This window comes from Coregonus lavaretus, assembly GCF_964263955.1.
Source record: "Coregonus lavaretus genome assembly, chromosome: 12".
Taxonomy (NCBI): Eukaryota; Metazoa; Chordata; class Actinopteri; order Salmoniformes; family Salmonidae; genus Coregonus; species Coregonus lavaretus.
In genome coordinates, this window is record NC_139999.1 from 32585373 (window position 1) to 32729551 (window position 144179).

Genomic DNA, 144179 nt, shown 5'->3' on the forward strand with positions numbered 1-144179 from the left:
CAATTTAGTCTCATCTGACGAGAGTACCTTCTTCCATATGCTTGGGGAGTCTCCCACATGCGTTTTGGCAAACACCAAACGTGTTTGCTTATTTCTTTCTTTAAGCAATGGCTTTTTTCTGGCCACTCCTCCATAAAGCCCAGCTCTGTGGAGTACACAGCTTAATGTGGTCCTATGGATAGATACTCCAATCTCCACTGTGGAATTTTGCAGCTCCTTCAGGGTTATCTTTGGTCTCTTTGTTGCCTCTCTGATTAATGCCCTCCTTGCCTGGTCTGTGACATTTGGTGGGCGGCCCTCTCTTGGCAGGTTTGTTGTGGTGCCATATTCTTATCATTTTTTAATAATGCATTTAATGGTGCTCCGTGGGATGATCAAAGTTTCTGATATTTTTTTATAACCCAACCCTGATCTGTACTTCTCCACAACTTTGTCCCTGACCTGTTTGGAGAGCTCCTTGGTCTTCATGGTGGCGCTTGCTAAGTGGTGTTGCAGACTCTGGGGCCTTTCAGAACAGGTGTATATATACTGAGATCATGTGACAGATCATGTGACACAGATTGCACACAGGTGGACTTTATTTAACTAATTATGTGACTTCTGAAGGTAATTGGTTGCACCAGATTTTATTTAGGGGCTTCATAGCAAGGGGGGTGAATACATATGCACGCAGCACTTTTCCGCTATTGATTAGTAAAATAAAAATTTAAACAAGTATTTTTTTTCATTTCACTTCACCAATTTGGACTATTTTGTGTATGTCCAATACATGAAATCCAAATAAAAATCAATTTAAATTACAGGTTGTAATGCAACAAAATAGGAAAAATGCCAAGGGGGATGAATACTTTTGCAAGGCACTGTATATATAAATGCCTGGATTTTTTCAATTTCAGTGAGTTTCTTATTCAATTGGTAAAAGTAATGTATAGCAACCCCAGGTGTAAAATAGTAAATAGCAGCTAATTCTCAGAGTTTTCAACTGTCAAGAGGATTTAAATGACGGTGTCCGCTATCACCATATTTATTTGTTATGGCCATCGAAATGCTAGCTATTAACATCAGATCATTAACAACATTAGAGGATTAGAAATCCAAGGCTTAAAATCCAAGATGTCCATGTATGCCAATGACTCAAGTTTTATGTTAAGTCCACAAGCTAGATCCCTGCAATGTCTCATTGAAGATCTATATAACTTTTCTGGCCTCTGGACTAAAACCTAATTATGATAGCTCAACTGGTAGAGCACGGCGCTTGTAACGCCAAGGTAGTGGGTTCGATCCCCGGGACCACCCATACATGAAAAATGTATGCACGCATGATTGTAAGTCGCTTTGGATAAAAGCGTCTGCTAAATGGCATATTATATTATAAATACCTATATTATGGCAGCCATTTTGGATTTTTGCAATAACTCTATTCCTGGTTAAATTAGAACGGGCACCCCTTCTGGGATCTTTTCATGTCACCTGAAGAATGTTTGTACCAAATTTCATGCTTTAATCCACCACGTAATGTTTTTTTCACTAAGGCCCCAGACTATCTCCTCTCGCTCTCTCTCTCCCTGATGAAGTATACTTTTGCTCTTTAATTTAAATGCCAAGTATATGTACCTATGGGTTTATTCGATCCCCGGGACCACCCATACACAAAAATGTATGCACGCATGACTGTAAGTCGCTTTGGATGAAAGCGTCTGCTAAATGGCATATTATTATTATTATTATTATAAGTGTACCATATTATGTATTGGATCTTTAAAATACACAACTTTTACATTACCCTGCAGTTTACCTATAACATGGGCTGACGGTGACGTAGACATACTTGGTATTCATATCACAAAAGATATAAATGAGCTCTCCACAATGAATTTCAATAGAAAACTAGTAAAAATAGACAAGATCCTGCAAACATGGAGAGGTAAATACCTGTCTATTTACAGAAAAAAATTACACTGATTAACTCCTTAGTCATATCTAAGTTTACTCACTTACTTATGGGGTTGCCTAATCCTGATGATTTGTTGAATGTAATGTAAATGTTGAGCGGCTTCACTGCAGGTAGATTGTATGTTTTAAAATTCAATAAAAATGTATAATAAATAAAAGGAGCTAGATGAGTTATCACACAAAGACAATAGAAAATAATTATTGAATTGATACTAATAAAACTATCTACTCAAATAAATTGCATTCAGGAGGAGTGGATGAGTTTTTCTGAAGATGACTGATCTTTCCCCCTGAGGCTTTATTTACTTTTTCACAAACTACTAAAATATTAGTCCCAGGCACCTAGTCAATAAAGCCATTGTGAATTAGATTAGGATGTGCTTAAGCTCTGATTTACCATACATTCAGCCCCAGCTTGCATCGCCCTTGAAGGCTGAAATGCAGCGTGAGGCTGACCTTATTAGTGCCGCAGAGAGATCAGCTGGAGTGGATAACAAAACTGAGACTCTGCCATTTAAAATGCCACAACACTGCTACACGTCACCCAGCGACTCAGACATACATACTCCCTAAATAAAATGCATTGACACGGATGGAGTGGGGAAAAAATTGAAAAATTACAGAGAGGGAGATAGTATGGAGAGTAAGAAGAAACAGAGAAGAAGAGAGGGATATCTGTCAAGGCGTGCTGTAGGTGCAGTGGCGGAATCAAACGCAGGACGCAGACGGATAATCCAACAGACTTGTATTAAGCCGAAACACGGAAAACGGACAACACTTGCCCGAAGGCGAAATACGCACGAAGGCGAAAAAGAAACAAAACAGCGCACAAACAGGTGCGTAAACTCCAGCGCAGTGGAGAGAAGCTCAACCGAGCGGAAACACGTCTGACACAATCAATAATACACAACACCTGACAAACACAACGGGAACTAAATAGGACACTAATGACACTAAATGAAAACAGGTGTGACAACACTCAGACAAAAGCAAACGAACATGAAACATACAACGGTGGCAGCTAGTATTCCGGAGACAACGAACGCCGAAGCCTGCCCGAACAAGGGAGAGAGGCAGCCTCGGCCGAAACCGTGACAGTACCCCCCCCTTGACGCGCGGCTCCAGACGTGCGCTGACTCCGGCCTCGGGGACGACCCGGAGGACGCGGAGCCGGGCGCGTCGGGTGCCCACGATGGAATTCCGTCAGGAGAGACGGGTCCAAAATGTCTCTCCTCGGCACCCAGCACTGCTCCTCCGGACCGTACCCCTCCCACTCCACTAGATACTGGAGACCCCCCATCCGACGTCTCGAATCCAAGATGGACCTCACGGAGTACGCCGGTGCCCCCTCGATGTCCAATGGGGGCGGAGGAGTCTCCCTGATCTCACTGTCTTGGAGTGGGCCAGCTACCACCGGCCTGAGAAGGGACACATGGAACGAGGGGTTAATACTTTTATATTCAACAGGTAGCTGTAATTTATAACACACCTCGTTCAACCTTCCCAGGACTTTAAATGGCCCTACAAACCGCCGACCCAGTTTCCGACAGGGCAGGCGGAGGGGCAGGTTCCTGGTAGAGAGCCAGACTCGTTCACCAGGTGCGTACACCGGTCCCTCACTGCGGTGGAGATCAGCGCTCGCCTTATGACGTCGGAGGGCCCGCTGCAGGTGGACGTGTGCAGCGTTCCATGTCTCCTCCGAGCGCCTCGCCCACTCATCCACCGCAGGAGCCTCGATCTGGCTCTGCTGCCAGGGTGCCAGAACCGGCTGGTAACCTAACACACATTGGAAAGGGGTTAGGTTAGTGGAGGAATGGCGTAGGGAATTCTGGGCCATTTCGGCCCAGGGAACGTACCTTGCCCACTCCTCCGGCCGGTCCTGGCAGTATGTTCTAAGAAACCTGCCCACATCCTGGTTTACACGTTCCACCTGCCCATTACTCTCCGGGTGGTAACCCGAGGTGAGGCTCACCGAGACCCCCAACCGCTCCATAAAGGCCCTCCAGACTCTGGAGGTAAATTGGGGACCCCGATCAGACACAATATCCTCGGGTACCCCGTAGTGCCGGAACACATGGGTGAATAGGGCTTCGGCAGTTTGCAGGGCGGTAGGAAGGCCCGGCATGGGGAGCAAACGACAGGCCTTAGAAAACCGGTCCACAACGACCAGTATAGTGGTATTCCCCTGTGAAGGAGGAAGGTCAGTAAGGAAATCCACCGAGAGGTGGGACCATGGTCGTTGTGGCACGGGCAGGGGTAGTAACTTACCCCTAGGCAGATGTCTAGGCGCCTTACACTGGGCGCACACCGAGCAGGAGGAAACATGAACCCTCACATCCCTTGCCAACGTGGGCCACCAGTACTTGGCACTAAGACAGTGCACTGTCCGGCCGATACCCGGATGTCCAGAGGAGGGTGACGTGTGAGCCCAATAGATCAATCGATCCCGAACCTCGAGCGGAACGTACTTCCGACCCTCCGGGCACTGTGGTGGACTAGGGTCGGTGCGTAACGCCCGCTCGAGTTCAGCATCGACCTCCCACACTACCGGTGCCACCAGACACGACTCCGGCAGTATGGGAGTGGGCTCCACGGACCTCTCCTCCGTGTCATACCGCCGAGACAGCGCATCTGCCTTACCATTCTGTGACCCAGGGATGTACATGATCTTAAAAGTAAACCTGGTCAAGAACATATTCCATCTTGCCTGGCGAGGGTTCAACCTCCTCGCTGCCCGGATGTACTCCAGGTTACGGTGGTCCGTCAAAATGAGGAAAGGGTGTTGAGCCCCCTCAAGCCAGTGCCTCCACACCTTTAGGGCCTGTACCACGGCTAACAGCTCCCTGTCCCCTACGTCATAGTTCCGCTCCGCCGGACTGAGCTTCTTAGAATAAAAGGCACAGGGGCGGAGTTTAGGTGGCGCGCCAGACCGTTGTGAAAGCACGGCTCCTAGACCGGCCTCTGACGCGTCCACCTCTACCTGGAACGGCAAAGAGGGATCCGGATGCGCCAGCACCGGGGCCGAGGTAAACAGGTCCTTCAGCCTCCCAAACGCCCTGTCCGCCTCGGCCGACCACTGCAGACGCACCGGACCCCCCTTCAAAAGAGACGTGATGGGAGCTGCCACCTGTCCAAAACCCCGGATAAACCTCCGGTAGTAATTCGCAAACCCCAAAAACTGCTGCACCTCCTTCACAGTGGTTGGTGTTTGCCAATTACACACGGCCGACACCCGGTCTACCTCCATCTTCACCCCTGACGCAGACAACTGATACCCCAAAAAGGAGACCGACTCCTGGAAAAACAGACACTTCTCTGCCTTCACATACAGGTCGTGCTCCACCAGCCTCCGCAACACTCTACGCACCAGGGCCACATGCTCGACACGGGTAGGCGAGTACACGAGAATGTCATCAATGTACACAACCACGCCCTGCCCCTGCATGTCCCTGAAGATCTCATCCACGAATGATTGGAAAACTGACGGAGCGTTCATCAACCCGTATGGCATGACCAGATACTCGTAATGGCCCGAGGTGGTACTAAAGGCTGTCTTCCATTCATCGCCCCCCCTGATGCGCACCAAGTTGTACGCGCTCCTGAGATCTAATTTAGTGAAGAAACGCGCCCCATGCAACGACTCAGTCATGGTCGCAATCAGCGGGAGTGGATAACTGTACTTCACCGTAATCTGATTGAGACCACGGTAATCGATGCACGGGCGCAAACCACCATCCTTTTTCTTCACAAAAAAGAAACTCGAGGACGCAGGGGAAGTGGAAGGCCGTATGTATCCTTGTCTCAGAGATTCTTCTATGTAAGTCTCCATAGCTTTCTTCTCCTCTTGAGACAGAGGATACACATGGCTCCGTGGGAGCGCAGCTCCTGCCTGGAGGTCTATCGCACAATCTCCCTGCCTATGGGGCGGCAACTGCGTCGCCCTCGCCTTACTAAACGCAATAGCCAAATCCCCATACTCAGGGGGAACGTGCAATGCGGGCACCTGGTTTGGACTCTCCACCGAGGTAGCCCCTACGGAAACGCCCAAACATCTACCCACACACTGAGCAGACCACTCCATCAGAGCCCTCTCCTGCCACGAAATGGATGGGTTATGGGTACTCAACCAGGGCATGCCCAGCACCACCGGATACGCAGGAGAGTCAATCAGAAATAGCTGAATCATCTCCTGATGACCCCCCTGCGCACACATCCTAAGTGGCGCCGTGACCTCCCTGATCAAGCCCGTACCCAACGGACGGCTATCTAGGGCATGAACGGGGAAAGGAACATCAACAGGAAGAAGGGGAATCCCTAACGCTAAACAAAACTTTTTATCAATAAAATTCCCAGCCGCGCCTGAATCTACCAGCGCCTTATGCTGGGAATGAGATGCTACCTGTGGAAAACGCACAGGCATACAAAAATGTGCAACAGAGAGCTCTGGGTGAGTGGGGCGCCTACTCACCTGGAGGGAATCCCCAGTGCGGGACCTGTCGTCCTCTCCCCTAGGAGGCCATCCCCAGCCTCGGATGGTGGTGATCACCTCCTGCAGTGCGGTCCCCATCTGCAGGATCTGGTCCCCTTGCTCCCGGACCCTGTCCTCCAGAGTCGCCTGGGCTGCTGCGGCTCCTGCTGATTCCATTGTGGTGTATTATTCTGTCAAGGCGTGCTGTAGGTGCAGTGGCGGAATCAAACGCAGGACGCAGACGGATAATCCAACAGACTTGTATTAAGCCGAAACACGGCAAACGGACAACACTTGCCCGAAGGCGAAATACGCACGAAGGCGAAAAAGAAACAAAACAGCGCACAAACAGGTGCGTAAACTCCAGCGCAGTGGAGAGAAGCTCAACCGAGCGGAAACACGTCTGACACAATCAATAATACACAACACCTGACAAACACAACGGGAACTAAATAGGACACTAATGACACTAAATGAAAACAGGTGTGACAACACTCAGACAAAAGCAAACGAACATGAAACATACAACGGTGGCAGCTAGTATTCCGGAGACAACGAACGCCGAAGCCTGCCCGAACAAGGGAGAGAGGCAGCCTCGGCCGAAACCGTGACAATATCTTTCCATGGGCCAGTGTCAGAGATCGTAGTGCTGCATGGCATCAGAGATAGGCAGTGACCTCAAACTGTCCTTTTATTCAACAGGGGGTTGAGTGAAAAAGCACATCAATCGCCCCATCAAACGTTGTGACCCTGAAGAGAGATAGAAAGTAAGATAAAAGACAGACATTTGTGTGAAAGGTGAAAAGAGAACAGAAGAGGAGAATGAAACGCATGTCAGTGAGCCTTTTGAGCCATTGTGGGCCTTGAGTTACAGTCTGGGGCTAGTCAAGAGAGGGACACAACAGACGGAGAGGATTATGGGACAAGTGGATTGGTGGAGTGGATAAGACGGACAATAAAAGAGAGAGAGAAAGAGAGAGAAAATAAGTGATGTGAGTGATGGAAGGGAAGGGTTTGATCAGAGCTAGAGCCAATTAGGACATAGAATCATTGATGAGGAGATCTAAATTTACCTTCCGTACATTTAAAGGAGAGAAAATTAGGGATAGAGAGGAAGAGAGGAAGCTCTTTAAATGCCACCCCTGAAGTGTGTTTGTAGAAGCTAATGGGGCCTCTGGCACAGGGGGAAGTGACAGCCTGCTTCATATCATGTCATTACCCCACTGTACATCAGTAATTCATGAAGATTTAGGCTGGAATTTAATCAAACATACCATAGCATGTTTACACAGTGTCTTTGTTTGAGACCTTACTACTGACAATGCACACAAAGTTCTTATTCTGAAAACTGGAAGCATCTACAGGTACCTGTGAGGGGAGTCTATCTGGCTGTAGTAGGTTTTTAGTACACCTAAAAACCATTCTATAATTGTATTTGACGATAAGAAAAAGAGCTACTGTGTAGCAAATACTGCCCAAATCGAGATCTCAACCTATACACTTAAGGAAACAAGGTCCATTTCACAATGTTTGAGCATATGGGTTTATAAATCAGTGTTTGTTGGTTATCGTGCACCAGGCAGCTATTCTGTCTCTCTGTGTGTGTGCACTGTTTGTTTACTTGCCATTGTGGTTTTCACATGTCTAATGGGCTGTGAAATTAGTTTCTTCTGTGAATACAATGATGCTTAGAGACCAACTCTGGCCCTAAGGCAGCCCTCAATATCACATTTTGGAGGGGCATCATGTCAAATGATGGAAGCATCAACTGAAAGATATAACCACTGGCCAAGCCATTTCACAGAGGGCCGATAGTCCATCCTGTAGTGTTGGCCTAACTATGTAATCAGTTCAAATGTGTGTGTGTCAGTGTATATAAGCGTGTGTGTGCATGGTCTATACCAGTGTTTCCCAACTCAAGTCCTCGAGTACTCCCAACGGCATACATTTTTGTTGTGGCCCCGGACAAGCAAACCTGATTCAACTTGTCAACTAATTATCAAGCCCTCAATGAGTTGAATCAGGTGAGGGGCTACAACAAAAATGTGTGCTCTTGGAGGTACTGGAGGATGGGAGTTGGGAAACACTGGTCAATACAATGGTGCCTAAATGTACACTTGGGTACATGTGGCTGTGTGTGTACATGCCTGTGTGAGGGAGGCTATGTGTGAAGTCTAGACAGCTTTCATTCCACAGCACCATAGAGGGCATCCAGTGACAGATAGAGGATGAGAAGCGCATTGACTGTCACTGCAATCCCTACTTTCCCTACTCCACCCTCCCCAGTATGTTCTCCCAGGATGCCAGTGACCCATGTACCTATATCTGTCAGCTCAGATTCTATGGGATGCCACCAAAGGTTTTATAAAAAATAATGCAACTTCATTTGCATCTGGGTTGAATAAATCACAATTAAAGAAGATATCAGAATTGGAAATGTTAACTGCGTTAGAGCCTTCTCAACAAACACTCTTTTCAGACCAGGTAGCTATTACTCTTTCCAAAGTCAAGACTGAACTTAAAGGAAAGTTTCACCCATTTTGAGTGTAATATTGTTTTTGTGCATCTCTGAGTGATGTTCTATCGATTCCCTGGGTCATTTCATGTTTTCATGTGTATCTGAGTTATTGGCGTTCAAGCAGGCAGAAATCTGGCTGGTATGACGTAGCACCGTGATAAAGTCGCTCTCACTACACTGGAAGTCAATAGGAATACGACTTTTAGATCGAGAAAACGTCTATCATACATGTCAGATTTCAATACTGGCCGATGTCATAACTCGGGAGGATGTCTTCTCTCGAATGAGCCATTGATCATAATTTTGCGATGTTCCTACCTCGAGAAATGTGTAATTTAACGGAGGGTCCAGCAACTTTTTTTCCTATTTGTCTGCCTCTTTAGTCCAGGGTGCATTGCAAGGTGTTGTTGCCAGATATATTATAGAAAGGAGATAGGAATCCAATGAATTAAGGAATGTATAACGCCCCACCCAGCAGACTGTCAACCAATCGCGTTCACATTGTCATGCTGCTTCACGCCATTTAACAGAACACTCAAATCAATTAAATCCGACATCAGTAGATGGAATAATATCCCACTCTCCTTCTTGTTAAAATAGCCCTTACACAGCCTGGAGGTGTGTTGGGTCATTGTCCTGTTGAAAAACAAATGATAGTCCCACTAAAACCAAACCAGATGGGATGGCGTATCGCTGCAGAATGCTGTGGTAGCCATGCTGGTTAAGTGTGCCTTGAATTCTAAATAAATCACAGGCAGTGTCACCAGCAAAGCACCCCCACACCATAACACCTCCTCCTCCATGCTTTGTGGTGGGAAATAAACATGCAGAGATAATCTGTTCACCCTCACCTCGTCTCACAAAGACACGCGGTTGGAACCAAAAATCTCCAATTTGGACTCTAGACCAAAGGACAAATTTCCACCAGTCTGTACTGCACTTTTAAATGTTGGTGGGGGCAATTAGCATATTTGGGGGCATGGTCTAAAATATGTTGTATTTGTGCCAACCAATCAGTCTGAATGTTTTACCAGTTTAAGTGGTTTTATTGTTGTTTTGATCAAGTTTGAGCATCTCTTTTGAAGTTGTCAATTCTATAACATTTGTAAGAGCTGTTTCCAAGGAAGTTTGTAACTTACTGTTCACTATAATTTACTGTACTAATCCATCACACTCAGTGACCTGATCATATGGTAGGGAACTGAGTATTACAATAACATTATTTCACTATTTCTGGGTTCATGCACTTACAGCAGTCTTTAACAAGGCTGCAAAACTGAGAACAGAATACCTCAGATCATATTAACTGGGATGACATTCTCTCTCATGGGAGACCAAAAATAGTTAGTATAAAGCCACGCCTCCAACAAGATACACCCGCAATCTTTTCATAGGCTACCACTGCTACATTATGCTGCCAATCAGCAAGTGATGCGCATGTTGTCAACAGAAGAGTCAGCGAAGGCACAGTAGGTTACTGGCAATGATTGCTAGGGGCAGCAAGTGTCCCGTAGGTTACTTGCAATGTTTTACCATTAAATTACTGTGAATTTGATAATAACTTACTAACTAGTAGTTTCCAGGTAAATTGCCAAACACTTACTGGAAAATGCACTATAACCTCAATGGAGGTTGACTAACGTTACTTTACCAGTTGAACAAAAAGTTTTAAATTACAGACAAAACAAAACATGATAACTTCTGTTAACAGGGAGGCCACTGTCCTCCCTCCACTCTTTCATCATTTGTGTTTTAATCCACTCAAACATTTACTGTTTATACTATAACCAATCTCCGTTAGATATTCACTATTTGCTTCACACTCATTTTATTGGTTATTAATCTTGTCCTTTAAAGTCCAAGAATTAACAATCCACGCTCTCCTCATTCACACTTATTCAAATCAAATCAAATCAGATTTTATTTGTCACATACTCGTGTTTAGCAGTTATTGCGGGTGTAGCGAAATGCTTGCGCTTCTAGCTCCGACAGTGCAGTAATATTTAACAAGTAATATCTAACAATTTCACAACATATACCCAATACACACAAATCTAAGTAAGGAATGGAATTAAGAATATATACATATATGGACAAGCAATGACAAAGCGGCATGGACTAAGATACAGTAGAATATTATAGAATACAGTATATACATATGAGATGAGTAATGCAAGATATGTAAACATTATTAAAGTGACTAGTGTTCCATTTCTTAAAGTGGCCAGTGATTTCAATAGGCAGCAGCAGCCTCTAATGTGCTAGTGATGGCTATTTAACAGTCTGATGGCCTTGAGATAGAAGCTGTTTTTCATTCTCTCGGTCCCAGCTTTGATGCACCTGTACTGACCTCGCCTTCTGGATGATAGCGGGGTGAACAGGCAGTGGCTCGGGTGGTTGATGTCCTTGACGATTTTTTGGCCTTCCTGTGACATCGGGTGCTGTAGGTGTCCTGGAGGGTGGGTAGTTTGCCCCCGGTAATGCGTTCGGCAGACCGCACCACCCTCTGGAGAGCCCTGCGGTTGCGGCTGGTGCAGTTGCCGTACCAGGCGGTGATACAGCCCGACAGGATGCTCTTAATTGTGCATCTGTAAAAGTTTGTGAGGGTTTTAGGTGCCAAGCCAGATTTCTTCAGCCTCCTGAGGTTGAAGAGGCTCTGTTGCGCCTTCTTCACCACACTGTCTGCGTGGGTGGACCATTTCAGTTTGTCAATGATGTGTATGCCAAGGAACTTGAAGCTTTCCACCTTCTCCACTGCGGTCCCGTCGATGTGGATAGGGGGGTGCACCCTCTGCTGTTTCCTGAAGTCCACAATCATCTCCTTTGTTTTGTTGACGTTGAGTGAGAGGTTATTTTCCTGGCACCACACTCCCAGAGCCCTCACCTCCTCCCTGTAGGCTGTCTCGTCATTGTTGGTAATCAAGCCTACTACTGTTGTGTCGTCTGCAAACTTGATGATTGAGTTGGTGGCTTGCTTGGCCACGCAGTCATGGGTGAACAGGGAGTACAGGCTCTGCCACGCATCCTTGTGGGGCCCCAGTGTTGAGGATCAGCGAAGTGAATATGTTGTTTCCTACCTTCACCACCTGGGGGCGGCCCGTCAGGAAGTCCAGGACCCAGTTGCATAGGGAGGGGTTCAGACCCAGGACCTCAAGCTTAATGATGAGCTTGGAGGATACTATGGTGTTGAATGCTGAGCTATACTCAATGAACAGCATTCTTACGTAGGTATTCCTCTAGTCCAGATGGGATAGGGCAGTGTGATGGCGATTGCATCGTCTGTGGATCTATTGGGGCGGTAAGCAAATTGAAGTGGGTCTAGGGTGACAGGTAAGGTAGAGGTGATATGATCCTTGACTAGTCTCTCAAAGCACTTCATGATGACAGAGGTGAGTGCTATGGGGCGATAATCATTTAGTTCAGTTACCTTTTGCTTTCTTGGGTACAGGAACAATGGTGGCCATCTTGAAGCATGTGGGGACAGCAGACTGGGATAGGGAGAGATTGAATATCTCCTTAAACACACCAGCCACCTGGTCTGTGCATGCTCTGAGGACGCAGCTAGGGATGCCGTCTGGGCCGGCAGCCTTGCGGGGGTTAACATGCTTAAATGTCTTACTCATGTCGGCCACAGAGAAGGAGAGCCCACAGTCCTTGGTAGTGGGCCGCGTTGTTGGCACTGTGTTATCCTCAAAGCGGGCGAAGAAGGTGTTTAGCTTGTCCGGAAGTGAGACGTCGGTGTTGGCGACGTGGCTGGTTTTCCTTTTGTAGTCCGTGATTGTCTGTAGACCCTGCCACATACGTCTCATGTCTGAGCAGTTGAATTGCGACTCCACTTTGTCTCTATACTGATGTTTTGCCAGTTTAATTGCCTTGCGGAGTGATTAGCTACAATTTTCTATTCTGCCATATTCCCAGTCACCTTGCCATGGTTAAATGCGGTGGTTCGCGCTTTCAGTTTTGCGCAAATGCTGCCATCTATCCACGGTTTCTGGTTAGGGTAGGTTTTAATATTTTAATATTCTCTCATACATGCATGTTCAACACACCACTGTACAGTATTCAACTCTCACTTCTCTATTTTCACTACTCATAGCTCTCAGGCTACATAGACATTTATCCTATGCCTACAAACAGTAGTGCCAACTGGGCTCTCACTAGCCCCACCAAATCCCCTCTCTGGGATTTAGAATCCTTGTCACTACTTTTATTTTCAATACAAATTCATTTAAATTGACTTACTGAAATGCAATGGGTTGTAAATTGACTTACTGAAATTCAGTGGGTTGTCCTGTTCAGATTCGTGAATTTGGTGTGTTCCCCCAGACAGTCATCAGTGGAGGTCAGGGCGGGTCCACTTCGTCTTTAGTTGGACAGGAATTTCCCTCACTCTCCCATGGAGAGTGCCACCGGTGTCTCCTTCGCAGACCTTCACTGATGCTCTCCCCAGACAGAATCACACATCCTTTTTCGTGACGCCATTAAACTCAGTTTGTAGTGGTAGAGCGTCACACTTCTGACACCAATCCCATCTTGAGTTCCTATCTCACTTACACTCACACACACAAAATAGAGGAGTGATCAGTTCCTACAACCTAAACCATGTAATTGCATGGCTGCTAAAATATTGCCTAATTTGTAATAGAACCACTGGAGAACTAATCCAAATTGGTATCTTACCTACATAAAAAGTAAACACAGTTTTGCTATGATACTTAGTTTCAACTGTATGAGAAACAGTTATTCCTGTCCACTGGTTAATAAGTCTATCCCTAACCTGATATTCTAGTCTAACATGACGTCCTAACCAGTCCACCCGCATCGCACTATGCGGTAGAGCATGCTCTCGATCACTTAGCGCAAAGTGATCTATCACTTAGCGCAAAGTGATTTAGGAATGCACAATTCCTCTTAATTCAATTAGCTTTTTCTCTATCACTTAGCGCAAAGTGATTACATTCATAAAGAATCTTCTAATGATGACTCACCAGCTTAGTAAAATATCGACTGAGCGATCGCTGGCCCTCAACTCCCGTGGACATCAGGCAGGTCTCTCTGTTCCCCCGTTTGACGAGGAGGAATTTACCCTAGACTCACAGCGCAGTGAGCCTCTGATGGCAGTTTACCCTCGGCGCCACAGGAGCTGCAGGTCAACGATACATCAGTCCCGTCTGGGGTGCCAAATTGTGGTGGATATTATAAAATAAGGATTTGCTGGAGTCCAAGTCAAACTAAGACTCTTTATTTTTCTGAGCTCAGGAGAATAACAGAGTTACACAGTGCAGTGCTGACACCCAAAGCATTGGGTGTTAAGCACATATCTTTATAGTTTCTGTTCTTGGGCGGAACTATTCCATTTTGATCTATACAAGGACACAGGTGCATCTGGTTTGCAACACAGGATTATACTACCAAGAACAGGAGATGATAATAGGAGACAGTTTCACAAGGTTAGTCACATACTCAATTATGTGCACACATACAATTACAATTTCCCATTACAAGGTGCTTAATTTGCATCGGCATAACCATCAAACACTTAAATTGCTACAACACTTTCACTGACGGTTGGCACAAATGCACATATATTTGACCATGCCAAATATGCTAATGTCCCCATCAGTGATGATCTTACGTTATATTCAAAATATTGGGTAGAAAAATGTCCCATTATACCTACAAGGTACCAAACTGTACCATGTGAATTCATATGTGTCCCTGTGCAGTGTACCTTTGACCTTTTTGTACCCCAGGAAACAACACCGTAGTGTACCATAATTTTTTGAGAGTCAATCGATCAAATGTATTTATAAAGCACTTTACTTTACATCAGCAGATGTCACAAAGTGCTTATACAGAAACCCAGCCTAAAACCCCAAACAGCAAGCGATGCAGATGTAGAAGCACAGGCCATTAAGGCCAGATTGTTCTTCAAGATGTTCAAACGTTCAATAATCACTGTGGTTGTAGAAGGTGCAACAGGTCAGCACGTCAGGAGTAAATGTCAGTTGTCTTTTCATAGCATAGCAGAGCAGAGGCCGAGACAGCAGGTGCGATAGAGAGAAAGTGTGTTAATATATGGAAAGAATTAACAAAAAAACTGCTCAAACTAGAATGCTATTTGGTCCTAAACAGAGAGTACACAGTGGCAGAATACCTGAACACTGGGACTCACCCTAAATTAAGGAAAGCTTTGACTATGTACAGACTCAGTGAGCATAGCCTTGCTATTGAGAAAGGCCGCCGTAGGCAGACCTGGCTCTCAAGAGAAGACAGGCTATGTGCACACTGCCTACAAAATGAGGTGGAAACTCAGCTGCTCTTCCTAACCTCCTGCCAAATGTATGACCATATTAGAGATACATACTTCACTCAGATTACACAGACCCACAAAGAATTTGAAAACAAATCAAATTTTGATAATCTCCCATATCCATTGGGTGCAATCACAGCAGCAAGATTTGTGACCTGTTGCCACAAGAAAAGGGCAGCCAGTGAAGAAAAAACACCATTGTAAATACAACCCATATTTATTTATTTTCCCTTTTGTACTTTAACAATTTGCACACCGTTACAACACTGTATATAGACATAATATGACATTTGAAATGTCTCTATTCCTTTGGAACTTTTGTGAGTGTATTGTTTACTGTTTATTTGTTTCCCATGCCAATAAAGCCCCTTAAATTGAAATTGAAATTGAGAGAGAGAGAGAGAAAGAGAGAGAGAGAGGTTAAAGGGGGAAGGTTATTGCTTGTCATACTGTGACCCTGCACACACTTTGTCTCTCCAGAACTTCTCAACTGTGTCATGAGTATTCCTACCGTGATAATCTCTCAATTTTGCAGTTTTTGCTTCAATTAGTGGTTCTTAATGCTTTCATAAGCATTAAATCACTCCCTGAATAAATATCTGCCATGCATTATAGCTGCTGTTAAGAGTGATAAGGAACAGCCGGTTGCTAATAGTAGCAACAGTCATCAAAATTGTTAAAAGGTTTTAAAACCAATTCTAATACATGCAACAGTTGGACAATAGATGAAGATATTCCATCAAATATTGACTGAATTATAGCACATAAAACATTTTACTCGCACGGACAAACAATGAATTCAGTTCAAAGATTTTGGTGGGAATTCAGGTATTCAATTTATTTTCAAATGTCACTTTGTTTTCCATAGAATGCAGTCATATAAACATTTTGTAATGGTATCAGGTATTTTTTTATATTTTGTGTAAAAATGATAATAAGATCCCTCATTTGCATAAACACACTGGGTGTATTTGCATTTATGAAAACAGTAACATAAATAGTGGGGCAGGGCGCCAACCACCAAAAACCTGCTCTGTCTAGGCCTACCTGCACTCACCTGCACTGTCTAGACTGCCTCATTAAATGTGAACTGCACTCACCGATTCCGCATGTGTTTCTTCCGGTGCTCATTAAGAAATACAGTGGCCATTACTGAAGCCCAAACGAGAGTTGTATTTGGGGTGTGGTTTAATGTGGGTGTTTATTGGGTGTATCTTTGCCATTCAATCACAACAAACAAACAAACAAGGGCAGTAGTGAGTAACTTAGTGACAGCGAGGTAAGATAAGGTAGCTTTGCTATGGAGAGAAGTTTTGAAGTTGAGGACTTCTCCCCTCCTGACTGACTCAGTTCAATATTTAGGCTAAAGCCTGTGCTGACCTTGTGTTTAGCCAACCTGACAACAGCTAGCTAGCATAGCTTGGGGATAGCTACAGCTGGCTAGCCTAACTAGCTAGCTGATACTGTATTTCAAGAAGTACCAGTGTCTGGAATGTGTTTCATGAGACACTTGTTCTACAACACCTTGCTACGAAGGTAGCTTGCAACTTGAAGTTTTATCACGTAATGTAAAGATGTTACCGTGGAAGCGCTATTAACAACTGCGTTTTTCAGTCAGCTCAGCTGTCAACACAATATTCTATAACTGGCTAGTTTTGTCTCGTCTCTCCTTATGTCTGCTGTTAGATCTTTAGATCCCAAATCCCAGAACTAATATCCTTACAGGTGTAGGCTACAGATGGACATTGCACAAACATGGCCAGCTTGAGTGTAGATACATTTATCAACAAAAAATCAATGGGAGTGTTTGTGTTACAAAGACAAACGATTTTCTGCTGTAAATAGGCTATCATATTGATTTGCTTATAAAGACAGTAGCCTACACTTTACCTAGCAAATGAAAATAAGTTGTGTGTAGAGTACAACCACAGAACAAGGAGCATAAAGATCTTTGGTACAACTTCAGCTGTCCCAGAACTAACATGTCATTGTATTCTATTTCTATGGTCTATTCTAAGGATTTGGCTGTCTAACCACACATTAACATGCTAGCTCTCTGGGTGAGGTTCTGTCTTCAAGTCTCCAGTGGGTGGTGAAGTCCCTTCCATTAATGTCATGTATTACAGGTTATGGACAGGTGCAGTCAGGTGACAGGAGGGGTGGAGTGCATGACACTCCATCCTGGATCTGTCTCAAACCATGGGTCCAGCAGGCAGAGTTCAATAAATACAGGCAGTTGTGAGATGCAGGAAGATGGCACTCTTCTCATACCACTCTGTAGCTACTGACCAAGCTTCCTCCAGGAAGAAGCTTTGAAACGGTCGGTAGCCTACAGAGTAATATAAGAAGAGAGCAATTGCTGAACTTATGTAGATATTCTAAACAAAGTGTAACACTTCCATGTACACTGAACAAAAATATAAACGCAACATGTAACAATTTCAAAGATTTTACTGAGTTACAGTTAATTTAAGGAAATCAGTCAATTGAAATAAATAAATTAGGCCCTCGCGTTGATCACAGATACAGTACCTTATAAAAAAAGGTACTGGCGTGGATCAGAAAACCAGTCAGTCAGTATCTGGTGTGACCCCCATTTGCCTCACGCAGCGCGACACATCTCCTTCGCATATAGTTGATCAGGCTGTTGATTGTGGCCTGTGGAATGTTGTCCCACTCTTCTTCAATGGCTGGATTGGCGAAAACTGGAAAACCCTGTTGTACACGTCGATCCAGACCTTTCCAAACATGCTCAATGGGTGACATGTCTGGTGAGTAGGCAGGCCATGGAAGAACTGGGACATTTTCAACTTCCAGGAATTGTGTACAGATCCTTGCGACATGGGGCTGTGCATTATCATGCTGAAACATGAGGTGATGGCGGCGGATGAATGGCATGACAATGGGCCTCAGGATCTCGTCACAGTATCTCTGTGCATTCAAATTGCCATTGATAAAATGTAATTGTGTTCGTTGTCTGTAGCTTATGCCTGCCCATACCATAACCTCACTGCCACCATGGGGCAATCTGTTCACAACGTTGACATCAGCAAACCACTCACCCACACGACGCCATACACGCCGTCTGCCCAGTACAGTTAAAACCGGGATTCATCTGTGATGAGCACACTTCTCCAACATGCCAGTGGCCATCAAAGGTGAGCATTTGCCCACTCAAGTCGGTTACGGCCCCGAACTGCAGTCAGGTCAAGACCCTGGTGAGGACGACGAGCACACAGATGAGCTTCCCTGAGACGGTTTCTGACAGTTTGTGCAGAAATTCTTCGGTTGCGCAAACCCACAGTTTCATCAGCTGTCCGGGTGGCTGGTCTCAGATGATCCCGCAGGTGAAGAAGCCGGATGTGGAGGTCCTGGGCTGGCGTGGTTACATGTGGTCCTCCCGGGGAAGGACTGCCCGTTCCATGATCTCGCCATCACGGTTGACAACTCCGTTGTGTCCTCCTCCCAGAGTGCGAAGAGCCTTGGCGTGACCCTGGACAACACCCTGTCGTTCTCCGCTAACATCAAGGCAGTGACCCGATCCTGTAGGTTCATGCTCTACAACATTCGGAGAGTACGACCCTGCCTTACACAGGAAGCGGCACAGGTCCTAATCTAGGCACTTGTCATCTCCCGTCTGGATTACTGCAACTCGCTGTTGGCTGGGCTCCCTGCCTGTGCCATTAAACCCCTACAACTCATCCAGAATGCCGCAGCCCGTCTGGTGTTCAACCTTCCCAAGTTCTCTCACGTCACCCCGCTCCTCCGCACACTCCACTGGCTTCCAATTGAAGCTCGCATCTGCTACAAGACCATGGTGCTTGCCTACGGAGCTGTGAGGGGAATGGCACCTCTGTACCTTCAGGCTCTGATCAGTCCCTACACCCAAACGAGGGCATTGCGTTCATCCACCTCTGGCCTGCTGGCTCCCCTACCTCTGCGGAAGCACAGTTCCCGTTCAGCCCAGTCAAAACTGTTCGCTGCTCTGGCACCCCAATGGTGGAACAAGCTCCCTCACGACGCCAGCACAGCGGAGTCACTCACCACCTTCCGGAGACATTTGAAACCCCACCTCGATTTTTAAGGAATACCTGGGATAGGATAGGAGGCAGCTTATGGTAGAGAAATGAACATAAAATTATCTGGCAACACCTCTGGTGGACATTCCAGCAGTCAGCATGCCAACCACACGCTCCCTCAAAACTTGAGACATCTGTGGTATTGTGTAGTGTGACAAAACTACTCATTTTAGAGTGTTAGACAGGTCATTACAAACATTTCCACGGTCATAACGTTAACGGGAAAAAACGACAGGCACAAGCAAGAGTATGAAAGAGTGAAATGAGTGAAATGAAAGCAATCAATCCAGCGAGATTTAAGTGACAAGTGAATTTTGCACCCCTTAAACACAGGAAATATAGATGGCTGAAAAATACAGATCCTCAGGTAGGTGGGGCACATGCATTGCTACTAATAGTAATTGAGAAAGGCAGATAGGGTATGTATAAAGAGGCAGAGAGTAAGGTGTGTAATATCCATTTCTAATTCTAATTCGTTTCTAGTGAAACTGCTTACTGGCAGCGGAGAGAGCAGCCAAAGCACTGCAGGGCGCAACCAAGGTTCGGATCAATAGGCCAAATAAATGCTTACAGTGGCACTACTCTGAGTTAAATTCTTAGAGGACAGAGGGAACTTTGAATGCCGCACTCTCTCACCCGCACTCTCTCACACACACACACACACACACACACACACACACACACACACACACACACTCACACAGATGATAGATAAGATATGAGGTCAAAGCCTGAAAGGAGCTGACGGATAAAATAGGACACACGCATGTGCTCTCACACATGGCATGAGCACACTCATTCACGCCAAACACACACACACACACAGAGCATTATTGGACATCACCACACAGATGTATGGTGCTTAACATAAGAGATACTACGGTTATCTGAGGATTGAACAAAAGTATTAAAGTTACTGACTGTGGAGGGTAAAGAGCAATGGAAGCAAAAAATACATGCCAGTAAATTTTCGTTGCCATGGCAACAGCCCTTGGGGTACTTGGATAGGGAAGTTGGCAGGAGACAGAGGGATAGGGAGAGAGGGAGTGAGTGAGGGGAGGAGAGAAGGAGGGAGGGAGAAAGAGTGACTTCTTGGCATGCGCCATCCTCCACTTGGCTTGTTCCTACTACTCTAGCGCTCTGCCAACCACAGACCCTGCGGCTTTAAACAGACAAGGTCGCTCAAGAGGGAAAATGAACAACTTCAGAATGTGCATCTGCTTCATGCTGATAGATGTTAGGGTGCAATACTGGCACATGGCGACAGGGGGAGCCACCTCTGCACTGATACATAGGACTGTGTCTAATACTGTGTAAATTTTGGCAGCTATTTTAGATGTAGTCTTTATGAATAAAATACCTTTTAGTTTTAGTCTCATTTTGGTCATTTCATCCTTCTTAGTTTTAGTTACCATCAGTAGACTAAAGCTCTGGACAATTTTAGTCTAGTTTTAGTCACAGTCATTTAGTCACATGAAGTCAGTGCATTTCTTTCCATTAAATAGTTAATAATTACCTTTAACTTTGATCATGTGCACATTAAGATAGCCTTGTCCAATTAGGCCTACTATCCCCTCATATACAGGTAACTAACAGAATAAAGGAAACCTTTGTGTAAATGAGAGATACAAAAGATATTGAAAGTAGGTGCTTCCACACAGATATGGTTCCTGAGTTAATTAAACAATTAAAACATCCCATCATGCTTATGGTCATGTATACAAATGCCCAGTTGCCCATTATTTTGGCTACCATGGCTAGAAGAAGGGATCATATCCTGGTTGCACAGTTGGACTAACAGCAGACATATCCATGTACATGTCCTGTCTTGTTCCCTGAAGGTATGAAGAAGAGATCTCAGTGACTTTGAAAGAGGATCACAAAGGAGCATAGGGGGTTTAAAGGATGTGTGTGTGTGTGTGTGTGTGTGTGTGTGTGTGTGTCTCATTAGATCTCAACCCAATTGAACACTTATGGGAGATTCTGGAGCAGCACCTGAGACAGAGTTTTCCACCACCATCAACAAAACACCAAATTATGGAATTTCTCATGGAAGGATGATGTCGCATCCCTCCAATAGAGTTCCAGACACTTTTAGAATCTATGCCAAGGTGCATTGGAGCTGTTCTGGTGGCGTGTGTTGGCCCAACGCCCTATTAAGACACTTTATGTTGGTGTTTCCTTTATTTTGGCAGTTACCTGTAGCTGACACATTGCTATTGTGTCAGATTGTATCCAAAAACACCCATAACAAAAAGCAGGGAATATTCCTACAATGCTCTGAAGTTATAGTGTGTCGTTACAGAATGACATGATTGTTCCAATAATGTTCCCTTAACATTCTTCAGCAATCATGTCTGGATTCAATTAAATTGGTTCTGAGAAAGATTACTTCCACTAACTAATTAATGGAGATGTCATCCGAGACACCTACCCAGGTACAGGATCTACATTTGACCAGTTTCTCACGGCAGGAAAATAAATGTGAATTGTTACAGTGGGGAGAACAAGTATTTGATACACTGCCGATTTTGCAGGTTTTCCTACTTACAAATGTAGAGGTCTGTAATTTTTATCATAGGTACACTTCAACTGTGAGAGATGGAATCTAAAACAAAAATCCAGAAAATCACATTGTATGATTTTTAAGCAATTAATTTGCATTTTATTGCATGACATAAGTATTTGATCACCTACCAACCAGTAAGAATTCCGGCTCTCACAGACCTGTTAGTTTTTCTTTAAGAAGCCCTCCTGTTCTCCACTCATTACCTGTATTAACTGCACCTGTTTGAACTCGTTACCTGTATAAAAGACACCTGTCCACACACTCAATCAAACAGACTCCAACCTCTCCACAATGGCCAAGACCAGAGAGCTGTGTAAGGACATCAGGGATAAAATTGTAGACCTGCTGGGATGGGCTACAGGACAATAGGCAAGCAGCTTGGTGAGAAGGCAACAACTGTTGGCGCAATTATTAGAAAATGGAAGAAGTACAAGATGACGGTCAATCACCCTCGGTCTGGGGCTCCATGCAAGATCTCACCTCGTGGGGCATCAATGATCATGAGGAAGGTGAGGGATCAGCCCAGAACTACATGGCAGGACCTGGTCAATGACCTGAAGAGAGCTGGGACCACAGTCTCAAAGAAAACCATTAGTAACACACTACGCCGTCATGGATTAAAATCTTGCAGCGCACGCAAGGTCCCCCTGCTCAAGCCAGCGCATGTCCAGGCCCGTCTGAAGTTTGCCAATGACCATCTGGATGATCCAGAGGAGGAATGGGAGAAGGTCATGTGGTCTGATGAGACAAAAATATAGCTTTTTGGTCTAAACTCCACTCGCTGTGTTTGGAGGAAGAAGAAGGATTAGTACAACCCCAAGAACACCATCCCAACCGTGAAGCATGGAGGTGGAAACATCATTCTTTGGGGATGCTTTTCTGCAAAGGGGACAGGACGACTGCACCGTATTGAGGGGAGGATGGATGGGGCCATGTATCGCGAGATCTTGGCCAACAACCTCCTTCCCTCAGTAAGAGCATTGAAGATGGGTCGTGGCTGGGTCTTCCAGCATGACAATGACCCGAAACACACAGCCAGGGCAACTAAGGAGTGGCTCCGTAAGAAGCATCTCAAGGTCCTGGAGTGGCCTAGCCAGTCTCCAGACCTGAACCCAATAGAAAATCTTTGGAGGGAGCTGAAAGTCCATATTGCCCAGCGACATCCCCGAAACGTGAAGGATCTGGAGAAGGTCTGTATGGTGGAGTGGGCCAAAATCCCTGCTGCAGTGTGTGCAAACCTGGTCAAGACCTACAGGAAACGCATGATCTCTGTAATTGCAAACAAAGGTTTCTGTACCAAATATTAAGTTCTGCTTTTCTGATGTATCAAATATTTATGTCATGCAATAAAATGCAAATTAATTACTTAAAAATCATACAATGTGATTTTCTGGATTTTTGTTTTAGATTCCGTCTCTCACAGTTGAAGTGTACCTATGATAAAAATGACAGACCTTTACATGCTTTGTAAGTAGGAAAACCTGCAAAATCGGCAGTGTATCAAATACTTGTTCTCCCCACTGTATGTGTGAAACCCTACATCCTAACCTGAGCACTCCGTTCTGCCACCTCTGATCTCTTGGTCATCCCAGCCCTACGGGAGGTCACTTCCAGCTCAGCCCAGTCAAAGCTATTCTCTGTCCTAGCACCCCAATGGTGGAACCAGCTTCCCCCTGATGCTAGGACAGCAGAGTCCTTGCCCATCTTCTGAAAACGTCTGAAACCCTACCTCTTCAATTAGTATCTTAAGTAATCTCAGTCTTATCTCCCTAACAACCAATTATGTGTATTGACAACAACAAACAGCCCAGCAAACCGGGAATATTCCCAGAACATTCCCATTAAGTTAGGATTTGAGCTAACATTAGGATGATAACGTCCCACAAACATTCAAAGAATGTTTTTGATCACCAAATATAAGAAAATGTTAGAAATTAAATATCCTTTTAACATTCTCCTAACATTAACTAAAATGTTCACAACATCTGTAAAAACTACCACAGAACATTCCAGGTTATCATTAGGTTGCAAGGGAATGTAATAACAGTGCTCCGATAATGTTCTTAGAACATACTGGCAACAAAATGTGGGAGCAATAGAAGTGGTTCTGAGGAAACATTACAGGAACGTTCTGGATGTGTTATTCAAAACACCCATAACAACAAGCAGGGAATATTCCTACAATGGTCTCATAACGTTATACTGTGACATTATGACGTGATGGTTCTAATAAAGTTCACTGAACACATTTCAGCAATAAAATGTTGGAGTTGTTCTAAAAAAACATTCCTGGAATATTCAGTTAATGTTGATGGAGATATTACTACTAACATCTATAACAACAAACAAGAAACATTCGTGCTAGACTTTTATAAAGTTATTCTATAAGGTTATGACATGATGATCTAGGGGCCTCATTTATCAACTGTGCATACATTTTGTACAAAGTTCTGGCGTACATGGAGATTCTAGGATTTGCGTGCACACAGTATATGCATGTTTTCATTGATAAATCAGAGCCATATTATATTTGTGAACTCGTGAGCGAGCGATACAACCCCGCCTGGAAAACCCCCTCTATTCACCTTTTGGTAACACTTTACTTGACACCCAGCGTGATAACACATTATGACATGGTCATAAACATGTCATAAGATGTCATAACAGCTGACATAACTTGTCATAACCTGTTATAATATGGTCATAACACTGTCATGACACATATATTTAGACCTGTTGTGACATATATTGCGTTATTTTATGGCTGGTTATGACACCTATCTCTTGTCATATCCCCACAATGTTCCCGAAACTTAAATAAATGTTTTAAGAACTTTTAAAGAACATAGAAATGTGTTCCGGGAACGTTCTTGAAACATCAGGCAAATTCTTTTTCAACCTAATAATTAAGTTTGTGATGTCCCCACAATGATCCCACCCGACTGTTCCCACAAACGAATGAAACATTCTAGGAGCCTTTAAAGAACAGACAAAATGTTTTCTGGGAACGTTCTTGAAATGTCAGGCGAATGTTTTATACGAACATTGTATAATCATCATCAACTGGACAGTTTTTGTGTTGTGAGAACATTTGCCGCAACCTAACGAATGTTCTAGGAACGTTCACAGACCAATTGTGGTTTGCTGGGAAGGCGCTCAATTTAAATAATGAAATATTTGGGAATATAAAATACATTTTGATTTGTTTAACACGTTTTTGGTTACTACATGATTCCATATGTGTTATTTCATAATTTTGATGTCTTCACTATTATTCTACAATGTAAAAAATAGTAAAAATTAAGAAAAACCCTTAAATGAGTAGGTGTGTGCAAAATGTTGACTGGTAGTGTACGTGCTCCATTGCACTTTTTAGCCAGTAGTTCTGAAAGTAGTACCCACGAGCCAAAAGTGGTCCCCGAAAATTGCGTACTAGGTCATATGTGTGACTCGTTTCAGGAAACTAGGTGTATGTCGCACGTCACTACTTCACAGGAGAGCTATTTGAAGGTAAACTTCTTATAAAAATCAAAATGCGTTTTCTTGGCAGAAATGCCTTCTAGGACGTGAACTTTCATGTGCCTTAATAACAAACTTGTATGCCATCTGTAAATACGAATACAATTGTTAAATTATGAGCCTAGTTGGTTTAGCCACGGAAAAAGACAGGAACCTTCCCTCTAGCCATGATTGGCTGAGATAATGGGTGGGCTGGACATGCCGAGAGATGAGTTCGTATTGGTCTGCCATGTAGCACGCTTCTGTCTATAACATGAGCCAGTCAGTATGTGTAGGTAATCCTTTCTAACGCAGTTTAAAAATATATATATCACGTAGTAGAACTGCAAAAGTGTTGCTCGCCACTTTCTGGAGGACTGAGTTTTGAAATTAATGGAATGTCCAGTGGAAATAGAGTATGATAGCTAAGGAGATGGAGAAAATTCAGGCGTTTGATTGCAAATATGCAGAGGATGTCAAAAAGAGAACACACAGAAGTCTATTGCATAAAACACCTGTCTCCGGATTACATCTTCAAACTAAGGGCAAGCATGGCATCCGTGACAGAGAAGGAGAAGCGTCCATCCATGTTTACAGATAGTCTAGCTAGCTACATTTTCAGATATTACACGTTTCTAATTTTGTCAGAAAGTCGTTTTTATTTCAAGTTAAAGCGTACTGTTAGCTATCTAGCTAACGTTAGCTGGCTGACTCGCTAGCTAATGTTACGTGTATGATCTTTGTAGTAATATTATTCATATCTCAGAGCCATTTGCATTTCTAGTTATAGCCTAATGCTAGCTAGCTAACATTGAACCTGGTTGGTTAGCTACCTGCAGATTCATGCAGTGTAGTAACGTTATGAGTTGGGATTATGGTTCATTGTTTAGCTAGCTAGTCACTGCGACAATAAACCAGCCTTTAGTTTTGAAATCTTGAAAACCTCACATGTGAATCCTTAAAGAGATTGGTTGGGGCTAAGGCTTAAGAGGGTGTGAACGATGCTGAATGGGTGTAGACAAAGAAGAGTTCTCCAGTAGGTTTACCAAAACATTCAAGGACCATTTCCTCAAAAGTGAGGTTACAAGTTTATCAACTTTCAAAGCAGAATTATTTTCCCATTGTTCCTCAACTTTAGAGTGCATGATATACCATTTTCTAGCTCTGAGTCTCTACTTTTATCCAATGTAAAAAAACACTATTTCAAATGTTGCTACATAAGACCGAATCGAGCAGGTCAGTCACATATGTGCACCACATCATTGCTCTCTCTTTCTCACTCTTCTGCTCTACCTTTCTCAAAGCTACCACAGCCCCCAGCCCCCCTCTCCTCAGAGGTACCACAGAACCCCAGCCCCCCTCTCCTCAGAGGTACCACAGCCTCCCAGCCCGCTTCTCCTCATAGGTACCACAGCCCCCCAGCCCCACTCTCCTCAAAGGTACCACAGCCCCCAGCCACCCTCTCCTCTCTCAGAGATACCACAGCCCCCCTCTCCTCTCTAAGTTGGTACCACAGAGGAATGCAGGAAAGAAGCCTCCCAGGCAGAGGCTCATGGGAAGGGTACCCCCCCCCCCCCCCTCCCTTGATCATGCAGGGTGAGAGCTACACAAAGATAAATAACATACATTTTTCTAAACTAATCCAATCAGTCCTAACTCTGGCTGGATTCCAATAAAAATTACACATCACTTTGCAAGCCAGCATAATGTGACTTGCAGGGCCTGATGTGAGTGACCTGTAAACCAGGAGTTTCTTAACACCACTGTGTTAGGGTAAAACTAGTCCATCAAAGTAAGGCCTTATGATATACAGTATGTAATGTATTGTCAACCAAGGAACTCACTTGGTGAAGGCTACAGGACTTAAAAAGGAACAAATTCAACAACCATGTCACTGTCACTAACAAATAAAGTAATGTGTGGTAACTCTACAATTCACTCGAAAAAGCAAGGCACCCTGGGAAATATGCAAATTAGGCTTTACACCATACAGTGTAAAAACAACACCCAAAAATTAGTTACTGTAACACTACAGGTGTTAATTTCTTACACAGAGAAAGATGAACAGCGTCAGCACTAAGCAAAGCGTTAACTGTACACTGAAGAGTGTGGACCCATACAGACACTGGAATAGTGTTACATTTAACACTCTCAGTGTTGATTCAACACTGGTGAATTTGCTGTGTACCCTTAGACGCGCGCACACACATCCTGACTAACAGTAATAGACAGAGGAACTGAGCAGATTGAGGACCAGGCTGGGTGCAGTGAAGTGTGATGAATGCTAAAACACATCCAGGTCTTAAGCCCCCCCCCATCAATAATTCATCCTTACTCAGGTACAGGAACAGCACATGACATGGCTAAAACTAGGGCCAGGAATCTTTCCTGACCATGTGATATGTCCAGGAAAAACTCTTGGCCCTACTATATGTGCTTCTCAGCTATCCGTACATCATCATATATCCCAGTGTGCTGACCCAAGCCCTATCCAAACTACCACTTCGAAAAGTGTCTTTCTTTCATTAAAAAACCTTGCAGAAATAATCTTGTTCAAATTCTCTGGTTTATTTATATATTTAATAAAACAATGATTAATGTTTTCCAGCCATCATGAGTGTGTTCCTTTGCAATTTGAACATTAAACTTGAAGAAAATACAAACTTTAGTTTTGTCTTTGAAAACAACAAATGAAATGTGCAATACAAAAATACCTTTTAAAATAGCACCTTTTCTCTGTCAGGTAAAAACATGCAGAGTTTAACATGAATCATTTGGACACACAAAACACTTTTTCCCAGGTAATAAAAATATACATTTATATGTACATCACATTGGCAAAATATTATAACATACTGTATAACGTATTGTGCGTGCCTCTTCATACATACAGAACAGCTCTGTACTTTAGTGGACAGATTTGGAACTCATGACCTGTACATCCACCAAAGGCCAATCCTGCTTTCTGTGGTAAGGTTGCGTGAATGTTTGGACAACATTGTCTTCCAGTAATACGGTACTGCTGTAATCGCTAGATGTAATTCTGAGAGGGATTAAAAAGTTCGGCTGCAGAGTTAATGTAATATAAATGTACTTGAAATAAATAAGCAAATCAACAACATGACCTGTGGCCAAGAGACAAAATCCATCAATGCTATATATATATATATATATATATATATATATATATATATATATATATATATATATATATATAAAAGAAGGACATTTCTAAGTGACCCCAAACTTTTGAACGGTAGTGTATATTCAAAACTTTGCCAATGTTTATAGTTTTAAATATTAAACAACCATTTGTTGACATTCTTTAGGGTGGAGAGGTGATCATGACATGCCGTTCATCATCGCCCCTTCTTCAAAGGAACAGCACCTGCAACAAAAGACAATATGCAGTTTTTGGGATATATTTGCTTGTGTGTATGTGCAGCATGAATGTGTCTGTATTCAGCATGATGTACAGGTAACTGCCTAAATAAAGGAAACACTTGAGTAAATGAGGAATACAAAGTATATTGAGAGCAGGTGCTTCCACACAGGTGTGGTCCCTGAGTTAATGCTTAGGGTCATGTATAAAAATGCCCAGTTGCCCATTATTTTGGCTACCATGGCTAGAAGAAGGGATCTCAGTGAATTTGAAAGAGGGGTCTCAAAGGAGCATAGGGGATTGTGTGTGTGTGTCTGTGTGAGTCAGTCAGTTACCAGCTCTCAACCCAATTGAACACTTATGGGAGATTCTGGAGCGATTTGTGGTGGCCCAATGACCTATTAAGATACTACGTAGGTGTTTCCTTTATTTTGGCAGATACCTGTATGTGTATGTGTGTCTGTGCACAGTAGGTTACTATGTGTGCTTGCTTGTGTGTACCTGTGTCCTCCCCGAGGCAGCGCTCCTCACAGCTCTCCTGGTGGAGGAAGCGGTTGGCGTTGCCCTCACAGCCGCTGTAGATGAAGGGTCGGCAGGCCTGGACCTGGCTGTTAAAGTACCAGCGCAGAGTAAACCTCCCACAGTTGCCCTCCTCCAGGGGCAACACACAAGGGTCCACAGGAGCTGGAATACATCACACACACAGTGAGAGAGAGAGAGAGAGAGAGAGAGAGAGAGAGAGAGAGAGAGAGAGAGAGAGAGAGAGAGAGAGAGAGAGAGAGAGAGAGAGAGAGAGAGAGAGAGAGAGAGAGAGAGAGAGAGAGAGAGAGAGAGAGAGAGAGAGAGAGAGAGAGAGAGAGAGAGAGAGAGAGAGAGAGAGAGAGAGAGAGAGAGAAAATCTGGAATCAGAACAGAGGCAAAGTCACAGTGAGGGGTTCAAGCTTCAAAAGCTACAGTAAGCTATAGGTGAATGTTAGTTGAATGTGATGTTAGTATTACTGTTACTGTACAGTAGCTTAACATTCTGTGATGATCATGAAATAAGTGATCATACAATTGAAGAGTTTTTTTCCAAAACGCTATATCCACAAATGTTTCACATTTGTGTTTTTTCATCAGAAAGTAATGCTTATGGGTACCTTTATGTGTTTGTACAATATTAGTGTCCTCAGATTTTGAATTCATAGATTTTAGATGTGTATTACATTTGATTTTGTTGCAAAACACTATATATCCATTGTTTAGCTTGAATGGAATGTTTGTGTCCTGCATAACAAGGTTATTATAGTTTTTATTTCTATTTGTTTTTAGATTTTTATTTAAAATTCAATTTAGTTTCAGTTCGTTTTCGGACCTGATTTGCTAGTTTTTATTTAGTTTTTGTTGTATATTTCTATTACTTTTTCTATTATTTAGTTTTAGGGACCGAAAGCATGAGTAGAAGGCTAGGGGGGCAGTAGTACACAGGTGATGGGTCAGGTCATAGGTTAGGCTAGGTTTAAAGGTCCTGAACAGTCATTCTGAAAATTACTTTTTCGCTCATGGCTAACTACCTGGAAGTTTGAAAAGACAGGTTAGTGGGCGGGGAGCTTAGATTCATGAGCTCGCCTTGACTGACAGTTTAAAAAAAAATGCTTATGTCAAGCAAATGGCTGAAGACCTAGCTAGCCAGTATCTAGCTAACACCAGACACAGATAAAAGGGGAAACATATATGTATCTTTGTAATAGATGAATAGGGTAAACAGATAGTAAAACAATAAATCAAAAGGAAGTTTGTTTTAAAGTGTCTGTCCTATATCTGAGAGATATAAGAAGGATCAAGAAATTATATATTTTTTACCCATATTAAACCCCTTTTTTTGGCACTAAACTACTTCCATATATACTGTACTTCCATAATTTTTTTAAACTGGTACCAGGCTACCTTCAGATGAGTCTTGTGGGCGTCCTAGAGCAAAACAATGTACGTGTTTGTGAGAGTCTCATCTTTCCATGGGATGGTCATATTAGTTTGTATGCCAAACCATTCGGATGCTACAGATGTTTTCGTGAGAAGACCGATTTTCGGGATGTCTCCTGGTCCGACAAACACAGCTGTAGCTCGGCCACCTTCCACAACAGATGCAGAAGGCCGACATTGGCGGATGTGGTGGATTGAGACGCAGCCCATGCTAAATAAACTGCTATCTCTTTGGTGTTTTGATTTGTTATCGATAGCAATCAAATAAAAATAAAAATACATTCTCAACTGGTTATTTGGGATATTGTTTCTGCAAGTGTGTTTGTGTGTTCTTCAGAGATGAACATCAATAGCCATCATGCTAGAGAGGCCCGTGGCATGCAGAGATGGGGCGGCAGAGTTAACCCTGGAAACACCCCAGTAGTGGAGAGGACGAAGTGGGCGGGTTTACCTTCCCGTTTGACCTCTCTCCTGGGCCTCTTTGCTTTCAAAGGGTCAACAGTGACTCTCTCACCTGCCGACACGCAATCATACAACAAACATCAACATCTATCAACAGACACACTGTAATAAGCACACTAACAACACAAAACAGAAACACTTCAGACACATTAACACAAACAAATACAATCCTAACTTGAGAAACATGCACATAATTTAACAATTCATGTAAATCCCCCATTGTTGGAAATGAGAGATTTGCAAGGCTGTTATAAATACCCATGTATCTCAGGTTAGAAACAGACCAATGTACACTACACATACAAACATACTATCAACACAACAGAGACACCCAGGAAGCTGCATGTTGACGGCAGAGTGTGAAGGGGATACAGGGTTGGTCTGAGTGTGGGACTGGGTTCAGTATTTGAAGGTTAGTTAAGTGGATGGTTAGGCTGGGTATGTGAGAGGGATACAAGGTTGAGTATGTGTGTTAGACTGACCTCAGTGTGTGAGGTTGGATCCAAGGTTAAGGGTGCGCGTATGCGTGTGTGTGTGTGTGTGTGACATACCGTTGCTCTGATTGGCAGTGGGAGTTAGGTGGATGCTCTGCTCCATGGCCATGGGGTCGTCATAACTCTCTATAGAGTAGAAGTGTTCGTAGTCGGGGTCGTTGGTGTTCACCACCACACGCAGCTCACGCCCTACAACACAGCACAGGGCAGGGGCCGCCACAACGGTCACAAACCTAACCCCCGACCCCTCATTGACCACCCCACGGCCAGAGGGGGAACACCCTCCAACTCCTACAGCACAACACTGGAATTTCACCAAGGGCTCAGTCCACCAATGAATGGCAAGGGCCTTTATTCAGCTGGAATACCCCACTTTCAAACCCCCTAACTTTATAAATCAGACAAAACGCAGAGTTAAAAAGTGTGCAAAACTGTCATGGACAGACAGAGATATTATTAATGTTCAGAGATTATTGATGATAAAACGGGGCCAGTGTTCAGAGATCTCCAGACACAGCATCACCCTCGGCTGTTTGTTAAGACAGACCGACGGACACAGACAGCGACAGACAGATGGACAGACGGACAGACCGACGGACACAGACAGACAGACAGACAGACAGACATACAAACAAACAAACAGGCAGACAGACATGAGGAGTGATGAGGGACAGAAGGACAGTTGGACAGATGGATGGACACACTCACCGTCCTTGCCCTGCTTGCCCTGCCGGGCCAGCTGTTGCTCTGGAGCAGGACGTGCCCTGGAGCCGGGCAGGGTTTCTGTCACAACAATACCTGAGAGCCAGCCGGAACAGGGGAAAGGGGGGGAAGGAAGAGGGGCCAGGAACATAAAAACAACAACAGGACATCCAGGTTGGTCAGTAAAACACATAAACATAACCACCAGACACCACCGAAACCCACAAGCAGCCACACACACTAACATATACACACATGAGAACACTAGAGCCAGTGCTTGAAGTGGACTGAAATAGGTACCGGTTCTCATTTTGGGTGCCAGTACTATTTATATTTAGTTGCCGGTACTCATCATATTTTAGAGCCAATATTCTGTACAGGTCAGTTATGTACTAGCCCACTTCAAGCACTGAGTAGAACAGATACACCACCTACATGGACCACACCACATGACAACATAACCAAGACTACATATAGTACGGACACATGTCAGAACCAAAAACACATTGAGTAAATAAAACTAATAATAAAGCTAATCTAATTGAATAGTTAATGTCAAAGCTAACTATTGCTACTGCCCTTATACCACCTGGTCCATGTGTCAGACTGAGCCCCACTCACCTCCACAAGCTGAAAGACAAAGAGAGAAGGGAGGAGAATGTTACTCTCTCTTTCATTCAATAGCACTGAGAGGTTCTAAATGGACAGAGGATCTGAATCACACTCTGTGGAGCATTACGTTCAATAGAAATGTGTTAGCACCATTACTTGTTTCACTTGATGATGATGAACTGAAGTTCAACTGAGGACACCAGCATGTTAGATTGGGACATTGGGTTTTTGGCAGGTGACTTTAAGACTTACCACAGTGTTGGCTCATCTCTGTGCGGACGTATGCACGAATCTCATCCTCCTGCCACAGAGAGCCAGAGGGGAAGAGGAGGAGAGTAAGAGACAGGCAGAGAGACGTGACAGCATTATAATGTGTGTGTGTGTGCGTGCGTGGTTCTGCGTGTGTGCAGGTTGGTGGTAGAATCTGTAGATTTGGGCCCTGAGGCCAAGGTGAAGCACTGACCGTCAAGCCTGGCTCTCCTCTGTCTCCCTTGGCTCCATCTAGACCCAACTCCCCCTGCAGCAGAGACATGTATTAGAACACACAGCACACAACTGACATAAAGACACTGTTCTCAGAGCAGTTGGGCAAACTAATATCTCTACAACCTCAAGGTCAGATGTACTACTCACTGGGTACCTATACGGCTCAAAGGACCAGATATAAGCACTGGAAAGGAACAACAGCTGTTTTTTCAGGGGTTAAATATATAATTTCTTTACAAAACCTTTCACAAAAACTTTTATTTGACCATTTTCTAAATTTTCTGTCCACAAATGTTCCAAATAGTGCATAATGTTTAGTAAAAGGCCCCCAGTGTCAGAGTATTTTTTTTTTTAACTAGGCAAGTCAGTTAAGAACAAATTCTTATTTACAATGACGGCCTACATCGGCCAAACCCGGACGATGCTAAGCCAATTGTGCGCCGCCCTATGGTACTCCCAATCACGGCCGGATTGTGATACAGCCTGGAATTGAACCAGGGTCTGTAGTGACACCTCTAGCACTGAGATGCAGTGCCTTAGACCACTGCGCCACTCGGGAGCTGTGGCCAGTTTGAGGGAGTTATTGGGGGACAGTTGCAGTCAGATACTCTATGAGCAGACATACCACACAGTAGAGTGGTGACACTCACCTGACCGCCCCTTTCTCCTGGTATACCTGGGATACCACGTGGACCAATCTTGGTAGGACCAATAGGCCCCCTCTCCCCCTGACAACAACAACAATCATGTTGACCATGTTTAATTTACAACAACATAACTAGGTGGCATCAACAAACAAAGCAAGTGAATACCTTCTGTCCTTGGAGCCCTTCCGGGCCCTTAGCTCCAGCGAGCCCCTGAGGCCCTGTCAGTCCAGAGGCCCCGTCCACTCCTGTGGGGCCCGGAGGGCCAGGGATACCTGAGGGGCCCTGTAGAGAGGAAGAGGGAGAGGGAGGGAGCCACAGTCAGATACCATTTACAACAAGTTGTTTTCATCAGACTTTATATACAGCAGGGGAGAGTGGGGTAAGTTGAGCCAGTTTTCACATTCAGCATCACTCAATCAAGGGTAATATAGTATTCTTTCTAAAAAATATATCTACATATATTTCAAGATGTTGTGTATCCCTGGAAATAATCAGAATTAATGTAAACATTACAGTTTTGAAAACATAGCTTGTCCCAAAAAAAGTTATCTTGGCACAACTTACCCCGGGTATGGTTTAAGTTGAGCCGCAGGACAGGGTAAGTTAAGCAGCCCACACATTTCTGTACTAAATTAAATATTACCACTAACTTTTTAAAGCCATGTCTGTCTTTATTTCCCAAACACAATTCAACACAATCACAATCGCTTTGTATTGTCTTTTAATAATTTTAAGCATCTTTTAACACAGCCTTAACAGCTAACAAACACTTTGTACTTTTTTAAACACTTGTAACATAGGCCAGGCCCTGTTGTTACCTCATATCCCAGCAATAATACTTTGCATTACACCTGTGAAGAAAACACTTAAGTTTGCTCAACTTGCCATTGGCTCAACCATTGGCTCAACTTACCCCAAGGCAAACATTTTTACTATATTAGCCCACACAGCTACAAAGATGCACTTTCATGCTAGGTTTAGAACCTCATATGGAAGCTTATAGAGACCCCAACTGATGTATTGAACAATCTTAAAAGTATTTACTTTAGATACAAGCATCATGAAACCTCTAACACAATATATTCATTTGACTTTTTTAAGTTTGTTGGACCTAACTTGCTTACCACTTTTTCCATGTGGTTTCTTCCTTCACAGACTCTATGAAATTATGACTTCTTCCCAAATATTTGGTCAAATGAATCATTTTGTGTATGGTTTCCTAGAAACAAGGGTGTTTCAACTTACCCCTCTGGCTCAACCTACCCCACTCTCCCCTACAGCTACAGTCAGTGGTCAGCTTGCGGTTTGGCTGTGGTCATATTCAGAGTATTTGTGGCGATTTAGTGGTCAGCTGCACATGAGTGGATTCATTTGTGGTTAAAGACTCACCCTTTCGCCCTTCTCTCCCTGAGTTCCTTTGGGTCCTAGTACTCCATCAATACCTCGGTCACCCTACAAACACACAGAGATTAAGTAACATACTAACACAAAGTTATCTTGATACACACAATTAAGTACACACGCACACACATACACACAGACACCATACATAGACAAATACCTTGGGGCCGATCAGTCCCTCCTTGCCAGGGGTTCCAGTGGCCCCTGGAGGCCCCAAGTCTCCCTGAAACACACAGATACAACAATACCTGGTAACATGTCTACCCTTTGCTGATAAGGCTGAAAATACCGTTTTAATACTAAATTCCAGATATCAGACTCAATGGTTTACTGTTCAGAGCCCTCTAAACATAAGGTTATAGTGTACTTCATGGGATAATTCTTACCTGCTCACCTTTCCTTCCAGGCAACCCTGACCGCCCATGGATCCCTGAATCTCCCTGAACACACACAGAGCCAGGTCATTAGAAAGACATAGCATGGTGCATTCCCTACTTTTAATCTTATAAAATGTTCTTATTAACAACTCAAGCAAGAGAGGTCATAGTTCCTGTGGTTATGAAAGACTCATAAAATTCACCATGCAACTACAATAATGGCCCCTCTGCATAAATAAAGTTGATTAAATGTAACTTCCTGTCACACATTTCTTCCCCTCTCCCCTCCTCATCCCTCCTTCTCTTTCTCTCCCACTGTACCTTTTCTCCTTTGGGTCCATCTGATCCACACGCCCCCTTTGATCCTCGGTCGCCCTGGAAATGATCAGTTAGTTAGTTAGTCAGTCACAGTGGGACAAACTGCTCCAAACTGCCAATTCAGCATGAAAGAAAGCCTTTAGATAGACTTTACAGTCCTTTCAGCTGCCAAGCAAACCCAGACTAATGCACACAACCCCTCATTCACCAGGTGACTCATCAACAACAACTTTCAATCAGATGGTTGTCAATAACAACCAGCTGGTCAGAACCGGTCTGTTTTGGTGGGTGTCAGCATGGGCTTGACCAAGAAGTCACAGTGACCAGCAGAACTGAGTTGGACCATGTTTGACCATGAACACACCACTGTTTCAGTCTTAAAAGACAAAGCAGTCCATCCAGGATTTCACAGGATTTATTTGTGATATTTGCAGGAAAATAAATGTAATTTTACTGCGGCAATTCGGGCATTTTGCATGAAAATAGGTTATGATTTTGTCAAATTTATCGCAAAACTGAGCTGACGAGGGAAAATGTTTGAGGACGTGTGACTTGATTGAACCATATCATGAGGTAGATGTGTTTGATTGGTTTAAAATGCGAGCCCTCTTTTTGTACTGCGGTGATGGGTCATTTTTTTCCAATAATATTGTAATGATTTGACTGTTTTATGCACAAATATTGCAGTGATTGGTCAAATTCGCAAGCCCTCGCATAATATGCAGGATATTGTTGATTTAGCAAAATAAAACTGCAGTCGCTGAATCCTGGATGGATTAAAGGATGAGTAACTGGGTGATTTGTGGAGAATAATAGCAAGTGACAGATAAGAGGAAATTGAGGGGGTTTGACAGCATGGTGAGACTGAGTGGGCTGGCAGATATTGTGCCGTCTGGATTAGTCATTTCTAAACCCAGATTATCATGCTGTGATTATACTGCCGTTAGTGTGGCAAGGTCATGTGAAGAACACAGAACACATCGCAAAGTTTTCCTCAGACACGCTTTGTCTTTACTTAAGAAGAGGACAGTGATTCACACAGTAGGAAGGTTGGAGGGTTCTGCAATTAGTCTGGCAGAATGCCACATAAACGCACAAATTATATCTCCAACCGTCATTAAAGGTATTTATAGAAAATATGAGAATGAAAGCAATTTCCATCTGAATTTCAACTAATCCTCCACAACATGACGTCAGTTTGGAACCATTGAAGAGTTATGACCCGGTGGCTGGCACTGTCGCTTAGAGGATGTCTCAAGGTTGGCACTAAACTTCTTCAAGTGGGGATAAACTCAAAGACAGTTCAAATATGATGACAGACTGTACACACACACAAACACATGCATGCACACACGCACCAACACAAGCACCAGACACAGACACATTGCGCTGCATAAACACACACACAAACACACGTGCGTTCAAACCTTAATTCCACGCATTCCAGTTATTCCCACGTCTCCCTTATCCCCTCTAAAGCCTGGCATTCCATCTTTTCCTGGTGTACCCTAGGAGAAGAACACACACAATCGACCAATAAGAGAGTGAATGGGGAGTTAGTCATAGGGCCAGGAGTTTTTGCTGACCATGTGACCAGACCAGAAAGAACTTTGGATCCTAGTTATAGGCTATAATTAGGGCCCAGAGTTTTTCAATTCATGTGGTCAGGAAAAAGTATACATTGTTTTCATAACTGAGGGTGAAATGGGAGACTCACAGATTCTCCAGGTACACCAGGCTGTCCCGCCTCTCCCTTCAGACACAAAGACAAACCCATTAGAACACTGCATCTGTACAACAGTCACCTACAGCATCCAGTCTGAGCAATACGTTGTTCATTTTCACAGCGTACACTGTTGTGTGATGATCCATTCTCATACGATGGGTGGGAAAACTGTGTGCAATGTCATCCATAATACACAGAGGACATTATGACATTGATACTGACATTGATGAATATTGATTGACTATTGATGCTATTGGTTCTAACATAGATGACACAGCAGTGTTGATGAAAGCATTGACACAGATTAGGTCATGTAGTCACCTTTTGTCCTCCTGGACCTCTGGCCCCCTGGAACCCTGTAGAGCCCCTGTCTCCTGGCTCACCCCTCAGACCCTGTGGAGACACAGACATGCACACACACAGTTATACACCTGTTATTAAAAGCCTGCTCCCAGATCTGTTTGTGCTCTTGCCAACTCCATTGCTGTCATTGTCAAGGCCAACCTCACCTGCTCCCCAGCTGGGCCGTCATTGCCTTTCAAGCCTTTCTCCCCCTGCACCCCTTTGGGCCCTCGGTCACCCTGATAAAGAAGAGAACAACAGTTGTAAATGACCACTCTGCACACACACAGATGCACAGAGAGATTAGCAGTGTCATAGTCAATACTTGGTGCTCTGAGGTTTTTTTGTGATCAATTGTTTATTAGATTAGTCAATAATCAGTGTTGTGGGGTATTTAAGGTAGAGAGGGTCATTCACCGTCTCTCCTTTGTTGCCCTTCTCTCCTGTAGGTCCTCCCACCAGGAGAGTATCGCCCTGCAAGGGGACAACATCACTGTTAGGCAGAGCAGTACATGTATTTGTTTAAAATTATTTTCACAACTTTTTTATTCTCATTGTCTCTCATTTGCTCTTTTTCTGCGCTTCTCTACATTATTCTACCACACACGCGTACACAGAATATTACTCATCATTCATTCAAATTCATACCTTTTCTCCTTTGTCACCTTGCAGTCCCAATTCACCCTGAAATATATTGAGAGCAGGACTCACTAGTCAGGCATGTCAATTTTATTCACTATTTTACATGAGCAGAATGCTCAATGGACAGCGAGCGAGAGAGAGAGAGAGCGAGAGAGAGAGAGAGAAAAAGAGAGCAAGAGAGCATGATGAAAAATACAATAATATAATAATATTCACAATATTCACCTTCTCTCCCGTGCCTCCTTTGCCACCTGGAGAGCCCTGGTGAACACATACGCACGCATGCGAGCGCAACACACACACAGAGGAATACATTTATTAAGTACAGAACACACACAGAAATCCCAACATTTGTACCCCCACATGCACATCCTCACCAGCAATCATCACCATTATGGTCTTAATCATCCAAAACTACAACAAATATCTCTCTATATCCACACTGACTAGCACTCTCCTGTATGAGTAAAGAAGGTACTATAATAGAAGAGTTGCTGTCTGTGTCTCACCTGAGTTTAAAATGGAATGCCATGGGCACTCTACAATACCCAGCCCCCTTTCTAGAGGTTACCAGGCAACTAATGTGAGAGAGAGGCTGAGTATGTTCTTAATAATAATAATAATAATATGCCATTTAGCAGACGCTTTTATCCAAAGTGACTTACAGTCATGCGTGCATAAATTTTTTGTGTATGGGTGGTCCCGGGGATCGAACCCACTACCTTGGCGTTACAAGCGCCGTGCTCTACCAGCTGAGCTACAGAGGACCAGGTTTAGTGGTCTCAGCCTAGGAGAAAAGCCTCACTCTCAGTAGGACTAATGTATAGGAAGTGAAAGAGGGTCAGAGCCAGAGCCTAGCTGGCAGCTTTTAAAGGAGCTATGTAGAACAAGGTCTATATCACTAGATTAAAGTGGAGATAAAACATATCGTAAGGACAGATCTACTGCATTACTAGTGATATGTTCAGAGAAACAGGATATATCTATGTTCTATGTATGGAGCAGTAATGGGCATGACAATAATGGATTGCATTGATTCCTACAATCAAGGTATACTGTAGTAGGGATGGAGATTGAAACTATTTAAAGGAATACGCATGATGCTGACGATGATGCTGACGTCTTTTGCTTTCATTACTTTTCCTTTCGTTTGAGTAATTTCTATTTTCTGAAGTGCACCGCTTAAGTAATATCATTATTTTGTTTACTGTTCTTTTGAACTCTATCTACATCCACTTCAGCTTTCCCACGTTCTTTCTCTCATTTTCCCGCTCTCTATTAAGTCGGGTCAATATCGAGGAATGGGCCAATGACCTCCAATAATTAACAAACAAACACAAACAAACACCATTCAGTGAGGGATTTATTTTTATCCCCTGCTGATTTTGTACGATTGCCCACTGACAAAGACATGATCAGTCTATAATTTTAATGGTAGGTTTATTTGAACAGTGAGAGACAGAATAACAACAAAAAAATCCAAAAATGTCAAAAATGTTATAAATTGATTTACATTTTAATGAGGGAAAGACGTTTCTTGTAGTTGGCCACCAGGTTTGCACACATCTCAGGAGGGATTTTGTTCCACTCCTCTTTGCAGATCTTCTCCAAGTCATTAAGGTTTCGAGGCTGACATTTGGCAACTCGAACCTTCAGCTCCCTCCACAGATTTTCTATGGGATTAAGGTCTGGAGACTGGCTAGGCCACTCCAGGACCTTAATGTGCTTCTTCTTGAGCCACTCCTTTGTTGCCTTGGCCGTGTGCATTTTCAATGCCCTGGCTGAGGGAAGGAGGTTCTCACCCAAGATTTGACGGTACATGGCCCCGTCCATCGTCCCTTTGATGCGGTGAAGTTGTCCTGTCCCCTTAGCAGAAAAACACCCCCAAAGCATAATGTTTCCACCTCCATTTTTGACGGTGTGGATGGTGTTCTTGGGGTCATAGGCAGTATTCCTCGTCCTCCAAACATGGCGAGTTGAGTTGATGCCAAAGAGCTCGATTTTGGTCTCATCTGACCACAACACTTTCACCCAGTTCTCCTCTGAATCATTCAGATGTTCATTGGCAAACTTCAGACGGCCCTGTATATGTGCTTTCTTGAACAGGGGGACCTTGCGGGCGCTGCAGGATTTCAGTCCTTCACGGCGTAGTGTGTTACCAATTGTTTTCTTGGTGACTATGGTCCCAGCTGCCTTGAGATCATTGACAAGATCCTCCCGTGTAGTTCTGGGCTGATTCCTCACCGTTCTCATGATCATTGCAACTCCACGAGGTGAGATCTTGGAGCCCCAGGCCGAGGGAGATTGACAGTTATTTTGTGTTTCTTCCATTTGCGAATAATTGTACCAACTGTTGTCACCTTCTCACCAAGCTGCTTGGCGATGGTCTTGTAGCCCATTCCAGCCTTGTGTAGGTCTACAATCTTGTCCCTGACATCCTTGGAGAGCTCTTTGGTCTTGGCCATGGTGGAGAGTTTGGAATTTGATTGTTTGATTGCTTCTGTGGACAGGTGTCTTTTATACAGGTAACAAGCTGAGATTAGGAGCACTCCCTTTAAGTGTGTACTCCTAATCTCAGCCCTGGGAGCCAGAAATCTTTCTGATTGAGAGGGGGTCAAATACTTATTTCCCTCATTAAAATGCAAATCAATTTATAACATTTTTGACATGCGTCTTTCTGGATTTTGTTGTTGTTATTCTGTCTCTCACTGTTCAAATAAACCTACCATTAAAATTATAGACTGATCATGTCACGATCGTGTGAAGGAGCAGACCAACGCGCAGCGTGTTGAGTGAACATCGTAGACTTTATTAAGTTAAAGCACGAATAAACAATAAACCACGATCATGAAGTTCCACGGTGCACTCACCGTAACGGAAACAAAAACCCACAACCCCACAGGAAAACATACAGAAATAAATATGGCTCCCAATCAGAGATAACGAGCCGAACAGCTGACACTCGTTACCTCCGATTGGGAGTCATCGAACAAACCTAGAAAAACAACAACCTAGACACCCAACATAGAACACAAACACATAGACTGCACACACCCTGGATAAACAATAATGAGTCCCAACACCAGGGTGTGACAGTACCCCCCCCTAAAGGCGCGCACTCCGGGCGCACCAGCATACCGTCTAGGGGAGGGTCTGGGTGGGCGTCTGTCCAGGTGGCGGCTCTGGCCCAGGTCGTGGTCCCCACCCCACCATAGTCATTACCCACTTACTTAGCCTCCTACACATTACCACCCCCCAACTACACCCCACTGGGTTAAGGGGCGGCACCGGACTAAGGGGCAGCACCGGACTAAGGACCAGCACCGGGATAAGGGGCAGCACCGGGCTAAGGGGCAGCACCGGGCTAAGGGGCAGCACCGGGCTAAGGACCAGCACCGGGATAAGGACCAGCACCAGGCTAAGGAACAGTACCTGACTAAGTGGCAGCACCGGACTGAGGGGCAGCTCCGGACTGAATGGCGGATCCTGGCTGGCTGGCTCTGGCGGATCCTGCTGCTCATGGCTGGCTGACGGATCTGGCTGCTCATGGCAGGCGGAAGGCTCTGGCTGATCCCGTCTGGCGGAAGGCTCTGGCTGATCCGGTCTGACGGAAGGCTCTGGCTGCTCCTGTCTGGCGGAAGGCTCTGGCTGCTCCTGTCTGACAGAAGGCTCTGGCTGATCCTGTCTGGCGGAAGGCTCTGGCTTATCCTGTCTGGCGGAAGGCTCTGGCTGATCCTGTCTGGCGGAAGGCTCTGGCTGATCCTGTCTGGCGGAGAGCTCTAGCGGCTCCGATCTGGCGGACGGCTCTGAAGGCTCATGGCAGACGGGCGGCTTTGTAGGCTCTGTACAGACGGGTAGTTCAGACGGCGTTGGGCCGACAGGCAGTTCAGGCGCCGTTGGGCAGACGGGCAGTTCAGACGGCGTTGGGCAGACGGACAGTTCAGACGGCGTTGGGCCGACAGGCAGTTCAGGCGCCGTTGGGCAGACGGGCAGTTCAGACGGCGTTGGGCAGACGGGCAGTTCAGACCCCGTTGGGCAGACGGACAGTTCAGGCCCCGTTGGACAGACGGCAGACTCTGGCCGTCTGAGGCGCACCGTAGGCCTGTTGCGTGGTGCCGGAACTGGAGGTACCGGGCTGAGGACACGCATCTCAGGGCTAGTGCGGGGAGTCGGAACAGGGCATGCTGGACCCTGGGGACTCCCATAACGCCTAGTGCGGGGAGCCGGAACAGGGCATGCTGGACCCTGGGGACTCACCTCACGCCTAGTGCGGAGAGCAGGAACAGGCCGGGCTGGGCTGGCGACGCGCACCGTATCCCTGGTGCGAGTGGCCGGAACAGGCCGGGCCGGGCTGGCGAAGCGCACCGTATCCCTGGTGCGTGGAGTAGGAACAGGCCGGGCTGGGCTGGCGAAGCGCACCGTATCCCTGGTGCGTGGAGTAGGAACAGGCCGGGCTGAGCTGGCGAAGCGCACCGTATCCCTGGTGCGTGGAGTAGGAACAGGCAGGGCTGAGCTGGCGACGCACACCGTATCCCTGGTGCGAGTGGCCGGAACAGGCCGGGCCGGGCTGGCGAAGCGCACCGTATCCCAGGTGCGTGGAGTAGGAACAGGCCGGTCCATACCGGGAACACACACCACTGGCCTCAACCGAGGATCAGGAACGGGCCGGACCGAACTGGTTACACACCCCAGTACCTCACGCCGTGCCTCAACACCTTCCCTCTCTGCTTTACCCAGTAGCCCCCTTGACCTGGTAGCCCACTGAATCCTACCCTTCTCTGCCTCCGTCAGCCCCCTTAACCTGGCCGCCTTCTGACTCTCCCTTGTGGCAGCCTCCTGCTGCTCCGTCGCCCAAGCCATGTGCCCCCCCCAAAAAATTTCTTGGGGTTGCCTCTCGTCCTTACGACGTTGAACCTGCTGCCGCCGATGCTCCTCTCTTGCCAGGGCCTTGATCTTCCCCCAAGGTCCCTTGCCTCCGAGCATGTCCTCCCAGGACCACACTGTGCCCACCTGGGCCATCGCCAGCCTCTCCATCTCCTTGCCCGGCGCCTCCTCCCATGTCCAGTCACCTTGCTCCTGGACACGCTGCTTGGTCTTTCTTTGGTGGGTTTTTCTGTCACGATCGTGTGAAGGAGCAGACCAACGCGCAGCGTGTTGAGTGAACATCGTAGACTTTATTAAGTTAAAGCACGAATAAACAATAAACCACGATCATGAAGTTCCACGGTGCACTCACCGTAACGGAAACAAAAACCCACAACCCCACAGGAAAACATACAGAAATAAATATGGCTCCCAATCAGAGATAACGAGCCGAACAGCTGACACTCGTTACCTCCGATTGGGAGTCATCGAACAAACCTAGAAAAACAACAACCTAGACACCCAACATAGAACACAAACACATAGACTGCACACACCCTGGATAAACAATAATGAGTCCCAACACCAGGGTGTGACAGATCATTTCTTTGTCAGTGGGCAAACGTACAAAATCAGCAGGGGATCAAATACTTTTTTCCCTCACTGTATAGGTGGTAGAGTCAGAATTGGTCATGATAAATTGCCATTTGTGAAAAGAGCAGTAAAAAGATAGTGATGTTAACAGTAGGTAAGCTAGACAGACGTAGAGATACAGAAAAGACAGACAGTGATGAATGAGTAGAGAACAGAAAAATAATATGCGATTTACCGCTGGTCCTCTCTCCCCGTTCTGACCACCTCGACCCTCCTCCCCCTGCAAACATCAGACACATAAATCTGTAAATCCCCCAACACACACACACAACTCTTCAATACAATACGTAACTGTCAAAATTAGATACAATTTAAATTCAATCTCAAATGGTGATGTGGTTTTACCCTCGGTCCTGGGTCTCCTCTCTCGCCTCTCAATCCAGGTACTCCCGCTCCAATCGCTCCCTAAAGACGGGGATTTATGAGCATCAACATCCTATTTGATAAGATATTATACAGTATGGAAGACGAGTTTATCTCATCGTTAACTCACCTTGTCCCCTTTGCCTCCAGCAGCGCCCGGTGAACCCTGGTAAGGAAAAAACGGTATACTGATCATGAACACTTACATCACACAAACGCAAATACACAAAGTCTTTCCCACTGGGCACAGACATCAGTTCAATGTCTAGCTTTGATTTACATTTGGTGAGTTGTCAACTAACGTGAATTCAACAAAACATTTCACCATGTCATTGGATTTAGTTTAAAAGTTGGGTGAAAAAAATACGAAATGCCGTTACGTTAATGACTTTTTGCAAATCCAATTAGTTTTCCATGTTGATTCAATGTCATCAAATTGATTTCTTAGGTGGAAATGACGTGGAAACAACGTTGATTTAACCAGTTTCTGCCTAGTGGGTTCTCTCTCTCTCACACACAGTCAATTAAGTCCTTATGATGCAATGCAAAGTCTACTCACAGCTAGGCCGGGGGGTCCGGGGGGCCCAGGAGCTCCAGGGGTCCCTGCCTGACCAGTAAAGCCTTGGATACCCTGGAGATGAGACAACATAAACATTCCACACAGAGCAGGGCTAAAAAGACAAGACCACACCAGTCACCCATGTAATAACTACAGTATAGTGGCGATTTAGGCCCTCTCACCCTGGGTCCTAGAGGCCCTGGGGGCCCTGGAGTTCCGTTCTCTCCTCTCAGGCCGGCCAGACCAGGGGTCCCTGCTACGCCCTGGGCTCCTGGAGGGCCTGCTGGGCCCGGGAGACCTGTGTCCCCCTAAAACACAAACACACAGGGGTTCACATTCACTGTGGCAATGGTGTAGTTATGGAGATGTTTAGCTGAGGCAAGAGGAGAGACTGAGAAGTCTGCATATGTTAATATGAACATACTTTATGTGATTTATGTGTTTATGAGAACATTGAGAAGTATTGTCAAGTCCATGATACTAACATTTAACCCTTGAGGTCCCAGCTGACCAGGAGGCCCTGCCAGTCCAATGCCTCTCTCTCCCTGCAACACATATCCTGTCAGTTCTGTCACATGGTTAGCAGCCAGGGAAAGACAGACACAGGGAATCAGCTGGTGATGTGTATTACCTTGTCTCCTTTAGGCCCTGCTGGTCCTCTGCCCCCCTGAGAGAGAGAAAGTGGATGGAGAAGTTAGTAACAGTGACATCTGTTAGATATGTTAAATATTTGATGTTACAAAATGTCAAAGGGTGACTCACATCTTCTCCAGGCTCCCCATTTTCACCAGCAGCTCCCTATTTCAACGAGACACAGACACACACACAATAACATCCCTGATCACCGTGTCTGTGAATGTTGAGTAACGTTCTGTGTTAAGTGACATTACTCACCCTGTCCCCTTTGATGCCTGCAGGACCCTTGTCTCCCCTCTCACCCTAAAGGACAACCATTTTAGAAAAATTGCATTTTAGAAATATGTAATTTAGCAATCACTAAACACGTTCTTGTTATAATAATCGGTATAGTATAATATGTGTAATAAACGCCTGAGTAATAGCTGAAATATGTCAATAATTGTTTCAACCAATGAGACTCACCCGTAGCCCTGGCAGGCCTCTCTCTCCCACTGTCCCAGGTAAGGTCACACCAGGAGGTCCCTGAACCAATTATAACCAATACACTTCAATTATATTAAGCTCTGTTCCATCCTATTCTATTGCACATAGTTCCTCACCTTAGTATTACCATTCTGCTCTATTCTCTTCCTTATTATTAACGGGATAACGTGAGATTTTGGCAATTAAGCCCCATTCTAGCTGTTCCAGTAGACTTCCAGTCATTGCGCTAACACTAGTTAGCAATGGCTTGCTAAACTACCTTCAAACTGCATGCAGGGACATAAAAATAGTATCCATGAGTTCATCTGACTCTTGCATTATCGCACTATTCCTTTAAAGCAGGAGTGGGCACACTTTTTGGCTTGAGGGCCACATCGGGATTTTGAAATTCAACGGAGGGTCGCTGAATTTGCAGGCCAGAAAATTGGTAGTTACTGTAAAGAAATAGGTCCATTAAAGTTTCTACATACTTTCAATCTAGTTTTAGGCGTTCAAGAGTGGCCTGGAGTGTTTTCTAATCAAAAATAATAATTGTGGTGTTTACTCAAACCTCCCGAGGGCTGGATGGAATCCGGACCGGCCCACTGGCCGTAGTATGCCCACCTCTGCTTTAAAGAGCGGGGAAGTCCAAGTGGATAGAAACAGTTAGAGAGAGACAGGACAGATAAGCATTGCGTAATAAGGACATTGGTTGGATTCAAACCCACGCCAACACGGCATATACAGTGCATTCGGAAAGTATTCAGACCCCATGACCTTTCCGACATTTTGTTACGTTACAGCCTTATTCTAAAATGGATTACATTGGATTACATTTTCCTTATCAATCTACACACAATGAGCCATAATGACAAAGTAAAAACGGGTTTTTATAATATTTTTGAAAAATTATTAAAAACGGAAATATCACATTTACATAAGTATTCAGACCCTTTACTCAGTACCTTGTTGAAGCACTTTTGGCAGCGATTACAACCTTAAGTCTTCTTGGGTATGACGCTACAAGCTTGGCACACCTGTATTTGGGGAGTTTCTCCCATTCTTCTCTGCAGATCCTCTCAAGCTCTGTCAGGTTGGATGGGGAGCATCGCTGCACAGCTATTTTCAGGTCTCTCCAGAGATGTTCAATCGGGTTCAAGTCCAGGCTCTGGCTGGGCCACTCAAGGACATTCAGAGACTTGTCCCGAAGTCACTCCTGCGTTGTGTTGGCTATGTGCCTAGGGTCGTTGTCCTGTTGGAAGGTGAACCTTGGCTCCAGTCTGAGGTCCTGAGCGCTCTGGAGCAGGTTTTCATCAAGGATCTCTGTACTTTGCTACGTTCATCTTTCCATCGATCCTGACTAGAAAAACATCCCCACAGCATGATGCTGCCACCAACAAGCTTCACCGTAGGGATGGTGCCAGGTTTCCTCCAGACGTGATGCTTGGCATTCAGGCCAAAGAGTTCAATCTTGGTTTCATCAGACCAGAGAATCTTGTTTCTCATGGTCTGAGAGTCTTTAGGTGCCTTTTGGCAAACTCCAAGCGAGCTGTCATGTGCCTTTTACTGAGGAGTGGCTTCTGTCCGGCCTGATTGGTGGAGTGCTGCAGAGATGGTTGTCCTTCTGGAAGGTTCTCCCATCCCACAGAGGAACGCTGGAGCTCTGTAAGAGTGACCATCAGGTTCTTGGTCACCTCCCTGACCAAGGCCCTTCACCCCCGATTGAACAGTTTGGCCGGGCGGCCAGCTATAGGAAGAGTCTTGGTGGATCCAAACTTCATCCATTTAAGAATGATAGAGCCCACTGTGTTCTTGTGGACTTTCAATGCTGCAGAATTGTTTTGGTATCCTTCCCCAGATCTGTGCCTCGACACATCCCGTCTCGGAGCTCTACGGACAATTCCTTCGACCTCATGGCTTGGTTTTTGCTCTGACATGCACTGTCAACTGTGGGACCTTATATAGACAGGTGTGTGCCTTTCAAAATCATGTTAAATCAATTGAATTTACCACAGGTGGACTCCAATCAAGTTGTATAAACATCTCAAGGATGATCAATGGAAACAGGATGCACCTAAGCTCAATTTCGAGTCCCAGAGCAAAGGGTCTGAATCCTTATGTAAATAAGGTGCTTCTGTTTTTATTTTTAAATAAATTTGCAAACATTTCTAAAAACCTGTTTTCACTTTGTCATTATGAGGTATTGTGTGTAGATTGATGAGAAAAAATAATAATTTAATCAATTTTAGAATAAGGCTGTCACGTAACAAAATGTGGAAAAAGTAAAGGGGTCTGAATATATTCCGAATGCACTGTATACGCTCTAAGCGCTAGACCACCCCAGGCCATTCTGCAACATTCAAAGCCATTTACAATACATCTGTTTGTTGGCCTATGATTCAGTATAATTCAGTATGGTGATTCACTGATTCTGAGTTTTATCTATTGTGTCTCCATACACCAGTTAGACAGGGTGAGGTTGTAGTCACCATGACTGGATGTTACCACGACTGGAAGAGTAACCATGACAATCACTCACCTGTGCTCCTTTCACACCAGGGGGTCCTGCTACAGCCTGTGATGGGGATATATAGGGAGAACATGATGTGAAACTCACATATCTGGATTAGGTTGTTTGCAAATGCACTGAAGATGGACAGCAATAGTAAAAGATTGAGCAAACTCCCACCCACTTTGTTCTGCAAAATATCACTTTTTTATTGCGCTACCGTTTGGGCCTTTTGACCTTCATTAGAGCATCAGACCATGAACAGGAGTGTAATTTGGTTTTCACACTAGAGGAAGAGTTTAACAGATGTGCAGTCTATAGGTACAGTACATCTCATCCTTTCAAAAGCTCTAATTTCTCAAGAACCTTAGTACATCCTGCTAAAGCTTCCGGTGAATGATGTGAATGTATGTGTGTGTGTGTGTGTGTGTGTGTGTGTGTGTGTGCGTATATATGTATATACAGTGAGGGAAAAAAGTATTTGATCCCCTGCTGATTTTGTACGTTTGCCCACTGACAAAGACATGATCAGTCTATAATTTTAATGGTAGGTTTACTTGAACAGTGAGAGACAGAATAACAACAAAAGAATCCAGAAAAACGCATGTCAAAAATGTTATAAATTGATTTGCATTTTAATGAGGGAAATAAGTATTTGACCCCTCTGCAAAACATGACTTAGTACTTGGTGGCAAAACCCTTGTTGGCAATCACAGAGGTCAGATGTTTCTTGTAGTTGGCCACCAGGTTTGCACACATCTCAGGAGGGATTTTGTCCCACTCCTCTTTGCAGATCTTCTCCAAGTCATTAAGGTTTCGAGGCTGACATTTGGCAACTCGAACCTTCAGCTCCCTCCACAGATTTGCTATGGGATTAAGGTCTGGAGACTGGCTAGGCCACTCCAGGACCTTAATGTGCTTCTTCTTGAGCCACTCCTTTGTTGCCTTGGCCGTGTGTTTTGGGTCATTTTCATGCTGGAATACCCATCCACGACCCATTTTCAATGCCCTGGCTGAGGGAAGGAGGTTCTCACCCAAGATTTGACGGTACATGGCGCCGTCCATCGTCCCTTTGATGCGGTGAAGTTGTCCTGTCCCCTTAGCAGAAAAACACCCCCAAAGCATAATGTTTCCACCTCCATGTTTGACGGTGGGGATGGTGTTCTTGGGGTCATATGCATCATTCCTCCTCCTCCAAACATGGCGAGTTGAGTTGATGCCAAAGAGCTCGATTTTGGTCTCATCTGACCACAACACTTTCACCCAGTTCTCCTCTGAATCATTCAAATGTTAATTGGCAAACTTCAGACATCCCTGTATATGTGCTTTCTTGAGCAGGGGGACCTTGCGGGCGCTGCAGGATTTCAGTCCTTCACAGCGTAGTGTGTTACCAATTGTTTTCTTGGTGAATATGGTCCCAGCTGCCTTGAGATCATTGACAAGATCCTCCCGTGTAGTTCTGGGCTGATTCCTCACCGTTCTCATGATCATTGCAAATCCACGAGGTGAGATCTTGCATGGAGCCCCTGGCCGAGGGAGATTGACAGTTATTTTGTGTTTCTTCCATTTGCGAATAATCGCACCAACTGTTGTCACCTTCTCACCAAGCTGCTTGGCGATGGTCTTGTAGCCCATTCCAGCCTTGTGTAGGTCTACAATCTTGTCCCTGACATCCTTGGAGAGCTCTTTGGTCTTGGCCATGGTGGAGAGTTTGGAATCTGATTGATTGATTGCTTCTGTGGACAGGTGTCTTTTATACAGGTAACAAGCTGAGATTAGGAGCACTTAAGAGTGTTGTAACGGTTTTGACTTGAGGCATTTATAGGGGTGCCAGGTAGGTAGTGCCTACCAGAGAAAGCATAGGTTTCTCCTTTTAAATCGGGAGGGAATGAGTCCCATCTGGTCCGTCAAGTCACACCAATACAAAGGACTTATGTAAAAGTCAAGATGGAAATATACTTTTCATAAACCCCTAAAAACCTTGGAAAGAACTTCAAACAAGTGTATTCTTTTGCTTGGTTGTATTCACAACATAAATGATCACACCCACCCACACACAACAATATAACAAATCAATGCACTTATGTTCATTTAGAAATGTCCTGTACCTCGGGCATAAAAAGAGTCCAGCCCGGTAAATAAGTTCCGTGGCTCAAGTGCCCTTAGTCCCGCAACGCTTGTCCGTAGCATAAACCCAGTATATTCATACCCTCAAAATAACACTTATTTTGTAACACAACTATAAAGCGTATCAAAGACTACCCAAAGAATAATACGTCCTCACAACTACATAAATCACAGTATACATCACCCCCAAACAAAGGAAATACCGTATACAAAAAGTTGTAGTCAGTCGGTCAGTCAGACAATCCGCCAACAGCCCTCCAGCGGAGGAAAGGCCACGAAAACCAACGGAGAGTTGTAGTCCACAGCGCACAGAGTGGATCCAATCCTGGGTAAACTCGCTTTAAGGCCACAAAACACACTGTAAGGCAACCAAACAAACGTCATGGCGAAGCTTCATGAACTGAAGGTAGTACACATCCTCCTTCAGGTCTCAATCACAACTTCTCTTTTGCGCAGCTGATGCTGGCTATTTAATGGGGAATTAAAGGGGAAGCGCCCTATTAGAAGGAGAAGCCTTGAGACGGTTCAGAAATATTCAGGGCCGTCACACACCCCCTCCCCTGGAAAAAGCCGACCATTGCCCGGGAAGGCAGATCTTGGTCGGGGAAACCGAGAAAGGTCTCCTCATCACTTTCCTCTACAAAAATATTCATTACTTTTTGGCGCTCACGCTCCTCAGCTGAGGGGTCACAGGCATTAAGCCGTGAGACTTTTGGGTCTGGGAATCCGAGAAAAGTCTCCTTACTTTCCTCTTCAAAGATCTCCAGGACCTTGCGGCGCTCAATCTCCTCCAATTCCTCAGCCGAGGGGTAACAGGCCTTAAGGCGTGAGACATGGACAACGCGCATATCTTCACCTGTGTCCTCTTTCACCACTCGGTAGTTCAAAGGGCCCACCTGCTCCACAATCCTATATGGTCCTTGCCATTTAGGAGCGAGCTTGGCCGAGAAGAATTGTTCAGCTTTCGAGTAAGGATGAGAGCGAAGCCACACCCGATCACGAAGCTGGAACTGCAGGTCTCGTCTGTTCTTATCATAATTTCTCTTCTGCTTGAGTCGAGCCTGGATCATGTTCCTTGAGACAAGAGCTCTCAAGTCGTGGAGATGGACTACCTGGTCATAGCAAGCAGCGTCTGGAGTAAGCTGCTGGGGCTGTAGCACCATATCCAAGGGTCCTCGGAGGAGACGACTTAGGTTCAGCTCTGCAGGTGTGACTCCAGTGGACTCTTGCACAGCAGAATTCAGGGCAAATCGAAACTCGTGAAGGTGCTTGTCCCAGTGTTTGTGCTGGGTCCCTACATAGGAAGCAACCATGGTCTTCAAGGTTCGATTTACTCTCTCAGTGAGGTTGGTCTGTGGGTGATAAGCTGTGGTCAACTTCTGTCTCAGGTTCCATCTTTGGCAGGTCTCTCCAAAGAGATCAGAGACAAATTGGGAACCTCGATCAGACAGAATGTAATCAGGCACTCCCCAGCGAGTCAGGATCTCTCTCGTAAGGATGTTAGAGACGGTCCTCGCTGTGGCCTGACGCAGGGCAAAGAGCTCAACCCACTTGGAATAGTAATCAACAAAAACAAGCATGTACACATTCTGATTGGAGCTTCTAGGAAATGGACCCATCAAATCCACTCCTAACATTTCCCAAGGTCGGGTAACCACAGTTTGCTGCAACTTGCCAGCAGGTTTTCTACCTTCTGGTTTGTACATTTGACAAACCTGACATTTTCGGATATGTGATTTCACATCCATGCTCAGATGTGGCCAGTACAGTAATGCTTGCAAACGTTTGTAGGTTTTGAACCTGCCCAAATGACCAGCTAATGGGTCTTCATGGAAATGTTGAAGCAGTTGAAGGCGTAGAGTTTCAGGTATGTATATTTGGTAGAGTGTTCTGTGAGGTAGTTGTACAACTCGGTAGACTTTGTCTTCAATGATGGTCAGCTTTGTGGCAGGGTTGACCATCTTTTCTTCATCTTCCAGGATAGTCTGGTACAAAGCCTGTACTTCGGGATCATCCTGTTGGGCTTTCCAAATGACCTCATCAGAGATGGGAAAGTCAGTTTTGGGTGAGTCTCGACTGCTAGACAGGACAGTAGCACATGTAAGATGAGGGCCACCATTACCACAAGCAGGAGCTCTGGATAAGGCATCTGGAACAGTGTTGTATTTTCCTTTCCTGTATTCTACTGCAAAGGTGAACTCTTGCAACCGTAGAGCCCATCTGATGAGCCTGGTGCTTGGTTTGTTGGTCTTGAACACCCACACAAGGGAGGAATGGTCAGTGACCACAGTGAAGTGTCTTCCCTCCAGGTAGTACCTCCACTTTTCCAAAGCCCAGACAACTGCAAGGCACTCTTGCTCGGTTGTGGAGTAGTTCCGTTCTGCTCCATTCAATGTCCGACTGGCGAACGCTAGCACTTCTTCAGTACCAAGTCCAGTCTGTTGGACTAGGACAGCACCAAGTCCAACATCACTTGCATCAGTGTAAACAACAAAAGGGAAATCAAAGTTGGGATGACCCAAAATGGGAGGGGTGACGAGGTGTCGTTTCAGGGTTTCAAAGGAGTTCTGGCACTCTGCCGTCCATCGGAATTTCGCTCCTTTTCGCTTCAACCCGTTGAGGGGTTCTGCCACCTGGGAGAAGTTCCACACAAACCGATGGTACCATCCAGCCATCCCAAGGAACCGTTGAAGGGCCTTGAGTGTGGTTGGCACAGGGAAGTCTTGTACAGCCTTGGTCTTTTCAGGATCCACATGAATCCCATCACAAGACACAATATGGCCAAGGAACTTCAGGGAGGTTTGGCAGAAGTTGCTCTTCTTCATGTTCACTGTCAGACCAGCTTCTCTTAGCTTGTCCAACACTGCTTGAAGGTCTTGAAAGTGTTGCTCTCTGTTCTGGGAGTAGATAATTATATCGTCCAGGTAGACGAAACATATCTTCCCTTTGAGCCCACCTAACGCAATCTCCATGAGTCTTTGGAAAGTGGCAGGTGCATTCTTTAATCCAAAAGGCATCACCTTAAAGGAAAACAAGCCCTCAGCACAGACAAAAGCAGTCTTGTCCTTGCTTTCCTGGTCCATCTCAACCTGCCAATAGCCACTATTGAGGTCAAGGGTAGTGAACACAACCGCGCCAGACAATGACTCCAGGATCTCGTGGATGGTGGGAAGAGGATAGGCATCAGTCTGGGAAACATTGTTGGTCTTCCTATAGTCCACACAAAATCTAAGACCACCGGTCTTTTTTGGAATGAGGACAACAGGAGCAGCCCAGGGAGAGGAGGAACGTTCTATTATATCTTGTGTCAACATATCATTAATGAGTCCCTTTTGGATGATTAGCTTCGCTGGGGACAAACGATATGGCTTTTGCTTGATCGGCATTTCCTGTGTAAGGAATATTTTGTGCTTCAGGAGTCCGGTGCGTCCTAACTTTGAAGTACACACATCGGCATTATTCTGCAGCTGTTCCAACAGCCTTAACTCCTCTGGCTGTTCCAGCTGAGCTCTTCTTACAGCCTGTAAAAGGAGATCCTCAGAAGGATTATCCAGGGTTAGTGGTACCGTAGCAACGGCAGAGAAGACTGCCACATTTAGACCCCAATCATGTAACTTTGTAACTTCTGATTGGAAGAAATGCTTCTTGCTCGGATTGTTTGGAAACCAGTAGCAATTATGTGCGATATCAATCTGGACACCACTGAAGTACATGAAATCAATTCCCAACACGACAGGAAAAGCAAGGTTCTTGGTTTGTAGGATAACCGAAGGAATCATATAGGAGCGGTTACACAGGCGGAACTCCACCTCACTCCATCCAAGTGGTCGTTTAGCCGCACCGTCAGCCAGATACAGTGGACCTTCTGTCCACGGCTTCAAGTTGTATTTTGGACCTTCAACCTCCTTCCACAGTTTCTCATTGAGCAGTGTGTAGGATGACCCGGTGTCCAGGATGGCTCTTCCTGTCCATGGGCCTATGGACAGGGGTAACCCCAGCTGGTGTGGTATTAACTGAAAGGAAGGGGATGTCGGCGGGGGGGCGTAGGCAGTGACTCTTGAGGTTTCAGCTCTGGTCAAAGCACCCAGAGTAGGATGGTCGTTCCTGCGAAGTGTGTTCGGGGTGTTGGCCTGTTGTGATTTGTGGTTTCTGGAAGGGTTTACTTGATACGGTCTTGGACATGTAGCTGAAGAATGTCCCTTTTGGCTACATCTCCAACAGAACATGGGAGGGGTCTTGGCTGGAGACTCTGGCTGTGGTTGATGATCTGGCTTGGGTAACTGTCTGGGTGTCTGTTTCTTTCTCTGTTCATATTGCTGTTGGCATTCTCTGTCCTTCTCGAACTGCTGTCCCAGGCGAACCAGTCCATCGACCGTGGTGACTCTTTCTCTGAGTTGACTGGCTAGTAGTGGGTTGATGTTCTTCAAGATCAACTTAATGACCTCTTCCTCCTCAATGCCAGGTTTCCACCTTCTGCACAGGGAGTGGTAACCGTATGCAAAGTCACGGATATTCTCATTCTCCCTTTGCACTCGATTCCTGACTCTGTCTGCCAGCTCATCTGTGTAGTCCTCAGACAGAAATGCAGAGGAAAACTTGGCCTCAAAGTCAGCCCAGGAGGTAGTGGTGAGACGTGCCACATCCCACCATTCTCGAGCTGTCCCATGCAACACATTCCTCAATGTGGCAAGGAGTTCTTCGTCAGCCAGGGGATTGAGGGCAAGAAAGTCATGACATCTTTCCAGATACATTAGCGGATCAGGACTGTCATCCTTTTTCCCAAAGGTGGGAAATTGCAATTTAATGGGCATCGCTCCCACATGACGTCTACTCAAATCACCATGAACAAAAGAGCTAGGAGGGATTGAGGAAGTAGAGGGTGAGGGAGTTATGGGACCATGAAAATGAACACCAGGATGCATGGTGGATTGCATCCTGCAAGGGGTGGCTGCAGCATGGCCTTGTCTTGGCTGTTCTGAGGTGCCCGCTTGGCCCTCAGTGGTCTGAACAGAAGTGGACACAAGAGAAGCTCTGTGCAAGGAGTGGTGCCTAATGGAGGCCATGTCAACAGACACATCATCCAACATTTTAACACAATTAGAGAGCGCTGTCTGCACGTGGTCTACAGTGTTAACCAGGGGAGAAAATACAGAATTGACGTCCTTGAGGACCTCAGTGTGATGATGTTGCAGGCGCCACTGGAGAGTGGCAGTGAGTTGGCTTTGTTGGTAGTCAAACTGCCTGTCCATGGCACCAGTCATTTCCTGTCTTCCACTCTCACTGAGCTCTGTCAGAGTGTGAGTTAGAGTACTCAGTGAGTTTCTGAATTCCATGGCACTCTGTTGTTGCTCTACACTCAGACATTTGAATTTATGATGGATTAGAGTTTGTAGATGTTGTTGAGTCTTACGAATATCAAGGATGTCACCTTGAAGTTGTAAGACTACAACCTCTGGAGATAAACCAGACAATGGAGGAAGATTGGGTGTCAGAGGGAGGGCTAGCTCAGTACCTTCACACAGATCCATGTCAATAAGTGAGTTACTAGTTAGACCTGTGGCCTGTGGTCCAGACCGAGCATTTAGATTCCCAGGGCTCTGGCCCACCTCAACTCCATTATTTCCATTCACATTATGATTTGTATTGTTGGCTCGGTAGTCAGAATGGCCCTGTGTATTCCCATTGACAGGTAGGATATGGATGAGCACATTTTCTTGTAGTGAATCCATTATTTTAATTCCACTCAAAAGATTTGCTTTGGTTAGTTCTCAATGTTGAAGTCCCATCTGGGGTGCCATTTTTTATGTAACGGTTTTGACTTGAGGCATTTATAGGGGTGCCAGGTAGGTAGTGCCTACCAGAGAAAGCATAGGTTTCTCCTTTTAAATCGGGAGGGAATGAGTCCCATCTGGTCCGTCAAGTCACACCAATACAAAGGACTTATGTAAAAGTCAAGATGGAAATATACTTTTCATAAACCCCTAAAAACCTTGGAAAGAACTTCAAACAAGTGTATTCTTTTGCTTGGTTGTATTCACAACATAAATGATCACACCCACCCACACACAACAATATAACAAATCAATGCACTTATGTTCATTTAGAAATGTCCTGTACCTCGGGCATAAAAAGAGTCCAGCCCGGTAAATAAGTTCCGTGGCTCAAGTGCCCTTAGTCCCGCAACGCTTGTCCGTAGCATAAACCCAGTATATTCATACCCTCAAAATAACACTTATTTTGTAACACAACTATAAAGCGTATCAAAGACTACCCAAAGAATAATACGTCCTCACAACTACATAAATCACAGTATACATCACCCCCAAACAAAGGAAATACCGTATACAAAAAGTTGTAGTCAGTCGGTCAGTCAGACAATCCGCCAACAGCCCTCCAGCGGAGGAAAGGCCACGAAAACCAACGGAGAGTTGTAGTCCACAGCGCACAGAGTGGATCCAATCCTGGGTAAACTCGCTTTAAGGCCACAAAACACACTGTAAGGCAACCAAACAAACGTCATGGCGAAGCTTCATGAACTGAAGGTAGTACACATCCTCCTTCAGGTCTCAATCACAACTTCTCTTTTGCGCAGCTGATGCTGGCTATTTAATGGGGAATTAAAGGGGAAGCGCCCTATTAGAAGGAGAAGCCTTGAGACGGTTCAGAAATATTCAGGGCCGTCACAGTGTGCTCCTAATCTCAGCTCGTTACCTGTATAAAAGACACCTGGGAGCCAGAAATCTTTCTGATTGAGAGGGGGTCAAATACTTATTTCCCTAATTAAAATGCAAATCAATTTATAACATTTTTGACATGCGTTTTCCTGGATTTCTTTGTTGTTATTCTGTCTCTCACTGTTCAAATAAACCTACCATTACAATTATAGACTGATCATTTCTTTGTCAATGAGCAAACGTACAAAATCAGCAGGGGATCAAATGCTTTTTTCCCTCACTGTATATGTGTGCGTGCATGCACATATGCTTGAGCATTGGTGTGTCATTGCGTATTTGTACATGTGCCTCTGTCCTCCTATTCATGCCAATGATTTCCTCGTCTTTGAAATGGAGAGATGTTGGATAAAGAGGATGTGAGTCATGGCCATTTACAGTAAATAGAAGAGGGGGTCATGGCCATTTACAGTAAATAGAAGAGGGAGTCATGTGCAGATAGAGCTTTTGAATAAAGCACTTATCAGAGTCCAAAACGTGTTCTAGAATATGTTGGCTTTCATACTTTTCTATTTCTCAGAGCAGCTCAAGCAATTTCTCCAACTGTCACCACAATCAAATGAATAGGAGCGGAGTACGCTGAGCTGCGTTGGTTGGGAAGTTTGGGGAGGTGCGAGGTCGGCCTGTGCGTCCCCCGCGGACGGTAGTCACACAATGGGCCGCCGGACGGCTCTGCGGCTGTGGACTCTGAATTAGCCTTAAAGCTGCAATATGTAACTTTTGGGGCGACCTGACCAAATTCACATAGAAAGGTGTGTTATAGATCTGTCATTCTCATTGAAAGCAAGTCTAAGAAGCGGTAGATCTGTTCTATGTGCTCTAAATTCTACTCTTCCCTTTCTTAACTTTCGTTTTTGTGTCTTTTACTTTCGGTTTTGTACACCAGCTTCAAACAGCTGAAAATATAATATTTTTGGTTATGGAAAATATATTTCACAGCAGTTTAGATGATACAATGATTCTCTACACAATACTTGCTTGTTTTGTCACATAAACTGAAATTACGCTAATTTTAGCAACCAGGAAATGGCGGAGCAATTTCTGCATTGTGCATCTTTAAGTACAGCTCAATTCAACCTCCCGTCACTTCCCTGATCCCCTCTCACCCCTCTGACTCACCTTTCCTGGGGGGCCACTGTCCCCCTGCTCCCCCTTCAACCCTGCAGACCCCATTGGTCCAGCGATACCCTGTTATAAAGATCAAACACAGCACTCTGAAAATCATTATCAAAGACAAATCCACACTGAACCTGATGCCATCCTAACACATACTAGAAACACAGTAGGATGTAGAGAGTCAGATACCATAAACAGTACACACCTGTTTCCCTGGCAACCCCGGTGTTCCCTCTTTTCCAGGTATCCCGTCTCTTCCTGGGACCCCTGGCTTGCCCCCCTCCCCCTGTGGAGAGACACACTGAATGTCACCAAAAGAACTGATGTGTGTGTGAATGGCTTGCTGTGTGTTAACCATGGCGATGATGGAGGTGTGTGTGTTGGCTCTGCAGTACAGTATGTGAAATGTGAGCCCCACATAGCTGCTGTACTCACTGTCTGCCCTGGTAGACCTGGAGGCCCTGATGGACCCTGGGAAGAGAGGGTATCATTACAATACATTCAACAATATTAAACACACATTATTGTGTCAATGGCTTTTTTAATTACAGTAAGCCTAAAGGTAAAGGTGTGAGCATACGAGGAATCCCCAGTCCAATGGGAATGTAATACAACACCAGTTCAGCCAGTACAACTATACAGTATGAGAGTTGGTTTATAGATGACTGATGTTATGCCCTACCACAGCTCCAGGAGGCCCTGCAGGTCCAGTCACTCCCATGCTGCCTTGGGGACCAGGAAGTCCCTGTGGAACAGGAGGGTCAATTCAAATAGATTATTATGAAGCTCTGTGACTTTCACTGTGAATAGTGGGTGAGTAGTTCTAAAAACACTGAGGCAATAAACATCAAATAGGAATATACAGTAGTAACATAAAACACATAAGGCCAGTTTCCCAGACACATATTAAGCCTAGTCCTGGACTAAAAAGCTCTCTCAATGGAGAATCTCACTTTTTAGACCTGGACTAGGCTAAATCTCTATTTGGGAAACTAGCCCATAATGTACAACACAAAATTGATCATATAAAGTTCTCACCTGAACGCCAACCCCAGGCACTCCTTGATTACCCTGTCAGAGATCAAAACACATTCTCAGAACAACAAAGACAACACTTAAATTGATTATTCCAGTGCTGTAATACTAAGCTACTGTAGACAAAAAAATATAAACACTACTCAATGCATCAGCAATATCCCCACAGAGCTGGAACTAAGAATTAATGATACTATAGGTCTATGACGGAATAAGTTCTCACCTTTACCCCTGATGGACCTGGAGGTCCATTGGTACCGATCGGACCCTACAATTACAAAGAGATAGCATCAGAATAAGTACAGCGCTGTGTGTGTGTGTGTGTGTGTGTGTGCGCGCGTGCGTCGGATATTAGAGTATCATACTTACAGTTGGCCCTCTAATTCCAGGTTCTCCAGGGTTTCCCTGCAAACAAGAGATAAGAGCATGCTGGATTCACATGCCAAAGAAATAGCACACACACACAGAACACATGCATGATACGACACACAAACACACAGCAAATTCTCCAGTGTTAAATCAACACTGAGTGTTACATTTAACACTGGTCCAGTGTCTATACGGGTCCACACTTTTCAGTGTTAAATTAACACACTGCTTAGTGTAAAGCCTTATTTTCATGTTTCCCAGAGTGCCTTGCCTTTCTGGTGAATTGTAGAGTTACCACCCATAACTGCATTTGTTAGTGACAGAGACATGGTTGTTGCAGTCTTATTTTCTGTCCTGTTGCCTTCACCAAGTGAGATCCTAAGCGAATATGTCATCATTAAAATTACTCAACACAATACAAGTGTTTAATAAGGCCTTATTTTGAGGGCTTTGTTTTCCCTAATATAGTGGCCTGAAACCCATGGTTTTCAGGCCTGCAAATCACATTATGCTGGCTTGCGAAGTGTAATTCCTATTGGAATACAGCCAGAGCGGGGATATCCAACATTTGGAATTTTTATTCACCCCTAACCTGCATTCAGAATGACTGCCTGTTGGGAACTCTAAAATATTAGACTACCTAAACCATCTAAACTGGAACAACCATTTCAGTAACGGTTGCAATAAGTCCAAGTAACAGATTGGATTACTTGATATATTTTTTTATATTTCAGTAGCATAAGATTAATTAATCGATGCAAAAACATAGATATTGAAACAAACAATTCTAAAATCAACCTGCAATAGAGCATGCTGGGAAATATGATAATGACGGGCGTGGTTTTGTTTTAACACTGGTTATTAACACCAACACTGGGGTTATTTTACACCAATGAGTGTTAATTTAACACTTGAATCAACACTAGAAATGTTACACTGAAAACCAACACTAGGTAACACTGGCCAATTTGCTGTGCATACACACAGCATATTGTACATACTTACGTACATGTAGGCTATGTACAGAGATAAAGACACATACAGTACACACAAACATGTACATACATGTACATACAGTACAAAGAGTTCACACACAAATAAATACACAACTGCATACACACACAACTGCAAACACACACAATACACAAAGACACACACAGTATACAATGTGCAAACAGCGCTTTGGGAGGGCTGAGAAGCAGACAACAGAGCAGGTGTTAAATAAAGGTGAAATAAAAAATAAATAAATAAAAACATGCACAGAAAGCTAGCACACAACGCACAGAAAGCTAGCACACAACGCACAGAGAGCTATGACACAATGCAAAATGCATCTGTTACAATTCTGACGGGGCATTAAATCCATCTCAGTATTCACAACCCTATTGTGTCCAACTGATCTTGGTTAGTGTATGTGGCATATATGTACAAACGTGTAGTGTTTAATACATAAAACATTCCAGCCATCTGGATATAACACTGGTACTCTGGGAACAGGTGGTCCAGATTAATATTTCATGAGTTTCCTATCAAGGCCGAACTCTAGTCTCAGACCCCTGGGAGATGGGTCCTAATACAAATGAAAGAAAATTAAGGTGGAGACATGAATGCAGAGGATGGCGCGGTGGAGGACTGTGTGACAATGTGTGCATGTTGATGCTGATGACACTAGTAACTGGTAACTGGTACCGTCACAGCATCCTTGGGTCGTGCTTGTACCCCTCCTCCTGAAACATTCACAAGCATGCCAGCCATCAGCACAGAAAACCTACCGGTCTGCCCAGCACTCCAGGGAACCCAGGCAGGCCCTAGAGTCAGAGAGGGAGGAGAGGAAGAAGGGAAAGAGTAGGATAGTAGGACACAAGGGTAATTGGAAGTGTTGAAAAGAGAAGGAGGGACAGAAAGGGTATAAAATAGATGAAAAGGTGACAGATTGAAGGGGGGAGGTAAGAAGAAAGAGGGAGGTGTTGTTAGAAGCAGAGCTGCTAAAGGTTACTGTCTAAAGGTTCAATGTAGTCTCAGCCCAACGGAAGCAGATACAGTAGCTTCATCAGCTCCATCGGCGGCCTAGCACTCGCAGCCAATCCACAGGCTTTCCTACGCAGGGCCAGCCCAAAAGGAGGCTGCATGGCTGGGTTACTGTTACTCACTGAGCGGCCTTGAGGACCAGCTGGCCCTTGTGGACCCTGCTTCGAAACATTGTGGGATGAAACAAGAAGCTTGAGTTATCTTATCACCTCATCTCTCCCCCTCCACATCTCTTTCTCCTTCTATCCATCTATATCCTCCTCATGTTATGACTACTAGGGCCCTGAGTTCTTCCAGCCCAGGATAAATTCTGGGCCCTAGTTAGTCATGGCTGATTACACAACATCAACATCAATGTTTCAGTTTCTCACCTGTACTGTACTGTATGGTTGGACATGTCATGATCACTGTAACTCGAACACAACATTATCTGCTTAACTATACTGTAGTGCAGCCAATCTATTGAAGAACTGAAAACTGTGTAACTCCAGTTTGTCCTGTGATGTCTGGGATCTGTCAGATGAGTGTACAGTATAAACCTGCATAATGCATCAATTAAGTCATATCTAAAAGGTATCATATATCAACAAAGAAGCACCATAATTGTATGGTTATTGATATAAATCAAAATATTAATAAAAGCCTGATAATCAATTCAGAAAAAGTTGGCCTAAGTAGGCTAGCTACAGTAACCTTATTATACGATTAAAATATTATCATCATTTTACTCTTCCCTTCAAAGTTGTGCCATGGTATAACCCCACCCCTCCTCCTCTCACCGGCTTCCCATCCTGTCCCGGTTTGCCAGGTTCTCCTGTTGTCCCCTGAAATGATTAAAACACAACCTGGTTACTACTAGCTACCACTACAACACTGTCTTTACAACCTCTTCAGCACCATAATCATACAATGATGAGGGTAATACAACCTGGTATCAGGTAGTGCCAACAGTTAACCCATATGGTTAGAGCCAGTCACATCTCATCTCACAGCGTAGTACAGAGGTGTCAAAATCCTTTTCCCCAAGGGGTACACATTGAATCAGATGGCGGGCCACAAATGGCCCCCGGACTGCATGTTTGACAACCCAGCTGTAGATGAGATGAGGGATAGCTCCCTCTTGTAAAGCACACAGTCACCTGAAAACCATTGCGCCCCTGTTCTCCAGATGGACCCCGATCACCTTTATCTCCAAGGGGCCCTGCAATACCCTGTAACACACACACAGCTGGTTAAACACAGGGCCACACATCAGGCTGCCTGATGAAGTACTGTAATATTTTGAGTGAGGTGTTCTGACCCTGTCGCCTTTGGATCCCTGTGGTCCTGAGGCGCCAGGCTCTCCCTTTGGTCCTGCGACCCCAGGGAACCCCCTTGCTCCGGGGAGTCCAGCTTCACCCGCTTCTGCAGCAGCACCCTTAAACACACACACACACACACACACACGCACACACCCCACTAAACACACTGCACACAATAACCTCTACATACACTATGATATGTTTACTGTAATGATGACTTATTAGAAAAGTAGTAGTCTGTACAGGTCAGGGACATACCTTTGGTCCAGGAGGGCCCACTGATCCAGCTAGCCCGTTTTTCCCCTGGAGATGAGAACAGTCATGCTCTGGTCAACATCCATACAATATATACAGTACATGAAATTATGATTATTGTGGTGATGAATATACTCACAGCCTCTCCTTTGTCACCCTTCTCTCCTCTCTCCCCCTGAAAGTCAAAGTGGTATCACATGACACATCTCTAATCCACATGATCTTCCTCTTCTTTCTTTTTTTATTTGCTCCATTCATATTCCTCCTCTCCTCTCCTTAAACCCCTCCTTCCTCCTCCTCACCTTATCTCCAGGACGTCCAGCCTCTCCCAGTTCTCCGGCTCTCCCTGGTCCTCCAGGTATTCCAGGTTTTCCTGGCTCTCCAGCCTGTCCCGGGGGTCCCACTGGGCCCTTCTCTCCAATGGCCCTCCCTATGGGTCCTGTGGCCCCTGAAGGCCCCCGTTCCCCCTGCTCTCCCTTCACACCCCTCTCCCCAGACAGCCCGCGGGTACCCTGACATGGAAATGAGCAAAGACATTAATTACACATACTGTCCTAGAAATTACAATTGTATTCAAAATCCATGCAGTCATACAGAGAATCACTTTATGAGTGAGCAGAGAGTTATGCATTACATCATGGGTCAAATAAACACACTAATACCATGTTTTAGTTCACTGTACTACTCCATTTGCGTGGGGGTCTTGATATAATTTATTTGCTCCCCACACTGCTCCCAAATCGGGGACCGCTCACTCACGTCTATCCCTGCTGGTCCTCTCTGTCCGGCCTCTCCCTTGTCTCCTTTCTGGCCCTTCTCAGCCTTCTCCACCACAGGCGTGACATCCTTCCTCTCCACAACCACCTTCAGGTCCCGCACCTACAGACAGGACAGTACAGAAAGGTCCGCAATGCTTCTACATCTGCATTGCTTGCTGTTTGGGGTTTTAGGCTGGGTTTCTGTATAGCACTTTGTGACATCTGCTGATGTAAAAAGGGCTTTATAAATACATTTGATTGATTGAAGGTCGTATTCATCAGGCACCAAACGAAAGGAAGCGAACTGAAACAGGGGGGGGCCTACTTGAACTTGTCCAATGACAACAGCTTCTTGTCGTTTCCAGTTGAAATAAATGTTTCAACGCTTTGCTACGGTGTGTCCTAATGAATAGGACCCAGGCTTGGTCAAGTGGAAGGAGACTCATATACAGCACAGCTATGACTTAATGTCACATCACATCATTGCAGACATTTAGTATCCACTTACCTCAATGCCAAGGTTAGAGAGGGCCTTCTGCACATCCTGACGGGGGAGAGGCACAAACAGTGTCAAGGAGGAGTGAATACAGTACATGGTCATGCCTTTATCAGTCCCTTGCTGGGGTTATTCTCCTTTCTTGATTCCTTATTTTCTTACCACTGCTGTTCCAGGCCTGCCCGGTTGCCCGTCCTCTCCTGGGTCACCCTGTCAATAACATCTCACATCAGTAATACTAAAGATGCACTAACACATACACCCATACACATACTCAGGAAACAGCATGTGTACACGTTCATATGCAAGACACACACACTTACCCTTTCACCTTTACTGCCCACTGCTCCTTTCTCCCCCTGAAATACAAGAGTGAATGGGTCAGAGATCAAACTAAAGGACAGATGGATGGACAGAGCTGGAGCAGACTGACTGACCTCAGAAATAAATAATAGTAAATGATCTCTATGACAATGACTTACTCTAGTTCCTACGGTCCCTGGGATTCCAGGCACACCCTGAGAGACACAGAGAGATGGGCATCAGAAACAGAGTGCATTAGAAACGTACTGAAGACAAGTACACAGTACTGCTACATCAGGCTATGCTATACTGCACGGCTCATATCCAACATAGTAACTTACTGGGGTTCCTGGAGGCCCCTGAGGGCCAGGGATAGACAGTGTTGGAGCTCCCTTCACATAGACCACCTGAGAGAGAGAAGAGAGGGGAGAGAGAGTTAACTGTATAATCAGAGCACAATAGACAAGTGACACACACACACACACACACATTCTAGGAAGCAGAACCATATGGCTGTTCTGTACCTGTCCTGGAGGTCCGATGGTGCCAGGGACCCCTTGGGGACCAGATAGACCATTTGGCCCCGCAGGCCCAGCAAGGCCCCGGTCCCCCTTCAGCCCGTCACGGCCCTGGAACGCGCGCACACACACAAACATGACAATTTCAGACCAGCACGGACACTCTATTCCATTCCTAAGGGGTCTGGCCTGAACTAGAAAGGAGGCAGATGTCCTAGATAATTTATATGAATTTGGACATGAAACCACAGCCTTGACATTCTGCGCCCCTGCGGATCGCCTCTCAGAAGTGGCTGGCCCATAAAGGCACAGCTTGATCATTACCCACCGTTGCATTTATACAGCTGCTGCTTAGAGCGCTATTGATTCCACCGTGAAGGCAGGGTGTGATGAAAATATCAATATCACAGGAGACTACGCTTAATAAACACACACTAGGAGGGGAATTGATGGCGAGAAAGAAATGGAACAGGGATAATGAGAGATGCTAAGGAGCCGAGGAGAACAGGATCGATGAAGACTGAGGGAAAGACGGAGAGGAAGAGAGCGACAGCAGGGGAGGAAAGAAAGGACATTGTACAGACATAGAAAGAACGAGGGTGGAGAGATAAAGATACAGGGTAACAAGTTACTAACGTCTCTTCCAGAAGCCCCAGCCTCTCCTTTGTCACCCTGTGAGGTAGAAGGATTACTGTTATACTATTCCAGGTTCCAAGTTATGTGAATTTAAATAGTCCTGAGTGCAGTGACCAACACTGACCTTTCTGCCATCTTCCCCTGGTACGCCATCCTCACCCTGCAAAAAACAACAACACAATAAAAAATGTACCATACTAACAACATTGAAATGTGCATTTATCAAAGCTCAGTGTGCCGTTGTATCAAGCAGAGCCTCTCAGTCAGATAGATAATGTTTTGCAGAGGCTTTGGTTGATCATCCCATTACCTCCTCACCTAACATTACAACAGACAGGCTTCCCCTTAAATGGCTCCCTAACCCTACATAATGCATTACTTTTGACCAGAGCCCCATGGGGTGTGGTCAAAAATAGTGCACTATATAGAGAATAGGGTGCCATTTGGAATGAAACCACAGCCAGCACAGCCACTCAGGTGGAATAAAAGCCTCAGAGTCACATCTGATCAGTACACTTTAACCTGAGGATGTGACAAACATGTTTAAATGGTAATTACACAGAGACAGACAGAGACACATAGGACTAACTGGTGACGATAAAGCTCTTAATGAATAGCACTGAATCGCATCCCATTCAAAATGTTTTCATTCAGTTTGTTATTAATCAGAGATATGATTGTGTGCAATGTGTGTGTAGTGTGGTAATGCCCTGCAGGATGCTATGTTAGAGGTCTGACTGATCCCTCACCATTTTCCCAGCAGCCCCTGGTTTTCCATCTTCTCCTGCTTTGCCCTGAAACACAACAATTAGGGTGATGAGACAGCAATGAGACATGTGCTTTGGGAAGTGGAGCTTTGTGTGTGTGTGTGGGTGCGTTGTGCATGCATGTGTTTTTGTTTGTGTGGTTGAGAGTGTTGACAAACTCACAGGTGTGCCTGGATTTCCTGCTGGCCCAATAGGGCCTGGGAGGCCCTGTACACCTCTTAGACCTGGCAGCCCCTGGTGAGACAGACAGACAGACAGAGTGGCAGTGTGAGGGCTGAAACCACACAGCACCACAGTGCCCTCTAGTGTTCAAACACAGTAAGTGCACAGAGATAGAGCATCCTCCACCACATTTATACTGAACAAAAATATAAACGCAACATGCAACAATTTCAAAGCTTTTACTGAGTTACAGTTCATATAAGGAAATAAGTCAATTAAAATAAATTCATTAGGCCCTAATCTATGGATTTAACACGACTGGGAACACAGATATGCATTTACTGGTCACAGATACCTTTCAAAAAAAGGTAGGGGCGTGGATCAGAAAACCAGTCAGTATCTGGTGTGAACACCATTTGCCTCATGCAGCACGACACATCTCCTTCGCATAGAGTTGATCAGGCTGTTGATTGTGGCCTGTGGAATGTTGTCCCACTCCTCTTCAATGGCTGTGCGAAGTTGCTGGTTATTGGCGGGAACTGGAACATGCTGTCGTACAAGTCGATCCAGAGCATCCCAAACATGCTCAATGGGTGACATGTCTGGTGAGTATGCAGGCCATGGAAGAACTGGGCTATTTTCAACTTCCTGGAATTGTGTACAGAGCCTTGCGACATGGGAGCGTGCATTATCATGCTGAAACATGAGGTGATGGCGGTGGATGAATGGCACGACAATGGGCCTCAGGATCTCGTCACGGTGCATTCAAATTGCCATCGATAAAATGCAATTGTGTTCGTTGTCTGTAGCTTATGCCTGCCCATACCATAACCCCACCACCACGGGGCACTCTGTTCACAACGGCAAACCGCTCGCCCACACGTCTGCCATCTGCTCGGTACAGTTGAAAGCGGGATTCATCCATGAAGGGCACACTCCTCCAGGGTGCCAGTGGCCATCGAAGGTGAGCATTTGCCCACTGAAGTCAGATACAATGCCAAACTGCAGTCAGGTCAAGACTCCGGTGAAGACGACGAGCACGCAGATGAGTTTCCCTGAAACAGTTTCTGACAGTTTGTGCAGAAATTCTTTGTTTGTGCAAATCCACAGTTTCATCAGCTGTCCGGGTGGCTGGTCTCAGACGATCCCACAGATGAAGATGCCGGATGTGGAGGTCCTGGGCTGGCGTGGTTACACGTAGTCTGCGGTTGTGAGGCCGGTTGGATGTACTGCCAGAAATTAACATTAACTTCTCTCGCAACAGCTCTGGTGGACATTCCAGCAGTCAGCATGCCAATTGCACGCTTCTTCAAAACATGAATCTGTGGCATTGTGTTATGTGACAAAACTGCACATTTTAGGGTGGCCTTTTATTGTCCCCAGCACAAGGTGCACCTGTGTAATGATCATGCTGTTTAATCAGCTTCTTGATATGCCACACCTGTCAGGTGGATGGATTATCTTGGCAAAAAAGAAATGCTCACCAACAGGGATGTAAACAAATATGTGCACAAAAATGAAGAGAAATACGCTTTTTTTGCGTATGGAACATTTCTGGTATCTTTTATTTCAGCTCATGAAACATGGGACCAATGCTTTACATGTTGCGTTTATATTTTTGTTCTATGTACATTGACATTTTAGTCATTTAGCAGACGCACACTAGCCTGAAGCAGAGAGCAAGACGAAAAGTGAGAGTGTCGACTCAGCCCAAAATCTGTCCGCGCAGATTAAGCATATTTGGTCTGCTTAACGCTATAAGCAAGTGAGGTGTTTTTGTCTGGGGGGCAATGTGAAAGTGTTTAATTTATTTAAGATGAAAGCAAATTGCTATTTTGATAGGTGAGGCTTATTTGATCTAAATGAAGTTTCATAATGCTTAGGTTGTTACGAGTGTATTGATATGTTTTCTACAAAAGATCACTGGCTAGAATGTTCCCACCTGATCTCGCCTCCTCCCGCCTGCCTTTCGCCTTTGCAGACATGTATTTCCATAGTTAAAGCGCCCAGTGGACCATCAATATAATAGATCATCTTTGCCTGAAGTCCTTTCTCACTTCTTAATGGGACCTCTCAAAGGTTCAGATAAAACAAATGGTTACAGCTTCACCTTGCTCCACTCACTGACTTGTACCAGAGAGCCACACAAGCCAGCAGAAGTGCAGCCCTCTGGGACTGGGGTTGTGCACCCCGAGTCTAGGGTTGATTTTGGCCTGGGGAACAGTGGTACTCACATCTCTTCCTGGATCCCCTAGTTTCCCTGGGTCTCCCTGTAACACCAAGGGAAAATGATTGAGAGATAACTAAAGACAGTAATGTTTATGTCATGTTCACCGTACCCTGAGAAGCTACAGCTGCTGTAATGTCTGTATGACAGAGACAGAGGTACTGACCCTCAGGCCGGCTGCTCCTGGTGCCCCTGGTTTGCCGTCCAGACCGTTGCGTCCATCCAGTCCAGACGCACCTCTCTCTCCCTACAGAGAGGAACACACATGATGCATACAGTATGATCAGAATAAGGGCTGCACAGGGTTGTATTGGACCTGGATACATTTAGCACAAGAGGATAAAACTCTACTACTACTGTTTCAAATAAAGCAAGTGGAAAGGCAATTCAATGCTCCAGCGTTGTTACTCAGAGTTAGTTCAATGTTTGGAAATGACTATGGTGAGGTATTTTTTAGGATGCAGAGCATGTGTGTATACAGCATTAAGTTGCATGTCTCAGGCTGTGGTGATGTTGTGAGCAGGCCCCACTGATCTTCATCCCACTGGGAATCTGCAGACTGGGAAACAGGATCCGGTGGAATGAAGGACAGCGCAACCTGCCAATCACCAGCCAGTTTGGAGAACCATATCCTATCAGGATTTGTCAATTAGAAAATCAGCCTGTGTGAGAATGTGAGAAGTCACTGTAGTATGTGTTATTCAGACCTTCTCTCCTGGGCCTCCTCTCTCTCCTGTGTCACCCTGGAGAAATAGAAAGAAAGAGTAATGAGTGAGATAGAGAGAGGGATAGAGTGGTTAGACAGACAGACAGACAGACAGACAGACAGACACACTTGACAGAAAGACAGACAGACAGACAGACACACATGACAGACAGAAAGTGGCTTACTCTCGCCCCTGGAGGTCCACGCTGTCCCTCGAGACCCTACACAGACAAACAACAGAGCAGGTGAGACAGAGAGAAGACACAGGGTAAGAATTGCACACACAACAGCACATAGACAGACAGACATTACGGGTCAGTATATTTCAGTAACCTTCGAAGCTTAGGCTTCTCAAGACACTAGATTTTGAAGGATAGCCCCGTAAGACTCTGCTTAAAGTTTAGAGGCAGTGACCCATCAGGGGGCCAGAGAGGCAGAGACAGCAGTCTTACTCACCCGGAGCCCCGCGGCCCCTGAGGACCCTGCCTCGCCCTTCTGACCTTTGCCCCCATGCTCTCCCGGGTCACCAGCATCTCCCTAGACACAGGAAGTGACGTCAGACACTGGGAGGTTAGGTGTACCGAGAGAGAGAGCTGTGCTGTATACATTCAAAGGTGTGTTCGTACAATGTTAGAAGAAAGTAAGGGACATCTACATACCTTTTCTCCTCTTTCTCCTTTAAGCTTTTGCTCTGTATCACCCTGTAGAAGTTAGAGAGAGATTGAGAGAGATGTGGGTAGCTATGTGGTTCTGATGGCTCGTTCAGTTAGTATGGTCCTTGTAATACCATTTGTTTGGTATGATTCTCACAGGGGCCATATTTGTTGACTGAAAGTCACATTTAGCCTCTGTTAAATGAACATATTGTTATTTTAAAAAGAGATCTTATCAGGACTCACCACGTTCCCTGGAGGTCCTGGGGGGCCTTGAGCTCCCTATTGTGTCATAAACAACATACCGTTTTGTTAATTTGAGCAGATTGGAACTATTATATCAGATTAGATAACAAACAGATTAACCTCTGACCTCAACTCCTTTCTCTCCTCTTGGTCCGATAGGTCCTGGGCTGCCCTGTGGATGATACACCACACACACACACACACACACACACACACACACACACACACACACACACACACACACACACACACACACACACACCAACTGTCACTACAGACAGACACCAACTGCTACTGTATTACTCACAGTAACCAACACAAATACTGACACATATAGAGTATCAGATCAATCTGGCAAAAGAGTGTCAGATGTGTGTCACATAAATTATTGACTGATTCATGGGTGTACAGAAATGTCACGTCACAAACATGCGTCTCACATGTCTTCCATGCTCTCAATAACTATTACACAGAAGACACAGACAGTATTTCAGAACAATCTGTCAGAGGAGTGTCACAATGTCACATAAACATGTGTCTCACGTTACGTCCGTGCTCTCCAGGGTCTCCCAGGTCTCCCTTCTCCCCTGCTCGTCCAGGCTGACCCGCAAGGCCCTGAGGACGGGGCATAAAACCACACAGATTATGTGCTTAGTTACCATGGCAGTCCTAAAAACATCTTAGAAAAGGAAAAGCTGCACACTGATGGCTCCGATGCAAAATTGCATTTAATCAACGTTTCGACAGCTAAGCAGTTTTCATCAGGGTTTCATCTGTTCTCAAAACATTCACTTCATATCATGTAGGTCATGGTTAATCATGACCTACATTAGTGACCAATCACCATAAACAGTACAGCAAGACCATTCTGAAAAGAGGGCATAAAAGGGAGTTGATGTTTTATAGTGCCGCCTCTCATTGAAGGCACAGAAGTTCAAGGCCGACCGCAGTACTGCAGGCATTGTTAGCAGAAAACAGGATTCCCCATAATAGTGAATGAAAAAATGGCAATCTTCGTGTAAATATACACTGGACAAAAATATAAACGCAACATGTAAAGTGTTGGTCCCATGTTTCATGAGCTGAAATAAAAGAACCCAGAAATTTTCCATAAGCACAAAAATAATATTTCTCTCTAATTTTGTGCACAAATTTGTTTACATCCCTGTTAGTGAGCGTTTCTTCTTTGCCAAGATAATCCATCCACCTGACAGGTGTGGCACAAGCTGATTAAACAGCATGATCATTACACAGGTGCACCTTGTGCTGGGGACAATAAAAGGCCACTCTAAAATGTGCAGTTTAGTCACACAACACAATGCCACAGATGTCTCAAGTTTTGAGGGAGCGTCCACCAGAGCTGTTGCCAGAGAATTTAATGTTAATGTCTCTACCATAAGTCACATCCAACAACGTTTTAGAGAATTTAGCAGTATGTCCAAATTGAATCACAACCGCAGACCACTTGTTTGGCGTCGTGTGGGTGAGCAGTTTGCTAATGTCAACGTTGTGAACAGAGTGCCCCATGGTGGTGGTGGGGCTATGGTATGGGCAAGCATAACCTACGGACAATTAACACAATTGCATTTTATCGATTTGCAATTTGAATGCATAGAGATACCGTGACGAGATCCTGAGGCCCATTGTGAGGCCGATTTTATTTTTAAAGATATCTGTGACCAACAGATGAATATCTGCATTCCCAGTCATGTAAAATCCATAGATTAGGGCCTAATGAATTTATTTCAATTGACTGATTTCCTTATCTGAACTGTAACTCAGTAAAATCTTTGAAATTGTTGCATTTATATTTTTGTTCAATATATATATATTTTTTGGGGGAATCATCATTTTTTGGGGAATCATGCATGGTACCAAAAATGGTATGTCCTTTGAACCAAATATTTTGAAATCACACACAGAAGAAGTTATAAGGATAATTGAGTTGCTAATGGAAGCCTGCAGTACCCTGGTCGACCTTCAACTTCAGTTACTCAATGAGAGGGGGCAGCACTGAGCTAACCTGCAACGTCCATTCCTGGAGTAGTTCAAACTGTGCATATTATGTCTCCATGAGACGCCATCTTAACCGACTTCATTTGGCTTCAATGTGCTATTGAGTCTTAACATAGGAATGAATGGTGTCATGTGATCAATGGCTTTGTCCATTCATATATACCATTCATTGGCTGTATGTGACACAGACATGTGACTACTCACCCTTAGTCCTCTCTCCCCTGCCTTCCCTGGGAGTCCAGACTCCCCCTGGTGGAGAGAGAGAACAGACAGAAAATTAGAGAGACTGGTAGAGGAGAGGAAGAGGGGGAAGGAGGAGGAGAAGAAGACATAGAAACAGATAAATGCTATGCTATTGTCTCTGCTATTGTCTCTAGTCTTCACCAATCCCGTCAGATGAGCAGAGGGTCTGAATCATGTGACAATAATACTCATCTCTCACTCACCAATACTATTAAAGAGAATGGGTGCCAGAGAGAGAGAAGTGGCATTCAAACATGAAAAACTTTGAATGGAACTGATAGAATCAGATAAGGTAGTGAGGGAGCGACAGAGAGAGACAGAGAGCGAGAGAGAGACAGAGAGAGAGACAGACAGAGAGACAGACAGAGAGAGAGAACGAGAGAGAGCGAGAGCGAGAGAGCGAGCGAGATCATGGTCTGTCACAGGACAAAATATATATAGAGAGATGGATGGAGAGATTTTCTTACGGGAGTGCCTTCGTCACCCTTGTCTCCTTTGGCTCCCTGTAAAACACAGTGATCCATAATTCAGTCCCATCACAGGGGGAGAACACCACACTGACCACAATGACACAGTCAAAACACATCAAACTTTTAAACCAGAACCCCACAACATCACATAGGGAAATGATTGTGGTAGACATGAAATAAACTTAGTAGTAGTAGTAGTAGTAGTAGTATTGTTTGAGTATTAGTCCAAAAAGTAGTTGTAGTAATAGTCATTAGTGGTGATGTACCTCTAGTGGCATCAGGGTATGATGGGAGAGAGATAGAAAGAAAGCCTTATATGACTGGTTAGGTCATCATTATATCATATCAACACTTACACAACAAAGAGGTCAGAGTTACACACACTGTATTAGTACTGGAATGGCAGTATGACATTCATTCCCTTTGTGGTACAGTCTTGAATAACATACTGTAGGTCAGTGGTCACCAACCGGTCGATCGCGATGTTCAAGCCATTCCTAGTAAATCACCAAACATTTCTGTAAAAAACCCAACGATAAAGCCTTGCGTTCCTAATTTGTTTATTAGTTTCACACTGTTGACGGTGGATGCACTTGATTCAGTAGCCCTAGCGCCGGGAAGGCAAAGTGTTCCCATTTGAACAATTTCATGTGTCTGAAGGTAGAACTTCGCCTACCCGGCAGGCCCAGAGAGAAAATCAAGTGCACCTATAGGCCTACCGCTCTGCACAGTTTCCTCACACCATAGACTGTAAAAAGAAGCCCCGAACGAACAGAAAAGTTGATATCATATTTCTAAACTTTTAAAACCATGACTAGAGAGACTCAACGAATACAGCAAAGAGCTGCTGATTTTATGAGTAAGTTCATGTTTAACTTGTTATTCAGCACTGCCAACACTTTGTTCGATGCTGATTTGTTGTTGTTGTTGCCTGCGTTACAGTCGGCTATATCGGTCTGCTCTAATACAGGACTAGTAAAGGCCCAGTGCATGACATTTGTGAAAAAAATATTTTTCTAAAATATATACACTACCAGTCAAAGGTTTAGACACACCTACTCATTCAAGGGTTTTTCTTTATTTTTAAAAATTTCTTACATTGTAGAATAATAGTGAAGATATCAAAACTATGAAATAACACATATGGAATCATGTAGTAACCAAAAAAGTGTTAAACAAATCAAAATATATTTTATATTTGAAATTCTTCAAATAGCCACACTTTGCCTTGATGACAGTTTTGCACACTCAAGGGTGGCTATTTGAAGAATCTCAAATATAAAATATATTTTGATTTGTTTAACACTTTTTTGGTTACTACATGATTCCATATGTGTTCTTTCATAGTTTTGATGTCTTCACTATTATTCTACAATGTAAAAAATAGTAAAAATAAAGAAAAACCCTTGAATTTGTAGGTGTGTCCAAACTTTGGACTGGTACTGTATATATATATATATATATATATATATATATATATATATATATATATATATATATATATTTGTATGAATATATTTTTATTTTTGGGGATTTTTCAGGGGGTGCTGGAGCACCCTCAGCACCCCTACTTCCCGTGGCTATGCTTGCGTTGTTATTATTTGCGGCTTGTGTCTTTTTTCTCTGGTCATAGGAGTAATAACATGAATTGGTACAGAAATAATGCACTGCGACTTAAGTTTCGGCATCAGCTGAAAGACTTCCCTCCATTTTTTCATGGAGGGAGGGAGAGAGGATGGACGGTGAGTTGGTGAGAGGCAGCCTCATCGCTGCTCCCTCCCTCCCCTCAGACTGACCATCAGATGCAGGCCATCAGTCCAGTAACAAAGCAAATTATTATGCTCACTCAGCTGTGCCTCACAAGTAATACAAGAAATGATCTATTACCAGTGTGATCATATACCTACAATATAGAAATATAATTTCTAAATGGTCTGAGTAGAACAACATTGGCAGGGCAATTCAAGCGTAGCCAATAAGGAGTGATAATGTATTGTGCCTGTAGCCTACTGCATAAACCTCATTGTTGCAGAACTGTTTTTCATTGGTTAATGCTGCATAAGCTTACATTTCTTAAGTCATATTTAAAAAAGAATCTGAGCGGTAGATCTCGGCTTGCATTTTGTCTCAGAAAGTGATCCTGACTCAGAAAAGGTTGGTGACCACTGCTGTAGGTTGATTGAACTGGAGAAATAAAAGTGTAGACGTAACAAGGTAATGGGCCCAGTAGTGAAGAAGCAGAGTTTGAGAAAATACAATAGCGATAACATAATAGTAGTATAGTTATTACAGAGTAGTAGTAATAGAGTGATAACACGTTGTTAGCACAGTAAGTGACTAGTATTGAAACAGGGGTTATTTGCATTGGGTGAGTGATAGTATAACATGCAGGAGTTTGGCAGAGGTGAAAAGCTCTAGGGTCGAATGGGTAGTGTCTCAGACCTCTTTCCCTGGGATGCCATTCTTTCCTGCGGGTCCGGCTCGTCCTGTCTCCCCTCTCTCTCCTGGTTCACCTGGGTCTCCCTACAACACCAATAGGAACACATTGAGATCAGCTGGACTCACGCGACACAGTAGTTCGACTATAATAAAAATTTGAATTACTTACAAGAAAGTACAAGTTACTTTATGAGAAAGCAACACTGATGCAACAGAAATACTAAATAGAAGTTCAAATAAAAGGACAAAAGCCAGTCAAGGCATGTTTCTGACCTTGGTCCCCAGTCTTCCAGCTAAACCAGGGAGTCCCTAGAGGCGCAAGAACATGTTTATGTATTTATAGACTGTCATTCTGAGTGTGTAGAACATGACCTACGTGCTGAGCATCTTTCAGCAGCTACACAGGGAAGCTCAATGAATGATACATATGATTTACAATATACCTCTGAGGCTTTCTGCACATATATCAAGGAGATTTGTAGCTTAGATAAAGACTGATAAATTATCACAGCTTCCTCTGAACTCACCCGATCCCCCTGCTCTCCTTTAGATCCAGCCTGGCCAGGAGAGCCAGCACCTGGGGAACCCTGGAAGAATGAAAGAGGAGAGAGAGAAATTAGAGTATGAGAGACAGTGAAGAGCAGAAAGAGAGATGAACAGCAAAAACATCTATACCCGCTAGCATAGAGAACATCATTAAATTACCTGTACACACACACACACACGCCGCGCACACACAGACCACCGAAGGGCATGCAGTGCCAGATTCATGCAGCGCACCATCATGTAACCTGTGGGTACCAACTCACTTTTTCACCTTTCTGGGCTGGATCTCCTTTCTGGCCCCTGGGCCCCTCTGGACCTGGCAGACCCGGTTCACCCTGAGAGAGGAGAGGAGAGGAGAGGAGAGGAGAGGAGAGGAGAGGAGAGGAGAGGAGAGGAGAGGAGAGGAGAGGAGAGGAGAGGAGAGGAGAGGAGAGGAGAGGAGAGGAGAGGAGAGGAGAGGAGAGGAGAGGAGAGGAGAGGAGAGGAGAGGAGAGGAGAGGAGAGAGAATGAGTCTATGGAGAAAGTGTTGTAACTGTCTACAGTACATCAACATATCAACCATTAATATGGAGATGGCAGTATGAGGAAGTAAAAGTGGGAAACTTGCCTGTTCACCTTTCTTCCCACCTAAGCCTGGCCCCTGGATGTGTAGAATTATACAGAGGAGATATCATTACATTGACCAATACTGATCTCTGACTTTTCAATTACTGTAGTGAAGTACTTCCATAAAAATCCATAAAAATAATTAATATCAGTCCATCTAACGATGAGGCATCAAAATAAACCATGTACGAGGTGACTCACACTCCGGCCAGGTTCTCCCTTAGCGCCCTCGCTGCCCTGGAGACAGACAGGTTCGTAAAAAAAAAATCTGATGTTCATCTATGTTTAGTTGATGTCATTGTTCTGATTACATTACATAGTTCAGTCATGTTTATTTTTTGTCACTTTAAATGATCAGAGAATAAGTCAGACTGCATTAGCCTCACCTTCTCCCCTGGTAGTCCATTGGTGCCAGGCAAACCCTGTGAGCAAATCAACACACACACGTCTCACACACTCACGCATCATAATAAAATATCACAAATCTCTAAAGGCGCAGCATGTATTATCAAATCCTATAACAGAACAACATCAATCAATAGTGGTGGGTCACGATGTGAAGACGAACCAAATCCTGTAGAGGTACAGTAAGACATGGTTACTCACCCTCAGGCCTAGAGCCCCTGTAGAGCCTGACTGTCCTGTCTCCCCCTGAAACACACAGCGCCACACTGTGGTCAGAACAACATGCTGCATGACACAGCCCTCAGCAGGCTTTTCTGATACCTGTGACCTTCATGCTTATAAAAATGGATTTGGTTCAGTGTAGGAGTAGGAGAAGTGAGTGAGGATAAATACTAGTGAACACATGAAAACGGAAAACAAATGTCATATTCATACACTGTAGCTGTATAATATCTAGGTTCATGGTACTCACCTTCTCCCCTGCCAAGCCAGCAGGTCCTCTCTCCCCCTGGAAAGACAACACAGTCAGTTACAACCCACAGCAGACACACCAGTTTAACAGCAGCAGTCTAAGTGGGTTAGAGGGGCTGTATCCATACTCACCCTGTCACCTTGTGATCCAGGTTCACCTGGCTGGCCCCGGTCCCCCTGAGAAGACAGAGCAGAGTCATCCATCCATCCGTTCATCCATTCATCCATCCATCCATCCATCCACCCAAACCCACCCACCCATCTACCCACACAAATATACATTTTATCACTCATTATAGTCCCAAACATGGATATTTTATCTAATGTTTTGCATCGTCTTACCTTGACTCCAAGGCTTCCAGCAGGCCCACGGGGACCCTAAAACACACAAACATACAGGACTGTTGGAATATGTTGTACATGACTTGAGTATGTCCTTCATTTTACAGTAAACAGATATGTATGTATGTACTGTACAAAAGTATGTGGATACCCCTTCAAATGAGTGGATTCTGATATTTCAGTCACACCCGTTGCTGACAGGTGTATAAAATCGAGCACACAGCCATGCAATCTCCATAGACAGACATTCACAGTAGAATGGCCCGTACAGAAGAGCTCAGTGACTTTCAATGTGGCACTGTTATAGGATACCACCTTTCCAACAAGTCAGTTCATAAAATTTCTGCCCTGCTAAAGCTGCCCCGGTCAACTGTAAGTGCTGTTATTGTGGAGTGGAAACATCTAGAAGTAACAACGGCTCAGCCGCTAAGTGGTAGGCCACACAAGCTCAAAGAACGGGACCGCCGATTGCTGAAGCGCGTAGCAAGTAAAAATCGTCTGTCCTCGGTTGCAACACTCACTACCGAGTTCCAAACTGCCTCTGGAAGCAACGTCAGCACAAGAAATGTTTGGCGGGAGCTTCATGAAATGGGTTTCCATGGCCGAGCAGCTGCACACAAGCCTAAGATCACCATGCGCAATGCCAAGCGTCGGCTGGAGTGGTGTAAAGCTCGCCGCCATTGGACTCTGGAGCAGTGGAAACACGTTCTCTGGAGTGAGGAATCACACTTCACCATCTGACAGTCCGACGAACGAATCTGGGTTTGGCGGATGCCAGGAGAACGCTACCTGCCCGAATACATAGTGCCAACTATAAAGTTTGGTGGAGGAGGAATAATGGTCTGGGGCTGTTTTTCATGGTTTGGGCAAGGCCCCTTAGCTCCAGTGAATTGAAATCTTAACGCTACAGCATACAATTACATTCTAGACGATTCTGTGCTTCCAACATTGTGGCAACAGTTCGGGAAAGTGCCCCTGTGCACAAAGCGAGGTCCATACAGAAATGGTTTGTCGAGATCGGTGTGGAAGAACTTCACTGGCCTGCACAGAGCCCTGACCTCAACCTCATTGAACACCTTTGGTATTAATTTGAACACCAACTGCGAGCCAGGCCTAATCGCCCAACATCAGTGCCCCACCTCACTAATGCTCTTGTGGCTGGATGGAAGCAAGTCCCTCCAGCAATGTTCCAACATCAAGCCTTTCCAGAAGAGTGGAGGCTGTTATAGCAGCAAAGGAGGGACCAACTCCATATTAATGCCCATGAATGAGATGTTTGATAAGCCCGGGTCCACATACTTTTGGCCACATACTTAGTGTATGTATGTCAGTGGAGGCTGCTGAGGGGAGGACAGCTCATAATAATGGCTGGAATGGAGTCAATGGAATGGTATCAAACACATCAAACACGTGTGGTTGATACCATTACGTTGACTCCATTCCAGCCATTATTATGAGCCATCCTCCCCTCAGCAGCCTCCACTGATGTATGTGAATGTGTGTCCTACCCGATCACCAGGCTCTCCTGCCTTCCCAGCCAGTCCTGGCAACCCCTCTGCACTCTCCCCCTGAAACATAAAAAACACTCAGTACACACTCTCTCTCTAACACACATGCATATACTGTACACACACAGGCACACACACAGTACCAACCTTCTCTCCTTTGGTTCCTTGTTGTCCTGTAGGTCCTCTGGGACCCTGAGCTCCTGGGTTTCCATCAGAACCCTAAAAAACAACAAAATACAATAAGATATGGTAAATAATTCAGTTATGGTAGCACATCAAACCATAGACGTGTACAGTATAATTATCACCCCAGAGATCTGCAGGACACAAATGTAGTCACATATACACAAAGACACATGTCCAGTGATTGACAGAGTTTACCGGTGATCCCTTCTCCCCCTTCATAGCCAAGCCACTGCCCACTCCTGGAGGTCCCTGTCAGCAGGACAAACAGACACACAGACAGAGAGACAGACAGACAGAGAGAGAGAGATAACAGAGAGGTGATAATCATTATGCTCCATCATTCCTAAAGCGATATATGCAATTAATCTGCAAGAAAAGCTGGGGACAGCCCTGTATGACTCACCCTCTCTCCGGTGCTTCCCTTGTCTCCCTGAAAGGAGAGAGAGATAGAGAGAGAGAGAGAGAGAGAGAGAGAGAGAGAGAGAGACAGAGAGAGGATTAGTGATTGAGCTTTGTAGTTCCGCAGACACTACATCCCATAGGAATGCATATAAATACATTTGACTCCTAGACATGCACATGCGCGCACACACACACCCACCCACACCCACACACACACACAATGCCCATTTACTTCACTATGACGAAACATCAAGGCCTCTCCAAGTCTGAAGATGCTGGTTGTCAAGGAAACTGATGGAAGGGCATGAAGGGTGGAAGATGAAAACATAAAGAGGACGATGACAGATATACTCATAGGCAGAGAATGGAAATAACCTAGAAAACTAAAATGTAATCTTGTTTACGTTTCCCACATTATCATATCACAGCCAGACCGTTAGGGGGTTATTCTTAAGGTGAAGATATACTTTACATGAGGAAGTAAAATATAGTGTATTTTGTTACATTACAGCCTTATTGTAAAATTTATTTAATTGTTTTCTTTCCTCGTCAATCTACACACATGGCCAGAAACAAATAACTTTCTTCTGAAACTCGTCAGTCTATTCTTGTTCTGAGAAATGAAGGCTATTCCATGCGAGAAATTGCCAAGAAACTGAAGATCTCGTACAACGCTGTGTACTACTCCCTTCACAGAACAGCGCAAACTGGCTCTAACCAGAATAGAAAGAGGAGTGGGAGGCCCCGGTGCACAACTGAGCAAGAGGACAAATACATTAGAGTGTCTAGTTTGAGAAACAGACGCCTCACAGGTCCTCAACTGGCAGCTTAATTAAATAGTACCCGCAAAACACCAGTCTCAACGTCAACAGTGAAGAGGCGACTCCGGGATGCTGACCTTCTGGGCAGAGTTGCAAAGAAAAAGCCCTATCTCAGACTGGCCAATAAAAAGAAACGATTAAGATGGGCAAAAGAACACAGACACTGGACAGAGGAAGATTGGAAAGAAGTGTTATGGACAGACGATTTGAAGTTTGAGGTGTTCGGATCACAAAGAAGAACATTTGTGAGACACAGACCAAATGAAAAGATGCTGGAGGAGTGCTTGATGCCATCTGTCAAGCATGGTGGAGGCAATGTGATGGTCTGGGGGTGCTTGGGTGGTGGTAAAGTGGGAGATTTGTACAGGGTAAAAGGGATCCTGAAGAAGGAAGGCTAACACTCCATTTTGCAACGCCATGCCATACCCTGTGGACGGCGCTTGATTGGAGCCAATTTCCTCCTACAACAGGACAATGACCCAAAGCACAGCTCCAAACTATGCAATAACTATTATGGGAAGAAACAGTCAGCTGGTATTCTGTCTATAATGGAGTGGCCAGCACAGTCACCGGATCTCAACCCTATTGAGCTGTTGTGGGAGAAGCTTGACCGTATGGTACGTAAGAAGTGCCCATCAAGCCAATCCAACTTGTGGGAAGTGCTTCAGGAAGCATGGGGTGAAATCTCTTCAGATTACTTCAACAAATTGACAACTAGAATGCCAAAGGTCTGTAAGGCTGTAATTGCTGAAAATTGAGGATTCTTTGACGAAAGCTAAGTTTGAAGGACACAATAATTATTTATATAAAAAATCATTATTTCTAACCTTGTCAATGACTACATTTCCAATGCATTTTGCTATATCTCCTGTTCAAACTCATTTCATGTATATTTTCATGGAAAACAAGGACATGTCTAAGTGACCCCAAACTTTTGAACGGTAGTGTATAAAAAACTGAAATATCACATTTACATAAGTATTCATACCCTTTACTCAACACTTTGTTGAAGCACCTTTGGCAGCGATTACAACCTCAAGTCTTCTTGGGTATGTCGCTACAAGCTTGGCACACCTGTATTTGGGGAGTTTCTCCCATTCTTCTCTGCAGATCCTCTCAAGCTCTGTCAGGTTGGATGGGGAGCGTTGCTGCACAGCTATTTTCAGGTCTCTCCAGAGATGTTCAATCAGTTTCAAGTCCAGGCTCTGGCTGGGCCACCCAAGGACATTCAGAGACTTGTCCAGAAGCCACTCCTGCGTTGTCTTGGCTGTGTGCTTATGGTCGCTGTCCTGTTGGAAGGTGAACCTTCGCCCCAGTCAGAGGTCCTGAGCACTCTGGAGCAGGTTTTCATCAAGGATCTCTCTGTACTTTGCTTCGTTCATCTTTCCCTCGATCCTGACTAGTCTCCCAGTCCCTGCCGCTGAAAAACATCCCCACAGCATGATGCTGCCACCACCTTGCTTTACCGTAGGGATGGTGCCAGGTTTCCTCCAGACGTGACGCTTGGCATTCTGGCCAAAGAGTTCAATCTTGGATTCATCAGACCAGAGACCATGTTTCTCATGGTCTGAGAGTCCTTTAGGTACCTTTTGGCAAACTCCAAGCGGGCTGTCATGTGGCCTTTTACTGAGGAGTGGCTTCCGTCTGGCCACTCTACCATAAAGGCCTGATTGGTGTAGTGCTGCAGAGATGGTTGTCCTTCTGGAAGGTTCTCCCATCTCTACAGAGGAACTCTAGAGCTCTGTCAGAGTGACCATCGGGTTCTTGGTCACCTCCCTGACCAAGGCCCTTCTCCCCCGATTGCTCAGTTTGGCAGGGCGGCCAGCTCTAGGAAGAGGCTTGGTGGTTCCAAACTTCTTCCACTTATGAATGATGAGGCCACTGTGTTCTTGGGGACCTTCGATGCTGCAGAAATTTTTTGGTACCCTTCCCCAGATCTGTGCCTCGACACAATCCTGTCTCTGAGCTCTATGGACAATTCCTTTAAACTCATGGCCTGGTTTTTGCTCTGACAACTGTGGGACCTTATATACACAGGTGTGTGCCTTTCCAAATCATGTCCAATCAATTGAATTTACCACAGGTGGATTCCAATCAAGTTGTAGAAACATCTCAAGGATGATCAATGGAAACAGGATGCACCTGAGCTCAATTTCGAGTCTCATAGCAAAGGGTCTGAATACTTATGCAAATAAGGTATTTCTGTTTTTTATTTAAATAAATTAGCAAACATTTCTAAAAACCTGTTTTCGGTTTGTCATTATGGGGTATTGTGTGTAGATTGCTGAGGAAAATGTTTTATTTAATCCATTTTAGAATAAGGCTGTAACGTAACAAAATGTGGAAAAAGTCAAGGGGTCTGAACACTTTCTGAAGGCACTGTATATGAACATCCCTCACAGCACTTCAATCATTCAAAGTTAGAACCATCTGAGAACTTTTGAAAAGGATGCATGTTTTTGGGAGCAACTTGAATTGAACTTCAACTGATGAGGTGCCTGTTAGTGGTGTGCTGGTCAGCTGTTTGTTCACCCGCACCTTCCCGCAATTGCTAATAACCTATCCGCAACCGCCAGAATATATGTGATAAAGTGGAAGTGAAAATCTGAGGCCCGCACCCAACCCTAACCCGCAAATATAGAAAAATCACTATAGGCTACAATCAAAGATGGCAGAAAGATTTTTTGACAGGGGGTGCAGGATTTTCTTTGTTTCTGCTTAGAATTTCCAACATTTTGGTAGGCTATAATTCGATACATGTAGCTTCTCTTTTGTCATTATATGTTGCCCTAGAAGACTAAGTAAACCCTTGCTCAACAGAATAATGGCATAGATCGATAGAATGAATGCTTCAATCTAGTTGACATCGGTAAAGTTTTTTCTCTGTCATCTTTTGCAGAGCAAAGACGTTTAGGGACTAGGGAGAAAATACAGTAATGAAAAGAAAAACAAAACTGGAAAGATTTTCAGTGCAAAATGTCCAAATGACATTAGTTTGATCGGTTGTAAGAAAATAGAAAGCTGTGAAAACGACCCAACATGTTTCTGATAAGATTTCAGTTCGGCTTCGATGCATATTTTATGTGGTTGAAATACTATCAGCTTTTATTATCCTTTTATGATGAAGACAGCACCTCTACAGATGGTATGTAACTGAGCATTACTTTCTTTCAAGATGCAGAAAAAAAGAAATAATATTTCTCCACTCCTGTTCCCAAGTCCAAAACACAATATTTAATGACCCTAAACCCATCTGCCATGCGGATATAACTGCGGGCACTACGGGTTATGAGTCAACCCGCGCATCACTAAACAATTCTCTTTCATCCCCATGTGGCCATTCTTGATACTGACAGTATACATACAGGTCAAATCAAATCAAATGTTATTTGTCACATGCTTTGTAAACAACAGGTGTACACTAACAGTTAAATGCTTACTTATGGGTCCTTTTCCAACAAAGCAGAGTTAAAGATAAAAAATTAAATAAAAAATATAAATAGTGACATGAGGAATAAATAGATAGATTAGCTGACAACGTCACGAAAACAATGCGCACGCTTTAATGGGGCAGACATCTGCGTGTTGTTGTGATTTTGGATGGCCAGATAGCTAGCAACAATGACAAGAAACTGCCATGTGGGGAATCGTAAGTGACTCGTTCCATCTAGTTTCATTTTGTTCTTGATACCATGTCCTGTTTTGAGGTGTTTTGACTGATTTCATGTCAATGCTAATATGGCAAAAATTCACTAGCTAGCTAACCAACAACTGTAACGATGTATTTGAGAGACAACAAGTGCTCATTGTGCAAATGTATTTGTTTTCAATAAACATTGGAGACTAAATATAGTTTACATGTTGTCAACAATCTAAGCCAGGAGTAGGCAACCCTGGTCCTGGAGTGCTGCAGGCACTTCATGTTTTTCATTTAACCAACCTGGAAGACCAGGTGTGTTGAATTTAGGCAATCACTGAACTGATCAATTAGCTCAGTTGGTCAGGTGTCTAGTTGGAACAAAATCCTGCAGTACCTGAGGCACTCCAGGAACTGGGTTCCGTGCGGTAGCAGAGAGAACAGTCTATGGCTTGGGTGGCTAGAGATTTTTGGGGGGGCCTTCCACCACCTGGTATAGAGGTCCTGGATGGCAGGGAGCTCGGCCCCAGTGATGTACTGGTCCGTACTCACCACCCTCTGTAGCGCATTGCGGTCAGGTGCCTTGCAGTTGACGAACTAAGTGATCATGCAGCCAGTCAAGATGCTCTCAATGGTGCAGCTGTATAACTTTTTGAGTATCTGAGGGCCCATGCCAAATCTTTTCAGCCTCCTGAACGGGAAGGGGCGCTGTCGTGCCCTCTTCACAATTGTGTGGGTGTGTGTGGACCATGTTAATTCCTTAGTGCTCGCTCCTCCAATTCCAGTCGTCCACGAAAGGCCCTTACAGGTTACACAGGTTACAGGCTACTGGTACTACTCTCTTTCTCCCCCATGTGGTCTGTTCTGTTCTGTTCACTAGTTACTGTGTCAAGGGCCAGACCTGACCAGGGTAACTGACCTTGATAGAGAGGCCGGGGGTGCCTGGTATCCCGGGGCGACCGTCCTGTCCAGGGGTCCCTGCAGGTCCCACAAAGCCCTTGGCCCCGTCATTCCCTGGACGCCCTAGGGTACCCTGGGTAACAGAGAGAACATCATTCATCATCATTCAGAATTAATTCAACTGAAAAGAATATGACTTATCATCGCACGTGTCTGACTGTGTGTGTGTGTGTGTGTGTGTCTCACTGGTATTCCTGGGATCCCTGGTTCTCCTTTCCTCCCAGGCAGACCTCCTCCTGAAACAGCCAACCCTGGCTCACCCTGGAACACCACCAGAGAACCAGCTTAGTGAACATCCAACACACACAGCAGATGGGATGACATACAATGTATAGTTTACTGAGGATAAAGAGGTGTACTGTACTCACCCTGTCGCCCCTGTCACCCTTTGTCCCTGGTGCTCCTGTAAGCCCAGGATCACCCTGCCACAGAGAAAACATCAAACATCAAACTTCATAATACAACAACACACACATAAAACAAACATCAAGGCAAGATACAGTATAAACAGATCCCATTGGCGTTGCTGAGGGATACTCACAGGATCTCCTCTGACACCCGGTAGCCCCTGTGAACCCTGAAAAAGACAAAATAGCAAAACATATTTCGTTAAACCACGTCTACAGCAGGTTAGACAAACTCAGTGGCAATGTGGTTAGAGTGTCCACCCTGAGATTGAAAGGTCGGGGGTTTGATCCCCAATAACTAAAAAAATGGGACCAGATGCCTCTCTGCTTGGCACTCAGCATTAAGGAGATGGATTGGGGCTAAGGCTCTGCGACAGCCTACTGTCCTCTCCAGGTGATGAACTTGTACATCAAGCTGCCTCACACTACAGAAACAGGAGATAGCCTCCTGCCCCTATGGGCTGTTCAGACAAGGCTTACTTACTTTCAGCAGGTTGACCATCTACTACTTACAGTATAAGAACATCAGGATAACAACATGTGTTATTGGCAAGTTGATTTACACATTGTGATTGGCCCTGGCTGTGATTGTGGCCCCTGACTACTCACCGGCACACCTCCAGGGCCTGGGGTCCCTGTTCGCCCTGGCAACCCTGGACCCCCATCCAGACCAGGAAAACCCTGGAGAATAAACAACAGTAAATACAGCAGTACAGATGTAGGATCTTAATTTGAGCCAGTTTGCTATAGCAGGAAAATAATCCTACAGGAAATGTGGATTATAATGAACAGACATTTTTGTAGAGGTTGATACATTTTTAGTTAGGGTAAATCAAGTCTGTCATTTTAAAGTGGAAATTAAAACTTTAGAAGCCTTTTTAAACCTCAGATACACTACAAGTTTGCATATCCTGATATGCAGGAAAATTCTCAGCACCAAAAGAGTGATTAAATTAAGATCCTACATCTGTATCACTACAACAGTACAAGTGTTGAGTATAAGTGTTAATGTGTACTCACCCTCTCCCCCTTCTCCCCTCTGACCCCCTCACTTCGGCCAGGCTGACCCTGTCGCCCCTCAGGCCCCCTGGGGCCGTCCCTGCCAGGCAAACCATCACGACCCTGGAAATCACACATACACATACACACACACACACACACACACACACACACACACACACACACACACACACACACACACACACACACACACACACACACACACACACACACACACACTCTCAGTGGATGATAAGAGGATGCTAATGTTTGAGCTGCCAGTGTTAGATCAGTAATCAGTGGTGAAAGACTCACAGGCTCTCCTTTGCGTCCGTCAGTACCGTCTCTTCCACTCCCTCCCTGTAACAGAGGGTCAGTAACTGATCAGGACAACTGACACAACTACTGACCATAGAACTTCCAAGACAACATACAGTAACAGAACATGGTATCAAAACCATTCAATTGCTACCTTTTCTCCTCGCTCCCCCTGGTCACCCTAGAGAGAGTGAAATGAACACATATGAGAGATAGCAGGGCAAAGAGGGATGAAAATGAGAGCACACAGAAGTTGAAAGGTATGGTGATAGTGCAATGATGGCTACGTGTGTGTGGATGGATGAGGTAAAGTACAGTAACTCACCCGAGGACACTGTATGGTACACTGCTCTGTCCCTGGACCCTGATATAGAAAACAACAACATACACACTGAGACCCAGAGCATTCCACCATATTGTTGCCACTTAGTCCCTGGAAATGATTAACTGACTTACTGACTGGGAGAGCTTACATTGACAGCAAAATCATGGGATCTACAGCATGGTCTGACTTCTAATCTCTCTTTCTCACCTCACCTCCCCACCAACTTTTCCCCTCTTATCTCACCCCTCCCTCTGGTATCCTGGCGACGCCACACAGCAGGTCAGCCAGGTCGGCATGCAGGTTGCCCAGCTGGGTGGCATCACGGGCATATAGGAGGTTCTGGGTGCTGCCATCTGTCACCGCCTGGCGCAGCTCCTCAGAGTCCGCCCGACCTATACCCACCGCCAGCACCGTCACACCTGATACACACACACACACACACGGCCATCTAAATATTGGGCATTTTTCTATTTATTGTTCAAAATGTTCGTTTTAAAACATTGAGTGACAAGGGAATGTAGGTTAAAAGTTACTGTTGAATATTCCATTAGTAGAGATGTGCGGGTGCTGTACAGTCTGTGTGAGGCTACCTGAGGCTTTGATAGCACTGGCTGGGACAGTGACGTTGTCAGAGGATTTTTCATCTGCAATGATCACCACCGCACCAGGAACTCTGGGTCTACGACCAGCTGTGGGGCTGAGAAGGAACTGTCTGGTGAACGTCATCGCCTGGCCTGCAGGGGGAGATATACATTTACATATCATCACACACCATAGAGATGTATAGAGATCTCAACTTTGTATCTGTGCCATTATGGTATCTGTGACAGCATTGGCAGCGCCACTGAGGCTATCTCTATTTTAAAGTAGTACATTTTCTTCTTCTTTTGATGTTTGAAAAAAGTGTAAAGCTAATATTGGTGATTTACTGCCACCTGCCGTGCTGGAGTCTTGAACAAAATGTTGTGTGTCAATAATTTATTGTGGCCACTAGATGACGGTCATATAGCTTAAAGCCATTAACAAACTAGGCAAACCAATTTGAAGAAGGCAATACTCTGATCATTGGCTGATCGCTCCCAACCCACAAAAATCCCCACCAAGTTAACAACAATATAATGGTGGAAGCCCTTAATGGCAATGGCAATGCAAAAACTGATTTTTTCAAAGTAATCTCTATATCTCTCTATGTCACACATACACATGCACATGCACATGCACTCACACTCACACACAAACACACTCACTCACACACACACACTCACATACACTCAAGCATGCATGCACATTCACACAGGTACGTACAAAACACACACACCTATAGCATTCCCTGGGCCGTCCTCAAAAGGCGTGGACAGGATCTCCTGAAGCAGCGTCTCACTGCTGCTATGGCGATTGAGCAGGAACCAGACCTTGGGTCGGGCGCTGTACACTACAATCCCCAGCTGGAGGATACAGGAAGAACACCAGAAAAACACACCATAGAATCACACAGAAGAACACTAGCAGCCAACACACACATATCACAGATGTCTGTTCCTGTAGAGTACCTGTGAGTCCCGTTCTCCAATGGTAGTGAGGGAGCCGGCAGCGCTGGTCAGGAGGGAGAGCAGAGAATCAGCCAGGCTGGCCCGATCCCTGGAAGCTGGAACCAGGAATACCACGTCGAGACGACCACCCACACACACTGAGGACAGAGCGATAGAGAGAGAGGAGGGGTTGGAAAATAATGTGTTGGGTTAGTTTTTCTTGGGTAAAGGCTTATATAATGTCAAGTATTGTTTTGTTTAAAGGCCATAGTTTAGGAACTACTGGTTAAGTGGTACAAGGGCCGGTATGAGGACTGAGGAGAGGGGATAAAAAGGAGTGATGTCAGTCTTACCAGTGCGTTCGTCCACTGAGGTCTCAGGGCCCACCTCTCTCTGGAAGCTGGGCTGCAGGGTGAAGCGGTATTTCAGGCCCAGACGTAGCCCTGTCACCCTGTAGGAGCTGGATGACCCAGGCAGTGGGATGGATTGACCCGGACCAGTGTCTGGTTAGAGAAAACACACACACACACGGGCACCCACATATACAAGCACGTACAAGTACACACAAACACAGGCACACACAAGCATGCACACACACACAAAGATTAGTGATCAACCTTTCAATGTGGAACATAGTCAGTAAACTACCAAATTTGACCCCATTATGCAGTGTTGCTGTCTCACCTCTCTCCTCTTTCCAGCGCAGGATGTATCCTGTGGCACCAGTCAGTGGAACCCAGCCTAGCAACACAGAATTCTGGGTAACCTCTGCCACACGCAGACCTGTTACAGGCTGTAGGGGAGCTAAAGGGAGGAGAAGAGGAGTGAGTGATCAGTTAAGAGAGAGCCAACCGTATGTGAGTGACTTCAGTAATCGTGTGATAGAGGACATTGAGAGGTTGTGACTATACAGTTATAACCTATAGCCATAACCACAAAAACCTTGGGTTTTTGATAAGATTTGATCTTGGTCAGGTCACATGGTCAGGAAAACTCCTGTCCCTAACTATAGTGAATGAAAGAAGAGGAGATGGTGTGGGCAGAGAGGTGTACCTGTGGAGGCAGTGATAGTGACAGCTTGACTCTCTCTGTCCCTGAAGATGGCAGCCAGCCTCACAGTGTAGCTCACCCCAGGCCGCAGACCATCCAGGTCAAACGAGGTCGCATCTCGACCTATCAGACGGCTCGATTCAGCCTCACCTGCATGGAACCAGTAGAGAATATTAGAAAACGTAAAATAAAAATTTGATGCCCCCAGAAAATGGCAAATAAATATGTTTGGATGCGCATTTTATGTATGTATCTGTGTCTGTGTGTTTGTGTTTACCCAGGGCTGATCTCCAGTAGATGCGGTACCCTGTGACCCCAGCCATCCCTCTCCAGACCAGACGCAGTACCCCTGGGGTAGCCTCCACCACCCTGACCCCCTCCATACGGTCCACAGCAGCAGGTTCCCCTGCTACACACACACACACACAGAAATTACACAATGAGCAAAGAAATACTGAGAATACTGAAAGTGGAAATACAGTACATAGCAGTACGCATGAAAACCCCACGTTACAGTCAATTCAGGAAGTACACTGAAATTCCAATTATCTTCAGTGCTTTTCAATGAGGACAATTTGGAATTGGATTATTATTTATTTAATTTTAAAAAAAAATTGTGATTACAATCTTGTCTCATCGCTACAACTCCCCAACGGGCTCGGGAGAGGCGAAGGTCAAGTCATGCGTCCTCCGAAACATGACCCGCCAAACCGCGCTTCTTTACACCCGCTCGATTAACCTGGAAGCCAGCTGCACCAATGTGTCGGAGGAAACACTGTTCAACTGACGACCGAAGTCAGCCTGCAGGCGCCCGGCCCGCCACAAGGAGTTGCTAGAGTGCGATGAGCCAAGTAAAGCCCCCCCGGCCAAACCCTCCCCTAACCCGGACGATGCTGGGCCAATTGTGCGCCGCCCTATCGGACCCCAGGCTGTAGTGACGCCGCAACACTGCGATGCAGTGCCTTGGAATTTGCATTTCGTTTACTTTCTGATTTGACTGGAATTGAAATGGAATTGACCCCAACCCTGCTACATAGTAATTCAGTAAAGTTATACATTCCAATGTTTTCATATCCATTCTAATCAAACAGAGGTACAATGTTACCACACAGTCTCTTTTCTTTAAGACTGTTGTGTAACTCACGTGTGGTGATTCTGACAGAGACTGGGGATCCCTCTCTGTTCTGAACCAGGGCCATGACCTGCACCTCATACTGAGCCCCCGGGTCCAGCTGCTCCAGGTCCACCGCTGTCAGGTCACCACCCACCAGCTGGCTCCTCTCCTCCCCACCTATACCAAGACAGAAGGGGTGCTGGTGAGTGGTCTGGCACACAATGGCTGCCATGTTTCATTAACACACAGCAAATTCTCCACCGTTAAATCAACACTGACAGCGTTACATTTAACACTGGTCCAGTGTCTATACGGGTCCACACTTTTCAGTGTTAAATTAACACACTGCTTAGTGTAAAGCCTTATTTAAATATTTCCCAGAGTGCCTTGCCTTTTGAATAAAGTGTAAAATCACCACCAATGACTGTCTTTGTTAGTGTCAGATATCCTAAGTGAGAATTATTTAACACAATACAAAGTGTATCTTATAAAGCCTTAGACTCTTATGGGTTAACAGGAACAACCATTTCAGTAATGGATGCAAATTAACAGATTGGATTAGTTTAGAAAAATGTATGTTATTTATATTTGAGTAGCACAAGGTTAATTAATCAATCATTGTACATGCAAAAACATAGATAATGAAACAAACAATTATAAAAATCAACCTGCAATAGAGGATGCTAGGAAATATGATAATGATGGGCGTGGTTTTGGTTTAACACTGGTTATTAACACCAACACTGGGGTTATTTTACACTTACAGAGTTAATTTAATACCTGAATCAACACTAGAAATGTTACACTGAAAACTCAACACTAAGTAACACTGGCCAATTTGCTGTGTATATAAAACTCAGCAAAAAAAGGAACGTCCTCTCACTGTCAACTGCGTTTATTTTCAGCAAACTTAACATGTGTAAATATTTGTATGAACATAACAAGATTCAACAACTGAGACATAAACTGAACAAGTTCCACAGACATGTGACTAACAGAAATGGAATAATGTGTCCCTGAACAAAGGGGGGAGTCAAAATTAAAAGTAACAGTCAGTATCTGGTGTGGCCACCAGCTGCATTAAGTACTGCAGTGCATCTCCTCCTCATGGACTGTACCAGATTTGCCAGTTCTTGCTGTGAGATGTTGCCCCACTCTTCCACCAAGGCACCTGCAAGTTCCCTGACATTTCTGGGGGGAATGGCCCTAGCCCTCACCCTCCGATCCAACAGGTCCCAGACGTGCTCAATGGGATTGAGATCCGGGCTCTTCGCTGGCCATGGCAGAACACTGACATTCCTGTCTTGCAGGAAATCACGCACAGAACAAGCAGTATGGCTGGTGGCATTGTCATGCTGGAGGGTCATGTCAGGATGAGCCTGCAGGAAGGGTACCACATGAGGGAGGAGGATGTCTTCCCTGTAATGCACAGCGTTGAGATTGCCTGCAATGACAACAAGCTCAGTCCGATGATGCTGTGACACACCGCCCCAGACCATGATGGACCCTCCACCTCCAAATCGATCCTGCTCCAGAGTACAGGCCTCGGTGTAACGCTCATGCCTTCGACGATAAACGCGAATCCGACCATTAGCCCTGGTGAGACAAAACCGTGACTCGTCAGTGAAGAGCACTTTTTGCCAGTCCTGTCTGGTCCAGCAACGGTGGGTTTGTGCCCATAGGCGACGTTGTTGCCGGTGATGTCTGGTGATGACCTGCCCTACAACAGGCCTACAAGCCCTCAGTCCAGCCTCTCTCAGCCTATTGCGGACAGTCTGAGCACTGATGGAGGGATTGTGCGTTCCTGGTGTAACTCGGGCAGTTGTTGTTGCCATCCTGTACCTGTCCCGCAGGTGTGATGTTCGGATGTACCGATCCTGTGCAGGTGTTGTTACACATGGTCAGCCACTGCGAGGACGATCAGCTGTCCATCCTGTCTCCCTGTAGCGCTGTCTTAGGCATTGCAATGTATTGCCCTGGCCACATCTGCAGTCCTCATGCCTCCTTGCAGCATGCCTAAGGCCTGTTCATGCTGATGAGCACGGACCCTGTCATCTTTCTTTTGGTGTTTTTCAGAATCAGTAGAAAGGCCTCTTTAGTGTCCTAAGTTTTCATAACTGTGACCTTAATTGCCTACTGTCTGTAAGCTATTAGTGTCTTAATGACCGTTCCACAGGTGCATGTTCATTAATTGTTTATGGTTCATTGAACAAGCATGGGAAACAGTGTTTAAACCCTTTACAATGAAGATCTGTGAAGTTATTTGGATTTTCACTAATTATCTTTGAAAGACAGGGTCCTGAAAAGGGGAGGTTTCTTTTTTTGCTAAGTTTATATATGTTAAGTGTGGCTGGTGTGAATAGAGGTAATTCCTATATGAAAATGAGCTATGGATAGTACGCTATTTAATCATGAAATATCATGGAAAATCATTCACATTTCAAAACATTCACATCCTCTGTAGCTCAATTGGTAGAGCATGGCGCTTGTAATGCCAGGGTAGTGGGTTTGATCCCCGGGACCACCCATACGTAAAAATGTATGCACACATGACTGTATGTCGCTTTGGATAAAAGAGTCTGCTAAATGGCATATTATTATATTATTAAAACAGTAAAACTAATCAAATCTCTCACCATCAATTCGCTTCCAAGCCACACGATAGGCTGTTGCTCCCTGCACGCCCACCCATGTTACTCTGACGACCTCCCCGCGGGACTCCTGGACTGTGAGTGAGGTCACTGTTCCCACCACCACCTGGTCTGACTCTGAGGACAGAGAAGTGGAAGATATCAGTCACCAATTTACAAGCACTGGTCTATAGGACAGCACTCATTTCATTAATTAATTAAATCAATCTTTAAATTAACTAAGTGAAGCTGTTACCATATTGTTGACAGCTAACCAACTCATTCAAATCTACTAGGGACTATCAAGAAGAGAAGGGGTTAGGGGTCAATTTGTTAATGGAGCGATGGAGCGATACCTGTTCTGGTGTTCAGGGAGGCGGGGTATCCTTCCCGAGACCCAATCAGTGAGGAGACTGACACCTGGTAGGAGGAGTCTTCCTGAAGGCTGTCGATGGTGAAGGAAGTGACATCAGCGGCCACCGTGCGGGATGACTCCACTCCTGTAGACAGATGGGGTCAGGCCATAGAGAATGATAGAGAAAGCATCCCTATATAGTTCCAATTATGGCGTCTGTGAGCGCACAGGCAGCGCCATTGAGGCAACAGAAAATATTTTTCTTTACGATTGGCTGATCCCTCCTGATGACCTGCTTGGACATGACTCCAACAGGGTCATCAGGAGGGATCAGTCAATAAAGTTGGAAGTCACACCCAGTTGACTACATTAAAATGGTGTAAGCCCTCAATGGCTCTGCCCATGCTAAAACAGCCTTTTGGCCACTAGAGGCCTCTATTATTCTCTATGGGTCAGGCAGAGGTGAACGCTACTGGGGATTGCTATTACTGTATTACTAGACTACAGCAACTACTAGACAATAACCAATACAATGCGTTCTTTGAGCCTTAATATGCTTTGAGACCTAAGGTAAGGATCCACAGGAATGTAATTTATACGTCAGATAAGACCCATCTCATTTATCGTAACCACGCCTACCATTTCCACTGCGCCAGGTAATCTTGTAGCCAGACGCCCTGGAGACCGGTAACCATGTGATGCGTATCCTCTGAGAGGTGACATCAATGATACGCAGGCCGCTAACCGTGCTTGAGCTTGAGCCGTTGTTGCCATTGGTCCTGGCCGAGAGGGTGACCACCTCCCCAATACGTTGACCAATCACAGCCGCCACGCCCAGGACCAGAGCCTCATTTGGCTGCAGCCCCTCCACCGTGTAGGACGAGGCCCCTGGCCCCAGAACACGGGACTGCTCCGCATCTAGGAGACATACACACTGTTATAGACACACACACTGGGACTGCTCTGCATCTAAAGGAGAGGGTGAGAGAGACAGTAACACATACATACAAAAATAGGGACTGCTGCTATAATTATGTTATCATAACATTGTATTTCTGAGGACTAGTTTATCACAAAATCATTCCAAGCATAATTCAGCTGACACTTACTGTTGCCTTGTCTCCAAGTGACCCTGTACCCTGTCGCTCCGGAAACCCCTGTCCAGGCGATTCGGAGTCGCCGACCATTGGTGTTTGTCACACGCAGGTTGGTCACTTTCTCCAATGCTTGTTCTGAAATCACAAATCAATAAGAACATTGCAGTTTAGTGGACAACCAAACCATTTCGCAACCAAACCATTTCCCATGTTCAATATCAAACGTATATTTCCCATTTCAAAACATTTTCCCATTTGGTGCCTACTAAACACGGCCCTCTTCTTTCATCTCTGTCTGTTCTTGCCTCAGCTCACCTCTCCTCAGTATCCCATTCAACACCCATTCACATTGACAATCAGCTGGCAGCCATTCATTCAGCCACAGCCACAACACAGCACTGTTTACCAAACTGGCAAACACACTGCAGCCCTAAGCCAAGATCTGCACCCATTCAATCTGTCCACATCCTCTCTCTCACAGGCTGGAGCACGCACTAGCATACAATGAGTGTGTGTCTCACCTGCTTTGATGTAGACAGTGACTGGGTCCCCCTCGCTGTCTCCCACCACAGCTGTCACGCTGACCCCATAAGACACGCCCTCCGTCAGACCCCTAAGGTCAAGGGTCGTCTGGCTTCCAGGGATACTGCGGGTTTCCTCTGTTTGCGCTGTAAGTACAGAGTGTTAAAACATATGTGGCTTCTGATCTAAAGTAGTACACTATATAGGGAGGGAATAGGGTGTCATTTGAGATGTGCCCTTACCTTCAGTGTTGACCATGAGGATACGGTACTGCGTTGCCCCGGCAACCCCTGTCCATCCCAGTCGCACAGTGCTGCCCAGGTACTCTACCACTCGCAGGTTGGACACCCTCCCCACCAGCTGTTCCACTGTACACATGATGGGGGGGGGTCAGTCAAATGGTGAAACAAATAAGATACAAATAATCAGTGAAATACAAAAGTAAATATTAAATATAAAGGGGCTAAAAAAAGGGGGTGCGCTTGCCCCTATCCCTGACCTGTGGGAGAGGTGGAGACGGGAGTGGCCTCTTCCCGTCCCTCATACAGGGTGAACAGGGTGATGACATATTCAGTGCTGGGTTGCAGCCCTGACAGATCATAAATAGTGGTGTTCCTGGAGAACGACTGACTCTGTACTCTGCCACCTGAGGAGAGAGAGACTACAGTAAGTCAGTTTGATGTTGACAGTCAGTGAGGGTACATCTATGTTTGTGTGAGTGGATCGGTGTACTCCAAGTACTTCAATGTTGAGGGGTTTGAAAGTACAGGAATCTTTAGTTTGTATGTGTGAGCACACTCATGTGGCGTACGTGTCTTTACATGTGTATGCGAGCATGAGCGTGTGTGTGTCTGACCTTCCCCCTGCCTCCACTCCAGGCGGTATCCCCTGGCAGACTGGATAAGGTTCCAGGTGAGGCGGATGGAGGAGGGCCCGGTGGTGGCTGCCCTCAGCACCTGCTGCTCCAGACTCTCTGCATGGGGGGAACAGAGATACAACACAACCATGGGTCTGATCAACTGATACATCATGGTATGCCAGAACCTCTTAAAAACCCCTTCAGGGGATATTTAAGCAATAAGGCACAAGGGGGTGTGGTATATGGCCAATATACCACGGCTAAGGGCTGTTCTTAGGCACGACACAAGGGCTGTTCTTACCACAAACCCCCAAGGTGCCTTATTGCTATTATAAACTGGTTACCAACGTATTTAGAACAGTAAAAATATATGTTTTGTCATACCAGTGGTATACGGTCTGATATACCACGGCTTTCAGTCAATCAGCATTCAGGGCTCGAACCACCCAGTTTATAATCAGCTATTAGAGGGGATTTCAATTCATAATGCATCTTAGTTGGACTGCCAGTATACTTATTTTGAACAACTCTTAGCTACACAAACATTGTGTGTTTTCTCTTCCATTTGAGATCAAATATCCCAGAGAGGAGCATTAGGAGGCATTCTGTTTTAAATAGCTACAGTATGCCACCCCCTCCCTGATTTCAATCCAGACCAATAAACATGATGATGACTCAGCTTTAACTCAAACAACCCAAATCCCTTGTTAAGTGAAGACATCCCTCTAAAATTAGTCATACACAGGAAGCAGTATGTGTATGTGTTTGTGTGTGTGTTTTCTGCACAGTATGCATGTGTGCTACAGATTTAACTTCCAAAAAAGGATAAACAGTGAATATTTAGTAAGCAGAATAATATAATTCTCTCTCTGCCTCTACTTCCTCTATTTTCCACTGCCTCTACTATCCTCCTTTACACTACGGTCTGTTGGACACAGTGGAAGTTACTGGGACACAGTGGAAGTTACTGGGACACAGTGGAAGTTACTGGGACAAAGTGGAAGTTACTGGGACAAAGTGGAAGTTACTGGGACAAAGACTGAGAGGAAAATAGACTGAGAGCGAGAGAGGAGGAGAGGGAAATGTATTTGTGTTTCAGTGATCTCTCCAAATTGTGTGTGTGTAGCTCTGTACCTATCTTGAACCTGGTGGTAGCACCAGGACCCTCTGTGTTGCCTTCGTAGAGGGTGATGACAGTGACAATGTACTCAGTGTCTGGCTGCAGGTTCAACAGGGTGTGAGTCTCACTGTCACCAGCCAAATCCACAGACTCCACATCACGACCTGGGAGAGACACAGAGGTGGGGGGAGAGGAGAGAGGGGTGGGGGGTAGAGGAGAGAGGGGCGGGGGGCGGGGGGAGAGAGGGGTGGGGGGAGAGGAGAGGAGAGAGGGGCGGGGCGGGGGAGAGGAGAGAGGGGCGGGGGGAGAGGAGAGAGGGGCGGGGGAAGAGAGGGGAGAGGAGAGAGGGGCGGGGGGAGAGGAGAGAGAGGCAGGGGGAGAGGAGAGGAGAGGGGGCGGGGGGAGAGAAGAGAGGGGCGGGGGGAGAGGAGAGGGGGCGGGGCGGGGGGGAGGGGAGAGGAGAGGGGATTGGGGGAGAGGAGAGAGGGGCGGGAGGAGAGGAGAGGGGGGCAGGGGGAGAGGAGAGGAGAGAGGGGTGGGGGGAGAGGAGAGAGGGGTGGGGGGAGAGGAGAGGGGGTGGGGGAGAGGAGAGGGGGTGGGAGGAGAGGAGAGGAGAGAGGATTGTGGGGAGAGGAGAGAGGGGTGGGGGGAGAGGAGAGAGGGGTGGGGGGAGAGGAGAGGGGGTGGGGGAGAGGAGAGAGGGGTGGGGGAGAGGAGAGGGGGTGGGAGGAGAGGAGAGGAGAGAGGATTGTGGGGAGAGGAGAGAGGGTGGGGGAGAGGAGAGGGGGTGGGAGGAGAGGAGAGGAGAGAGGATTGTGGGGAGAGGAGAGAGGGGTGGGGGGAGAGGAGAGAGGGGTGGGGGAGAGGAGAGGGGGTGGGAGGAGAGGAGAGGAGAGAGGGTGGGGGGAGAGGAGAGGGGGTGGGAGGAGAGGAGAGGGGGTGAGAGGAGAGGAGAGAGGGGTGGGGGAGAGGAGAGGGGGTGGGAGGAGAGGAGAGGAGAGGGGGTGGGGGGAGAGGAGAGGAGAGGAGAGGAGAGAGGGTGGGGGGAGAGGAGAGCAGAGGGAAGATAGAGGGCGGTATGGAGGGGTGAAAGAAAAGGACAAGGACAGTTGTTGTGCACACATAAATTGTGTCACTGACTGCTCACTATACAAAGTATTAACAGCCTTGCTGATTCTCTCCTAAATTCCATTCTGTGTCACTATGGATTTCTGAAGAACAACCATCCTGCGTAAATACATGTTAATAAGGTAAGTCTATATTGATGGATGCATGGGTACACAGGCACAGAATCTGCTGTCATTGGTCACTGTTTCTCTGCTCCTTACCGGTGAATGGTCCCCAGACCAGTCTGTAGGCCCTGGCTCCACCCACTCCTCTCCACAACACCCGGACGCTACGCTCTGACACCGTCTCCACTGACAGCTGCTGGGCCGCCTCCAGACGCACTGCAAGACACACACAACACGCAAACGCACACACACATACACACAGTGCTAAACACAGTGTACATACTGAAATAGGCACATGAGAACTTGTTCTCAACTGGCTTACCTGGTTAAAAATAAAAATAAATAAAAGAATAGGGCACAGATGAACAATATATGAGAGCTTCAGACTTTTTATTATTACTGCAGCACAAATAGTGACCACCAGATGGCAGTATGATGTTCTAACGATTAGTGGTAAACTAGGTAAAATAGTGTCAGAGAAACACGTGCAAAGCACCCTATCTGGCGATGACAACCTTTCTGATCACTGTTACCTTTCCACCTATGGTTCACATAAAGTCACAAATGCATGAGGCCAATTGGTATGGTTGACATGGCATGAAATCCATCCATCCAAAAACTGTTCCAAATGATTTCCTCTTAATGTAGCCTTCACACTACTGCCACAAGGCACTGTGGTTGCTGTGAGGTCAGGCTCAGGAGCATGATAACTGTAGAACTTATGTGCTCCTCTTCCATTGACAAACAATGGCTCATACCAATAATGTGAAGTGCACTTAAAACAGAAGATTATATAATGATGCATCATGCAGTACTGACTGAGGGTAATGGGAGAGAGGGGGTGTGGTGTACTTACATGTCCGTGAGGTGAGGGTGGCAGGGGAGGCAGAGTTTCGGGGGAACAGCGGGTAGAGGGTGAGGACGTACTCTGTGTCGGGCAGTAGCCTCTCCAGGGTGACAGAGGTGGAGTCTGCAGCCAGAGACTGCTCCACTAGCTGGGCCTTGGGCTGACCTGTCAATCAATCAATCACAGCCAGCCAATCACAAGGGTTAGAGCCGGCAACAGACAAGTAAATACACAGCTGACTATACACATCTTTAAATGCAGATGCTTATAGTGTATGTGTATGATATGAGGATGATCAGGAATAGTCTGGAGAACTGTTTGTGTGTGCCTGCCTGCCTTTCTGTCTGTCTGTCTGTCTGACCTGCAGCCTGAGGCAACCCCCACCCAGCTCCGCCCACATGCCCTTTCAGGCTGTTGCCAAGGCAACGTGCCAGCCTGAGAGGAATGTGTTGCCTGGCGAAATGGCCACAGATCTTCATCCTACCACAGACAAGGTATACAAGGGGTGTGTGGTAGTGTGTGTATGTGTGTGTGTGGGTTGTGCTGAGATTGGCAGTATTTCTGTTACATGTATTTGAAATACGTATTTCAATTACTTTTGAGCATTTTGTCATATGTATTTCACCGGCCTAAACTACAATCCAATGTATTTTGTAACAAGATACTTTCAAGACCTATAATTTGTATTTTCAAAATACAAAATACTTTTCTATACCATTTTTTATAACAGTTCACAATTTTGTGGCCCCCTTTCACCCTGCATTGGTATAAGAACTCTGATGGCACTATGGTGTGATAAGAATGTCTGCTAAATGACCAAAATGTAAATGTAAAAATGAACACTTGCAAAGCATGCTTGGTCATTTAGCAGACACTCTTATCCAGAGCGACTTACAGTCAGTGCATACTGCATTCAACTAAAGTAGATAAACAACCACATATCACAGTCATAGCAAGTGGAATGGTTTGTGTTACCGTTACTGAGAATGTTGTTGTAGTACTTGCAAATTTATTTTGTATTTAGAAATGACAAAATACCTGTGTTTTTGTTTCATACATTGGTCTTTAGAGTATCTTGTATTTGTAACAACACACATTTTGATGTATCTTTTGCCCGTCTCTGTGGGTGTGGGTGTACTGGGTGCATGAATTAGGGCTTGCAGTTGCTTGCTCCTACACATAGAATGTCTCCCCCATGTGAAAGCTCGGTGAATTGCAACAGTACTAGGCTGCATTCAAAACAAATCTACCGCCTCACCGCATCCCATTTTCCCATAACAGTGGGTTTTGATGGTGTTAAGAATGATCATAAATTCAGGAGAAAGGACCAGACTTGAATGCAACACTTTGACTAGTTGCCGTGAACACAGCCATTCCATTTTCTCAATTAATATTTTAAATCCATTTCAATGTCTGGTCCTTATGCTTGTGAAACCAGAGTCGCCGCCTCCTCTTGACAATGCTTCGCTTGAAATTTGCATAAAATAGAGCAGAGCTCAACTTTTTCTGGTGCTCCGCTAGCAGGGTTCTCCCGCTCACAAACCCCCAAACGTTTGATGATTTCCTACCCTATTCAGTGCTTTTTTTCTGAAATTGAGAGAACAGTGTAGAATTTTAGCAACCAGGAAATGACAGAAGCCTCTCCGGCTTTTGTTGTCAAATAGAAATTCTGCATTTCAGAATACGATTTTACATGTGCCCAAAATATTTTGAAACACTATCATTCCACTATTACTGCAGATATATTATGGACATTTTCTGAAATTACAATGCAAACATTCTATGTGTAGCACCTTTAAAGAATGAACGCTGACCTAATTGAAAACAAACAAGAGTGCCAGTCTGTCTTCCTAAAGGTTCTCCATGTGAGACTGGTACTCCTGCCACACCCTGACTCAGGGATGGAGCTGCCACGCTGAGTTATGTTGTGTGCGTATGGTGGTAGTTCCTCAGGGGCACGTCACACCACACACCTCAACACACCCCATAAATAGATCTGACATAACACACCCTTTTCCTGTTATTGTATAGAATTGCAGCCACATTCAATCCCTACTACATACCTGAAGTTTCCCTATGTCTCTCCTGCATCGTTTTTAACGTCTCTGTAAAACTATCTGTAAAAGTGTATGTGATATTTGTGGTAATGATTGGGTAATAAAACTCTTCTCTGCCAGGCAGGGAGCGCCGGAGGGCGGTATAAGGTGAGACATGGTATCTCCATCATAGTACTGCATACTACCCTGATGTCCATAAATCTACACACATATTTACATCTCTCAACTTGCCATATGTAGGTTGTTGTCCCCATCCCTCCCTCTCTCCCCCCTTTCTGTGTCTGTTACACTCTCACCTGCCAAGAAAATATGTAAAGAGTTCAGTGTTTTATAATGACAGTTAACATGACGACATTTATTTCTCCTTCATCTGTGAACAATCAATCAAATGTATTTTATAAAGTCCTGTTTACATCAGCAGTTGTCACATAGAATGAGAGTATGCTTGACTGAGCAGTAGTCGGAGTATAGGTGTTTAGGAATGTGTGTATGTGTGCATGAGTGCGTGTGTGTGTTTGTGCATACGTGCAAGCGTGCATGCTCATGTGTCTGACCTCTGGGTCCGTAGGTGAGTCGGTAGCCTTGGAACTGTGAGGTGGGAGCGTCCCAGGTCAGAGAGAGGGAGAAGAAACCAGCCTGGACCAGACGAAGACCGGACACCCCCGGTAGCGACTCTGAGAAACGAGGGGTGGAGAGGGAGGAAGGGAGAGAGGGATGATGGAGGAGGATAGACAGGGATGAGAGGCAGATGAGACGTACATGTGGTCTACTAGGATGGTTTGGCTTCACATTGGAGAGTGACACATTGAGGAGAAACGGGGGAGAACTTGTTAGTGACTAAAGAAAGACAGATGTGGAGAGAGGGGATGATATGACATGTCATTGAGAGGAAAGAAAGACTGTGTTGGTATGGTATCCAGAACTAATCTAAAATATACATAGATTGAAAGTAAAGATAAAGCTCCATTGATAAAGTGGTCGTGCTTCCTCCTGTCATCCCCATATCCTCCCCTTCCACACCAGTCTGCCTTATTGAATTGAAATGTATTGACATTTTACTCTCTTCTTCTCTCCTCCAGGCTTTCATCCCCCCTCCTCTTCCTCCTTGCATCTTTCTGTGTGTACTCACTGATTCGTGCCTTGGTTTCAAATGATCTCATCTTCTCCCCTACCCCCTCCCTCCCTCCCTCTCTCCCCTGCTGCCTCTGTCCCACCCTCTCTCTGTGTACTCACTGGTTCTTGCCTTGGCAGACACAGGCTCTCCCACACTGTTGGGGTACTGGCCGATGACCGTCACCAGGTAGTCTGTCCCTGACTTCAGCTCTCTGGCCACGAAGCTCCTCTGACTTGCAGACACCGTCTCCTGCAGGGGGGAGAAGGAGGGGTTAGTACATGAGAGATCTGCTCCCCGAGGGGGCAGCAGCATCATCTGATTTTTGACAAGAGACTGGTTTCTACCTGAGAAACTAGGTGTGTGTGCACTTTCTTGACAAACAGTATCACAAAGAAAAGAAAAGCAGCAGGATTGTGGACATGAGGATTGCACTTGTGCACCCCTGACATATATATGGAAACTGACATACAAAACTATTGCTGTAAATGGGTCTTCAATGTAATAACATAGCAACAGGTTTTGTCAAAGCCTTTGACTGGGGTGAATGTTCACAGACTAATCTATGTCATTCCTCATTATGATCATGAGAAGGTTTGCAAAGGGAGGGTATATTACTGGAAACTTTCTACGTTTACCAGTTAACTACCAGAATTTTGGTAACTTTAAAGGATTTTATGTAATTTCCACAAGACATCTAGTGGCCCTTTTGGGTTCTTCAAATTATCAGTGTAATTATCTCTGGCCCTCTGTGTGGCCTCATCACATAAAATATATAAAATAATAAAATAAGATGATTAAAAAAATTTAAGAATGACAAAGCTGTAAAACATTATACTAAATATAAACCATCAACTTAGTGAATACCATTGGTGTTCAATCTGAGGGTTTCAGCATGAAATATCTATTTATTAATTTTTTACACACACTTTTATTATTTTGACTACTGTATGTCAATATGTCTTTGTTGTAAATGTCTTGGCACCAAACTGGTGGCAGTTGTGAAAAAAGTCAATAGTTGGAAGAGTTGCAGAGTTAATTGAAAAGAATGCCATTGTTGATTAGATGCTTTTTTTTTATTAATTAGGCTATTTTCTCTTGAACCATATGGTCTATCCACTAGAAACTCATGGACAATATGGACACAGATACAGTATAACAAATGAATACTATATATGAATAAAAAAAAGGTAATTAATGTATAAATTACCAACGTTACCATAGATTACCTGTTAATTACCAAAATTACAGAAGATTCTGGTAACTTTGGTAAATTACCAGTAGCTTTGCAACCCTAGTCATGAGTCATGATTGCCAACACACACACACAGTCACAGAGGGGGAATTTCAGTTTCCTGCCAACGTTTAATCTGCACAGACACAGAAACTCAATTAAACTCCAGATCCACCCATTAAAACATGTTCCTACTCAACCCAATCCCTCTCTCTCTGTCTGTCTGCCATTAAACAGGCTCCCTGGCTGCACCCACTCCCAAAACTGCAATGAGTCATTAGCATCTCGGTCTCATCTACAGTATGAGCTGCTGCCTGCTGCCCATCCCCTGAGTCAGGAATGAACACCACACCCCCCACCACCCAACCAGCAGTGCCCACCTGACGCAGCTCTGCTGTGATTGGCTGGCCAAGGCCAGAGAGTGGCGTGTACTGCACCACATAGCCAGTCACAGGCCCTCCAGCGGGAGTCCACCGGAACCTGAGCGAATCAGAGGTCTGGCTTGAGAACTGGAGGTTAGAGGGACCGGAGAAGGCCTCTGCAAGAAAAAGAGAGAAAGAGAAAGAGAGTGAGAAAGAGAGGTAGAGTGGAGGAGAGGTAAGACAATGAAAGAGAGATAAATATAGAGAGGGGATGTTTATAGTGTAATAGACTGTAATGTATTGTCCTGAGCTGTGTGTGTTTACCATCGCTAGCGTAGACTCCACCAGTGCTGGAACACACACGCGGGCCCACCAGGGAGAGCAATGTGTTAAGCAACTTAAAGTCCCCCACAAAGAATGTGTAGTCTCTCTGAGGAGGAGTGGCTATCAGAGCCAACTCAAACTGGTCTGCACTCTTTATACCTGAGAGAGACAAAAACAACCAGTTAAATACTGTACACACACACACACTATCAAGATATACAGCCTGAGGCTTGTGGTCGGGTTTAATGAGTGAATTTGGCATTTGGCAGACGGTGTCGGAACATCAGGTCTCGGACCAACAGGTTCTACCTCCAGGCCATAAGACTGCGGAACTGTTAAACCTAGCTATATACCTGCACTGACCTGATATTCCCCTGCTTCTAGTGCTATTCTATACCTCTTGTTAATATTTAGATTTTGTCATCTGACTTTTGATTATTTTACTATACTGTTGAGGAGAGCTTGCAAGTAAGCATTTCACTGTACCGTCTACACCTGCTGTATCCTGTGCATGTGACAAATAAACTTTGATTTGAATGTCCTCCCAAACTTACCCACTGCAAACATCTCCACTCCCAGACTCCGCAGCTTCTGAGCCGGGTCTCTCACATTGTCTTGAGACTTCCCATCTGTGACCAATATACAGACCTGCATATATATATAGAGCGAGAGAGAGAGAGAGAGAAGGATAGAGAGAGAGAAGGATAGAGAGAGAGAGAAGGAGAGAGAGAGAGAGAGAGAGAGAGCGAGAGAGAGAGAGAGAGAGAGAGAGAAGGATAGAGAGAGAGAGAGAGAGAGAGAGAGAGAGAGAGAGAGAGAGAGAGAGAGAGAGAGAGAAGGATAGAGAGAGAGAGAAGGAGAGAGAGAGAGAGAGAAGAGAGAGAGAGAGAGAGAGAGAGAGAGAGAGAGAGAGAGAGAGAGAGAGAGAGAGAGAGAGAGAGAGAGAGAGAGAGAGAGAGAGAGAGAGAGAGAGAGAGAGAGAGAGAGAGAGAGAAATATGTAATGGTCTGTCACAGGACAAAATATAGTCTGTCTTTCAGTCCACTCTATCCCCCCTCAGACCTTTGAGACGTTCCGGATGGAAGTGGGGTTGAAAAAGTTGTCAGCCACAAATTTGAGGCCAGCACCGGTGCGAGTGTTGCCCCCCTTATAGTTGAGGTTCTCTACAGCGCTGACCAGCTCTGTGCCATTCAGGTATGTGGTGAAGGTGAACTCCACTCTGAACGGGACAAAACACACAACAATAAACAACTTCATTACCTGGGAAAAACCATACACTATTATTATGGCAGTAAGAGAGAAAGAGAGTAAGAGACAAGAATGGAGAGTCAAGTGTTATAGATATATATTGTCACTAGAAACAAACATTACAGACCAAACTCTCAGTGTCTGACCTTGAGGTGTCGCTGTACTGCACAGCGCCGAAGCGAATCCCTGATTGTCCCACGGAGCTGGTGAAGGGCTTGACGATGCCGGCCATGAAGCCCTTGACCTGCGGGAAGTTGGCCTTGCCGATACTGGACGAGCCATCTATCAGGAACACTATGTCTGCTGCTCCAACATTATTACACCTGCCTGAAGAGAGGTGCATTAGTGAGTCTCTGTATCTTAGCTCTGGGAGTTGTGGGCTACAGTAGGCTAGTATGATGATGCAAGTAGAGAGAGTTAGTGCAGAGGCATAGTATGGCTTTGAATAGATAGCTGTTTTACTGTAGGCAGAGGGGTCCATTTACCTTGGGCTTCAGCCTGGTGCCCTGAGGACAGCAGGACTGCCAGGGGGAAAACCCAGCTCCACATCTTCACAACCTGCACACAGACACACACAACTGTTACACTATACACATTCACATATACACTGTAGACACACGTACACTGAGTTGCAAAATATACACATAGACACAGACTGAGTGTGGTCTGACTCACAGCTGGCCCACAGTGTGTCCTCCACAGAGTGTGGAGGAACACATCACTCTACAGCCTGCCTTGTATCCCCCTCACTTCACTACAAGGACCTCACCATGTCACAGGTCAATGGAACTAACTAACTAACACTCTCAGGGAAGAAAGATTACTCACATTGAACACCAATATCACTGAAAAACACACTGCCTTAGTCAGGAGGAAATGGAGACAAGCTATAATTTATATTTTATTGAATTATTTGGGAAAAGGAGACACGTTAACCAAGCTATTAAGCACAGGCCTCAGATTATTAGCTAGTGATCACTGTTCAGAGCCATCTCTTATTTCTCATTCTGATTCTGTTTCCCAAAAAGTTGTCTGTGAGTGTTTTTGCATTGATCTGTGTCAGGTCTTGTGGACCCTCTGTTGGTGCGCGCCTGTAGGCTAATCACTACTTGAAATTGAGAAAATAGCATACCGTTGTTAGAGCTGACCAGAGGGCTAAATGCTCTATGATAGTAAAATGCCTTTTCATGTAAAATCCAACCCATAGCCCATGAGAGAGAACATTTGCTTGAAAATGAAACAATCACTTAGCGCGTCCTCAGAACTGTAGGTTACATTTACAGTGTGCAATGGACTGTCAAAGCCTCATGACATCTGAAGCAGAGTAGCTCAATGTGCCGTACAAACACTACATTCTAAAGTTTGCTGTTTTATTAAATTAAGCATTTCCAATGTCATGGTATATCCTTGTGTGTAACAATATAACATGGACAGTTTCATTTCATTTAAACAAAGCTTTTTCGTTATTAAAATAGGCCTAAAAAAATATATCAAAAAATGAATAGCCTACTCTCATAAGTGTTTAAACACTAAAGTCTGTTCGGATATCCAGATATTTGATTAACCATGACCATCCCCAGAGATCTACCATAGTGACATCTGCTGGTCAATAAATAGCATCGTGTGATTATCAGATAGACGTTTTTTTCTTTTTTTATCAAACCTCTGTGGAGCAGCGGTGTCATTAGCTTTAGTAGCCAATAATCAGTTGGAATACCAGGTTTGCAGCTTACATCACTCTTCCTTTTTTTGCCTTCCAGTTTACTATTTTTAGAAAACTTTTGACTGGTACTGTATATTGAAACAAACAATTCTAAAAATTAACCTGCAATAGATTAGGCTGGGAAATATGAAAATGATGGCCGTGGTTTTGGTTTAACACTGGTTATTAACACCAACACGGAGGTTATTTTACACCAATGAATGTTAATTTAACACTTACAGAGTTAATTTAACACCTGAATCTACACTAGAAATGTTACACTGAAAACTCAACACTAGGCAACACTGGCCAATTTGCAGTGCAGATTTTGGCGAGAGTGAAACCTCTCACTTCGCAATCCCTAAACAGAAGAGCTACTGCAAATAACAACCGGATGCTACTTTGGAACTAGTCGTACCAACAGGGACCACTTCAAACCTGCCTTGGGTTAAGAGAGGGAAAAAGCCATGTTCTGTTCTGATACCTTAACAAATGTAGACATTCATAATCAGACCTACTATCCAAATTTGGACATACACAAAATAGTCCAAGTGAAATGAAAAAAATAACTTTTTGAAAAAAAGTATACAGAATAAATAACGGAAAAGTGGTGTGTGCATATGTATTCACCCCCTTTGCTTTGAAGCCCCTAAATCAGATCTGGTGCAACCAATTACCTTCAGAAGTCAAATAATTAGTTAAATAAAGTCCACCTGTGTGCAATCTAAGTGTCACATGATCTGTCACATGATCTCAGTATATATACACCTGTTCTGAAAGGCCCCAGAGTCTGCAACACCACTAAGCAAGGGGCACCACCAAGCAAGCGGCACCATGAAGACCAAGGAGCGTTCCAAACAGGTCAGGGACAAAGTTGTGGAGAAGTACAGATCAGGGTTGGGTTATAAAGAAATATCTGAAACTTTGAAAATCCCACAGAGCACCATTAAATCCATTATTAAAAAATGGAAAGAATATGGCACCACAACAAACCTGCCAAGAGAGGGCCGCCCACCAAAACTCACAGACCGGGCAAGGAGGGCATTAATCAGAAAGGCAACAAAGTGACCAAAGATAACCCTGAAGTCCATAGGACCACTTTAAGCCATACACTCCACAGAGCTGGGCTTTACGGAAGAGTGGCCAGAAAAAAGCCATTGCCAAAAGGCATGTGGGAGACTCCCCAAACATATGGAAGAAGGTACACTGGTCAGATGAGACTAAAATTGAGCTTTTTCGCCATCAAGGAAAACGCTATGTCTGGTGCAAACCAAACACCTCTCATCACCCCGAGAACACCATCCCCACAGTGAAGCATGGTGGTGGCAGCATCATGCTGTGGGGATGTTTTTCATTGGCAGGGACTGGGAAACTGGTCAGAATTGAAGGAATGATGGATGGCGCTAAATACAGGGAAATTCTTGAGGGAAACCTGTTTCAGTCTTCCAGAGATTTCAGACTGGGACGGAGGTTCACCTTCCAGCAGGACAATGACCCTAAGCATACTGCTAAAGCAACACTCGAGTGGTTTAAGGGGAAACATTTAAACGTCTTGGAATGGCCTAGTCAAAGCCCAGACCTCAATCCAATTGAGAATCTTAAAGATTGCTGTACAGCAGCGGAACCCATCCAAATTGAAGGAGCTGGAGCAGTTTTGCCTTGAAGAATGGGCAAAAATCCCAGTAGCTAGATGTGCCAAGCTTATAGAGACATACTCCAAGAGGCTTGCAGCTGTAATTGCTGCAAAAGGTGTCTCTACAAAGTATTGACTTTGGGGGGGGGGGTGAATAGTTATGCACGCTCAAGTTTTCAGTTTTTTTGTCTTATTTCTTGTTAGTTTCACAATAAAAAATATTTTGCACCTTCAAAGTGGTAGGCATGTTGTGTAAATCTAATGATACAAACCCCCCAAAAAATCCATTTAAATTCCAGGTTGTAAGGCAACAAAATAGGAAAAATGTCAAGGGGGGTGAATACTTTCGCAAGCCACTGTATGTATTGGTCTGTATAGTGAATCAACATCCAGCATCTGTAAGCGTTTACATTAGCATAGCAAGTCACACTACTGAACTAACCCTAGCCCATAAAGCAGACTGAATGTCAAGCTGTTTTGACAGAGTCCTTCCACATGAAAGAAGTCACGATGGGACTCACCAATTAACAGGCAAATAAACTGACAGACTCACTAACAAATACATTAGACTGGAGACCTTTAGAAGCTGACACTGCATTACTTTGTGTAGTCTACAAAATGTCTGTAAAAACACACACACGCATGCACATACACAATACACATACACACATGCACGCACGCACACATACATATTGTGTACACACACACACACACACACACATTTTAGATATACAGCCTGCGCCTTGTGGTCGGGATGAATGAGTCAATGTCCTACTCATGCTATCAGTTACTAAAAACAGACAAGCACACCTGCCTTCAGCAAGGGTGGGATTTATTTAGAGTTGTGATTTGAGTATCTAACGTAAAGCTCACTCTGTTTATGAAGGGGTAAATGTTTGTCCTGGTACTGGTATGCAGAACTCGGGCTGAACTTGTTGTATCTCAACAATCGACAGCAGGACAAATTTAGAAACATACACAATGTTACATCCTTTAGATGACTGTAAGTCGCTTTGGATAAAAGCGTCTGCTATATGGCATATATTATTATTATTATTATTATTATTATTATTATTATTATTATTATTATTATTATTGCACCCAAATTGCTATGTGTCACTTCACAGTTCATTAAAAAGTCCATAATATATAAATTTTTCATAGGATAGGGGAGCAGGGAAAAAACAACCACTTTAGATAATTGTCTGAGGGCAGAAACTCATAATGAGTCTGAAATGTTTGTTCCCCTTGTATGATTTCAAAACCACATAACCACCATTTCCTGAACTTTTCTCCTAAGCAACCAGCAACCAACATACATAATTCATTCCAAATGTAGTGTCCCTTTCCCCTCTAAAAACCTAGACAAATCGAGTTCCTCTTTATAGGTTCCTCACCTATAAAATGTAATTACTCACAATTGCACAATAACAGAAACCAAATCCACCCTCTTACTTTTCATGTTTGTCACGCCCTGACCTATAGAACTCTTGTTAGTTTGGTCAGGGTGTGCATGTTTAGTTTCTATGTTATGTTTTCTATGTGTAGAATGTAGGTATTGTGTTTCTATGTTTGGCCGGGTGTGATTCCCAATCAGAGGCAGCTGTCGCTCGTTGTCTCTGATTGGGGATCATACTTTAGTAGCCTGTTTGCATCATTAGTTGTGGGATCTTGTGCCGTGTATAGGCTTGTATGGTGTTTAGCCTGAGGACTTTATGTTACGTTGTTTTGTTGTTTTTGTTCGTGTGTTTATTTTATAAAATAAACATGTATGCATTTCAAGCTGCGCCTTGGTCTGACCCGTCCTTCAACGAGCGTGACAGAAGATCCCACCAAACACGGACCAAGCAGCGTGCCCAGGAGCAAACACCCTGGACACAGGTGGGGAAGATTTGGTCTTGGGAGGAGATATTTGCGGGGAAAGGACCCTGGGCGAAGAAGGAAGCCCAGGCAGGAGAGGAGCAACGGCAACACGGAAGGCACCGGCCGAGGAGGAAGCCCGAGAGGCAGCCCCAATAATTTTTTGGGGAAAATCCGACCCACTTGTATTCATAACAACATTGTTGATTGTAAATTACAACTTTATACTCCTACATTACTAACTAACTAGCTAGCTAATTATTCTGTGTCTAAACCAGCCTGATTTCATTAATCTGTAGCATGATAGGCTATCTTGAATGGGCCAAGTTAGCTGCGACACTCTCAGGGAAGTTTGAGATAGCGTGTTCACATTGGGCATGCTAGCTAATGTCAAAAAACCTTGGAAATTAACTATGTTCCTTAAGTAATCATACAATATTGTTATATTACAATAAAGTAAAGGATTTAAATTATCCAAAACAACCAAAATGGCAATGCATTTTGGCTTTTTCACAGCAATAAGTCGGTGCGACATCAAACAGGTTCTCGTAGGCCGCATCACATATGGTTTTTGAACACTATAATTTGTTTACAAGCACGATAGCTGTACATCTAGTTTATGGTTGACACAGCTTGTTGACCATTTGCCAATCTGCATTTCTAAACGAGTTCAAAGCACGTGAATGCATCCAACTGGTATTTATGACTTCACAACTGGTAAATACCACCTTCACACTTGGTTATGAACGCAGCATTAGCACATTCCGGGAGCGGCTTTCACACCTGGGTATGACCACACCCACTGTAGCCCACCTGGGGTATGAAGCATAGCACTGAGGTCATAAGGTCATCCCTTTGGTAACAATGACACTGCTGCCCTGGGCTGACCTAATAGACCACTGACTGATTGAACTGTGTTCCTTACATAGTCATTGATGGAGAGGCAGGTGTGTGTGTGTGTGTGTGTGTGTGTGTGTGTGTGTGTGTGTGTGTGTGTGTGTGTGTGTGTGTGTGTGTGTGTGTGTGTGTGTGTGTGTGTGTGTGTGTGAGAGAGAGAGAGAGAGAGGCAGAGGCAGGGGGGGAAGAGAATGAGAGGGTCTGAGTGAGAGATAGATAGAAAGAAATGAACAAGAAAGGGAAAGAGTAGCAAAGGGAGAAAGGAAGAGAGTGAGAGAAAGTAAGGAGGCAGTGAACACACACTGTACTTTCTCCCAAGAGAGCAGCTGAGAAATGGCAGTGTTACAGTTGGTGAGAGATGCCATTCGCCTGGGGGGGTAGCCGGCCAACTCGTAGTGACAGAGAGGACTGTTGTGTAACAGCAAGGTTCCCTTGGCGTGACATCAGCACGGGGACAGAGCGGAGGGGGATGGGGGGAAGTGTCATAGTCAATTATCTTACTATTTCACTCATGGGTGAGATTTTGTGTAAGTGTTCTGTACAGTGTACTGTACATTGGGTAACACAGCATTTGTCCCTTTTTGTAATGGCAGCCACGTTAAAGAACGAGCAACTCTACTGTATAGGCCTACAGTATATGTCTGAAGTCAAGAACAGGACAGATGACCCAGTCAGTGACCTCTAACCACCTGTGACCCCCAGGGTAATGCCACGTTAAAATGCTAATCGGAACTCTGAAATGTCTGACATGCTAACTAGTTGTAGTTAATCACGTGCCGCGTTCAACAAATTACCAAGCCCAACATTTCTGAGTTTCCTAGTTCCGACTATCATGGAACGCACTAAAGCATCAAGCTCGGTCATGTCCACACTCTCTTATCAGCCAAACCAAACAAAGACACACCATTTTGATCAATTGTCTTTGAGAAGTCCATAACCCTGTTTCCCAACATGCCCCTGGGGATTACAAGATGTAGCGGATGAAGTGTCAGGGACCTCATGAACTTGTCTCCAAACATCAAGACTTTTCACTGTACGAAATGTTTAAGTTTCTTTGTTTCTTTAAGCTCTACAAGTTTCCCTGTCTCTGGTGCATCTTTACCTGTCTCGCTGTGAGAACATCTGTGAGAAACGAATGAGTCACGTTCCCCACATAGACACAGAGAAAGGAGAGAGAAGCCGAGACAAACATACAAAGAGAATCTTTCCTGTCTAGATTAAAGCCTTTGTCTTGTTCATTTTCCATGAGACATTAACGACCACTTAAGAGTCAGTTTTTTGTTATCTAACACTAAACCCACATAAAAACATGAGTCAGATCAGTTCCATACTACTGTGTGTCTAGACCTCCCTAACCTCCATAAATACCTTATACTAACTCAGCTTTACTTCATTTCTATTCTGAAGCTCCCTGAAGACAATAGAGAATCAGCTCCCTGAAAACACCAAGATGGACTAACACATCAAACAGACAGTAACCAACAGCAGTCTTTCCTTCCACAAATGACACACTTGGTAACCGCCCAGGTCTCTACACAACACAGCCCAGGAAAGTAGCACGCCATGAGCAGCAAACAAACCATGGATGAGGAGTAGGAGAATGAATGGATGAAAAAGAAGGATAGAGGGGTGAAAGTGAAGTCTGAGAGGAAGTGAGAGAGAGGAAAGTGATTATTGAGAGAAGGTGAGGAGGAAATCCAGACAGTTCATGGAAGGGGGGGACTATGCAGTGTCAGTCGCTGTGGCACTGAGAGGTAGAAAAAGCAGCAACCCACAACAAAGACAGAACTTTCCCAGGGAATGGAACACACGATTGAAACCATTGACACTGAGGACCGCTTAATTCACAACAGCTCACAGAAAGGGATGGAATGAGACAGAGAAAGAGAGAGAAAGAAAGCCCATGGGAGAGAGGAAAATAGAGAAAGTAGGAGGGAGAAAGGGAGTGGGAAAGAAAGAGATAGATGAGGGAACAAACAGAGGGAGAGGAGGGGCTTTGCACTGCAAATTAAAGTTGTCTCATTGGATCTGGTAGCCATATTTGTCATGGTAGCATGCCAGTGACAGATAATAGCAGGGGAAACTACAGGATGTTGGCAGAGAGTTGTTCTCAGGTTGGCCAGTGTGGCTCAGCCCAGGCAGGCAGGTGTGGGATGGGATGTGGTGGCTGATGCTAAGGCTTCCTCTGACATTATTAAACTGCTGCCAGGGGCAGGGTGGTGGTGGTAACTAACTGGTGCTTTCTGACTCATCCCATTTCCCCCATGCTAGTCTCTTTGATGTGGTGGAATGGAACAGTGTAGGAATCTTAGCTGTTTTTGCTATACTCCTAACTTCCTGCAAAATCCATGTCTGTCATGGCTGAAATTGTTGGGGAAATATTGCTATTACACTCTTAGAAAAAAAAGGTACTATCTACCTAAAAGGGTTATTTGTCTGTCCCTATAGGAGAACCCTTTGAAGAACCCTTATTGATTCCAGGTTCTCCTATGGGGACAGCCGAAGAACCCTTTTGGAACCCTTTTTTCTAAGAGTGTAGGTAGATCCCCAGTTAGCGTTGCAGTTCATTCAGAATAAATATGATAGTCATTCTACTAGTCACTTAGATGTGCAGGAATGGATGAATGGATGACAACAATTTCAGCCAAGACATACACTACATGGATATTGCAGAAAGTTTAGAGTATAAGCACCAACAACTAAGACTCCTGCACTGTTCCATTCCAGCACATCAAAGAGACTAGCATGGGGGAAATGAGACCACCTGAGAACAACTCTCTGCCAGCATATAGGCCTGGCTGTAGTTTTCCCTACTATTACTTTAACAGGGTGGGGTGAGCCCGCTGCCTATAGCTCCATTGCCCCCAGCCTGATATAAAATGGCTACAATATATTTCAAAATCATAAAACATTTTGATGGACCTTTGGAAATAAACCTCTTGAAATAAACGCCAGTGACACCAGTTCCCAACATAGGTAGACACATAAGGGGCCCAGCTGTTCAGAGTGTGAAATATCTTATATTTAAGACTTTTACACAAAGTGTGAAATATCTAATGTCGCCAAGCAGACAAAGTCAATGCTTACATCATCACCTGAGTCAAACACTGCAACTACACTATATACAGTAACTGCATGTCACAGAATACCATATCAATGTAGAAACAACATAGGCTGATAGTTGACCAAAAACATCCTGTTCTTAATTAACAGGAGGGTCGTTCCAGGAAATGAGTCCCTTTTGGGAAGTATAACTTGGTGGGGGAAAAAATGTTTATTTCACCTAATTTTAACATCAAAGCTGGTTGTGTGCAACAGGTATGGGGCAGTTGAATGCCAACTTCACCAAAAAATATATGACATTGTTAAAAAATGTCTAGCCTGTCTATATATGGGTAACACGTGTTATGCTCGACCCATTTAGTTTTCCTCCACATAACACCAGAAAATTGCCAAAAATAGTAGAACCAGCTCACCTGCTTTTACACTATGATGATTTGACTATTAGATGTTCAATGTTCTTTTTTTAATCACATGAAATAAATAATAATCTTCAGAAATGACTTTGTCAAAGCAACAAAATAACTTGGGGTTTAGAATGAAACTTGAAGAAATGTTGGGGTTAAGTGGGTTAAAATCTTCAGAGAAGTCAGAGAGTGCACAGAGGGGCATTCTTCAAAAAAAAAATATATATATATTATACTTTTTTTAATTGTGAATTTTGCACATTAGCAAGTCTTTATTCCTATAAAAAATCAGATTAATATAACAGGCTTTTAAAATCCAATATTGGTGTACATTTTCTACTTAAAGGTAGACTCAGCAATATGACATTGATGCGGAAAGAATACAGCATAGTGGGTCAATTTCCGCAAAAACTAATAGCGTTAAAGCGCGAGGCTCAACTTCTCAGCTGTTTTGGTTCCCTGGCTACCACACTGTAACAGTGTGAAGCGAATCTGTGCACATGCGCAGATACTGTGTGTGACTGTGTGAGAGCAAAGTCTTGCATCATGCTCATCTCAATATCTACAGTGCTGCTCGTGGCAACATCATTTCGATGAGTCTCCCTTGAAAATATCAAAGGGACTCATTTTGTGGAATGACCCATGAACTAATGCCTGTTTAGAAGGTTCTTCTCTAAGAGTTCAGGTCAGGTGCATACAACCTATTCACTTACTCCCGGTGTTTCAAACTCTGCTTTTTTCTTCTTTGGATTATCAAGTCTAATGAACCAGGTGATTTCAGCATTCTGATGATGGATGCTGAGGTAATGAGATATGCTTACCCCGAAGGCTACAATTTGAGTTAGTCTGAGACTGTGAAGAAATAGAAGTAGCCTACCATTAAACATTTGACACGTTTGTAACCTAAACTTCAGTGTTTAAAACGAAAAGAAATGTGTGACTTTCCATGCCTTTTATTCAGATCAGTGTTAGGAATGTCTGTCACCTTACCCACATTTCAGCACAACTGAACAGAACATTTGATTCAATAAATATTTTCAATCGCGTGGTGTTGTTGTTACTCGACTGTGTTTAATTAATTTCCATTAACTCTCTCAGAGTGAAAAAGACGTGGGAGGGGCAACATTATCATATTTCCCAGCATGCTTTATTGCAGGTTGATTTTTAGAGTAGTTTGTTTTAATATCTGTTTCCTCATGCACATTTTTCTAAACTAATCCAATCTGTAAGGGGTTGGATTTATTGCACCCATAACCGAGATGCTCGCTCCAGTTTAGATGGTTTATGTAGTCTTGTTTGTTAAGTTTTTCAATATAGCAGTCATTTTGAGTGCAGGTCGCAAGTGATAAAATATTCAAATTATTGGATATCCACCCTCTGGCTTTATGCCAATAGGAATTACTAATCACTTCACAAACCAGCTTATTGTGACTTGCAGGTCTGAAGTGGCCCATAAGCCAGGATTTTCAGACCATAATGTCAAGGATAACTAGGCCATAAATAAAGGCCTTGAGAAATGTATACTATGTGGTCATAAAGGGTTTACTTTTAATTGAAACACAATTACTTAGGCAGTCACTTGGTGAAGGTTTCAGAACTATAAATTTAAAATGTACAATTTAAATCATTTGACAAGTAAACTGCTGATCAGTTGTCTGGTCTTGTTCAAGTGCTTTTGCCTCAGGGAGAATGGTGATTTGTGGTTGATTGATTGACATAGGCATATATTTCTATGTGTGTAAGCACCACTAGGCTAGAGCAGACATGAATAAACCAAAGAAGCATGCACCATAGAAACGGTAGCACTTTGTGAGTAAGAACGGTGCGTAATGCATGTCCCGCGGCCACGACCGTTTCAGCTAACACATTTAGGTCTGTTACGATTCTATATTAAATCGCCAGTAATGACACTTTATAGGCTAATCCAATTGGTTAATGAAATCTATTTAAGCAACTTTTAACTACAAAAGGATGCGATAGCCTTTGCATAACTTTGCGCCTGAGAGGCACGTCGTTTCGTTTTAACAACTGCACCACCATTAGGGAAATTTCTCATTAATTAGACCAATAAATCCACGTTTACTTTATCAGTGGCATGGGTACTTGAGGACCCTTTCCTCCCCTTCCTGCAGCCTCTCCGCCGCCGCATCCGAGCTCATAACGGACGGCAACGACCTCACCTGACAACCTTCCAAGTCCTCACTCACCTTTCCACTTGTAGCATAATAATCCACCCGTCTCCCTGTTCTTCCTCCACGTCTTCTGCGAGTTAGTAAATTAATAGGCAAACTGTATATGTATCCGTTGTCAGATAGCCTCCTATGCTGCATAAAGTTTACGAAGCGTCCGGTGGCGCATCCCAGGACCCGCGAAAGGATAGTCAGTGTTGTGTTTAATTTAGCTGTGACACAGGCAGATTGGATGGCTCAAATTGGGCAGAAACTGCAGTACTGGAAGTACAGACTTGTTCGGATGCATGAAGTGGAGTCCTGTGCAATTCCCTCGTTTTCCTTCTTTTTTTTGTTGTCACACTTTCGCTCGCTCCCTCCCAGTCCCGAGCTGGGGTTCGCACGCTCTACCCGCCCTCATCAGCAGCAGCCAATGGCGCGAAAGACCTCATGCATTCATTAAATATTTGCCGCTATACCGCTAGACCCTTTACGCTGAAGAAAGAGGTATATAGCCTATAGGCTGACCCAAACTCAAGAGATTGTTTTCCTATTGTCATTTCTGTCTCAGAGATTTCCAGTTGGCATATTGTATTAGGCTGTGTGAATGAAATGAAGATACGTTTTTGACAGGTGAAAAACACATCAATCCTACTGATTAGCTATACCACAAAACAGAGGTGTTGTTCAATGGTAGTCCCCTACCCCCTGTACACAATAGGCTACAGAAATAGCCTAGTTCTGTATCATATATGCCTTGGCCTAATGGTTTCATGAAAGGCTATTGTCTGTTTCCTGTCCCATAAACTATGGATGCATTCACTCATAAAAGTTGTGACATCTCCAGATGTCGCATTTTTAGATGATCAAGCTGACAAAATGTACATCCAATTAGGCATTTTTCTAATAGCAAAACAATTTCATTTATTTTTGCCTAAAACATGACGTGGTTAGTTAGGCCCAACTGTATATTTTGATTCATCTTTATGCACACTAGATTTATATGGCGAGCCTGCATCTTTCAGACTTCAAGATGATGCGCAGCTTTTCTTCTAAAGCTGCAGCCCTGTGCAAGTGCACAGCAAATTCTCCAGTGTTAAATCAACACTGAGTGTTACATTTAACACTGGTCCAGTGTCTATATGGGTCCACAATTTTCAGTGTTAAATTAACACACTGCTTAGTGTAAAGCATATTTCCCAGAGTGCCTTTAAAAGTGAATCGTAGAGTTACCACCCATGACTGGGGTTAGAGTTAGTGACAGAGACATGGTTCTTGCATTCATTCTTTTTCAATACTGTGTCTTAAGGAAATATATTGTAGCTATTATCATTACATTTGTATCATTAAACACAACACATCTTTTTTTAAGGCCTTATTTTGATGGCCTAGTTATATCCTATCACAGTGGCCTGAAACTCATGGTTTACAGACTGCATCAGATCTGCAAGTCACATTATGCTGGTTTACAAAGTGATATGTAATTGAATTTCCAGCCGGAGTGGGGATATCCAACATTTCAAATGTTTATACACCTGCAACCTGCATTCTTTAAATTTGTATTGGCGGATCGCAACCAACTGAAAGGTGCATACACTGTCACCTACTGTACTGGAGAGTGAGGCTCGTTATTAATCTATTTCTCTTGTCTAGCCTTGTGTTTCCGCCTACTGTTCTGAAGTGTGAATTCATTACACTTTGTGACACAAAAAGGGAAGGGAAAAAGGAAGGTAATTGTATTCGTTTTTATTTAATTTATTCTTACAGGTAAAATGTTCAGTAAGTAAAAATGTCATAATCCTGGATGCATTCATTGTGAAGCTGTACTGCAACTACCTTGGATTCTGTGTCGGAAAGGGGGTATGCTCCAAGTCTGTTAAACGGGGCTGAATCTTTGCAATTTCAGAATTTTGACCAAAATTGTCCTAGTAACTGGGGGTGGGTCTTGAAACTTCCTTCAAATGATTCCTGTGGCCCTGGGGATTTCACCAGGCAGTTCAGTTCAGGTCAGACGGCACAAAGCCCATACCTCTCTGGCGAACTGCCCTGCTGAATTCCAGGCGGGTCATGGTGTCTGGTCTGGTGATTGTTGCTGTTGCTCCCCCTGCTCTTCCTCCTGCTCCTGCTGCTGTTCCTGCTGCTGCTGTTGCTGCTCCCCGGCGATTGGCGGCTCCATCCTTGGCAGCCTCCTCTTTGGGGATTAGTGTCAGCCTCACAGCGTTGTGGCGGTGCATCGCTCCTGGGTTCATCCCATGACTGTAAGTCGCTTTGGATAAAAGTGTCTGCTAAATGGCATATTATTATTATTATCCCGGTCATCTTGTTCAGGTGGGGGGTGGTGGTTTTGGTTATGGTCTTTGGCCCTTCCTTCACGCCTTTGGTTCAGGTGGCGATGGTGTCTGGTCTGGTCACTACTTCTGTTGGTCTGCGCCGGGTGGTTGGTGGTCAGCTGGTCCTGGTCTGGTCAGTGGTGGCCTGTGGAGGGCAGATGGAGAAAAAGAAAGGCAGGGGAGGAGAGGAGAGCTGCAGCCCAAGAGTAGAGGGAGTTAGGCTTGCCTCGGCAGCACTTTACTCACCTCAAGGCCTGCAGTCTGTCGTCTCTTCCTCAGGCAGCTGGTCCGGTTCTGCTTCTGGATGGTCCGTGGACTTGGGAGTCAGGTTGGGCCGCGGTCAAGCCACTGTTACCCTTCCGTCTTCCTCAGTCCTTCCGACGATTTCAGCCTTGTCCGATGGACAAGAGAGACAGCACCAGCCGTGGTCAAGCCACTGTTACCGTTGCTGCCGTCTGATCTGTTGAGAGAAAAGGTAGAGAGAGGGACACAACCCCAGAAAATCTCCACCACGCAGGGTTGTGTTTAATGACGAGAAACCAGAGTCAAAAAGGGATTCAGAATGATTGCCGGGTTGGGAAGACTGAGATATGAGACTACCTAGACCAGGGCTGCCCAACCCTCTTCCTGGAGATCTACAGTCCTGTAGGTTTTCAGTCCAACCCTAATTTAGCGTATCTGATTCAGCTAGTTAAGGTCTTGTTGAGCAGCTAACAAGTAGAATCAGGTGTGTTAAATTAGGGTAGGACTGAAAACCCACAGGACGGTAAATCTCCAGGAAGAGGGTTGGGCAGCCCTGACCTAGACCATCTATACTGGAACATCTATTTCAGTAACGGGTGCAATAAGTCAAAGTAACAGATTGGTTTAGTTTAGAAAAATGTATGTTATTTATATTTCAGTAGCATAAGATGAATTAATCGATGCAAAAACATAGATATTGAAACAAACAACTCAAACCTGCAATAGAGCATGCTTGGAAATATGATAATGATGGGTGTGGTTTTGGTTTAACACTGGTTTTTAACACCAACACTGGGTTATTTTAATTTAACACCTGAATCATCACTATAAATGTTACACTGAAAAATCAACACTTGGTAACATAGGTCAATTTGCAGTGTATAAGCAGGCCAAAAAAACGGCCCACCGTAGCTTGTTTGGAAGGGAAGAAAAAAGTTAACATAGGTGGGTGGATGGGAGGAGGAAGAAGATTATAAAACAGTAGATCATTGCCTGTCTATCTGTTTTGTTTTCATGACCGTAAGGACTTGGTGGGTGTACTCTTATTAGTGCTTAGTATGTTTGGGGTGGGGTTGACATGGGTCAAAGTAGCGTGAGTTCTCAGTTGACAGACGTGCATGTTTAAGCATATCAGTCAGGGGGTAAAAAATGTAATTACTGTCTTGACATGCTGTACAGATTAGGGTGCATTCTATTTTTGACCCTGGTTTAAAATCTATAGAAGGTATACTGTAGGTATGTATGTGTGTGTATATATATATGCGTGTGTGTGTGTGTAAGCGTGTCAGTAAAGAAGGGGAAACTGTGCTAGGCAGATGTACAGCTCTGACTCTCTTGAAGCAGTCAACAAAACTAAAACCAGAACCAAAACACATTCCAGTCAAGGACTCTCTGCATGTTCTACTGATGCTTCTGCTTTAAGTTGTGGTTGGAAGAGGAGACAGAAACAAGGGGACTGACTGGGTATACTGTGTTTAGCCCTCTGCCTCCCTAAACCCTACCAGTCATACAGTCACTGACCCAAGTCATGCTTCTTTATGCATATTTATACAACAGGTGGGTCTAATCCTGAATGCTGATTAGTTAAAACCACATTCTAGCCGATGTCTAGTCCACAAGTTACCACTGGCTAAATATATGACGTTAAAATGCCTATTTACTCTGTTCCATCTGACTGCGCAATCCACTGTCTCATCAGTCCAGCCAAGCAATTTATAAACTTGATCTCCACTATAAAAAGCATCTAGACATTCTCACATTTCTTTTAGACTAACATTTCGTTTTCAACAGCGTAGATTTGTATAAACCTTGCTGTCTGTCTCTCCGACATTTGCAACATTGTTTCAATATTCAAATTCGATCTCCAGCTGTCCCATAGTAATGAACAGGACGAGATAGACAGGCAGGCAGCGTTTCTCAGCCAGTCGAAATCATGAATCAGCTGGCATCATTTTTACGGATATATACAAAGAAATGTAAATTGAAAAAAGGTAAAATGAAACGAAGTGCAGTTAGTTTGCAGTGTTTCCAGCTTCAGTTTGAAGTGATTGTGTTAGTTGTGTTGTTGGCTAGCTCCTCTGAACAGCAGTGTCCTGACGAGAGAGCAGATTTTCTGTGCCAGGCGAAATTGCGCCTCATTAGCTTGTTATGGATGTGTCCAAATAAATGTCACTAGAAAACAGCTTAAAGAAATGCAAATGCAGCTACTGTTGTTTTTCGGGCTGCATTGTTTGACGTGACGTAAGTTAGCCGTAGTTGGCTAGCTAGCAAGCAAGGGATAAGAACGTTGCCAGCCAGTATGGCAATGAAACATTTAGAATGAACGACTGGGTCGCGTCCATAGATACAGAACAAAAAGACTGAACGACTGGGTCACGTCTGTGGCAACCGAATCGATAGAACTAACGACCAGCCGGCTTTGGTAGCAGCCCTAGATTTGTGTCAGAACTATATCTTGAAGCTGGTGTTTGGGGGATATATAGGCACGGTTTGCCGGCCCTCGACTTATTCTCTGGCCTAACACCCGTGCCAATATATCCTCCAAACACCGGCTTCTCTGGCATTATCCCTTAAGTAAAGAACGTCACACTGCTTGCTTAGCGTGTACGCTGCTTGCTTAGCGTGTACCACTTCCTGCTGAATCGGCTTACACCGAGGCTCGAACCCAGGACCTCTGCCTTCCTAGCACACGTGACTGCCCTCCAGAAGTGACTTATCAGTTGGTGCCACCGAAAAGTTAACAATTTGGCTGTGCAAGTGACGACATTTCAGGCGTAGGAGTACGTTTCACACATCCCTGTGAATCCATAATAGAAAGCTAGGATTACAAAGAATGACCAACACACACACAGCCAAGAGCCCAGAGCCATTTGAACCATGCTGCATTTACACAACCAGGATAAGATGGAATACATAAATATTGTCTTTTACTTTGACCTGATATTATTTCATAATTACCCAAGAGCCAGACTGTGTCCCACTGCCTGCCTGGTTGGCATAACTGTTGTTGTTGTCTGTGTGTTCCTTTCTTCTCAAATGCCACAGGAAAAGGACCAGACTGAGGGGTATTGAAGAGAGAACAGAGTGTAAGGAAGATGTGTCACAGAACCTGTGTACAATATATGGCCCGGCTTAGTGGTTTAGCATGCCTGACCATTTAGTCAATTCATTGTTCTTGTGTGATAGGCAACTTGATGTGTCAGTACATTGTGTACTTCTAGGACAATAATAAAGCATTACAAAGGGGCTTATTGTCAGGGTTTTTCATCTATTTACCAACATCCTCTGACCTAGGATGTATGAAGACAGGTCAGGCAGGATTGATGAAATAGAGAATGTTAGAAGGAATGAAAAAGATGCAACAGAATACAGAAAATCCAGTGCGTGTGTAACGTAGACGCACAGAGTCAGGTGCAGTTAGTGAGTTTAATAACAATGAACATGGAACGAGCCAAAACAAGAGACGCGTCTGAAATGGAAACAAACAATACTACCTGATGACTGATAACAAAAGAGTGCTATATAAAGGGTAGGTAATTAAGGGAGTAATGAAGTCCAGGTGTGACTGATGAGACGCAGGTGTGCGTAATGATGGTTGCCAGGTGTGCGTAAAGATGGGTTGCCAGGACCGGTGGTTAGTAGACCGGTGACGTTGAGCGCCGGAGCGGGAGTGGACGTGACAGTATCCCCCCACTGGGACTGGTAAGTGTGGAAAGCGATCTGTTGAAGTCGATAAATGACAAACTGGGCATACTAGAGTTGGTCAGTAATGATGTAAAAGAGTTGAAGGCGAGTCTTGAAATGAGTGACGAAAAAGCAGCAATAATGGAGAAAGATACAAAAAAAACTAAAAGGGACAGTCGCTAAAATAGAAACGAACGTTAAGGAACTTAAAAAGGAGAACAACTTTCTGAGAGAAGCCTTACTAGACATACAAACTAGATCGATGAGAGAAAATCTAGTACTTACGGGTATCCAAGAAAAAGAAGGAGTGGTTACCGAAAAAATTGTGAAGGACTTCTTTCTTACAGCGCTTCAAATCCCACTCGATGCTGTCGATAAAATCCAACTCGAACGTGTACACCATTTCGGACAAAGAGGACAGAGATATGAGCGTCCAATCGTTGCCAAATGTGCTTTCTTTAAGGATAAAGTAATGGTTAAAAGCCTAGGTAAAAGACTTGCTGGCACGAAAATAGGCATGAATGATCAGTTCCCGAGGGAGATCGCAGAACAGCGCAAAGTTCTGTACCCAATCTTCAAGGAAAATAGATTAAAAGGGAAGCGTGTTGCTCTCGTTGTCGATAAACTGTATGTTGACAACCAAATGTTAGGTGACACAAAGACTACTCCATGGCTATTCTGAAAGTTCTAATAGAGGAGTCGAATAATGGAACACCCAATACTAGCCATGGTAGGGATTGTAATAATAAAGCACATTTATAGTATTTATAGTATTTTATAAAGGGATAAGACGGTATTAGAAGAAAAGATAACAAGCAAAATAATACATCTTCAAATACAACTAATCAGAACACAAGTACTCAATCAACATAGTGGAGATAAAAATATAGCAAACAGAAGACATAGAAGGCACAGTATGTGGGTATGTGTGGATATATTGTGATGTGGTGTGCGTTTTTGTGTTTGGAAAAGTGTTGCGTTAAGTGAGTGAGAAAGGAAATGGTTGCATATCCCAGAACCAACGTGTGTCTGTGAGCAGGGGTTGTGAGAGAGAGCTTTACATTTTGTGCAGATGAGGGATATACATTTTAAAATAAAGTATACATCTAATCAATTTTTTTATTGTCCTATCATGATGAAACGATCCCCAACCCTATATCCTAGACACCAACCTCAGCGACCCATACACCAAAGAGAAGTCCCCATCTGTTTTATGGCCCCGCTGTGAGTTGCCTATATACAGCTATATATAAATATATAAATGCGGTCAGAGACCTACATGAGCAGCACCATCCCTTCAAGATTCTGAGCCTGCCTGGCAGGGTTGGTCCTACAAAGCCAGAGCCCCCTGATGGGAGAGCATAATATACAAGGAAATTCTCAAAGCTGCTAATGTGAACCTTGACGACCTTGTACCTAGCCGGTGGGGATTCCGGTGGGGTACCCCCACCCAGGTAGTGGCAGTGCTGGCAACACTGGCTGCAGTAACCCATGGGGAGGGGGTCACACTCGGACAATCAGACAGGGGGCATATTATTGTGGCCCTGGTGGCACAAAATAATGAAAGGTCTGACTGCACAGAGATGCTTGGGGAAAATGGTTACAACAGGGGACCAGAGTGTTTGTGTCTCAGGGGAAGAGGTTGGATCTGATCTCCATGACCTAGGACTTGACATAGATTAATCAAATCTCACATTGTTGTCAATTTTTGCTCAATCTTGCATGTTTTCTCAAACAGCTGTAACTGCATATGCATTCGTAAATCAGGTCCTTTCTTGAATTGGGCTCTGGGATGTTACAACCGTTGAGCATCTGATCTTATGGTTGATTGTGGAGGAAAGGGGTTGAGTGTGTTAGAGTATGTGCGTGTGTGTGTGCATTTATCCCACATCTGTTGCAAGGGGGTAAGGATATTAGGGAGAATATAGGATGAACCACAATAATTGTTTGCTAAAATAATAATTGCTTGACAAAAATGTAATGTAATACAATGGCAATTCTGGTTATAGGTAACAATCCTACGCATGAATTGCCCACATTATTACGCACATTAATTTATAATGATGGAAATTAAGATATGCAAGATATTTGAATAGATATATATTTTTAAATAGCTATATATATATATATTGAGGTGAGAGCATTGGAAATGCTTTTGGCGGTTGACCTGCTTCTGTTTTGTGGGTGGCACTGTGTGCTGTTTTCGATGGATGGGTCCTGGCCTCTCGGGGGCCTAGGGATCCGGGGGGACGTGGGTGTTATGCCGATCACTGGAATGACGGCCCAACTTGGGATGGGGAGGGGCTTTAGCGGGGGGAATAGTGGAGAACAATTGGAGGGTTACTTAGTAGCAATGCAAATATCATGGCACAGCTATATGGACACTCAATCACTATCGTATTTTTTATTGGTAAATGTACAAACATATATAATGATAAATATATTTGAAACTTGTATCTCATTATGGTATGTGGTGAAATAATTATAGCCAGTTCTAATTGTAATGGCTTAGCAGATAATAACAAAAGAAGAACAATATTTACATGGCTCAAAGAGAATGAATATAATATCTATTGTTTACAGGAAACAATTCTAGATGAAGTTGCGTGGAAAAAGGAATGGGGGGGCGAAATATACTTCTCCCATGGGCAAAGAAACTCAAAAGGGGTGATGATATTAATTAACAGTAATTTCGATCTGAATGTGCAAATTGTCCAAACAGATCCGCAAGGTAGATGGATTATTTTAAATATGTTATTGGACCATAAACAGATATGGCTCATTAACCTTTACGGACCAAATAATGATATCCTGATCTAGTGAGATATACATGGCGAGACTCAATCAAGCTAGTCGTCTTGACTTCTTTCTTATGTCATTCTCGTTGGCACCAAAAGTTTAAAAAGTATTGATAGGGGACAGAATGCGGTTGGACCATCATATAATTGGCATATACATTACTCTTACTGAATTTCCACGTGGGCGAGGATATTGGAAATGTTATCAAAGCCTATTGGATGATAACTTGTTTTTAACTAGGACAGAGGAATTTATAACTGATTCTTTCCCAACATAACATAGGTACAGCAAATCCCCTTATTGTATGGGACACTTTTAAATGTGCCTTTAGAGGCCATGCTATTCATTACTCATCTCGAAAACAAAGCAATTTAGGTCAAAAGAGTCCATACTAACAAAGGAAATAGAAGGTCTAACAGAACAGATAGATAGCAATAAAAACTGTAACATAGAGGCTCAGACTAAATTAGAGGAAAACTAAAAGAATGTAATGTAATATACTATAAAAAATAAAGCAAACTAGATGGAATATGGGGAAAAATGCACCAAATTATTTTTGAATCTTCAACATAGAAATGCTACCAAAAATTATTTACTGAAACTGGTTTCAAATGACGGAGTCACCCATGATTCACCAAATGATATTTTGAAGGAGGAAGCAAAGTACTTTAAGCATAAGTTTTCGTTTCAGTCGCCTCCATCTCCTCTAACTGAAGCTAATTGTAGAAAGAAAATGTCTATTGATAATGTAAAATTAACAGCCATACATAAAGACTAATGTGAAGGTGAAATTACATAGGATGCAATTAAAGACTTTAAGTCCGGGAAAACTCCAGGGTTGGATGGCATACCAGTCAAGGTATACCGAACCTTTTTTGATATACTCAGAGGACCGTCACTCCTATGTAAATGGTAGATTATCAGACTTTCAAGAAGAAGGTCTGATTTCATTATTACTGAAACAGGAGACAAGTGGAAAATATAAAGATCCAGTCCATTTAAAAAATTGGAGGCCCCTTACACTTCAGTGTTGTGATGCAAAAATTCTAGCAAAATGTATAGCGCATAGAATTAAAAAGGTATTGTCGGACATTATTCATTCTAATCAGGCAGATCTGGAGAAGGTCTGTATGGAGGAGTGGGCCAAAATCCCTGCTGCAGTGTGTGCAAACCTGGTCAAGACCTACAGGAAACGTACGATCTCTGTAATTGCAAACAAAGGTTTCTGCACCAAATATTAAGTTCTGCTTTTCTGATGTATCAAATACTTATGTCATGCAATAAAATGCAAATTAATTACTTAAAAATCATACAATGTGATTACAGACCTCTACATGCTTTGTAAGTAGGAAAACCTGCAAAATCGGCAGTGTATCAAATACTTGTTCTCCCCACTGTGTCTATTTATTATGGCCATCGAAATGTTAGCTATTAAAATCAGATCTCTCTCAGAATGACCTTCTTGATCCAAACCAGTCAGGTTTCAGGACTGGTCATTCAACTGAGACTGCTCTTCTCTGTGTCACGGAGGCTCTCCGCACTGCTAAAGCTAACTCTCTCTCCTCTGCTCTTGTCCTTCTAGACCTGTCTGCTGCCTTTGATACTGTGAACCATCAGATCCTCCTCTCCACCCTCTCCGAGCTGGGCATCTCCGGCGCGGCTCACTCCTGGATTGCGTCCTACCTGACCGGTCGCTCCTACCAAGTGGCGTGGCGAGAAGCTGTCTCCGCACCACGTGCTCTCACCACTGGTGTCCCCCAGGGCTCAGTTCTAGGCCCTCTCCTTTTCTCCCTATAGACCAAGTCACTTGGCTCTGTCATATCCTCACATGGCCTCTCCTATCATTGCTACGCTGACGATTCACAACTAATCTTCTCCTTTCCCCCTTCTGATAACCAGGTGGCGAATCGCATCTCTGCATGTCTGGCCGACATATCAGTATGGATGACGGATCACCACCTCAAGCTGAACCCTGGCAAGACGGAGCTGCTCTTCCTCCCGGGGAAGGACTGCCCGTTCCATGATCTCGCCATCACGGTTGACAACTCCGTTGTGTCCTTCTCCCAGAGTGCGAAGAGCCTTGGCGTGACCCTGGACAACACCCTGTCGTTCTCCGCTAACATCAAGGCGGTGACCCGATCCTGCAGGTTCATGCTCTACAACATTCGGAGAGTACGACCCTGCCTTACACAGGAAGCGGCACAGGTCCTAATCCAGGCACTTGTCATCTCCCGTCTGGATTACTGCAACTCGCTGTTGGCTGGGCTCCCTGCCTGTGCCATTAAACCCCTACAACTCATCCAGAATGCCGCAGCCGTCTGGTGTTCAACCTTCCCAAGTTCTCTCACGTCACCCCCCTCCTCCGCACACTCCACTGGCTTCCAGTTGAAGCTCGCATCCGTTACAAGACCATGGTGCTTGCCTATGGAGCAGTGAGGGGAACGGCACCTCCGTACCTTCAGGCTCTGATCAGTCCCTACACCCAAACGAGGGCATTGCGTTCATCCACCTCTGGCCTGCTGGCTCCCCTTCCTCTGCGGAAGCATAGTTCCCGCTCAGCCCAGTCAAAACTGTTCGCTGCTCTGGCACCCCAATGGTGGAACAAGCTCCCTCACGACGCCAGGACAGCGGAGTCACTCACCACCTTCCGGAGACATTTGAAACCCCACCTCTTTAAGGAATACCTGGGATAGGATGAAGTAATCCTTCTACCCCCCCGCCCCACCCCCCCAAAAAAAAAAAAATATATATATATATATATATATATATATATATATATATATATTGTAAAGTGGTTAACCCACTGGCTATAGGGTGAATGCACCAATTTGTAAGTCGCTCTGGATAAGAGCGTCTGCTAAATGACTTAAATGTAAATGTAAATGTAAATATCAAGGGATTAGAAATCCAGGGCTTAAAAACAAAGGTGTCATTGTACGCTGATGATTTATGTTTTCTTTTAAATCCACAACTCGGATCCCTCCACAGCCTCATAGAGGATCTAGATACATTTTCTAACCTCTCTGGATTACAACCAAATTATGATAAATGTACTATATCAAGTATTGAATCATTAAAAAATACAACTTTTACATTACCATGTAGTTTACCAATAAAATGGTCTGATGATGATGTGGATATACTCGGTATACATATCCCGAAAGAAAGAAATGATCTCACTCCAATACATTTTAATAGAAAGTCAGCAAAAATAGATAAGATCTTGCCACCATGGAAGTGTAAATACCTGTCTATTTGTGGAAAAATCACCCTGATTAACTCTTTAGTAATATCCCAGTTTATCTATTTGCTTCTGGTCTTGCCTTTGCCTAGTGAACAGTTTTTTTTTTTTATTATATGAGAAAAAAAAATCCATTTTATTTGGAACGGCAAGCCAGACAAAATGTATATAATGAATATGAATTCGGAGGACAGAAATTATTAAATATTAAAGCATTAGACCTATCACTAAAAGCTTTAGTCATACAAAAGTTATACTTAAATCCGAACTGGTTCTCTAGCAAATTATTAAGATTGTCTCACCCAATGTTCAAGAATGGCCTTTTTCCCTTTATTCAGATTACAACCTCTCACTTTCAGTTATTTGAAAAGGAAATCATCTCCCAAATATCACTATTTCTAAAACAAGCCATAGAAAGTTGGTTGCAATTTCAATTTAATCCTCCAGAAACGACAGAACAAATAATGCAACAAATATTGTGGTTAAACTCAAATATACTAATTGATAAAAAAACATTATTTATTGAAACAATGTTTAAAAAAGGTATAATCTTCGTAAATGATATCAAAGGTAGGACTGATGGAGTTATGTCGCACATGCAGCTAACAAAAATATATGGAAATGTCTGCTCTACCCAAAATTACAACCAAATAATTGCAGCATTACCGCAAAAAATGGAAGAGGAAAGTGGAACGGGGAAAAAGTAAGGAACTTGTCTGTCGGCCCTGCATTAAAGACCATAATTGGTTAAAGAAACTTGTGATAAATAAAAAAGTATACCAGTTTCATTTAAGGACCAAAGGATTGACAGCCGTCCCATATAGTTTGCAAAATAGTTGGGAAGAGATTTTTGACGTACCGATTCCATGACATAGAGTTTATGAACTGATACGCAAAACGACACCGGATTCAAAACTTATTTTTTTTAAATTTAAATTATTATACAAAAATCTTGCCACCAATAGAATGCTATTTATATGGGGGATACAATCTTCCCAGCTCTGCAGATTTTGCTGCAAAGAGACAGAATCATTAGATCATTTGTTTTGGTACTGTCCATTTGTAGCTTGTTTTTGGACACAGGTCCAGGAATGGCTAAAGGATTGCAATATTTACCTGGAGCTAACCCTGCAGATAGCACTACTGGGTGATCTGAAAAGTCATAGTCAATCGATCAATAATATAATAATACTTTTAGCAAAATTTTTATTTTCAATTTACAATCTGTAGAAACAATGAGCATAGAAGGGTTCAGAACTTTTGTAAAACATCACAGTACAGTTGAAAAATATATGGCAAATAGAAATCCAATATGGATGGTGTTAAAAGATAGATGGGAGGTGTTGAATGGAGTTGAAGGATGGGACTAATAACAACTAATAACAACTAATAACAACAAGATAACTAATGTAAAGCATACTGTGTCCATAATAAGTATATAGGTTATAGGTTGAGAGCTTTTGTGAAAGAGCACAGTTAGAAAGATATGGCACATAGAAGCAAACCGGATGGACATCATGAAAATGATTGGAGAGGTTGAGGGTAGAGGACGTTCAGGAGTAAAAACAAACAAAATAGAATTATTGTAAAATTGACTTTGTCCATAAAATGTATATAGTATGTATAAGCTGGAAGTAGAGGCCTAAGCATTGTTTACTCCAATTAGGGAAGGGGTGGTGGGGTTGGAAAGTAACAAAGGGAAATATATTTAAAAAAAGATATGTATATATACGTATGTATATGTTTGTATGTGTATATGTATGTATATGTGTGGCTCCAACTGCAGGATGACACCGGCCATGAGGACGGTCCCGAGAGCGAGGAGCGGGCCGGTCCGGACAACGAAGGTGGAAATCTTAGATGCTGTTGGGATCTAGAATGTTGTCCAGCGTAACCCAACACTGCTCCTCTGGACCGAACCCCTCCCAGTCCACCAGGTACTGGAGCCGATCCCCACGACGTTGGGGGTCCAGGAGTGATCTGACGGCATAGGCGGGGCTCCCCTCGATGTCCAAGGGAGGTGGAGGATGGCATCAGCCAGGGGACCAGGAACCACCGTCCTGAGGAGGGAAACATGAAAAGATGGTGAGATCCAGTAGTTAGTGGGGAGTTGTAATCTGTAAGTTACCTCGTTGACCCTCTGGAGGACCTTGAACGGCCCCACAAACCGGGGACTCAGCTTCTTACAGGGCAGGCGGAGCGGGAGGCTTCTGGTGGAGAGCCAGATGCAATCACCAGGATGGAATACGGGAGCCTCACTGTGGTGGCGATCCGCCTGCTCTTTCTGATGGCGGACGGTGCGCTGGAGTCTCACATGGGTATCGTTCCATACCTCTTCTGTGCGTTCCATACCTCTTCGGTCTGGTATGGCTGATAACCCAGAACACACTGGAGGGAGTCAGCCTGGTGGAGGAGTGTCGCAATGAATTCTGGGCATATTCAGCCCAAGGAAGGAATCGGGCCCACTCCCCCTGCCAGTAATGACAGTACCTCCTCAGGAACCTCCCCAGCTCCTGGTTCATATTCTCCACTTGCCCGCTAGACTGAGGCCGGCACCCGGAAGTGAGGCTGACCGTGACCCCCAGCTTCTCCATGAAAGCCTTCCATACACGTGATGTGAATTGGGGGCCACGATATCCTCCGGAAGGCCATAGTGCCGGAAGACACGCTGGAACAGTGCCTCAGCGTCCTGGAGAGTGGTAGGGAGACCAGAGAGAGCGATGAAATGGCATGATATAGAGAATCTGTCCACCATCACCAAAATGGTGGTAAAACCATCAGAAGAGGGGAGATCAGTGACAAAGTCAATGGACAGATGAGACCAGCCATGGGAAGGAGTTTCCCTGCTGGAGCGTTCCGGGGGTGGAATTTTGATTGGGCACATACGGAACAGGAGTTGACATAACGAGTGACGTCCTGCGCCAAGGTAGGCTACCAGTACTTTCCAGAGATGGATTGAATGGTGCAAATTTAATCTGGTGAAGAAAAGGGCCCACCTGGCTTGACGCAGGTTCAGTCACTTGCTGTCCGTATGTACTCCAGGTTCCAATGGTCGGTGAGGATGAGAAATGGGTCTTGGCGCCCTCCAGCCAGTGTCTCCACTCCTCTTATGCCAACTTCACCGCCAGGAGCTACCGATCGCCAACATCATAGTTCCTCTCTGCAGGAGACAGCTTTTTTGAGTAATATGCACATGGATACAATTTCTGTGGATTACTTTGATGTTGAGACAGGACAGCCCCCACACCTAATTCTGAAGTAGTCTACCTCCACCACGAAGGTCAGCGTAGGATCTGTATATTTAAGCAAAGGGCGGAGGTGAAACAACCCTTCAGTAGGCGGAAGGCTTCGTCAGCTGCAGAATTCCATCCCAACTTCTGGGGACCACCCTTAAGGAGAAAATTGAGAGGCGAGGCAATCGAGCTAAAGTTCGTAATGAATCGGCGGTAGAAGTTGGCAAATCCCAAAAACCGTTGTAACCCCTTTATGGTGGTTGGGACTGATCATGACCTGACAGCATCCACCTTGACTCCTTGCGGGCCAGTCACAGTGTATCAGTCACAGTGTATCAGATACTTCTTTGAGGTTTGTCACTTTCGTTTTGAGCGCATCACTTGTCTCCGTGCTACGCTGTTTGTTGCTGCTTGGCTACTTGGCAAACTTGACTTTTTTTTTTTTACCGTTTAATCTATCTTCATGTAACACATTTTACCAACGTCTTAGTTATTTTTATATTTTTTACTCGCTCTACTTTTTTCATTCAACTTTTGCACCCCGGACACTTTATCTGGACATGGTTCTACAGGACCTCCACCAGCCGAAGCTAAGTAGTAACATTAACACTATGCCATCTAATTGCAGTCGCTGTACTCATAATATACAGGAGAACTATCGCCTTATGGTGAGGATAGCCGTGAAAGGATTAAACAGCGTCTGTGCCACCAGTAGGTACAGATAGTAGTATAAATCCTCTCGCACAGTCCCCGCAGCCGGACCATTTTCTTAAGGCTTCTGGAAAGAAATGCTGTCGGCATGCTCAACCGGTGTCGTTCATTCAGCCGACAGAAACTTTCAACCGGTTCTCCCCATTAAACAACGAGTCGGAGTCAGAGGCCGAGCCTTCTCAGGTCTCTCCTCCACCTGTTACGGGGTCTGAGCTACCGAAGCCTCCCACCATTAGCTCTGACAAATTGAAAACCCTAGTCATTGGCGACTCCATTACCCTCAATATTAGACTTAAAAAGAATCATCCAGCGATCATACACAGTTTACCAGGGGGCAGGGCTACCGACGTAAAGGCTAATCTGAAGATGGTGCTGGCTAAGGCAAAAACTGGTGAGTGTAGAGAGTATAGGGATATTGTTATCCACGTCTGCACCAACGATGTTAGGATGAAACAGTCGGAGGTCACCAAGAGCAACATAGCTTCAGCATGTAAATTAGCTAGAAAGATGTGTCGGCATTGAGTAATTGTCTCTGGCCCCCTCCCAGTTAGGGCGAGTGATGAGCTCTACAGTAGTCTCACAATTCAATCGCTGGTTGAAAACTGTTTTCTGCCCCTCCCAAAATATAGAATTTGTAGATAATTGGCCCTCTTTCTGGGACTCACCCCCAAACAGGACCAAGCCTGGCCTGCTGAGGAGTGACGGACTTCATCCTAGCTGGAGGGGTGCTCTCATCTTATCTACCAACATAGACAGGGCTCTAACTCCTCTAGCTCCACAATGGGACAGGGTGCAGGCCAGGCTGCAGGCTTTTAGCCAGCCTGCCAGCTTACTGGAGTCTGCCACTAGCACAGTCAGTGTAGTCACCTCAGCTATCCCCATTGAGACTGTGTCTGTGCCTCGATCTAGGTTGAGCAAAACTAAACATGGCGGTGTTTGCCTTAGCAATCTCACTGGAATAAAGATCTCCTCCATTCCTGTCATTATTGAAAGAGATTGTGATATCTAACGTCTCAAAATAGGGCTACTTAATGTTAGATCCCTCACTTCCAAGGCAGTTATGGTCAATGAACTGATCATAATCTTGATGTGATTGGCCTGACTGAAACACGGCTTAAGCCTGATGAATTTACTGTGTTAAATGAGGCTTTTCCTCCTGGTTACACTAGTGACCATATCCCCTGCGCATCCCGCAAAGGTGGAGGTGTTGCTAACATTTACGATAGCAAATGTCAATTTACCCCCCAAAAAATGACTGTGTCTAGTCATGAAATCTATGCAGCCTACTCAAACACTTTTTATAGTTACTGTTTACAGGCCTCCTGGGCCGTATACAGAGTTCCTCACTGAATTCCCTGAATTCCTATCGGACCTTGTAGTCATGGCAGATAATATTCTAATTTTTGGTGATTTTAATATTCACATGGAAAAGTCCACAGACCCACTCCAAAAGGCTTTCGGAGCCATCATCAACTCGGTGGGTTTTGTCCAACATGTCTCCGGACCTACTCATTGCCACAGTCGTACCCTGGATCTAGTTTTGTCCCGTGCAATAAATATTGTGGAACTAAATGTTTTTCCTCATAACCCTGGACTATCGGACCACCATCTTATTACGTTTGCAATCGCAACAAATAATCTGCTCAGACCCCAACCAAGGACCATCAAAAGCCGTGCTATAAATTCTTGGACAACCCAAGGTAGCTTAGTGGGTAAGAGCGTTGTGCCAGTAACCGAAAGGTCGCTGGTTCTAATCCCCGAGCCGACTAGGTGAAAAATCTGTCGCTGTGCCCTTAAGCAAGGCACTTAACCCTAATTGCTCCTGTAAGTCGCTCTGGATAAGAGCGTCTGCTAAATGACTAAAATGTAAATGTAAAATGTAATTCCTAGAGGCCCTTCCAGACTCCCTCCACTTACTCAAGGACGTCGGAGTACAAAAATCAGTTAACGACCTAACTGAGGATCTAAATTTAACCTTGCGTAATACCCTAGATGCAGTCGCACCCCTAAAAACAAAAAACATTTGTCACAAGAAGCTAGCTCCCTGGTATACAGAAAATCCCCGAGCCCAGAAGAAAGCCTCCAGAAAATTGGAACGGAAATGGCGTTCCACCAAACTGGAAGTCTTCCTACTAGCTTGGAAAGAAAGTACAGAGCAATATCGAAGAGCCCTCACTGCTACTCGATCATCCTACTTTTCCAACCTAATTGAGGAGAATAAGAACAATCCAAAATTTATATTTGATGCTGTCGCAAAGCTAATTAAAAACCAACATTCCCCAAGAGAGGATGCATTTCACTTCAGCAGTGATGAATTCATGAATTTCTTTGACGAAAAGATCATGATCATTAGAAAGCAAATTACGGACTCCTCTTTGAATCTGCGTATTTCTCCAAAGCTCAGCTGTCATGAGTCTGCACAAAACTGCCAGGACCTAGGATCAATGGAGACACTCAAGTTTTTTAATCCTTTATCTCTTGACACATTCATGAAAATAGTAATGGCCTCTAAACTTTCAAGCTGCATACTGGACCATATTCCAACTAAACTACTGAAAGAGCTACTTCCTGTGCTTGGCCCTCCTATGTTGAACATAATAAATTGCTCCCTATCCACTGGATGTGTACCAAACTCACTAAAAGTGGCAGTAATAAAGCCTCTTGAAAAAGACAAACCTTGTCTCAGAAAATGTAAAAAACTATCGGCCTATACCGAATCTCCCATTCCTCTCAAAAATGTTAGAAAAAGCTGTTGTGCAGCAACTCCCTGCCTTCCTGAAGACAAAAAATGTATACAAAACGCTTCAGTCTGGTTTTAGACCCAATCATAGCACTGAGGCCGCACTCGTGAAGGTGGTAAATTATCTTTTAATGGCGTCAGACCAAGGCTCTGCATCTGTCCTCGTGCTCCTAGACCTTAGTGCTGCTTTTGACACCATCGATCACCACATTATTTTGGAGAGATTGGAAACCTTAATTGGTCTACACGGACAAGTTCTTGCCTGGTTTAGATCTGATCTGTCGGAAAGATAATCAGTTCTTCTCTGTGGATGGTTTGTTCTCTGACAAATCAATTGTAAGTTTCGGTGTTCCTCAAGGTTCCGTTTTAGCACTATATTTTACCTCTTGGTGATGTCATTCGGAAACCCAATGTTAACTTTCATTGCTATGACGACGACACACAGCTCTACATTTCGATGAAACATGGTGAAGCCCCAAAATTGCCTACCCTGGAAGCATGTGTTTCAGACATAAGGAAGTGGATGGCGGCAAATTATTTACTTTCAGCCAGAAGGGGACTGGCCACCCCTCAGAGCCTGGTTCCTCTCTAGGTTTCTTCCTAGTTTTCTGCCTTTCTAGGGAGTTTTTCCTAGCCACCGTGCTTCTACATCTGCATTGCTTGCTGTTTGGGGTTTTAGGCTGGGTTTCTGTATAGCACTTTGTGACATCTGCTGATGTAAAAAGGGCTTTATAAATATAATTTGATTGATTGATTGATTGATCTGGTAACTCAAAAAGGAGCCCTCCTCCTGATGGAATTGGCACTTCTCCGCCTTGACGTACAGGTGGTTGGCCAGGAGGCATTCCAGGACTACTTGGACATGAGCGATGTGCTCCTCCAAGGTAGCCAAGTAGACCAGGATGTCGTCGATATACAAAACTGGGAGTTGTTCAATCGCAGCTGGCACCAACGGGAGAGGGTAGCAGTACTTCTGTAATCGATGCACAGGCGCAATCCTCCGACCTTCTTGGTTACAAAGAAGAAGCCTGCCGATGCAGGGGAGGTGGATGTGCGAATGAAACCCTGCTGGAGAGCCTCCTGGATGTACTCCTTCATAGCCTTGGTTTTGGCCACCGACAGAGGGTAGATGCAGCCACGCGGAGGCGCAGAGCCTGCAATCAGGTCGATGGCACAGTCCCAGGGGCGATGAGGAGGGAGCCAGGTGGCAGGTGTCTTGGAACAAACCTCCCGAAGATCTTGGTATACCTCCGGGATGTTGGGCTGAAGGGCAACCAGAGGACTCTCAACCGAAGTGGGTGATTTTCATCCTCGTCCATGAGATGGTAGGGTTATGACGTTGAAGCCATGGGAGGCAGAGGAAGATCTTGTGTACAGGTGCACTGATGAGGAAGGGAAGGCTTTCATGATGAATGGATTCCACGGTGAGGATGAGTGGTGCTGTGATATGTGTGATTGTCCCGGATCCCAGTGGTTGACTATCCATCACTTGAACCGGACAAGGAGAGGAGAGCAGGTATGAGGTGATGTTAAGGGAGGAGGCGAGGGCCTCGTCAATAAAATTCCCTGTGGCACCAGAATCCACTAGAGCTGTAGAAACAAAACATGAAGGACAGCCAGCCAGTGAAATTGATACTAGGAAAGGTTTGGCAGAAAGTAATGATGGAATACTCCCGCCAAACCCAGGAGATGGATGATCATGTGGCTGTCCCTCTGCTCTCGTGGACCCCCGGTTAGAATGTACTGGACACCGTTGAAGCCGGTTAGAATGTACCGGACACCGTTGAAGCTGTTGCCCCTCCTGTCCACAATAAGGACAGAGCCCCAGCTGTCTTCGATGGCGTCGTTCAGCCGTGGAGAGGGGTTCAGGCTCTGACTAAGAACGATCAACAGAGGAGGGAGAGAAGCGATTGGGGTACCGACACTCCCGAAGCAGGTTATCCAAACAGATGGCCATCGCGATGAGGGCCTCCATGGATAGGTTGTCATTTCGGCACACCAACTCCATCTGGACCTCTCGTGCAATCCTACTCTTCCATCCGCTGGATGCTGCCACTGTCCGAAAGGTGAGCGCGTACTCCGCCGCGGTCTGGCCATCCTGCCGTAGTTGGAGTAGGCGCTCACCCCCCTCTCTACCCTCCGGTGGATGGACAGAGCCATGATCCCCTCATAGGAAGCCAGCTCCTCTCTCCCAGACGGCCGTGGCCCACTCCAACGCCCGTCCCGTCAGTAGAGAAATAACCGTGGCAACCTTGGACCTCTCGGTGGTGGGGGCTCCCATCTGATGAGCGAAATAGAGGGAGCATTGGAGTAGGAAACCACTGCATTTCGATGGAATCCCGTCATATTTGTCCGGGAGGGACAATCATGCATCGCTGACCAGGATGGACTGCTGGATGGGCTGGGTCGACTTGTGGTAGAGAATCCTCCGCTGTTTGGAGATGACGCCCCTTGAGTAATGTCAACTCGTTGAAGAACGCGGAGGACCTCATCCATAGCCGTTCCCAAATGAGCCAGCTGGTCGTGGTGTTGACGAAGTAGGTGTCCCTGTTCACCGACCATCTGGGAGATGTCTTGATTAACTGCTTCTTCCATTTGTAGAGGTAGTATTCTGTAACGTAAACGTAGGGAGTCAGGAAGCAGGTGCAGTTAGTGAGTTTAATAACAACGAACATGGAACTATACAAAACAAGAGACGCCTCTGACATGGACACACAAACAATACTACCTGATGACTGATAACAAAAGAGTGCTATATAAAGGGTAGATAATCAAGGGAGTAATGAAGTCCAGGTGTGACTGATGATGATGAAACGCAGGTGTGCGTAATGATGGTTGCCAGGTGTGCGTAAAGATGGGTTACCAGGACCAGTGGTTAGTAGACCAGTGATGTCGAGCACCGGAGTGGGGGAGCGGGAGTGGACGTGACAGTGTGTGATAGTGTGTGTTCGATACTGCATGCCAGCTGTTGACCAAATAACAGGCAGAAAAGTAGGGTTGGTTACCTTTGACTAAGGGTGGCCATTTTGAATAATTCTACGCCATGCATCTGAGTCACTGCTCCATGGTGGATAGGGGGAATAGATAGAGTACGGTGCTCCCAGATACATTGCAGATGTTCTGAGCAAGGTGTGTCACGTTGTAAATCATCCCTTGCAAAGCCATAATCTGGAGACATGATGTCATCCTCCTCTGTAATTCCTTATGGATCCAGGAGGTTTAGGGGCCCAATACCAGTTCCCCATCCGAGGGCATTGGGGAGGGAGTAGAGCAGGGGAGAGAGTATGGCTGGAAGAGGGTGCTTAGAGAGAATATAATTTATTGAATATAACTTAATTGTCCATCCAGGATGGAATAGTTCCTTTGGCATGACCTTACAAAAAAGGATTCACAGGGAGGAGGATGCCGACTCTCCGGTAATAAGGATCTGAAGCACTGTCCAGAACAGAGTGATGGAAAACAGTCATCAATCTCCTATAGTCCTTGATCAAAGGCATGAGAAAGGAAGAAAGGATGTGATGTGGAGTTTGAAGAAGAGTTTGATGTTCACAGAAAAATTATTCTAGTGGTTTTGTCACCTGTAGTCTACATAACTGCAGTTCATTCTGTTCATTCTGTATACTATGGAGGCAGTGTTAGGTACCTACAAAAACCATAAACAGGTGAAATTGTTACATTCTACTGGTTAATAAAAGAGCCACTTCACTCTCTCTTTCTGTCACAACCAAGTAGAACAATGAGATTCGGGCGGATCCCTCTGTGCTCCTCCAGATGGAGAGAGGAATGCAGTGCGACAGAGCGTTGACGGGCGGTCTCTTTCATTTGTGATCTCTTTGTATTTTCACTTCTTCCTGTCCTCCCTCTCATTGACAGATGTTGCTCTTCTCCCTCTTTTTCTTTCACGTTCACAGGTTACGCTACATACCTGTCTCAGGTGGATATCAAGGTGTTAAAGTACGCATGGGGGGAGAGTGAGGAAAGGTTAACAAAACAGATAGTCCTTTTTACTCTGACCATTTCCCCTTTCCTCTCTATAAACAAACCATTGTGTGAGCGATCATGTGTGTTGTGTGTCAAATTGTACATGTATGTACTGGTGACAGGCAGCAAATCCTACTGACACAGTGTTTGAATTGCTCCCAAGCTCAGAAATATTTCCTGATCCCCATAATCAGTGTAGTCCGGATCTTGGCTGTCTGCGAGGGAAGCTCTGACACTGGGAGGGATTATGTTCTTTAAAGGCTTGTATTCTTGGTCACTGACCTTCTCTGCTGAGGTAGTATGGGAGTAGGTAGAAGGGGAAGAAGCAAAGTTCTCCTGGAAGACCTCAAGAGAAGACCGTCACCCACACCCCATCTTGATCCTGAAACCACTGCCTGCAGCTCTCTCTCCAAATACCACCTGTCCAGGTGACTAACGATGCAGTGACCCCTCCAGTCTTTCCTCCAGCTCTGAGTACCTGGTAAGGCTAGGAGAGAGAGATAGAGAGAGACATGGGGAGGGAGAGATAAAGAAAGAGAGGGAGAGAGAGAGAGAGAGAGAGAGAGAGAGAGAGAGTGGAGGGATGGGAAAAGAGAGCGGTGGGAAAGAGGGGGTGTACAACAGTATGAAAGGGAATGCGTGGGTGTGGCACAGTCAACATGCTATGGAGCCCTACACCCAGATGTCTCTCTCTTCTTTACAACATGTATGGGAGAGTACACGTGGAACACCATCCCACTGGGCACAGATGTCAGTTCAACGTCTAGTTTTGATTTAGATTTGGTGGAGTTGTCAACTAACATAAAGTCAACAACAAATATCACGATTTCAGATTTAGGTTTAAAGTTGGGTGAGAAAAGTATGAAATGCCCATACGTTGATAACATTTTGCAAATCCAATCAGTTTTCCATGTTGATTCAACATCATCAAGCATTTCGCTACACCCACAATAACATCTGCTAAAGAAATGTGTATGTGACCAATAACATTTTATTTTATTTGATTACATCGATTTTTGGGTTGAAATGACGTGGAAACAATGTTGATTCAACCAGTTTTTTTCCAGTGGGATACTACCAACACATAGTGTATGTGACATGTCCACCTGGCTACTCTCTTGCATAAATTCCTCTGAAGATGTAGGAGGCAGCAAATATAGTAGATTCTGTATGATGATTTGGCAACATTACACATATTAGCGCATACACTGGAAATCATCCAGTATTAGCTATTAGGTTTCTCTAAGGCACTGTAATCTCTTTGCAGTCTTCCTCCCTCCCAATGCAGGGCATATGGCCTATGTCTCAGGAGGGGCACAAGGTGATGGTGTTGATGTGGTGTTCAGGTGCTAGCATGGATTGTATAAATGAAGCAATTACCAAAGCTTTTATCTTGCTGCCTATTACTCTATCCTTTACCTCACATATTGTACATATAACATCCAGATTGAACAACCTTACAGATGGTACACAGTGAGCAGAATTACATATTTTAGACATCCATCCTTCGGATGGTGCTCACTGGGTAGGCCTACAGCAACACTTACCATGGAGCTGATCGTGCCTTAATTCTAACAAAAGAAAACAAACCACTGATTAAAAGTCTTGATTGAAAATATGTTTATTAACCGCAGTAGGCCTAATGGTTCTCCGCCTTATAATGATTGTTAATCATCTGTGAAAATAACAGAAACGTGTTAGAGTTTGTGGTTTGCCATGGTGAGTAATTTGTGGGCCAAAAATGTTGTTTTTCTGTCTCCACACTAGGCAGATGGTGCTTTCAAGACAACTTGGAAGATGAAAAAAACGAGGTCAAATCATGACGTTGGTGATCTTCAGGTTGGAGATCTAGAAAGACGAAAGATGCCGTTTTCAAAACAACTAGGAACTTGGAACTCTGAAATCTCTGACTTCCGGATTCTGTGCGTTCAAAGACAACTGGGAACTCGGGAAAAAACTAGCTCAGACTGGGAAAAATAGTTTTGAATGGTCAGCCAATTCGGAATTCCATGTTGGAATGTCTGAGTTCCCAGATGTCATGAATAATAATACACTGAAGTCGGAAGTCAGAGATTTCAGAGTTCCCAGTTGTTTGGTGGTGCCAGGATAACAACCTCTCCCTCAACGTGACCAAGACAAAGGAGATGATTGTGGACTACAGGAAAAAAAAGAGGACTGAGCATGCCCCCATTCTCATCGACGGGGCTGTACTGGAACAGGTTGAGAGCTTCAAGTTCCTTGGTGTCCACATCACCAACGAACT

General features: G+C 44.7%; 1 protein-coding gene across 1 annotated transcript; it reads right to left on the bottom strand.

The window, feature by feature from the left end:
* Positions 1-28757: 28757 nt before the first annotated feature.
* Positions 28758-119314, bottom strand: LOC311138810 (uncharacterized protein; the record flags this gene model as incomplete). The annotated part of the gene is made up of 107 exons (XM_084173623.1): positions 118994-119314; positions 107713-107785; positions 107374-107554; positions 107042-107198; positions 106534-106627; positions 105980-106138; positions 105674-105831; positions 104182-104311; positions 103503-103622; positions 100901-101056; positions 100141-100260; positions 98827-98976; positions 97690-97806; positions 97333-97479; positions 97076-97201; positions 96833-96979; positions 96324-96446; positions 95854-96132; positions 95216-95359; positions 94866-94997; positions 92260-92406; positions 91393-91524; positions 91119-91265; positions 90750-90869; positions 90419-90568; positions 90087-90223; positions 89855-89981; positions 89127-89270; positions 88780-88955; positions 88537-88575; positions 88366-88392; positions 88209-88253; positions 87915-88016; positions 87504-87575; positions 87029-87064; positions 86856-86909; positions 86674-86748; positions 86447-86560; positions 81071-81097; positions 80863-80916; positions 80629-80700; positions 80482-80541; positions 78974-79009; positions 78764-78808; positions 78633-78668; positions 78362-78406; positions 78142-78177; positions 77957-77992; positions 77757-77789; positions 77412-77483; positions 77130-77189; positions 76876-76911; positions 76606-76686; positions 74161-74196; positions 73655-73699; positions 71978-72049; positions 71562-71606; positions 71435-71470; positions 70992-71072; positions 70721-70756; positions 69996-70076; positions 69731-69872; positions 67603-67742; positions 67423-67467; positions 66798-66833; positions 66674-66709; positions 66044-66148; positions 65861-65926; positions 65699-65734; positions 65540-65575; positions 65229-65264; positions 64722-64841; positions 64265-64474; positions 63546-63617; positions 62151-62186; positions 60233-60277; positions 60013-60045; positions 59657-59719; positions 59410-59445; positions 59180-59260; positions 58978-59046; positions 49031-49066; positions 46492-46551; positions 46285-46329; positions 46022-46057; positions 45573-45698; positions 45391-45462; positions 44962-44997; positions 38727-38783; positions 38477-38548; positions 38289-38360; positions 37959-37994; positions 37669-37749; positions 36245-36298; positions 35933-35986; positions 35707-35769; positions 35535-35597; positions 34311-34427; positions 34149-34226; positions 33476-33529; positions 33265-33313; positions 33022-33030; positions 32407-32496; positions 31756-31887; positions 31194-31256; positions 29282-29464; positions 28758-28786 (listed from the first exon to the last, which is right to left on the bottom strand). The coding sequence occupies exons 1-107, from the start codon at positions 119114-119116 to the stop codon at positions 28758-28760; spliced, it is 9051 nt and encodes a 3016-aa protein (XP_084029749.1). The 5' UTR covers positions 119117-119314.
* Positions 119315-144179: the final 24865 nt, after the last annotated feature.